The sequence below is a fragment of the Salvelinus alpinus genome, chromosome 27 (genome assembly GCF_045679555.1).
Source record: "Salvelinus alpinus chromosome 27, SLU_Salpinus.1, whole genome shotgun sequence".
In the NCBI taxonomy this organism is placed as follows: domain Eukaryota; kingdom Metazoa; phylum Chordata; class Actinopteri; order Salmoniformes; family Salmonidae; genus Salvelinus; species Salvelinus alpinus.
Window position 1 is genome coordinate 31916837 of NC_092112.1, and position 116401 is coordinate 32033237.

Sequence of the window (116401 nt, forward strand, 5' to 3'; positions counted from 1 at the left end):
TGTGGAAAATACATTGGACTGGGAAAAGTCATCTACCAGTATTGTTTTAATCTAATTTCAACCAGCGTTGTAAACAATGAAATTAGGTTAACTTCAACTTAACTACATTGACTAAACCTGACTAACAGGTTGTTACAGAATTCTAATTTCAACATGATCGTCAGAACTATGTATACGTTAATTGTATTCAGGATGAAAAAGTGGGTGGTTGAAATGATGTTGAATGTCATATTTCATAAGACATATTTTATTTGACCTTATTTCAATGTTGATAGTAAAATGGTATGGTTGAATCAATGTCATGTTATCAACCTAAATAGAGGTATATTTACATAAAATGTGAAGCCACTGTCCAATGAGTCCTACTGGTATGTGAGGGGTAATGCCCTTGAGTGAGAACAAGTCTACCATCCAGATGCCTACATCTATGTACGCTGCTTAGCTTCAGAAACAAGTTATGTTGGATTCAGCTGAGCTGCTTGTGCACACAAATGCGTGCACATCCCATGTAGTCCTCGCCCATATCATGGTGCTGGCCCTCAGTTTTTCCATGTCAGATTACATTCGGCGGTAAATAATTAAGAAATTGCAAAGTTAAATAACAGCTCTTATACAGTAAATACATGTCACAGAGAATGTGTATAGGCTATACTCAAACACATTTTTTCCATCTGCCACATCCTCGGGTACAGCACACAGCATATGTGCCCAAGCAACCCTCTCACAAACCCAGGACCTGCATTTTGCTCTGTTTCCTTTCTTTTTGTTTTCTCCTTTTCGTTAATGCTAAAAGGTCATGCTAAAATAGACAAAGTCATGTCATGAGTGAGATCAGTTGAACACAATAGATGTTTTGTATGTATATTATGTGTATTCTTCTACTGCTTAAGTCACTCTTTTCATGACCAACCTGACTTTACATCAGTTGAAGCTTGTGTGTGTGTTATATTTGAGTTTCTTTTTCCTGTTGGCCTTTTTCTCTTTCTTTGGGTAAATGGACAAAGGCAGGTTCCTCTAAATTTAGTTTGGTGGGTGCTATCCGGAGTCCTTGGGACGCCCCCATGTTGCGCATGCGTTGGATATCTCTAATCACAATCCAACAGCCGTCTCAAGCTTTGTAGGCGTTACCAAGTTTAGATGGCCAGAGATACTTAGACAAAGGAGCGGCTGGCTACTAAGAATATATGTTTAGATCCTGACAGGCAGACTCAAAAATCCTGACAGAATTATTATGTTAATAGCGCGCTAATGTTACTCCATCTTGTCAGGAGCTAGCCTGCTCGATAGCTAGCTAGTTAGCAGAGCAATGCAGCCAATTATACCACAGACAGAAGGGGTAACCCAGACAAGTCACAGTGGCTATAAAGCTGAAGCGTCTGTTTAGAAAATTGTCTCCGCCGTTAGGTGCGACGCAGACCTGGTGGTGAAACGGAGAAGACATTGTCTGTCCTGTTGAGTTTTGATGCAGAGTTTTGCCCAACAAGGTCAAGTTAGGATGTGTCAGTTATCCCGTGTGAGCTTTTGTTCGGAAAATACTACCGTGTTTTAGGTGCCTAGCTTATGGTCATGTTGCAGCAGTGTGTAGGAGGGCATGAGATGAAGGAATGTGTAGTATCAGTGGAGAAAGTTGTGTGTGTTAGCTGTGGGGGAGCCCATCCCAGCTAGCAATGAGGAATTGGCCTAGAAACGGCCCACTTACGGGGGGGCCGGAACTGATTGAACCGGCCCGGTGTCGGACTCGTACATCGGCCCGTTTCCGTCTACCGGATTCAGCCGACTTTCAGATTCAGCCGATCTTAACAGAATCCCCCCCAGAAGCGGCCCGATACATTTATTTACATTTGTATACAAAATGACCCGATTTAGTAATTTTAATTATTACTATTATGCATTTTATACATACAAATTATACCCATCCACAACGTTTTTAATGCTGATCATTTGCCTTGCACATAGTATCAAAAAACTACTTAAGACAAGAAAGAATTTAATTGAAATGTACATTTTATTTTTTGATCACAGAACCAGTGAGAAGTAATTTGATTTTGTCTATTTAAGCTTTCTTTCTATTTAAGCTCTGGTAGGCATTCCATTTTCTCCATCACTCCAAGGTCTGGTCACTATTCACTCGCTCTCTCCTTCTCCCTCCATCTCTGGCAGGGGCTACTGCATCCATCGTTTTATGTATTTTTCTATATCCACATCAGGAACTTCAGAACGGCTGCGACACACAGCACCTTTGTGCCTTAATCCTGGACCCATGATGAAGGCACAACTTCGGTCTCCTTCTCCACGGATATAAAGTCCACAATGTGAAACATGCTGTGTATATTGAGAATGAATATGCATCATTTATAGTATTGAAAGTAAGACTCTCGAGGACTAGCTCTGCTGACCATCCAAACGCAGGCTGTGGTGTTGATTGTAACCGCTGACCCTCAGTGATTCTGATTGTCCCACATTGTATTTGTGTCATGGTTATTTTTTTAGACAATGTTTACTTTTCCATGCTAGTTTGTGACTTATGTGTGATCAAAGGTTTGTAGTGTATATGCATATTACTGAAAATGTCAATATGATATGAATTATGTAGTGCCCATTAGTTCAGACACAAAACTTTAAAATAGATATTTGTATTTAGAATAGTTAAAATATTTATTTCACACTTTTTATACAACCATTTACATACTGATGTTACAAAAAACAATTTCTCAGCTCTGGCATCCAACCAAAATGCAGCAACCTGAACCTATAGGGGAGGGTCTGGGTGGGCATCTGTCCGCGGTGGCGGCTCTGGCGCTGGACGTGGCCCCCACTCCACCATAGTCAATCCCCGCTTCCGTGGCCTCCTAGGAACGGCGATCCCTCCTAAATGACCCCACTGGACTGAGGGGTGCCTCTGGACTGAGGGGTGCCTCTGGACTGAGGGGTGCCTCTGGACTGAGGGGTGCCTCTGGACTGAGGGGTGCCTCTGGACTGAGGGGTGCCTCTGGACTGAGGGGTGCCTCTGGACTGAGGGGCGCCTCTGGACTGAGGGGCGCCTCTGGACTGAGGGGCGCCTCTGGACTGAGGGGCGCCTCTGGACTGAGGGGCAGCTCATGACTGAAGGGCAGCTCATGACTGAGCGGTAGCTCATGACTGAAGAGCATCTCCTGACTGGCGGGCGGCTCTGGCGGCTCCTGACTGGCGGGCGGCTCTGACGGCTCCTGACTGGCGGACGGCTCTGGCGGCTCCTGACTGGCGGGCGGCTCTGGCGGCTCCTGACTGGCGGACGGCTCTGGCGGCTCCTGACTGACGGGCGGCTCTGGCGGCTCAGGACAGACGTGCGGCTTAGATGGCACTGGGCAGACGGGCGGCTCAGATGGCGCTGGGCAGCTCAGGCGGCGCTGGGCAGACGGGAGACTCTGGCCTGCTGAGGCGCACAGTTGGCCTGGTGCGTGGTGCCGGAACTGGTGGTACCGGGCTGGGGACACGCACCTCTGGGCGAGTGCGGGGAGGAGGAACAGGGCGTACTGGACTCTGGAGACACACAGGAAGCCTGGTGCGTGGTGTTGGCACTAGTGGTACTGGGCTGGTGCGAGGGGCTGCCACAGGCGGACTGGTGCGTGGAGAAGGCGCCGGATAGACCGGACCGTGGAGGCGCACTACAGGTCTCGAGCACCGAGCCTGCCCAACCCTACCTGGCTGAATACTCCCCATGGCCATACCAGTACGGCGAGGTGGAATAAGCCGCACTGGGCTATGTACACATATGGGAGACACCGTAGAGCCGGTTTCATGGCACCTGGCTCGATGCCCACCCTAGCCCGGCCGATACGAGGAGCTGGAATGTACCGCACCGGGCTATGCACACGCACCGGGGACACCGTGCGTATCTCTGCATAACACGGTGCCTGCCCGGTCGCTCTCTCTCCACGGTAAGCACAGGGAGTTGGCTCAGGTCTCCTACCTGGCTTAACCCCACTCCCCGTGTGCCTCCCCCCAATAATTTTTTGGGGCTGCCTCTCTGGCTTCCAGCCGCGCTTACGTGTAGCCTCCTCATACCGCCGCCTCTCCGCTTTCGCTGCCTCCAGCTCAGCTTTGGGGCGGCGATACTCACCAGCCTGTTTCCATGGTCCCTTTCCGTCCAGTATTTCCTCCCATGTCCAGAAATCCTGGCCTCGCTGTCTCTCCTGCTCCTGCCCGTTACCACGCTGCTTGGTTCTTGTTTGGTGGGTTATTCGTGTTTGTGGGTTATACCGAAAACAGTCCCATGTGGCACAAACACTGACACAGGAAACAAACACCCACCAACCAACAGTGAAAACAGGCTACCTAAATATGGTTCCCAATCAGAGACAATGAATGACAGCTGCCTCTGATTGAGAACCATATCAGGCCAAACTAGAAAACCACACATAGAAACAGACAACATAGATAATACCCACCCAACTCACGCCCTGACCAACAAAATAAAGACAAACTAAGTAAATAAGGTCAGAAACGTGACACCTAGGGGTCCTGATTGGGGCTGTACCAAATTATTGATGTATTATAATAATTGATTATGCTTATGTTGTATTAATAGAAGGGGAGGGGTTATATAACCAGATTAACAATATATATACATTATGAGGTTTTAATATTGTTCCACAGTTGTTTTCTAGTTCTCTCTCTCTCTCTCTCTCTCTCTCTCTCTCTCTCTCTCTCGCTCTGCCTCTTATAAAGAGACCCCTCTGAGAAATGTGTGACTGAGACAGAACTCTGCAGGGGAGTGGAGGAGATAAGACTAGTCAGACATTCCACTATAAATCAACTTGGACAATTACTGCTAAGCTTTTAGATAACACACTAAAAGCCTAGTTTATATAGCTGTGTAGGCATGGTTTTGGTGTCATGAGTAAAAGAGAATGACGTAGGTAGTGAAATCACTTCGGGTTTGATAAAATAACATAGGACCTTTTCTTTGATGCAGAACTTACTCGGGAAAATGCGTGCTATGTTCCTGATTGTCAACTTCTGTCTGCAATTGCATTAGTAAAGGTTTCTGAATTATTTCATTAAAGATATTGTCATAATGCTAATTTCACCAATGAGCCAATGATTGACAAGGACCAAGGAACGAACCCTAACATTTGGCGAGCTAGCCAGGAGTGAGTGTCACCCCGGTTGGCGGAGATTCCACACCACGGTGTCAGAGCTCAAAATTAAATAAGGTAAGCAGACACCCGTTTAATCTAAGTCTGTAATTAAATGGCATTCACTGGCGTGGTTTCCCTCTAACAAGTAAGTGGCACCTCACTTTGAATATGACATAGTCAGATCCTAGTTTGGTAAACTTACGTAACGGGCTATTGGTGAAATGCATGATGTCAATATAGGAATGAAATGAAAGCTTGATGATTTTAATTTTAATTTGTTTACTAGTTATTTTATTGTGCAGAGGTGGTTTGACGAAGCTATCTGAGGTTAGCCCTATCCTACGGGGGTTGGCCGTTTATGAGTTAAATACTAGTTAGATTTGCAGAGGTGATTCAGCATTAATCACCTAATTTTATTTGAGGTAATTACCCAGATACTAGTTATTTTTTATTATTTTGTAGAGGTACCCAGTGAATGAGTTGAGTTGTTTATGTATAGTGTGTTGTATGTTTCATTGTTTGTTTGTCTGTGGATTATGGCAGGGTTTATTGGGTAATGGCCCAATAGTGGAATAAAAAGTTAGGAGTAGGACAGAAATTATTTAAATAAAAGGTATGTGTTCATAAAAAGTTACTTTGTATCACCACCAGGGGGCACTGGTATAACATACACTGTCAACTGTGGGACCTTATATAAACAGGTGTATGTCAGAATAAAAACCAAGCCATCAGTTCGAAGGAATTGTCCGTATAGTTCCGAGACAGGAATGTGTCGAGGCACAGATCTGGGGAAAGGTACCAAAAATGTCTGCAGCATAGAAGGTCCCCAAGACCACAGTGGCCTCCTTCATTCTTAAATGGAAGAAGTTTGGAACTACCAAGACTTAAAGCTGGCTAAAGCTGGCTGCCCAGCCAAACTGAGCAATCGGTGACCAAGAACCCAATGGTCACTCTGACAGAGCACCAGAGTTCCTCTGTGGAGATGGGAGAACCTTCCAGAAGGACAACCATCTCTGCAGCACTCCACCAATCAGGCCTTTATGCTAGAGTGGCCAGACGGAAGCCACTCCTCAGTTAAAGGCACATGACAGCCAGCTTGGAGTTTGCCAAAAGGCACCTAAAAGACTCTCAGACCATGAAAAACAAGATTCTCTGGTCTGATGAAACTAAGATTGAACCTTTTGGCCTGAATGCAAGCGTCACGTCTGGAGGAATCCTGGCACCATCCTTACGTTGAAGCATGGTGGTGGCAGCATCATGCTGTAGGGATGTTTTACAGTGGCAGGGACTGAGAGACTAGTCAGGATGAAGGGAAAGATGAATGGAACAAAGTACAGAGATCCTTGATGAAAACCTGCTCCAGAGCGCTCAGGCCCTCAGACTGTATCACGGCTCAGGCTAAGAACCAGATGCAGACACAGGAGGCAGATGGTACGAGTCTCAGTCTATAAAAGTTCAAGGGGCAGGCAAAAGGTTAGTAATCCAAATCAGAGTCAGGCAGGTACAGGAGGGCGGGCAGGATCAGGGTCAGGACAGGCAGAAAGGTCAGAACTGGGACGACTAAGAAAAACAAAAAACTAGAGCACAGGAAACACGGGAACACGCTGGTAGGATTTGATGGGACAAGACGAACTGGCAACAGACAAACAGAAAATGCAGGTATAAATACACAGGGGATAAGGACAGGAGATGGGAGACACCTGGTGGGGGGTGGAGACAAGCACAAAGACAGGTGAAACAGATCAGGGTGTGACAGACTGGGGCTAAGGTTCACCTTCCAACAGGGCAACGACCCTGGGCACACAGCAACGACAACGCGGGAGTGGCTCCGGGAGTGGCTTCGGGAAGTCTCTGAATGTCCTTGAGTGCGATCGAACATCTCTGGAGAGACCTGAAAATAGCTGTGCAGCGGCGCTCCCCATCCAACCTGACCGAGCTTGAGAGAATCTGCAGAGAACAATTAATGAAATACAGGTGTGCCAAGCTTGTAGTGTCATACCCAAGAAGACTCGAGGCTGCAATCGCTGCCAAAGGTGCTTCAACAAAGTATTGAGTAAAGGGTCTGAATACTTATGTAAATCTGATATTTCATTAATTTTTATTTGTTATACATTTGCAAAAAAAACAACTGTATTTTGCTTTGTCTTTATGGGGTATTGTGTGTAGATTGATGAGGGGGGGGAAAACATTTTCATCCATTTTAGATTAAGGCTGTGACGTAACAAAATGTGGATAAAGACAAGGGCTCTGAATACTCTCCAAATGCACTGTAGTTATGCAAATATGTGAGGTCAGGAAAACACATAGGCCTACCCATAGACAGTATAACCACATTTATGGTTGACATAACAGTAAAGTGGTAACTGAATCCAAAGCAAAAGTGAATGCTAAAATAAGACTACAAGTCATGTCATGAGTGAGATCAGTAAATGAGTCTAGCATGATAGATGTTCATGTTCAACCTGCCTTTGCATCAGTTGAAGATTGTGGAGGTATGAAAGTCAACCTATTACAGTTTCAAGTTTTAATGTCACATACATAAGTACAGTGAAATACCTTTCTTGCAAACTCTAAACCCAAAAATGCAGTAATCAATATAAATGTAGTACTAAAAAAGGTAAGCCTTTACTTGACAACCAGAGTCATAACACTTTATGACACGATCATAATCATGTCACAATATGTCATAACAGCTGACATAACGTGTCATAACCTGTCATTATATGGTCATAACACTGTCATGACCCATATATTTACATCTGTTGTGATGTACAGTATATTGTATTATTTTATGGCTGGTTATGACACCTACATAATATGTGTTTTTTTCCCTGCCACAATGTTTCCTTTCATTTGAAAGTTTGTGTCTTAAGTCCTTTGTTGTTGTTGTTGTAATGCTTCTTTCTTTGCTTCATTCTTTACAGTCATCTGTCTTTTGATCTCTTGCAGCCTGTCTATCACCCTCAGCATGAACTGCCTTCTTCCTATTAAGTTGTAATTTAATATTTTTCGATATCGAAGGCTTATTGTTAGGGAAGATTTTACAGGTTTTAGTAGGCACAACTGTAAAATCTTTCTTAACCTACCCGGACTTTGAGCTACTCCCCTCTGGGTGCAGGTATAGGGTTTTCCCCGGCAGGAAAAACAGAACAAGGCGATAATTTGTGCCAGGTGTGATATCCCTCTTAAACAGCTCAGGCTAATATTCCTATCTTTTTATTTATTTAACCTTATTTAGCTAGGCAAGTCAGTTAAGAACAAATTCTTATTTTACAATGATGGCCTACCCCAGCCAAACCCTCCCGTAACATGGATGACGCTGGGCCAATTGTGCGCCGCCCTATGGGACTCCCGATCACGGCCGGTTGTGATACCCAGTAAGGCCAGCAAGCTAGTCTCTTTTTATTGGTATGTAACTGCTATGAATGTTGTATTGTCAATTTGTTTTCTGCTGTATTTTTAAATGCCACTTTAAATGTGTACATGACACTGCAAAAACATCTCCCCATTGGGACAATAAAGTCAGTAAGGTAAAGTAAGATGTGTTTTTCCCTGACAAGAATTTTCCTTTCTTAAGTCCTTTGTTGTTGTTGTAATGCATTCTTTACAGTCATGTTTTTTAATCATATTTTAAATAACTTGTAGAAAATATGACCATCCTGACCATTATGACCATCTTGTGTCAATTTACTTGGACTAAGAAAATACACTTTATGACACTGTCAAGAAGCATTATGACCATCTTGTCACTTTACTTGGACTAAGAAAATACTTTTTATGACACTGTCAAGAAGCATTATGACCATCTTGTGTCACTTTACTTGGACTAAGAAAATACTTTTTATGACACTGTCAAGAAGCATTATGACCATCATAATCATATAAGCCAGATAGTCCTATCACGTACATGCCCTTAAATCAGTCATCAGTCAAAAAGAGGGTGTCTTGTCTTGCTCCTGAAATCTGCCCCTGCATTCATCAGAAACAGAGCATTGGGGTAGTTGCATGTCTGACATCAATGTGTGCGCAATTACAGTGATAATTTTATATGGTCAATTTCAGAAAAGTATATATAACATAAACATACTGTTTGCAAGTAGGCTTTGGTGTAATGGGATGTTTTGCCTTGTACGGTAGATTTTGTTGGTTTTGTGTCATGACAGTGTTTTTAGCCCAAACGGTTCGGACACTACAGACAGAAGTTGGCACATCAGCTTTACCTACTTCAGATGAGTCACGTTCAGACACTACAGACGTTTTCATTCGATTTTCAGGATGTCTCATGGTCTGACAAACACCGCTGTAGCTCGACCACCTTCCACCGCAGATGGGTTGTCTAATGGTCTGACAAACACCGCTGTAGCTCGACCATCTTCCACCGCAGATGGGATGTCTAATGGTCTGACAAACACCGCTGTAGCTCGACCATCTTCCACCGCAGATGGGATGTCTAATGGTCTGACAAACACCGCTGTAGCTCGACCATCTTCCACCGTAGATGGGTTGTCTAATGGTCTGACAAACACCGCTGTAGCTCGACCATCTTCCACCGCAGATGGGATGTCTCATGGTCTGACAAACACCGCTGTAGCTCGACCACCTTCCACCTCAGATGGGATGTCTCATGGTCTGACAAACACCGCTGTAGCTCGACCACCTTCCACCTCAGATGGGATGTCTCATGGTCTGACAAACACCGCTGTAGCTCGACCACCTTCCACCGCAGATGGGATGTCTAATGGTCTGACAAACACCGCTGTAGCTCGACCACCTTCCACCTCAGATGGGATGTCTCATGGTCTGACAAACACCGCTGTAGCTCGACCACCTTCCACCGCAGATGGGATGTCTCATGGTCTGACAAACACCGCTGTAGCTCGACCACCTTCCACCGCAGATGGGATGTCTCATGGTCTGACAAACACCGCTGTAGCTCGACCACCTTCCACTGCAGATGCGGAAGTCCAACAGGCGGATGTGGTGGGTATTTTTGTATTACGTTGCTTAGATTGACACATGTGTGCGTCAAAAGACACTTAATTAACCAGTATTGAAGCAGTTACGAGGTAACTGTGGCTCAATACAGGCAGGCCTCATCAAGTACTGTGTTCTGTAATGTCTAGCTGGTAAATATTTGCAATAAAAGAACTAAACACATTGGGCCTCTCACTGTTCCACCTGTCTTTCCTCAATTGAATGTATAATATTTAAATGTATAGGAATTACATGTAATGTCCAGGCAAAATTTCCTATTGATATAGTCTGTAACCTTCTGAAAGAAAAAGCTGGATTTGTTAGCCAAATGTGGATGGAAAGTTGAAGGCCTGAAGGCCCGTGTTGACCAGTCCAGATGGCATTGGGAGATACCAGCCATGCAAATGGCAGGGAACACTTTTTCAAAGCAGCTTCTTATCGTCATCTGACGCATCTCCTGTGCTGCTTTCAAGCTTTTTTCACTGTGAGCGTTCAGTCTACCCTGAAGGCCTCCTGGTGATCATGGATTACAAACTGCATCCCACCTATTGATCACTGGTTTCACAAGTAAAACCCAGGTTTATGAGCAGATTTCTTAAGTCAAGGTCAGTATCTCCTCTTCCTGAAAATATGTTATCTTTCAGAATTTCTATGAAGGACTGCATTTACAAATGGTTCATACTGCTTAATACTTGGTGGTTGCTCTGTATATTCTTATTCAAACGTATGCCAGTACATAGTTTGAAAATAACTTTAAACAGAACATTTTATTTTGTGTGTGAAAATTTTTGAATATTGTGACATTTTTCTAAATTTAGTTACCAATAATTAGTTAGGCTAGCAAAATGGCTGTGTTGTATTGATGTTGAAAAATAGTTGACTTTTAAGGGAGATTTCCAAGACCCAAGACCTAAAAAGTGCTTTCAATTGAGACACCAGTTTATTTCTGCTCAAGTTCTTTTTAAATAATGTGAGCTTCTATAGACAGAAACAAGATGTGTCTGGAATAACGTTGCCTGTTCATACAGGCTGCTATTGCATAGTATTCTGTTCTATTCACACTACCTGGTGTACCATCTCATTAATGCTCAAATTAATGTCATATTGAGAGGCCATACATTACTTTATAAAAGTGGCATAATTACTTTTTCTGTGCTGTGATAACCTCTAAACGCACCAGGATGTTTTGTACACACGGGTTCTCTGGGAAGGGTGATGGTTCTAAATCAAATCAAATTTTATTGGTCACATACACATGGTTAGCAGATGGTAATGCGAGTGTAGCAAAATGCGAGTGTAGCGAAATGCTTGTGCTTCTAGTTCCGACCGTGCAGTAATATCTATATCTGCAGTAACAAAGAATGTGGAACCATACTGACTCAATGGTTCATTGCCATTCAAAAAAGGGTTCTATCCTCTTTCAGTGATTATAAAAAATGAAGGGGTGGCTTATTAGAATATTTGAGGCGTGGTTTTTCACGGCTCTTTTTGTGCAACCGTGAGTGAGACTGTCATTCCAGTTTATCTGATCTGTTGTGTTATGCTATTACATTTTGTACAGTATATGTCCAGTGATGGTGTCTTGTGAAAAACTAATGTATAGACTTGTGTCAATTGAGAATGTTTGACTAAGTCAGTAGTTCTCAGTTCTCTCCTCAGCCATTCCAGAGCTAACACACCTGATTCAATTAGTTAATAAACACAATAACACAATTAACACAATAATGAAACATATGGTGTTTTAACAATATAATATGGCTATTAAACCAGAATAAAAAACGTTATAGTTCTAAAAATAACCTTTGAGATAGAGAACCTCCATAAAGGTTCTGTAACCCCTATAACCTCCATGAAGGTTCTATAAAGAACCATACAATAAAACAATCTATACAGCCCCAAAAGGGTTGTAACCATCGTGGAACCCTTTTTTGGTGCTATATAGAAGAAAAAAGCACCATACAAGTTCCATTTAGAACCTTATGAGCATGGTTCTTTATATACAAGGGTTCTGCTATGCTTACAAGCCAAATAACCTTTATTTGGCACTATATAGAACAATTTGTTTTTATTGTGTAATTGTGCTAGCCCATAGGTTTAAGTATCATGTAAGATCGTGTAAGATCCAGCTGAATGTGTAGGCCAACCCTTTTCACTGTTAAATTACCTCAAGTAAAATGTTGAGGATATTTAGTTAATAACCATATGCATTTATGTGTGCCATGGCGGTCTACACTGGAAAAAATGAACATTCTTTAATGGTTCATCCTCAGCTCTTAAGGTTCCTTGGAGAACTCTTACGCGATAAAGAACCTTTGAGTTAAGTGTGAAGTGCTTGACGTGGCATCTACGGTTCTTCAGAATTCTAAAAGTTTCTTGAAATATATGAAAGCCTACAAATGTGTCCCTTTCATATCAGTTAAATTAACACTGTGAAGAAGTACAATTACCCCCAGTGTAGGTGTCAATAACCAGAGTTGAATCAAAACTACACCCATCACTATATTTCCCAGCATGCTCTATTGCAGTTACATTTTTAGAATCGTTTTTATCAATACCGACATTGCCTTCAGAAGGTATTCAAACCCCTTGACTTTTTCCACATTTTGTTGAGTATTAAATTGAGATTTTATGTCACTGGCCTACACACAATACTCCATAAGGTCAAAGCTTGTTATGGCAAGCCTAAATAAGTTAATGAGTAAAATTTTTTAAAAAAACATAGTGATAGGCATTCCGGCTCTTTTCAGTGAGCCGGCTCGTTCGGCTCAGCTCACCAAAAAGCTGCCTCACTTTCGAGGGGCTGATGCGGTTTCTTCTCTCAGTAATTATTTGTCCCGTTTTCGAGAAGACCCTCTCAGAGGGAACGGATGTGGCCACTATGCAGAGTCTCCCTGTCATGACTTTAGTAAGCCGTGGGTAGACAGAGGCCTTGGTCTTCCTCCAGCTCAGAGGATCTGCAGATTGGAGGGGCTCCTCCAAATAGGATCGGACCTCCATTATGGCATTATGGCATCTGCTGAGGGATTCCTTCGTGCTACATCCTCAGTTGCTCTCTCGTCAAACAACATCCAAACAGCAGACGTTTGTGGCACTACTGCTGGTGCTTCTGCTCCATCTGATCCCTCTTCTTCCTGTTGCCCTGGTGCCTGAGCCAGCTGACTGCTGGGGCTGACCCTCCCTGCTGCAGAGGTTATTCTTTGAAGAGCCTCATCAATCGCTCAACGCATCACTGAAGGCTAACTTCTTAAACCTGGGGTCAAGTTCAGCGGTTTCTGATAGCACGTGATTATATTCCATTCTGTGGAACTTTCTGTCCATTGATGAACATAGGGTGTCCATCAACTCTGTCACATGTCCTGTGGTTACATTTGCTTCTCTCTGGCGACTGGCTGTGATTCGCTGCAGACCCTTACACAGGAATATCATTTTTGAGGCTGTCACATAGTTGAAAAGAGAGAACAGTAACTTATTAGTTCAGGTTCATGTTTTGTCTACTGATACTACATTCTCATCTACTGCTCATATACATATATAATTACTGGATTAAATAATGATGTAGTAATAACTGCTTACTGTACCTCTCTCCACTGATCTCCACAGTGACCTGCTCAAAGGGTTCCAGGACTCTGCACACATGCTCCACCACCTCCCATTCCTCTTGGTTCAGAGCATCAACAGGTGCATTGACGATGGCCAGGGTAGAGATGATGGCTGGCATCCTTTGACTCAAGAAACCGCTTCAACCTTTTAAAATGTTGAATTCCACTTTGTAGTGCAGTCTTGTTTAGGCCTCAGCTCAGGCATCCCCATCTGGCGTTGTGTAGACTTTAGTTTTTCAGCACCTACTGTGCTCCTGTGGAAATATTCCACAGCTGCTTTCACTTTTGTCCACAGTGGGCTTCATCACATTCAGAGCATCTCTTACAATCAGGTTGATTGTCTGGGCAAGACATGGGTGATGGGTCCATTTAAACAATTTCATGGATTAGGTTATGTTAGCTGTATTGTTGCTAACACAACATACCACTTTTCCATCTACTTGCCATTCTATGGCCACTCTCAACAGTTCCTCTGTCAAGTTCCCTAAGGTATGTCTGTCGCTGAACTCAAAGCAGTCCAGAAGACAGCTAGACATCGAAAAATCTTCAATGAAGTGACATGTAACCGACATCTAAAAAGTGGTTACCTTTGATGTCCAGCAGTCAGTGGTAAGGCAAACTGCAGTAGCTTTTTGGACTCTTTCCTGTGTACTCTCGTACAGTTGTGGAATAAGTGATTTTGAAAGGGTTTTCCTGCTTGGAATTGTGTACATTGGATTTAGACTATTGCTATAATTTCCATGATCGAAAATGGCTGGAAATCGGTGGCAGTCATTTTAGCCAATGCAATATCAATTTGGCCTTGTTTTGCTACAGACATAGACTTTGGCATAAACTGGTCAATAGAAGACTGTGTTGCTGTGGGTTGCGGAGTAGGCCTACTTGACTGAGTGGATACATCACCACATGTGGAGATGCTGGCTCCACCACTATCACTAGCTCCGCTACAGCTAGCTTCACAGTTGGGTGCACAGATCGCATATGCCGCTGTAGGTTGTGCATAGAACCAGCGTTATATGAGATTTTGTTTTGGCAAATTCTACACTGTGCTCTAACATTGTCTACATTATTAAAATGCATCCAAATGCTACTGTGCTTCCGACTCATTTTCCAGCTGTTGTTTTCACAGCTGTCCTTCCTTTCTCTCCTCGGCTGTTAAGTGTGTGACTGTGATTGAGTTGGCTCGGCACTCCCTCACGTATCTTTGGTTCATTGGTTGACACTGCGTGCTTGATTGACAGGAACAACAGGTGAGGCTGTTAGTCTGAGCAGACAGTCAGAACGAATGTCTGTGCGCTTGAGCATTTAGGCCTATATTATTCGATTTATTTTTTCGTTCTTTGAATTAGTTAATTCTATTCATTCAAATCTTTTGATTATTCATATCTTAATTTTATAATAGTTTTATAAATAGATTTGGCTCTTCTGATATGCGAGCCGGCTCCCAACGTTCACCTACAAGAGCCGGCTCATAGAGCCGACTCGTTCACGAACGACCCATCACTACTTAACAAGTCACATAATAAGTTGCATGGACTCACTCTGTGCGCAAAGATAGTGTTTAACACATCTCTGTACCCCACACATAAAATTATCTACAAGGTCCCTCAGTCGAGCATTGTATTTCAAACACAAAATCAACCACAAAGACCAGGGAGGTTTACCACATGCCTCGCAAATAAGGGCACCTATTGGTAGATGAGTAAAAGAAAAAGAAAAAAAACAGACATTGAATATCTCTTTGAGCATGGTGAAGTTATTAAGTTATTACACTTTGGATGGTGTATCAATACACCCGGTCACTACAAAGATACAGGCGTCCTTCCTAACTCAGTTGCCGGAGACAAAGGAAACCATTCAGGCATTTCACCATGAGGCCAACGGGTGACTTTAAAACCGTTGCAGAGTTTAATGGCTGTGAAGGGAGAAAACTGAGGATGGATCAACAACATTGTAGTTACTCCACAATACTAACCTAAATGATAGAGTGAAAAGAAGGAAGCCTGTACAGAATAAAACTATTCCAAAACATGCGTCCTGTTTGCAATAAGGCATTAAAGTAAAACGGCAAAAAATGTGGCAAAGAAATTTACTTTATGTCCTGAATACAACATGTTTGTCACGTTCTGACCATAGTTCTTTTGTATTTTCTTTGTTTTAGTGTGGTCAGGGCGTGAGTTGGGTGGGTTATCTATGTTTTGTGTTTCTATGATGGGTTTGTCGTTTGGCCTGATATGGTTCTCAATCAGAGGCAGGTGTTTGTCATTGTCTCTGATTGGGAACCATATTTAGGTAGCCTGTTTTGTCTTTTGGTTTGTGGGTGTTTGTCTTCCGTGTCAGTGTTTGTTGCCACACGGTACTGTTTCGTTTGTTCACTTCGTTTATTGTTTTGTTCCAGTGTTCAGTTTTGTTTATTAAAAAGACATGAACACTTACCACGCTGCGCTTTGGTCCGATCCTTCTACCACCACAGACGATTGTTACAATGTTATGTTGGGGCAAATCCAACACAACACTTCACTGAGTACCACTCTTCATATTTTCAAGCAATGTGGTGGCTGCATTATGTTATGGGTATGCTTGTGATCGTCAAGGACTAGGGAGTTTTTTAGGGATAAAAATAAACGGAATGAAGCTAATCACATGCAAAATCCTAGCGAAAACCTGATTCAATCTGCTTTCCAACAGACATTGGGAGACAAATTCACCTTTCAGCAGGACAATAAGCAAAAAGACAAGGCCAAATTTACACTTGAGTTGCTTACCAAGACCACATGGAATGTTCCTGAGTGGCCTAGTTACAGTTTTGACTTATATCGGCTTGAAAATCTATGGCAAGACTTCAAAATGTCTGTCAAAGCAATTTTTTAAATAATAATTTATGATCCAGGTGTGCAAAACTCTTAGAGACTTATCCAGAAAGACATTTATTGACTCAGAGTTGTGAATACATATGTAAATTAGATATTTCTGAATGTCATTTTCAATACATTTGCAAAATTTTATAAAAACATGTTTCACTTTGTCATTATGGGGTATTGTGTGTAGATGGGTGAGAGAAAAAAAAGATGTAATCCATTTTGAATTCAGACTGTAACACAACAAAATGTGGAAAAAGTCAAGGGGTTTGAATACTTTCTGAAGGGACTCTTCTGGCATGTAAATTGTTGAAAGGACATACCGAACAGTGTACATAGTACGTGCATTGTTCTGGGTTTTGTTTATTGATCAGAGAGATTGACAAGGATCATTCAGTGCACCATCAGCAGTTCAGCAGGACAAGCTCACTGTCTCCTGTGTTTGTGTTACGGGGAAAATGCAAAGTAATGCAAAGGAAAGTTTGTCTAGTTAAATTATGACTTTGTGTACTTCAGGGAAAGGAGCACATGAGATAAGAGGTTAATAATGGTTATGACGTGTATTCATTATTTAAGTAGCTACCTCACAGGGAAATATTAAAAAGAAAAGGAAATACATTCCCAGAGATGGATAATAACATCTGAATAGAATAATAAAAGCAACAAATAGACACAGACTCAAATGAGACAAATATAACAACAATGGGTATTGACTATCAGAAAATTTATGTTATGTCTTCACTTTTTGTTTCACTCGAAGAGCCAAACATTGTAATTAAGTAATGTGTCCAAATTATTGAAGCAGTGTCCATCTTCTTTACTTCCATCAGACAAACGATGTGGGCCAGAGCTGTAATACTTTTCATTGGTGTGGTATTCCACTACCAGCAGGTAAGCAGTACATTGTAATGGTATTTGAAATGAGCCGATAAGACAATTTACACAGGAGACATGGATGTTAGCCAAGTAAATCAAGTATAGCACAGATAAAAACAAAACATGTTATAGAGAAATGGAAGTAACTTAATTAATGTATATTATCTCACAGATTAATTCTAGTGGTCAGAGGGGGTGTGGTATATGGCCAATATACCACGGTTAAGGGCTGTTCTTATGCACAACGCAATGCAGAGTGCCCGGATACAGCCCTTAGCCGTGGTATATTGGCCATATATCACAAACCCCTGAGGTGCCTTATTGATATTATAAACTGGTTACCAACATAATTAGAGTAGTAAAAATAAATGTTTTGTCATACCCGTGGTATACGGTCTGATATACTACCGCTGTCAGCCAATCAGCATTCAGGGCTCAAATCAGCCAGTTTATAATGTTCCTTTAGTGATGAAATATAATGTGTCTCTCTCTTCATTCACACAGGCCTTAGCAGTGGGTGAGTTATTTATACATGTATGTCTGAATACATAACAAACCAAGCAGCTTACTCTCTATGAAAAGAACCATAAAGGGAATGCATGAGGAAATGTGAAATTACTAAGTAACTCACACAAGCAGATGCACACTTGAAGACCCTCTTCTCTTATGATTTAAATCAGAAGTCGAACAGGCTCTCATGCCTATTTGCCAAAATGTTTCCTTTATGTCACTGGTTGTTTTAGATACCTACATGGCTGAGTTCATGATAGAAAGCAATGCTACGATGTACGTCTCTGGTGCTCTATCAGCAATCAAGCAAATAGCAACACCTAATACAACAGTGACTATTGAACTGCTTGAACTAACAGCAGGTACAGTATCACTATTTCTACCAAATATGGTTTCATAGAGAAAAATGTGTTTAAAATGCTTCTCTATCAGTGTTTCATCCATAGCCCGAATGATCATGTGTGTTTCTTTGTAGAATGTCAAATTGTCGGGAATGCTTCTACGTGTAACTGTTCATCAGCGTACATCTGGAGTAACGACGTGTGTGGCAATTTCCAGTGTTGCAATGACGCATATTGTAACGCAAATATTTCTCACTACCCAGCCCTCTGCATACCCAAAGTGAAAGGTACTGCTGCTGATACTGTTATTTCTACTATCATTCTTCTATATGATCAGTAGCCTAGCCCTAGTTGATACTATTAAAAAAAGTATTGTTATGATTCCTTCTTCATTGTATCATTGTTGCTGTTGTTTCTACTAATTGTCATCCACTGCTATTATTAATGTAGTTATTGTTATTGTTGCAGTGTTACTGTATATTTTACACTATTATAATTGTTTGTTTTTGTTGACATAGTTCGCTTAAATGGAACAGTCCAAGTGAGATTAACAATTACTCAAACTGATACTATCAAAAAACAGGTACATTTTCATTTTTATTTTTGGGAATTCAAATTCGCTGAAATAGTAGTTTTGGTTTTGATAAAAATGATTAACATGTATAATGAGTTAAAGTGACACCTGAACACACAGTATATGTAATATTGATGATAAAACATCCTTTTTCTCTCAGCTTACAGATGGTTTTAAACAATTACATGGGTTTGGGTGCCTCAATGTGTCTGGACCGAGGTACTGAAATCTAAATGTATTAGATGTATTTTCTCATTGCTTAATATTTGGCAGAGTGCTTGTTTTTCTCCCCAAAGGTGCAACATCAATTTCTGTTTTTGTCTCCCTTTCACCCATTGGCAACTCAATACTGACACATAAGGGATGCTGGCCAAATTGTTGATTTCAAAGTGGATCTCAGTGTCATATTTCTGACTGATACACTTGCAAAAATAATAGCTGACCTGGAACCTACTGTTGGCAAAATAGCTGTTGAAACATCAGGTAAATGCCCTGCCCCTTCCAATACAGTACAGTCATTTCACGTAGTGATATTAAGACCATGAGTAGATCTGCCAAAAACACCCAGGCATTAGGCTCAGATAAGTCACACGAGAAAATATTATATACAGTATATATATATTTTTTTAAAGGGAGTCTCTGCACACTCCAATCAGTTGCAGTTTCAGAGTTTAACTTGCTAAGCTTTCGATACTATGATGACCTTCGCCGAATCATACAAACAAGTGCAGAGACAGTTTCATACTGAGAAATGTGGCAAGGATTATGGTATGAAATAGATGATGTTATGTTGGAAATGATTATGTAAAGCGTGTAAGGATGTATTGTATTATTTATTGCATTGATACTGTATGTTTTTGCTTTTCCACAGGACTCGTGAGCATTCAGTATCCAATGGACACAGTGAAATTCTCCTCAACACCGATGCTAAACTGCAGATTTGAAGAGAAAGCAAACGGCTCTTGGAACTGGAAACTGTTAAAAGGAAATAAGACATTTGATCTGAACACTGGAAGCAGCATAACCGTCTCATTCCCCAATGAAACGCCATCCAATTATACCACAGTCCAAATATTAAAGTTGTCAGGGAACTGGGCAGGTGAGTCTGAGAGACCTATGATGCTTGCCAATATAAGTCGAGGGTGTAGGATTCTATTTCATGTTTATGAAGTCATTGTAAATATAGCATCTCATTTTGTTCGATGTTGAAATAGGCCTACTGATGATAATGTTTATTACTTTTTGAGTGATGATTAACTATTCTATCCCTCTTTTAAATGCTTCTGAAGGGATTTATAAGTGTGGATTTTCCAAAGGGTCCATTGTGCACGCAGCCTCTGCAGAGTTGAAGGTAGCCCTGCTACCAGATAAGATCACCATGACGAGTGACCCACTGACTGTAGATTGCCAAGATGCAGCGCCTCATGTGACAGTCACCGCAACCATCGATAACAGCACAGAGCAATACACGGTCACTTGGTTTTACCAAAATAATCTCCAAACTACAAATCTCCAAACTCAACCAGGTACCAGGAACTCTTAGTCTTGTGTCTTGAACTATGTATCACCTTATTTGTTTTTGTGCTCAAAATGATTAAAGTTGCAGTAACTCAATAAAAATAAGCAGTTGCTTATCAACAGATAGTTTGTGGATAGTTTGACCATCTGTAGAGCATCTACAGATGGAACATCTTCACTATCCAAATAAAGTGTGACACCATTCTATTCTAGTACCACCAGCGGGGATAGCCTACACCACAGAGATATATATAAATTGCAGTCCATCAAGCTCACCCCATGTTGTCACCGTCAACTTTAAAAACCAGATGGATGAGAACAAGATTGCAAGCATAACTATCCCAGTGATATATGGTATGTTCAGATTGTATGAGTCCATAAAAAAAAGATGAACAAAAGAAAAGCCACACCAGTTAATTACTATCCTTCAAATGTGTTTCTTAAGTGATTTGTTAAAGTCCCCTTACATCCAGAAGGGATGAAGAAGATGAATTAAGTTCACACAATGAAGTGGAGGCTTAATTCCTATTAATACTCTTTACTGCTGTTTATATTCAGCTCAGGACAAGAACCAGGCTTGTCCTGAAGAAAATAATGTTTGGCCAAAAACTCCAAAAGGTGTAACTGTTACCATCCGAAAATGTGAGGTGAATAGAGTGGGGTACAAAGAGCGGACATGCAAGGGGCCTGAATGGATGCAAGTGCTGGATAACTGTGTCAATGAGCAGCTAAACAAAGTTGTCAATGCAGCAGCAGTGAGTATGGCCTTTCACATTCTGCACTCACACAACTCTTATACTGTAAAGTTGATATGGAACATTGGTAATGTTTTGGTGAATGCCTACATTTTCTGTAAAAGTGCATTCCTGCCATTTAGTAATATGACAACACTACTCACGGGTTGGTCATATGATATCTCACATTCTTCAACTACACATCCAGCCACTGGAATGATGTGTGACTTGCGTTGAAATACTCTGGGCCTGTAGAATGTGTTGGTATGGGAAACAAAGTTACTATTCCATGTTTGTTTTTTACATCACAGGATTTTAAAGAGGGACTTGGGGCCACTCTGCAGGTTGCTATTCAAATCTTTTCTGATTTGAAGAATAGCATGGTTGCTGACTCAGTTGCTGATCTGAGTGCATCCATCAATGTTCTGGACATCATGTCGAGAGCATCAGAAACCATCACCCTGGATAACTCCATTTTAGATGTGAGCCATACCACAAACAACAGTTATACAATCGTGTACAATATATTTCATACAGAAACATACATTTATATTTATTTTTCAGGCATTTCTTGATGCAGCAAGCAACATGTTGAATAACTCTTGGAAGGCAGTCAACAAAACCCTTGAATACGACATGTCCTCAAAATACCTCACGTCTATCGAGGGTCTAGTGAATAACATCAAAATGAATACCAGTGACGGAAATGACACCCCAAATATACAACTCAAACTCTGCAATGTTCAAAACAGCACATCTTGCAATGACATTGTGTTTGACGTAGAGGTCATATTGGCCCTGTCCTCGGGAATAGTGAAAATTGTGGGAGTAAAAAATCTAGCTGACAAATTAAACAATTCAAAATTCTCAGGCTATAAGTTCCCTAGCATTGTGGTGTCAGCCACACTGCAAAACAGCAATGACTCCATAATAGACATCAAATTGGACTTTCCCATCAACCAGTCGATGGCTCAAGACTCCAACATCCTCTGTGTGTTCTGGAACACGACATTGAACGAATGGTCTGAAGAAGGCTGCAAGTGGAAGAAAAGCGTCAACAATAGAAGCTATTGCGAGTGCACCCACCTGACCTCCTTTTCAGTGCTGATGTCAAAGTTCCCGGTGACCCTGCTCTTTCTGGATGAGATCACCTACGTGGGCCTCGGCGTGTCCATCTGCTCCCTCCTCATCTTCCTCATCATTGAGGCGCTGGTGTGGTCGGCCGTCGTCAAGTCCAACCTCTCGCACTTCCGCCACACGGCGCTGGTCAACATCTCTCTGTGCCTGTTACTGGCCGACTGCAGTTTCCTGGCCGCCTGCATCTCCAGCATCAAAACTTCTACCTGGTGCCTCATTCTGACCGTGACCAGGCAGTTCTTCTTCCTGGCTATGTTCTGCTGGATGCTATGCCTCAGCATCATGCTACTACACCAGCTCATCTTCATCTTCCACCCGCTGAGGAAGAGGGTATATCTGCTCCTGTCCCCCATCCTCGGCTACATCTGTCCCACACTGATAGTGTCAGCTACCTATGTGTACTACAAATACACAGGGAAACCCTACCACGACACGGAAACCTGCTGGCTCACTTACGAGGGACTTCTGAAGGGGTCCATTCACGCATTTATTCTGCCTGTCTGGACAATTGTTTTGATGAATCTCTTCTCCATGGGTGTTGTCATCATGACACTCCTAAAGTCCACTGTCTCTGATGGGAGTAAAGCCGATGAGAAAGAGGCAGCCAAAAGCATCATGAAAGTGATGGTCTTTTTAACACCAGTCTTTGGGGTAACATGGGTTTTGGGATTCTGTGTGTACCTCATTGATATCAAAGCACCAATGGGTGTTCTGATGCATTATGCTTTCACCATCATAAACTCCTTTCAGGTACTTTTTCATCCATTTTCCATTACAGATATTCCTGTCTGAAACTATTGAGTGAAATTAGCTGTAATTAATTTGTACCATTGTATTCATTGTGTGGTGTTTTTCAGGGCCTCTTCATTTTGTTGACTGGATGTTTTGCAGAGAAAAGGGTATTTGTCCATCCTTAAAGATCTTATATAATTTAATAGTGTTACAATAGTGAATAATGTACACTAACTGTATAGATATTATGTACCCTTACTACTACTCCTTCTTTGTCATGTTAATACCAGGTGAGAGATGAGGTGTTGAAACTTTTCTTGGCTGGGGTGAGTTCTGCTCTTTTTTTCCTGCTTTTGTTGTCTTTCCTTTCAAATGGTGTTGGAGGACCAGTAGGAGGCACTCTTTCCTCTGGTATAAAAAATATCCCAATGCCCCAGGGCAGTGATTGGGGACACTGCCCTGTGTAGGGTGCCGTCTTTCGGATGGAACGTTAAACGGGTGTCCTGACTCTCTGAGGTCATTAAAGATCCCATGGCACTTATCGTAGGAGTAGGGGTGTTAACCCCGGTGTCCAAACCATCACGGTCACCGAATAATCCCCAGTTTACAATCGGCTCATTCATCCCCCTCCTCTCCCCTGTAACTATTCCCCAGGTCGTTGCTGTAAATGAGAACGTGTTCTCAGTCAACTTACCTGGTAAAACCACGGATACATTTAAAAAAATGAAAACATTTAAAGAGCAGTGAAATGTGGTTAAATCTTTCTTCAAGTTGCTCTTATACCTGTGTAGGAATGCTATGATTACGCTAGTTACAACATTGTACTTCCATAGTACTATGGTAATTGTCTTGTAATGACATAGTAATGGAAGTGAAGGGTTTTACACAAATGGAATACTTAAGCAATAAGGCCCGAGGAGGTGTGGTATATGGCCAATATACCATGGCTAAGGGCTGTTCTTAGGCAAGGCGCAACGCGGAATGCCTGGACACTGCCCTTAGCCGTGGTATATTGGCCATATATCACAAACCCCCGGGGTGCCTTACTGTTATTATAAACTGTTTACCAACTTAATTCGAGCAGTAAAAAGAAATGTTTTGTCATACCCGTGGTATACAGTCTGATATACCACAGCTGTCAGCCAATCAGCATTCAGGGCTCGAACCACCCAGTTTATAAAGACGGTTTAATAACTAAATTCCTTTGTAATTAGAAAGCAAAGCAAAATAAAGCACTATGTATCAATATTGTAATGCCAGTGTAATTACAGTGTTACTACACAGAAAAGCAACATAATGTCATCTGTTACAGAAAGCACAGATATAAATCTTCCCACCTCTCTCACCAGGCACCTACTACCAAAGGGAAAAGTGAGAGTATAAAAAACCTGACAAAGTCCACTTCAAATAATTGATGAACATCAAGGTTTGTACAGTCTTGATACAAGACAAGCATGTCTGCTGCTAAACACGTGTCATTTCAATAATTCAATTAACACCTAACTCTTAACTCCTCGAGCCCTTAATTAGTTAAATCAGGCATGCTAGTACTGGGCTGTAACAAAAGCCTGCACACTTTAAGGGTCTGCACGATTGGGGATTGAAAGACACTGTACTCATCATATGTTTTCTGCCTCAGAAAACTAGCTATATACTGGATCAAGCTATATACTGGATCAGGACCAACCCATATGTCTGCCACTACACTCACCCATACAGAAACATCCACCTGGTTGGTTCCTCAAAGACAGGGATGGCTGTGGTTTAGGTGGTGTTTAGACAGGTCTTTTCATGATTTCATTATATTATGTCAATTACCTATCAAGTTTCATATTAATATCTGAACTCGTAGACATGAATCAACTGCTAAACACATCTTTGTGATTTCCTGTAAACTTATTTTCTACAAACAGTACAGTAGCATACTATCATGTCAGAAGAGATGTCATAATATTACTGTTGTGTTGGTCAATGGCATTTGGTTAAATATAACTAATGATTTAATTTATTACGTTTTCCTGTACTTGCATTATTTATGACTGTCGATGGTATGTGTCAATCAAAGTTATTGTAATAAAGGAAGGCCAGGATTCAATCAGAGGCATGTTGTAGACAAACACATTGCATACTGACAAAGTGCCTTCTAAAGGCTATTTCCCCAACATTTGCAAAGATTGCATTCATGGTAAACACTGCAGATATTGGCTCAAGCAGAAATTACCTTGAAAATCCCTTCAAGTGCTATGCACTTGTAGACAACGTGCCTTTGATTGAATCCCGGCCTAATTGTTTTTTTAATCTGAACCCGCTGCCACCAATTTATTGTTAGGAATATAGGAGTATCATTTGTGGCTCTACAGCAAATGCATTTATGTAATAGAATGAGAAACCTAGGGCTGGATTCAATCCATTTCGACAAAGTATTGTGGAAGATCCACATAAAAATGTTAAGGTAATATCTGATTGAGCTGACATGCAGTCTCTGCAACCATGGGAACACTGCCTAATTGTCAATTGTTCCATGGGAACGCTGCCTTAATTGTCAATTGCACGATAAAGCAGATCTTCAGTGCTACAGAATGAATAGAGCCCCTAGATTAACTAGCTTTATTAGGGAAGGGTAGTATCTCCATTAGTCTATGGCCTAGATTCAATCCAGAGTGTGATTGACATTTAAAGGCAATGTTCCCACATTTCTCAGGGACTGCATTCACAGTAATGTCAGTCCAATCGGAAATTGCCTTTAAATGTCAATTACGCTGTAACATGGATCTTCCGCAGTCTGAATTAAATCTAGCCCTATGTTAATGTTTATTTTTTACATTGTTAGCTGTATGTGTGTGTGTGTGCTCTTGCAATCATCTAATAATCAATAAAATAAAGAAACATAAATCTCACAGAAGCAATTATTTTATTACTTCATTCAGGCTCCCGAGTGGCGCAGTGGTCTAAGGCACTGCATCTCAGTGCAAGAGGTGTCACTACTATCCCTGGTTCAATTCCAGACTGTATCACATCCGGCCGTGATTGGGAGTCCAATAGGGCGGTGCACAATTGGCCCGGGGTAGGCCGTCAATGTAAATAAGAATTTGTTCTGAACTGACTTGCCTAGTTAAATAAACAATTACTGAGCAACTTGCCACAATATATATTTTTTTCATGTTATAGACAATTACAAGCGTCCACACCTAACATAAACATAAGTAATTTAATAAATAATTTCACATACAGTGGAGAGTGAACTGGTCTATGAAAAGTCACTCTGCAATTAATTGATTGAATACCAGCCATGGTCAAGGAGTTCTTATTGATTCAAACTAACGATATCAAATATACAATACGCGTGGCAATCTATTATCACTGTTTCTTAGAGAGGCATTGGGATTGAGGTGGTACATAAGTATAGCTGTGACGCAGTATGGTGACTCAGTGAACTCTCCGGATGACTGAGAAGATGGCCAGAGTCAGAACGATCGTCCCTGCCGCTCCACCAATCAGAACGCCCAGAATGCGGCCATCGATATGTTGCTTCTCACACGTCTCACCAGCATAGTATGTGGCCTGGCCAGTGGCACACCTTAGTGAGAATAACAGCCATTATGAGTCAGTGATAACAGTGAATACACATACTCACTCCTTGTCTCCTATACCATATTGTACTGTGCTTTCATGGAAGCAAAAACTCTAGTAAAAATGCAGGGAGCATATCAAAATGATAATGTACTGTAAATTGCAAGTAGTGACCCAGATGTGATGTGCCCATGTCAAACTTCACAATTACAAAATCAGTCAACACAGACAAAGATCTGGCAGATTTTCGAATGGAAATGTGTGTATGAAAAAACAGAAAAGTAAATTAGTGTATGGTTTGTCACACAGTAACTACAGTATCAATTCAGCACTATAGCGCAATTAATATGTAAAGATAATTTCAGATTGAGCCGACATATGCAGCGTTTACCGTGAATGTAGTCTCTGCAAACATGGGAACATTGTCTTTAAATTTCAATCACGCTGCAGCACGGAATTTCCAAAATACAGATTGAATTGAGCCCTAGGTGTTGAAATGGGGTTGTGCAGGTCATACTTATAAACACACCTGCACGTGGCTTTCCCATGTTTCTCAACCACACACACTCCCCCGTTGAGGCAGGGGTCGGGGCTACACGGGTCACTAGGGACGGCCCGTGCCTGTCTGTGTTTGGGAATGTCAGCCATCTCCTTCTCCTGTCTGGGGGTCTCCTCCTCTGGGAGGTCACCACTGGGACTCTTTGGCTGGACAGGGACCTCCATCTTCACCAGGTGGGTCAAATCTGGAACACATCCACAAATAATAATTGTTTAGTGTTAGGAGAGAGAATGTTGTTGTTTTTGTTGTTTTGTGGTGTAAGAATCCAACTGCTAAATTATTCAACTCTATTTTGTCTCTTGCTGTAAAGTGACCCTGTCAATTGATTGCTTTGCACAGTTTTAGGGTGACGTGGGTTAGGTTAAATAGTAACAGTCAGAAACTGTTCAAATCATCACATAACAATATACACAATATATAAATATACAGTGTACAGTGCATTCGGAAAGTATTCAGACCTATTGACTTTTTCCACATTTTGTTACGTTACACCCTTATTCTAAAATGGATTAAATTGTTTTTTTCCCCCCTCATTAATCTACACACAGTACCACATAATGACAAAGCAAAACCACTGAATATCACATTTACATAAGTATTCAGACCCTTTACTCAGTACTTTGTTGAAGCACTTTTTGAAGCGAATACAGCCTTTAGTCTTCTTGGGTATGACGCTACAAGCTTGGCACACCTGTACTTAGGAAGTTTCTCCCGTTCTTCTCTGATGATCTTCTCAAGCTCTGTCAGGTTGAATGGGGAGTGTTGCTGCACAGCTATTTTCAGGCCTCTCCAGAGATGTTAGATCAGGTTCAAGTCCAGGCTCTGGCTGGGCCACTCAAGAACATTCAGAGACTTGTCCCAAAGCCACTCCTGCGTTGTCTTGGCAGTGTGCTGAGGGTCGTTATCCTGTTGGAAGGTGAACCTTTGCCCCAGTCTGAGGTCCTGAGCACTCTGGAGCAAGTTTTCATCAAGGATCTCTCTGTACTTTGCTCTGTTCATCTTTCCCTCGATCCTGACTAGTCTCTCAGTCCCTGCCGATGAAAAACATCCCCACAGCATGATGCTGCCACCTCGATGCATCACCGTAATGATGGTGCCAGGTTTCCTCCAGACATGACGCTTGGCATTCATGCTTCTAATGGTCTGAGAGTCTTTTAGGTGCCGTTTGGCAAACTCCAAGCGGGCTCTCATGTGCCTTTTACTGAGGAGTGGCTTCCGTCTTGCCACACTACCATAAAAGCCTGATTGGTGGAGTGCTGCAGAGATGGTTGTCCTTCTGGAAGTTTCTCTCATGACCACAGAGGACCTCTAGAGCTCTGTCAGAGTGACCATGGGTTTTTGGTCACCTCCCTGACCAAGGCCCTTCTCCGCCAATTTCTCAGTTTGGCCGGGCGGCCAGCTCTAGGAAGAGTCTTGGTGGTTCCAAACTTCTTCCATTTAAGAATGATGGAGGCCACTGTGTTCTTGGGGACCTTCAATGATGCAGTAATATTTTGGTACCCTTCCCCAGATCTGTGCATCGACATAATCCTGTCTCAGAGTTCTACAGACTATTCCTTCAACCTCATGGCTTGGTTTTTGCTCTGACATGCACTTTCAACTGTGGGACCTTATATAGACAGGTGTGTGCCTTTCCAAATCATGTTCATTTAATTGAATTTACCACAGGTGGACTCCAATCAAGTTGTAGAAACATCTCAAGGATGATCAATGATCGATGATCGATGATCAATGCACCTGAGCTCAATTTCAAGTCTCATAGTAAAGTGTCTGAATACTTATATAACTAAGGTATTTCTGTTTTTTTTCATACATTTGCAAAAATGTCTAAAAACCTGCATTCGCTTCGTCATTATGGGGTATTGTGTGTAGGTGGATGAGTAAAATGTTTTATGTAATCCATTTTAGAATAAGGCTGTAACGTAACAAAATGTGGAAAAAGTGAAGGGGGTCTGAATGCTTTTCGAATGCACTGTATTTCTCGCTATTTTGTATGTGGAACAAATAAACTGATGTTGTCAAGTTTGATGTACAGGCCCTCACCGTCAAATTCGGCAACAATGATGAGATCATCGTTCTTGAGAAAGCTTCTCCTGTGCAGCTGGTCATGAGAGAGGAACGTAGTCCATCCATACTCAGATCCTCTGTAGCAGTTGGAGCTCGCGTCCCACTCCGCCCCACTGGTGCTGGTGGGCTTGACCCAATATGGGTTAGTAGTATCTGGGGAAAAAACAGTTTAAGGTATTAACATGTTACAAAGCCAATTATTTTACATGTATCAAAAGATTGCCTGGTGTATACATTTGATATTATATTTTATGGTGGACTAAGGTCAGACAAGCGTATACATTTTCACAGCGAATCAGTAAATACTGAACAATACTGTGCCTGTTTGTATGCGATGCAAGACATATTTTACGTAAGGGACTCATAAGCACATGATTACATTAACTGACCGGTGGTGAAGCTTCTGGTGGCAGACATCCTCAGCTTAGCGTCAGGGTCCTGGTCCATGGCAGTGACGGTGGCCTGCCTGTTGATCACTGGCCACTCCATCACACCGTCGTTCTCCCCGCTGCATAGATGGAAGGTCACACCCACATAGTCAGGATATGTGCCATCTCTTCCCTTGGGGTAGAGGCTGATCCCGTAAGCATAACCCTCAGCGCTATAGAACGGCTTGCTCCTGATGCGCCCTCCGGCTGGAGTTATGGCGAGCAGGCCAGTGAAGTTCTGAATTCTCCAAACGCCGCTGGGGCAGGTGGTTTCTGTTAATGTGATATCATCGATCAAGATGGCCCCCTCTGCATTGCTGTTGGACCCTACCATACCCTGGAAGAAGTAGCGGAACCTCTCTTTGACCTTCAAGGTCACGTGGGCTACATTCCAGGAGTCATCTCCATCACCTGAGGAAATAAGACATCTGATCAGCTTCCTGATCACCTTCCTATACTCCTGGAGTAACATGCAACACAGACACTATCAAAACTCTACAAACCATATGTGTAACATATTTATGTATTTCGTTGAAAGTGGGGTTATCCTGAATACAGTACCTGTGATGGTATGGACCTTCTTGACACTGCAGACATTTCCTGTCCCATCGTCTGTTCTGACCCACACAAACAGCCTGTCCCCAGCAGGCCCAACCATCTTGTAGAAGAACTGCAGACACTGCTCCTTCCTCTTAGGGTAGAGGATGCGTGACTCTAGAAGAGCGCTTTTCCCCACTGTCGCTTTAGATGTGTCAAACCTCATGAAATAGCCTGCATCTACAGAGAGGGTCATAGATACAGTACAAATACTTAACCAACCATATATGATTGCTAACATCAAGTGGAAGGATTGTCATGACTGTCCTGTGAGGATCCAAATGTATAGGGGGAGGAGGGAATTGGTGTGGGGGGGTTGACACCTCACGCCCTGCTGTAAATTAAAGGAGAGGAGATCCAGTGTCTCCCTCTCCAAATTCACAAAGGAATGTGCTTTATCTCCAGAGACTTTTCCCGCTGAAACTTTAACTCATTCAAAAGCGAATACTGGAACAATATTCCTAACAGAGAACGTGGGAATGGTCATATTGTTGGTTATTTTGTGATGTCATTAAAAATGTTATAAAGGAAATACTGTAACTTGGAAAGTATACCCACTACATGTGCGAAATCTCCATCCAATACGTTGTGCATGAAATATGAACAATGATGAAAGTGTTTTTGTTAAGAGAACGATGTGATGTTAGAAAATATAAGAGGAAACTGTTTCTATAACGTTGTACAAGTGAGTAGTCACCGCCCCTTGAGGGAGGTCAGAGAGTGTGTCAGCCACTCGAACAACTCCATTTTGAATGAACTGTATAAAATGAGGGCTTACAAATTAACATATGAGAACCGAAAGGTGTCTCAAATGGTTCGAACTCTGAAATCGCAACACGTGGTAGAGACGATAGTCACCTCCTAGACAATCACTGGTACAGCTGATTAGTTGTCCTAAGTAAAGTATCTAGAAAAGTGAACTTAAGTGGGACCATACTACTACTCTTCTTAATCTCATCCCCCAATGGGAACCACCGACACTGCTGGCTAGCCTATATTCAAAGAGAAAGGTTCAGGAGCGAATGGAAAGTAGAATAAACTCTGTAGTTCTGTTCAGGACTATACGACAAGTCAATGGATACTGGAGAACGGCAGAGGACAACAATAGAAGAGACGGGTGGGGACCCTTTTGGAGCATTACAAGCGTGCTGCGGAAAGGCCCAAACAAAACCCCTTCCAAGAAGGCTTGGTTCCAACCGAGATACCCGGCGAACCAAGGCATTTACACGTGAATACATTCATGATTTCTTACTCCAAATGGACGGCGGTTCGTGTGCAAAGTATATGATTACTGTGAGAGTAGTTTCTAAATGTACCAACGTGTTATGTCTCTGCCCCTCTCTCTCGCCCTCTCCATCTCCTTTGTAACAAGCTGCAATATTGTGACAGTCCGCTAGGGACCTGTTTCTAATGTATTAGGCGTATATGTTTATCCTGTGTTATCATTTAGTTAGCTAGTAAATAATTAATTAATCCAATTTGTGTAGTACTGAATCATAAGTAAGGCTGAGGTTTTTGCAGATGCAGGAGGTTACGACTGTTCAGAATGATAATATGATACGAGGGGTTGATTAATACATTGACTGTTTTATAGATGTGATAAGTAAAGACCTTTTAGAGTTTAATTCGGAAGATGGTAACTCTATAAACAACCGCTCTCGCGGTGCCCCAAATTTCTTATAAGTTAATTGTAACATTATTCATTTAATCAGGAAACAATTAAACATAGTCAGTTCATTAGATGAATAACAGTCATCAGATGAATGAAAGTAAAGTCACGACAGGATGAAGAATGTGAAAGATTTTGTCCATGTGTGTAGGTAGTACTGTAGGAACCTCTGCAGTGGCCTGCCAGTGTGTGGTCTGGCTCCTCAGCGCTGCTCAGGGTCTGGACCCAGTCTGCCTCGTCAGTCTCACCCTGGATCATACCACAGATGTTGATCAGCTCAAAGGAACACTGGTCCAGGAGAGTGTGTGTATTGGCTGCAACAACAGAAACTCTGTTAGCTGTTATTCATAATCACCATCCTCAAATCTATATCAGAATGGCAATGTCTAAGGCTGTGGTTGTTCATCATAATTTCCTTATACTTTATTTGATGCTACTTAACAAAGTTGATAGCTCTTGCAGTTTGATCATATAGGTCATTCCATCTGGGTCACTTACTGCAGTCGTACAGGCGGTTCAGCCTGAGCAGGTCTACTGCGCTGAAGTCCAGACGCTGTCCGATGATCTCATTGAACGCTGGGATGGCTGTGGTGATGGTAGGGACGGTGGCGTTCTTGTTGAAAGACAATGGCCTGTAATGCATGACGGACTCATAGTCATATGGCGTGTTCAGGTCTGTGATGAAGTCGTCCTCATACTTTTTAAAGTTGTGCTCCTTTCCTGTAGATATGCAGGTTACAGAATGTGTTATTCAAAATTGTTAGATGCTTGTAAATCACTTTTCCAAGTAAGATTTGCTCTTATTCTTTTGTGTGGATTGTGTTTTTTTCTTATTTCTAAGTATTACTGCGCTGTTGGAGCTGAAAACACAAGCATTTTGCTCTACCTGCGATAACATCTACAAATCTGTGTACACCACCAATACACTTTGATTTGATACACAACTGATACTTGTATCTGCCACCGTCTGTGGTTAATTCCATCACACCCACCTTCTGTGATTTGGTCCCACCAGATCTTGACATAGTCGTCTCTGTCAGAGCGTGACTGCTCATGGTAGAAGCCCAGAGCGTGGAGGAGCTCGTGCTCCACGATGGCCTTGGTGTCACAGCGCGCCCCTATGGAGAGGTTCTGTCCTACCTTATCATCTCCTACAAATGACCAGCATCTGTGGCCGTCACAGACAGGATTACGCATTATGACACAAGAGTAAACACAAAATCAAATCAAATTAAATCAAATGTTATTCGTCACATACCGAGAAATGCTTACTTAATAGACCTTAATTATCCCTAAGTGTCGATTGACACAATCCCCATCAAAATCTGTCAATTTAAGCTAGAGATATCCGTTTTTTTTGCATTGGATGTTTCTCAATCCACCTCCGCAGATGTCGCGGTGAAAGGTGTTTGTCACACCATGAGACATTCCAAAAAATCGGTCTTCCCATGAAAACGCCTGTGGCGTCTGAACTATTTTGCCTATTATATACCTATTATCACCCCCACAAGTGTCAGGGTACTCATCTGAAGTTGGTACCGTTGATGTGTCAACTTCTGTTTGTTAGTGTCCAAACCATTACGGCTACAAACTAATGTGACCCCACTGTGGAAAGGGGAGATTCTCACGAAAACGATGGTGTCATGTGACTTGTTTGAAGGTAACCGGTACTAGTTTCAAAAAATGAATGGAAGTATGAAGGTAGTTTTCTGCCTACCCCCAAAAAGGGGTTAAATATGTATATTAAAAAAGCGCAATATTTCTGAGCTCCTAGATATATGACAGACACTTAAAAAACATTTATGAATGTGTTTTTCAATGTGTTTCTATGGGCTATAGTAGTAAAAGCCTAATGTAATATTTTATCAATCATTTTTTTATATATATATTTTTTGAGCCGAAGGGGTCCTAAAATTCTAAATCAAATCGCTAAATGATCCATAAAGGATCCTCTTAACCAAGAAGCCCTTAACCAACAATGAAGAGTTTTAAAAAAGTAAGTAAGAAAAATGTGCTAAAGGAAAAATAGGAACAATCGTACTGATTTACTGATCGTACATCTTACTTCATATTTCACCATAACATTACTGCACTGTGGTCCACACAGAATATGTACCTCATCATAACAATGGTGACATGAAGGACAGTACTCAACAAAATGCTTTAGCACATTCCTCGACTTTACACTAAAAGAGGGGTCACCGTTTATTACAGGTTTGGAATCTGTAGACGCATAGAATGTCATTTCCTTAGATAAGCATTTTCTAATCTGTGCTCTCCATAAAACCTTGTCGTTTATGCTTTGGAGGGACAGACGGTACATAAAGTTAACCAAGAGCTCATGACATTACAGTGAATTTGGCTGAACTCACCCACTCAGCTTTGTGAAGGAGATGTATGTGCTTTCTCCCTCATAGGGCTTGAAGTCCACACAGGATTTCAGGCGGTATGCTTCGAATGCCTGGTGAATAACACCTTTTGCATTCAACTCTGAGGGAGTGAATATGAACTGGTTTTTAGAATGTTGTCAATGACTGTATTTCACTCTGCATTGAGACATGGTTGGTAGAGCCTACATACCCAAAGAATCTGTCAAGATGTAAGGAATGGGAAACTTCCATCTTCTCGTTTCATCCAGGATTGCATTTCGCCTTGGCTGCAAAATCCATAAATTAAATATATTAGGCTAACTGATTTATGTTTAGTCAACTATTACATAGAACAAGGCTATGAAGAGAAGTGTACTTACATCACCTGCAATGTCTCCCTCAAAGAGGTTTAGATCTGCTTCTGAAATATCAGGAAATATACAAATCTATCACTCTCAGTAAAAAACATATTGCCAGATTTGTGAGATTATTGCACATATTATTATATAACTTCAGTAATGTTACAGTTTAACTGAGAGAGTGTAGAGATAATTACCTGAATTGATATCAAGTATATCCTCTCGCAATTCACCTGCATCTGCATCACCACCTATTCATTCAACAGAGAAACCATTCTGTAAGAACACAGAGCGTTATCACACATACACCCTTATGCATGAGACGATCTAGAACTTACCATAACGTGTCGGAACAGCTTGCACCTACAACAAAAAGAGACACTGCTTGACTCACAACATATAATTTATCAAATGTACAATTATTATAATGAAGTCAATTCCTTTTAATAACATAGGATGTGTGCCCTACCTTGAACACAACCAGAATTGCAATGAAAGTGGTGATCCTCCATGGCGCATTGAAAGAGCCCATGTTTAATCTGGAGGAGTTGGATATGTGTTTATCTGCTATTGTAAACAGGCCAATAAAGTCAGAGTCTGGATGAAACTTTGATCTATACAGATGCAGGATCTTAATTTGACCACCATTTTGTTGCTAAGAATTTTCTTGCACAGCAGGAAATGCAAAGCTATAAACAATGTATCCACTTTAAAATATCAGACGTGATTTGCTCTAATGAAAATGTAGCAATCCCTACAAAAATGTCCATTAATTATAATCCACATAATAATTCACATTTACTGTTGCTGGAGGATTATTTTCCTGTTGTAACAAACTGGCTCAAATTAAGATCCTACATCTGTTTATATTGACTGTAATGAGTACCGTGAACTTAACACTTGACCATCACATCTCTCTCTCTCACTTTGCCGTTCAGTCAGATTTGTCTTGTCATATCATTATCTTCAATGATCTTATCTTGTAACCTTGGCAGATAAATATGTTATTGTGTTTTGGTACTATGTCAGCAACAGTTTCAAACATGATTTAGTGTTTTTGATTGAGTTTCTGACATGCACTTTAGCATGCAGGTTTAAGTTTCTTAAGTTTAAACTTATTTCAAAATTATTTTAATATAAAACAAATAGTGTATTAATTGCAGTTGTGTTTTCTCCAGGTTTATGTATTTACTAGTCTTAATTTATCGTGAGCTACATGGTGTTATTAAAGACAGGCAGAGTGGGTAATAGTGTGTCAGTGTGTTTGAACATACAGTGAGCTTCACAAGTTTGAACATATGTAACAGTATAGCTTCCGTCCTTCTCCTCGCCCCTACCTGGGCTCGAACCAGGGACCTTCTGCACACATCGACAACAGCCACCCTTGAAGCATCCTTACCCATCGCTCCACAAAAGCCACAGCAGTTGCAGAGCAAGGGGAACAACTACAACAAGGTCTCATAGCGAGTGACGTCACCGATTGAAACGCTATTAGTGCGCACCCCGCTAACTAGCCAGCCATTTCACATCAGTTACACATACAGTACAGTGAGTTCAAAAGTATAGGGAAAGTGATATATATATATTTTTAATGGCGCTGTACTCCATAACTTTTGGATTTGAAATGATACAATGACAACGAGGTTAAAGTGCAGACCGTTAGCTTTAATTTGAGGGTATTTCCATCCATATCGGATAAACCGTTAAGAGATACAGCACAATTTGTACATAGTCCCCCCATTTTAGGGTACCAAAAGTATTAGGACAAATTCACTTATGTGTATTAAAGTAGTAAAAAACTATGTATTTGGTCCCATATTCTTAGCACGTAACGACTACATCAAGCTTGTGACTATACACATTTGTTGGATGCATTTGCTGTTTGTTTTGGTTGTGTTTCAGATTATTTTGTGCCCAAAAGAAAGGAATGGTAAATAATGTAATGTGCCATTTTTTAGTTCATTTTATTGTAAATAAGAATAGAATATGTTTCTAAACACTTCTATTTTAATGTGGATGCTACCATGATTACGGATAATCCTGAATGAATCGTGAATAATGATGAGCGAGAAAGTTACAGATGCACAAATATCATAACCCCCAAAAATGCTAACCTCTCACCATTACAATAACAGCGGAGGTTAGCATTTTTTGGGGGTATGATATTTGTGCGTATGTAACTTTCTCACTTATCATTATTCACGATTCATTCAGATTAAAGCTGACAGTCTGTATATATTATTATATTGTTATTTATAGTACGTCATTAATACTAATCATGTAAATTGATTCAAAATGATTGATATTATACTAATAAATCATATGTAATTTTATACAAACAATGTAGATAATGAAAAAATGCTGGCTATTTTCTATAATTATTAATTACCTATTTATTTCTTGTTCTTGAAAATTTGTTGCAGCCCTACCATATATGCAACATTTGTATTTAGATTTTTTTGTCAGGATGACAGAAATGAAAGTATAGAAATGTGCCTTTAAATCAAAATAGGATGAGAGAGAACAATGTGGTGTCGTGTTTACATGTGGTGTTTAACATTACAACTGACAAATTTACTTGTATAGGCCTGCCAATGTTCACTTCCACTGCCTTTCTGTAAATGTTTGAAATAAAAAGAAAAGTGAACATTGACATTTAAAAATGCATAAAGTCTGCATCTGATAAATGTTCTGGACAGCCTCAGTCCTGACTCCGGAGCTCAACTGGAGACTTAATTGGAACTTCACTTTTGATCAGCGGAGTAAGATCTGGAAATACAAAACAACAGGGGACATGTTTAACATAGTTTCGAGTGGTCAAAAAAAATCTCAGAGCCCTTTGAAAGTAGAGTCAGGCGCACCTTCAAACTCAACGAAGAGAATGAGGTCATCATTCTTCAGGTAGCTCCTACTATTGAGGTGGTAGTGGGAGAAGTAGGCGTTCCAGCCCCAGGTCCAGCCATGATAACAGTGACAGGACGGGTCGTACGTCCCCATCTTGGACGGGTTATCCCAGTACAGTATGTTGGAGTCTGAAAGATTGTTATAAATCAGCAGATAATCTGCATATAGATTATGTGAAGTGAATTGATTTCCATGTCCTGACATATATTGATGTATAGATGTCTTGTTATGCTGACTCATAAAAATGTTGGAAATGCTATGACGATTGTTTAACCAAAAGCTTTAATAGCCACAATAATCTGAGTGTGAGGAGAAAAATGTTATGTGCCCCTTTGAACCAACATTAGCTTGCCCCATACCTGGGATGAGATGAGTGGGACTGGTAGTGAAGCTGTAGGAGAAGGACTGCCGATGCCTGACATCAGAGTCCTGGTCCAGCAGTGTGATGGTGACCTGTCTGTTCCCTGCCGGCCACTCCAGGGCCTGGTCGTTCTCCCCGGTGCTCAGGTGGAAGAAGGCCCCAATGTACCCATTGTAGTAGGAGTTGGGTAGCAGCTGGATGCCGAAGGCGTAGCCCTCGGGGCTGTAGAAACGTGGGCTCTGGATGTACTCTCCTGTGGCGTAACTCTTCATGTACTTGCTGAAGTTCTTGATACGCCATGTTCCACTGGGGCAGCGTGTCTCCGCTAATAAGAATAAGAATAATGACAATAAAAACTTCATTCACATAGCACCTGTCATACACACCGAAGGGTTTTACAGTTACTTAAAATGTTAAGACAGAGTACCATACCTAGGGTGATGTCATCCACCTGGATCCCCCCCAAGGAGTTGGCTGGGTCGCCCCTGATCCCCTGGAAGGCATAGCGGAACTTGGAGTCCATCGTCAAAGGAACGTGGGCAATCTTCCAGGAGTGGTCGTCATCACCTGTGAAAACAGATGCAGGGTAATGATCATTTTTAAGGTTGAACATTTTCAAACAGTACCTGTTGAAGCTATATTATGATGCTACAATGCATAGCACAGCCGTGGTTTATCAGATTATTGAGCATGGCTGTTCACCAGTATTCTCAAGCCTACCTATGAAATTCCCAGCTGCAGTAGGGGATAAGACTTTGCCCTTAGCATCCTCCTTCCTGGTCCAGACCACCAGCTTGTCCTTGGAGCTTCCTGTCATCTTGTAGAAGAACTGCAAACACTGCAGATTCCTCTTGGGGTGCAGGACCCTGGATTCCAGAAAGGCTGAGTCGCCTGCCCGGCCGGTGTCGGTGTAAAAGTTCATGAAGAACCCTGCGTCTACACAGATCACAAACAAGATGTTATCATAGATGTGTTATGGTAAAATAGTCATGAATGCCATTCAGAATGGTTGATAGACCTGTGTCCACCCTTGCGATGTGTAGGGGCAGAAGTTTTTTTCCGGACAATGTCAGGGATCCTGACCCTAGTAATACTGTATGTTAACCCTACCTTTGCACTGGCCAATGAGAGTGTGGTCATGAGACCCTGGCTGGCTCTTGATGCGTACCCAGTCACCATCATCGTTACGGTTCTGGATCATCCCACAGGTGTTGACAGTCTCAAAGGCACACTGGTCCAACAACGTCAGAGAGGAGGCTACAGGACAGACATCATACACAAGCACACTAAGCAAACTTAATCAGTTAAACACAACATAAGTTAAACACAACATCAGCAGTTTTTCTGGTCAAATCAAGTGATTAGGAAAAACGTGATGGTCCTCCTGATCATGTGACCTGATCAGGAAAAACTCACAGCAGTTATACATCCTGTTGAGCCTCAGTAGATCCAGGCTGCTGAAGTCATTGTACTGGCCCAGCACTTTGGTCATCTCTGGGTCCTTGGCTGTGATGGTTGGGTACCGTGGGTCTTTGTTAAAGGAATATGGACCGTAATGCATGATAGACTCGTAGTCGTATGGCGTGTTCTGGTCGGTGATGAAATTATCAGCGTATTTATCAAAATTGTGGTCCATACCTGTAGAATGTACATACAAAGGTTGTGGTAAGTTTTAAAATAAGGCTTGCCATGTGAAAATGTTTTGGGTGTTGAGCTCTTGAACCTTACCAGGCAGGACCTGGTCCCACCAGATGTCCACATAGTCATCTCGGTCGGTGCGAGACTGTTCGTGGTAAAAGCCCAGAGCGTGGAGGAGCTCATGCATTATGGTGCCTTTGTAGTCACAGGATGGGCCCAATGACAGCTGTTGCCCTGTCTGTAGGTCTCCGACCATAGACCAGCACCTGCAACAATTCCGTGATGCCACAGCAGTGAATTATCTCTTGAACACCAGAGACCAATCTTATCCACATAGTGCCAGTGTGGGTGCAGACCTTTGTTCCAGCCAAGCAGTAATACACAAGATTCAACTAAGGCTGTTAAGACTGTGATCATTAGCAGAATCGAGTGGAGGAGCAGACTCGTATATCAGAAAAACAAACTATACCCATCTAGCTTTTCAAATTTGATAAAGCTCTTCTCTCCCTCATAGGGTTTGAAATCCACACAGGATTTCAGCCGGTACATCTCAAAGGCCTGGAAAATGACCCCCTTGGCATTCAGGTCTGAAATACAAAAAGGGATTAACGGACTAGAGATATTATAATCTGTATGTGTATTGATTATAATGGTATTGGTAGCAATACCCATAGTTTAGTCTTCTTTAATCATGGTTTATCACCAGTGTATATCATGTTATTAGGATGAGAGATGGTGCACATTTTTACCAAGGCTGTCAGCCAGTATGTAAGGGATGGGGAATTTCCACCTGAAGGCTGGATCCACAAGGGCATTGCGTCCAGGCTGATAGAGTGATATAACTTTTATTACAACACTTAATTATTGATTGCACCGGACGTACTATTGTTATCTTTATTGAAATCACATCCATCAAAATCTAGATAGTTAAAAGGTCAAAGTTTCATTTATAGAGTGCGGGCTATTTATCACACTTATTTTCTTTATTGAAAGCCCTATTTTTTCTTCTAAGTGGAAAGACACCGAACATGCAGACAATGAAAGGTTTAGCACAGTATTAACTTACATTCAATGCAATGTCGCCCTCGACAACAGGGGTCTTCAATCCTATGGAAAATCAAAGATAATAGACATGGAAGATAGTTTTAAAACACCACAAAATATAATATCAAATACATACACTGTATACCAGTACGCACAAAGAAAGTTACCTGAGTTGACGAAGGGGATGTCTCGTCGTATCACCCCATCAGCATCAATGGCAAAGGCTACAGTAAGATCCACAACGTTAGACGATGAATGCATTTTAATTTTGCTATAAACCCATTTGAACACTTTTTCTTAGAGCTGTCTTGAACTACAAATATGTCTTGTTATGTAAAATAACTCACCAATGTGACATAAGCACCATAAGGATGGGATACATTACAAATGTATACATACCATATGATTTGATTAATTATAGGTTAAATAAAAAATCGTTCTCACATTTCTCCTTTGACATCCGCCTAATCTGTGAAGTGAGATGAGAATGTTGTTTTCAAAATCACGCATTCATGGCAAATGTATTAGATAGAGAGAGAGATCTTACCGTGAATGCAGAGGACGGAGACAGCAGCAGTCCCAGACAGCACAAGACCCCCAGTAGTGACATTTTGGAGAGGTTGACCACAGACCTGATACCACAGCACTAATTAAAGCCCTTTAAATACTCTTAATACATCAAGCTGGAAGGGAAACTTTGACCCACAGGCGATCATGTTACATATTTAAAGCTTCAATACAACACCAATATTTTATTGTTGTGTGGAAACTGTCTTGTCAGGTTCAGTGGAAAGTTTTGGCTAATAATCAGATATGGCCATGAAAGTGATAAGTGTTGATAAGTGTGTTCAAGAGTGCAATAGTGGGGTTTTGAGTTCTGCTAGCGTCCATTGGTAACAACATAGTAATTACACTGAACCAAAATATAAACCCAACATGCAACCATTTCAAAGATTTTACAGTTAATTTAAGGAAATCAATCAATTGAAATAAATTGTTGGTCACAGATACCTTAAAAAAGGTAGGGACGTGGATCAGAAAACCAGTCAGTATCTGGTGTGACCACCATTTGCCTCATGCAGCGTGACACAGCTCCTTTGCATAGAGTTGATCAGGCTGTTGATCGTGGCCTGTGGAATGTTGTCCCACTCCTTTTCAATGGCTGTGTGAAGTTGCTGTATATTGGCTGGAACTGGAACACATTGTCGTATTCGTCGACCTAGAGCAGCCCAAACATGCGCAATGGGTGACATGTCTGGGGAGTATGCAGGCCATGGAAGAACTGGGACATTTTCAGCTTCCAGGAATATGCTACAGATCCTTGGGACATGGGGCTGTGCATTATCATGCTGAAACATGAGGTGATGGCGGCAGGTGAATGCAACGACAATGGGCCTCAGGATCTTGTCATGGTATCTCTGTACATTCAAATTGCAATCGATAAAATGCAGTTGTGTTCATTGTCCATTGCTTACGCCTGATCATACCATAACCTGACCACCACCATGGGGCACGCTGTTAACAACGTTGACATCAGCAAACTGCTTGTACACACGACACCATACATGCTGTCTGCCATCTGCCCGGTACAGTTGAAACAGGGACTCAAGAGATGGTTTCTGACAGCTTGTGCAGAAATTCTTCGCTTGTGCAAACCCACAGTTTAATCAGTTGTCTGGGTGGCTGGTCCTAGATTATCCCGCAGGTGAAGAAGCCGGATGTGAAGGTCCTGGGCTGGCAGGGTTATACTTAACATGCGGTTGTGTGGCCGTTTAGACATACTGCCAAATTCTCTTAAACAACGTTGGAGGTGGCTTATTGTAGAGAAATGAAAATTGTATTATCTGGTAACAGCTCTGGTGGACATTCCTGCAGTCAGCATGCCAATTGCACTCTCCCTCAAAACTTGAGACATTTGTGGCATTGTGTTGTGTGACAAAACTGCACATTTTAGAGTGCCCTTTTATTATCCCCAGCACAAGGTGCAACTGTGTAATGATCATGCTGTTTAATCAGCTTCTTGATATGCCACACCTGTCAGGTGGATGGTTTATCTTGGCAAAGGAGAAATGCTCACTAACAGTAATGTAAACACATTTGTGCACAACATATTATAGAAATAAGCTTTTTGGAAAATTTCTGGGATATTTTATTTCAGCTCATGAAACATGGGACCAACACATTACATGTTGCGTTTATATTTTTGTTCAGTATATATTTCTATGGGTAATATAACACGCTATGGTAACAAATGCAAACATATTTTAGATGATGTATATGATGATTGAAGTGTGTGAGATAAAATGTATTACAAAATGGACATTTTGAGATACTAAAAGTGAATCATAATAATCCCCTGTCATTTAAGTGACATATAAAGGAGCCATGATCCTCATACGTATATGACTTTAAAAAGTATATTTTACTGTGATCATATCTACTAAGTGTTATGTGATATTGATTTTTATTTCATAACAAAAAATCCTGTCCAACAGAAAAAACATAATGAAGCATTTATTTGAAGACTCAAACTTTAATGAAAGAATTTGTGAATAAGAATATTTGAACAGTAAAAACAAATAACATTTCAAGAGTTTTTAGTCATTTTATAAAGTTTTCAAACCAATCAAATTTCCTACAAAATAATTTATATTTACTCACAACATTAGTTTACATAGATTGTGCTGTTATTTTCTGTACTCTTCTTGAGTCTGTCCAAATCCTCAGGACTGCCGGTTCTGCCAAAATATCAAATACAAAGACACGAAAAACTAAATTGGAACAATATTAATGAAAATACAAATGTCAGTCTACTTTAAAAAGTGACTCTCGGAAATATCTCACAAAATCCCCAGCACAAAAAGAAAATAAATTTGAAAAAATGTAAAATAACCAGCTTACCTCCCCTCGGTGGCAGTAAAATATGTCCTCACTCCTTTGGGTTGATGGGAACCTCTGTTTTTATCAGAGATGTTATGTCTATAGAGACATTAAAAGCAGTGTGACCATTCAATCAGCTGACCTCAAAATCTAACAAGCTCCTATATTTTTTTGTAACCTTTATTTAACTTGGAAAGTCAGTTAAGAACAAATTCTTACCTTCAAAGTCGATAAAGATGATGAGGTCATCGTTTTTCAGGTAGTTCCGTCGTCGCAAGTCGAAATGCTTGATCATGTTGCGCCATCCCCGCGACTCTCCCCTGTAGCACCCACACCCTGGATCGTAGATCCCCACATTGGTTGGATTGTCCCACCACAGCTTCCCATCTGGAGCTGGAGAACACAGAAACATACTGTATATCATTAGACTATTAAATCACATTATAGCTGTTTCATTGCCGTCGAATTTCTGACCAGATTATGGGCCAGATATAACAAACTAAGCATTTCCTGATTTATCCAGATATAATTAAGTTAAGCAAAGAGAAAATACTTTAAGGTAAAGTGTACATGAAGACAAATCTAACCTAAAGTGTATTCTCTAAACACAATAATGACGTACTCTTAATCAGGTCTGTAGTCAGACTGCGAGCAGACGACATCCTCAATTGAATGTCAGGATCCTGGTCCATGACCACGATTTTAGCCTGCCTATTCAGGGCCGGCCACTGCATGACCACGTCATTCTCCCCGCTGGCCAGGTGGAAGTACATCCCAGTGTAGCCACCAGTGTGGTCACTGTAGTCAGAGACGGGACGCACACGTACACCGTAACGATAGCCCTCTGGGCTGTAGAAGACTGGACTGTCCATGACGGTGGTATTGTTTGCAGTGTTGAGGATTCCGGTGAAGTTCTTGATCTGCCAGACAGCGTTGGGACAGCGAGTCTCAGTCAGGCTGATGTCGTCAATGAAGATTCCTCCACTGGTTGTAGATGGATCTCCTCGGACACCTTGGAAAGCATAGCGGAACTTCTCTTCGATCTCCATGGAGACGTGGACAATCCTCCATGTGTGGTCGGCATCTCCTAGTTTACAAATCGAAATGAAATCATGCAGTAACAAAGTTTCAACCAAAGAGGATAAACAATACATATATCAGTGATTGTATATATGAAAATGAATACCCCAGATGGTGTGTATTTTCTTCAGTTTGCGAACTGTCCCAGTCCCATCGTCCATCTTCACCCAAATCACAAGTCTGTCCTTTGGTCCGCCTGTCATCTTGTAGAAAAACTGCAGACACTGCAGGTGTCTCTTGGGGTACAGGATGCGAGACTCTAACAGAGCTGACTCGTCCTCCTTCCCGGTCTTAGTGTTGAAGTGCATGTAGTAACCTGCATCTAAAAGACCACAAAGATATCACACATGCAATATGTTAGAGCTCTTCACTCTAATGGTTAGGATTGGGGGTATGGTACTCTACTCCTAGAAGTGGTTGATCTGAGGTGATGTATTGTTGAACTGACCTCTGCATTGGCCAATGAGAGTGTGATCCTCGTTCCCAGTGCTGCTCTTGGTGTGGACCCAATCTGCATCATCAGTGGGACTCTGAATCATCCCACAGATGTTGTTGTACTCAAAGGAACACTGGTCCAGGAGAGTGAGAGGGGAGGCTGGCAATGGAGGAGTGGCATATCTCAGTTGACACGTGGATCACAATAAAGCAACTATAATTTGATCATCTCATCTAACACTAGAACATTTCAACTTGACAAAAACAGAGAGGTGATCAGCTTGTTCTTAAAATGAGTAGTTTGCATTTTCCTACACTGCTGCCACACAGCAGTGTAGGTAATACTCTCTGTCATATGTCTCACAACACTTACAGCAGTTATACATCCTGTTCAATCTCAGCATGTCCAGTTTGCTGAAGTCCAGGTACTGGCCAATGATGTTGTTGAATTCTGGGATGTTGGTGGTGATTGTGGGAATGTTGGGGTCCACGTTGAAGGAGTATGGCCGGTAGTGCATGACAGACTCATAATCGTAAGGAGTGTTCTGGTCAGTGATGAAGGAATCATCGTATTTGTTGAAATTATGTTCCAGCCCTGCAAGAAAGGATAAAAAACATGTCATACTAAAATGTTCCCACTTAACTAATAATGGTATTGCATCTAGACAGTCACATGTTGTGAATAGTGCTAGGCTGAATAGTGTTAGTGCTAGGCCGTAACAAAACCCTCCACTTGGCCCTTTGTGGCCAAGATCCACTACCCTTGCTGTCTCTCATCAACCAGAGGGCTGACTGATACTGACCTGGAGTGACCTGGTCCAGCCAGATCTTGACATAGTCGTCTCTGTCCTGGCGAGACTGCTCATGGTAGAAGCCCAGAGCGTGGAGGAGCTCGTGTTCGATCACAGCCTTGTGGTCACAGCCATCGCCCAGGGACAGGATCTGTCCATTCTGCTGGTCCCCAACGCTGGAGAAACACCTGGCAAACACAGTTCAACGTTAGGTTATATGGATGTGTGAGGGCAGACATGTTTAAAGTCGAATGTTAAAACGTTGCAGCAGTTATGCAAGAAGGCAATTGTTTTGCGTAACAAATTGACTGAGATTTGTTCATTTAGTCTGTCCTGGTGAATGCATACATGAAAGCTATAGAGTGTTCTGTGTAAAGGCAATGGCTGTTGGACAATATGTACACTGTCAGCTCATACCCGCCTCTCTTTTCAAACTTGATGTATGTCTTCTCGCCTTCGTAGGGCTTGAAGTCTATGCAAGATTTCAGACGATACATTTCAAACGCCTGATGGACACAACCTTTGGCATTCAAATCTGAAAGACAAGGAAGAACAAAGCTAAGACATTACAAGTGGCTTACAGTGTAATAAATTGATAATATGCCTTTTATGCTGTGTGGCATGTAAATAAATGAATTCAAGTAATTTTAGTTGGGCTCTATATCAAATTCAACTTGCACTTACCCAAGTCATCTGACAGAATGTAGGGTATGGGAAACTTCCACCTGTATTTAGTGTCAATCAAGGCATTGCGTCCTGGCTGTTAAAAGGAAGAAAAAGAGTCATGTACTAATTGGACTGAATCTTTCTGGACTCAGGGAAGACATTATAAAGATTATCAAAGGACAATCAGTGTTTTTAAGCAATAACAGCAATCTGATAACATATAGCAAAATAACGCCATTGGTTCTTACCAGAATGAGCATATCCCCTTCGACCAAGTCTTCTTCTGCTCCTGTCAGGCCAAATATAATTTGAAAACAATGAATTCAACATTTGATCACTATTCATGTCATGAACATCAAACATGAAATGTTTAATCAAAATGACCACATAGAAACATCCGGTTAAGTTCCTCAAACTCACCCAAGTTAAGTAAGGGGTTATCATCTTCACCATTTCCGTATACCTCTGCACATAAAAAGCATGGCTCAGATCAAGACATGGAGGTAGAATCATTTTGAGGTATTTGGAATTGACTTTATGGTAAGATATTTGGTTGACATACCATGCACACGAGATGACAGAGGAATCTGTCCCCCCAGAGAAACAAATATTTAGCAAATAATAAATATGCTATAATTTCAATTCCACTATTCCTTTAAGCACTACCTTTACATGTCTAGTAATCATCTTCACAATCATAATTCAAATGTATTGACTGTACTTACAGTGTATGAACTGGACAGCGCAACCAGCCCTGTCAAGAAGATAAGTGTCTGCATGGACATGATGAATATGGCTAGACTAGAGTTTCTGCTTTGGTTTAAGTGTCTAAGTGAACCAGAGGACCTTTAGCCCTTGATAAAGTTTATGTCTGCTTTGGTAAAAAGTAACTGGGGGCCTTGAATCTACAGTGCTGCTGATATGTGGGATGTTATAAAACCAGTTCAGAGTGCCTTCCCAAACAACTCAGGGAAAACGAATAGGAGACAACACTCATTGGCTGGGGGGGAATAACACGTTTTTTATATGACAATCAGTGAGACTGCCACCACCTGGTAAGTATTGAAAACTACCCCGCTCTGCTTATGTGTTAAAAACAAATACTGACTTGTGTTGGTGCTTCTTCTAAAAAAGCATGCAAAACAGAGTCAAAGCTGGCTAGTGAGATCTTCCCTCCCCGGATTTGCCAATGATTTACATTAATGGTTAACCTTGCTTAACTGGTAGCATCACCATTGCCAATGGTTTCCACATCTGCCCAGAGGGAAGGGTGTAGCGTTTCATTATTCGGAGCATTTGGGAGAATTGCTTGCAGACACAGCAATCAATTCAGGCCCTCAAATATATAAAGTATTTATTTGTTAACAATTGACCTTGCAATCACCATAAACAACAGGCATAGTACCAAACTGAGTATAGAACAATAGTTGGTAACATGACAAAATGTAGGCTTATGCTTTACAAAACATGGAGGAAAGGAGGGGGCGTGGCAGGGCAGTGGGTTATTGGAATGCTGCTTCATGTAAAAGTTGGTGTATTTTCAGTTTTAGAGCAGTCTTTTTTCCATGGGGGAGCTTCCTAAAATACGGGAGCAAACTAAAGAAGAACATCTCGTCCTCTATGTCCTCCATTCCATCCATCCCATCCATCTGCCACCTCCCCTTCTGGCTGGGCCCATTGGATCCCGATGCAGTGTCAGGAGAGGGAGCGTCCTCATCGTCTTCGTAGTCCCCCTTGATCTCGTGGATAATGAAGGCTGATTTAGCATCCACGCCTTCTGTGGCACTTTCCCCGTTCCTCTCCATTTCCTTATCATCCTCTCCCCTATCCTCCAAGTCAAGTGTGGTGTCTCCTTGTCAGCTCTTGCCCTGGATGAAGGGGGTGAGGAAGGACATTCTCCTGCTGTGCATCCAGTTCTTCTTGTGACTATCCGGCTCCCCAGAGGCTTTCCTCTGCTCTTCAGCCCGCTTGAGTCTGACGAATGTGTCCCTCAGGTTCTTCCATTTCTTCTGACAGTCATCAACTGAACACACCAAATGACTCCTCAGACAAAAAGAAGAGGGGAGACAGGTAAGGACACCTGCATCTTACACAAATAGAGCAATCTCAATCTGAGCTATCAAAGGTTGAGGGAAATACGCACCATGCCATTTCTTGAATCTTATGTAAACATATTGTAATGACCCGGCTGGGTCATAAAGGGAAAAGAGACGGACTCTAGGTGTGCAGGTCAGAACACAGGTTTATTCATAAACAGGCTATTGTTCCGGCCACAACCCACGCCGCTAAATGCCGAACGTACACAATGTTACCCTGTCGGGTCAAGAGTCACTCTCATAGGAACAGATCAAGGCACGAACAGAAGAGAGAGAACAATGAGACAGTAATCCCTATTTATGCATTTCCAAATCCCGCGGTATTACCCATCATACCCCCCCAACCTTTCCATCTGTCCTGACATATTTAACCCCTGCTAGTAGCCATGAGAACCATAACACACCCACAAACACAGAACACAATACCGGGTCGTTACATAGCCCCCCCCTTTCTAAACCCTAGCCCCTAGGGTTACACAACAAAATCCTTAAAACGACCCGGAGGTCGCATCAGTCTCTTGGGCCTCCCCGTGACTCTCAGCGGTGGCCCCCCAGAACGCTCCTCTGCCCCAATGTCATTTCCAGCGCCCTCCGAAGAAGCAGCCCCCTCCCCAGGCTCAGGTTGTGCTAGAGTCTCCTCGTTAGACTGTTCCCGTGGGCTCACATCAGAGCCCTCACTCCCATTCCCTACCGTTTTCCTCCCTCTGTAGGGTGCCAATCGATCCCGGTGGACCACCACCTTCATGCTCCGTGGGGGAACCTCCACCCGGTACGTCACCTCCCCCACTCTCTCTATCACCAGACACGGCCCCACCCATGCACTGTCCAGCTTTGGGCACCGCCCCTTCTTGCGCGTGGGGTTGTGAAGCCACACACATTCTCCCGCTCCAAAGTGCCTCCCCCTAGCGCGCGAGTCGTAGTGGCGCTTTTGGCGCACCCCTGCGTTCTCGAGTTGCTCTCTTGCGAAGGTGTGAGCCGCTTCTAACCGGTTCTGCAGACGACACACATAGTTCGGGCCAGGCAAAACCCCGTCGTCATTATCAGGAGGGTGGCCAAACGTCAGTTCGGCTGGGGTGCGCAACTCACGACCTAACATTAGTAGTGCTGGGGAGCACGCAGTCGATTCTTGAACAGCCGACCTACACGCCATAAGAATAAACGGTAAGTGGGTGTCCCAATCTCTCTGGTGTTTTGAGGTAACGATGGCCAGCTGCTGTGCTAATGTTCTGTTAAATCTTTCCACCAGCCCATCACTCTGCGGGTGAAGCGGAGTAGTGCGCGTCTTCTCCGCGCCTAACCGTCTACACAACTCTGAGAACACCCGTGACTCGAAGTTTCTTCCCTGGTCGCTGTGAATAGACTGTGGCACCCCAAACCGACTGATTATTCACCCCACCAACGCATCAGCTATTGTCCCCGCCTCCTGGTCTGGGAGAGCGTAAGCCTCCGGCCACTTGGTGAAGTAGTCCATGGCGGTTAGAATCCACCTGTTACCGCTGTCTGTGGTTGGAAACGGCCCTACTATGTCTACCCCCAGTCTCTCCATGGGCTCCCCTACTGGGAATTGTTGTAGGAGGGCGTGTGACTGACCTGGAGGTCCTTTTTTAGCAGCACACTCGTCGCACTGCCTACAAAAGTCCTCAACATCCCTCCTGTGCCTTGCCCAATAGAAGCCTTTACGCATGCGCTTTAACGTTTTGGAGACCCCAAAATGCCCTGCGCCTACTCCCCCATGAAGCTGCTGTAACACGCTCCCCTGCAGCCTTTTGGGCACCACTACCTGCCACGTAATTTCTCCAGTCGCTGGCTTTTTCCACCCCCTCTGGAGCACTCCCTCAGCCACTCTAAGGACTGTGAATTTAGCCCACAGTCCTTTGGTGACTGGTGATAGAGGGGCTACTTCCCCCCACGGCGGTCGTCTTCTCTCTTCCACCCACCGCAGCACAGGACGCAGCTCTGCGTCCTCCTCCTGGCGACGCCTCCACTCCCCAACGTCCACAGCCTCAAGCTCCCGGCACTCTGTCACACTCAGCTGACTCACCGTGGCGGTGACTCCCTCCTCCCTGCACAGTTCTCTCTCTCGCTCCACCCGTTTGGCGCAGTACCCACAGCCATCCTCAGCACACGGGCGGCGGGACAAGGCGTCTGCATTGCTGTGGCGAAGGCCGGCTCTGTGCTCCACCTGGAAGTCGTAGGGTTGCAGCTCCTCCAGCCAGCGGGCAATCTGACCCTCTGGCTCCTTGAAGGAGAGAAGCCACTGCAGGGCGGAGTGATCCGTCCGGACCACAAACGGCAGGCCCCCCAGGTAGTACTTGAAATGGCGTACTGCTGCCACGACAGCCAAAAGCTCTCTCCTTGTCACGCAGTAGCGTTTTTCAGCCTTATCAAAAGTTCTGCTGTAATAAGCTACTACGTGTTCCCCATCAGGGCCACGCTGAGCCAGCACAGCCCCCAAGCCCTCATTGCTTGCGTCGGTGTCCAGGATGAACGGACGGTTCGGGTCTGGTGAGGCCAGGACAGGGGCCTCCATCAGGGCACGTTTGAGGGCCTCAAACGCCCGCTGGTGCTCTTCGGTCCACTGAAAAACAGTGTCCTCCTTGAGAAGGTGGTTCAAAGGAGCCGCTACCCCCGCAAACCCCTTCACAAACCTACGATAGTAGGATGCCATCCCCAGGAAGCTCTTAACCTCTTTTTTCCCCCCTGGAACTGGCCACCCCCTCACAGCCTCTACTTTGTCTGGCATCGTGCTGATGCCCTCACCACCCAGCTGATGCCCCAGGAACGCCACCTCCCTTTGCATGAAATGGCACTTTCCCGGGTGTAATTTTAGCCCCGCCCCCGAGATCCTCTCCAACACTCGCCTAATTGCCCCCAGTGCCCCCTCAAACGATGTGCCGTGCACCAATATGTCGTCTAGGTACACAACACACTCGTCTCTCGGAACCCCCGCCAGCACTCTGTCCATGAGCCTCTCAAAGGTGGCAGGAGCATTACAGAGCCCGAAGCACAGCACCTTGAACTGCCAATGGCCCCTATCCGTGGAGAAGGCCGTTTTTTCACGTGCCCCTGGCGAGAGGGGCACCTGCCAGTAGCCACTGCGCAGATCAAGGGAGGAGAACCACGAGGACCCTCTCACGTGGTCTAGCGACTCATCAATCCTCGGTAGGGGATAAGAGTCTTTGGTGGTGACAGAATTTAGGCCCCTGTAGTCAACACAAAACCTAAGTTTACCCCCTTTCTTAGGCACCATGACGACCGGCGCGGACCATGGGCTATCTGATGGCTCAATGAAATCAGCCCACAACATGTCTACAATAGCTGTGTCTGCTGCTTCCCTCCTGGCAAGGGGAATACGACGGGGCCGAATTTTAATGGGTCGGGCGTCCCCAGTGTCTATTTCGTGCTGGACTAGGTGCGTTTGTCCTACCTCATCTTCCCCCCAAGCGAAGCTATCTTTAAAGTCCAACAGCAGCTGCTTTAACTGTCTCTGTTGTCCCTCATCCAGACCCTGACAGTTCTTCAGCCACACAGCCTCGACGGCGTCGATAGCTTCCTCCTTCCCCCCGTCGGGCTGATGGGGTGAAGGAGCCAGTGTATTTTGGGCTACTGGGCTGCCTGTGCTTGCACCATGATGGGGAGTGAAGGCCGTCGCCGCCGGAGACAGCTGCTGGGATGGCACAACGACCAAGGGAGCAGCCGGGATGACCGGTGGAGTCTCTGCAAGCTTGGAAGAAGACGGAGGGACAGCCCTGCCCCCTGCTGGCCCTCCCGAAGGCGACATTCCCACTGTGGGCCCCCCCGACAGCCTCAAAGTGCCCGACGCTAAGTCCAACTGAGCCCCACAGTTTTTCAAAAAGTCCATTCCCAGTATACAGGGGTCCTGCACCGCTGCTACCCACACCGGACACCCCACAGTTCTCCCCCCCACGGTCACAGATAGCTGACACTTCCCTAACATGGGGGCTAGCTCCCCCGTGACAGTCCGTAGCTGGACAAGGGTCGGCTCCACCCGCACCCCAACAGGTAGTATGTCTGGTCTCACCAGGGTTACTGTAGAGCCCGTGTCGACCAGGGCCAAACATTCCACCCCCTCTACCTTGACGATGACATTGCAGAAGTCCCCAACGGTGGTACGTCCCACCACAACTACAGGACTAGGAAACCCGGCGGCAGCTACACCCTGGGGGAACAGGTCCCCACCCTCTTGTCTGCGCTGCTGGGTACCTTCTTTGCTTACAGTGGGTTCGGGGGCGGGGGGGTGGGCCCACGCAGCCCCCTGCGCGCGAACCCGCTGTCGTTTCCCTGGTGACGGGGGAATCTGTCACACTCTCGCTGAATGTGGCCAGGCTGGCCACAACCCCAGCAGACAATAGGAGCTGAGCTGACACTGCGACGTTGCCTGGAGCCCCTCTCCATGACAAGCGAAGCAGTCTTGACTAGCCCGCCCAACTCGTCAACCCACTCCGGTTTTGTGACCCCTGGCACCCCAGCCACCGCTGCTCTCACCTCTGGTTGACTGGCGACTTCCACTCTCACTCCCTCACCCCAGATCAGCTCCCTCTTCCTGGCTATCTCCACTGCAGCCCGCAGAGATGGTGGGTCCGCCATCTGAACATGCTTACCCAGTTCGGTGGAAGAGAGCGCTCTAATAAAACTGTCCCGTGCCAGCTCGTCTTGCACCCCAATCGGCATAGTTGCATAAGCCCGCCTGGTCAGGCTCAGAATACCACTTGCCAACGCCTTTAATGATTCCCCCTGAAGTCTCATTTTGTTACACAGTTCAATCCGCAGCATGTTGGGCTGCGCGTCGCTGCCGAAACGGCCCCCCAATGCCTCCACTAGCGCACCATAGTCGTCCCTTTCGTCCGGGGCTAGCGTTAGCAGGCATTCCGACGCCTCCTCTGCCAGGCTCAGGGCAAGCTGTAACGCTTTCGTCTCGTCAGACCACCTCCCGGCTCTAGCCAACAACTCGAATTGAGTGAAAAAAACTTCCCATTTACCTTGTCCATTGAACTTTGGTAGTTTAGCCGCTACCGTGGCTAATGGCAATAGGTCGCCGCCATCTCTGTTTACCTTAGCAGGCCCAGCCATTTCCGCACCCGGTGACGTCGATATCCCCGTCGCCGTGACGTCAGCTCTCGAGCGGTGTGAAGGAAAACCCGCCAGTTCTGCCATCTTGCTGACTGACAATTTAACTCCCGCCATGTGGCTCTCCAGCTTCCCTACGGCAGTCGCCGCCTGACCCTCCCGACCGGGTACCCCCGAGCCCACAACGGAAACTTTGTCCGACTCTTCCTTAATTTTCCGCCTCGCCCCAAGCGACATGACCGTAGATGCGAGTCACGCTAAAGCCAACCCGGCCTATACTGAACAGCTAACTCGCCTAGTCACGATCCCGTAGTTCGAAAGCACTTCTGACACCAATGTAATGACCCGGCTGGGTCATAAAGGGAAAAGAGACGGACTCTAGGTGTGCAGGTCAGAACACAGGTTTATTCATAAACTGGGCTATTGTTCCGGCCACAACCCACGCCGCTAAATGCCGAACGTACACAATGTTACCCTGTCGGGTCAAGAGTCACTCTCATAGGAACAGATCAAGGCACGAACAGAAGAGAGAGAACAATGAGACAGTAATCCCTATTTATGCATTTCCAAATCCCGCGGTATTACCCATCATACCCCCCCAACCTTTCCATCTGTCCTGACATATTTAACCCCTGCTAGTAGCCATGAGAACCATAACACACCCACAAACACAGAACACAATACCGGGTCGTTACAATATTGTAACGACCCTGGGTTTATAAGCGCGGAAATCGGTTCTGCCGCATGAGCATGCTTTAGCGGAAGAATCGATAGCGCGCCTGACCTCGGGCTAGAAGGTCGAGGGTTCGAGAACTGCTCCCTGCTGTTTCATTACTATATGTTTATTTCTAATTTACCTTATTGCAGGGATCACGTTGTTTGATTAGTGAAATAATAATTGGCAGGTAGCTAGCTAGGCCCTGGCTATGTATGCAGCTAGCTAACTAATAGGTGAGAGAAAGTTGTGTATTTGGTCAACAACACAGTTCAAGCAGGTAGCTAGCAAGTTGGCTAGTTTACTTGCGGTTGTGGCTAGATGCTATACTGCTACGGACGGAAGTGACGCAAATAGCGTCTAAATCTTAAAAAGAAAATGTCGTTTCGGGAGAATTTCTGCATTTTAATTATCCCTAAACCTAACAATTGTCTTACCCTTAACCTAATTATCCTAACCTGCTACGAAAAGTCCATTATCTTCGTAGTTGTATACCATCTAGTCCTCACCCTTACGAGTTACCTAGCTAATGTTATTTTTCTAGCAGCAAGCTGTCCTTACCAGGCATTTCCACTTGCAGATGTACAGCTCTCCATGCCCTTGCCTTTCTCTGTGAGTCCTTGTACGAGTTTAAAGTTATGTTATACAACTCACACAACAGCCTAAATTACTCTGTCAATCATTTGCATATTGGCTTTCAAAGCATTCGCTGCTGCTACTGGATATTTGTTGAATTCAGAATGCGCCTGCGTTTCAAGTGTTTTCTTACGCAGATAGGTCCAGTTTAAAAATTATAGCTGGCTAACGTTAGCTATCTACCACAATGGAATGATTAAGACAGATGTAGCTAGCTAAAATGTATACATTTTATTTATACAAATCAGAACTATCCTGAAATGCAACGTTATATGTTGTGAAAACATGTAACGGGGCAATATATGTAGCTTGGTTTGATAAAGCTAACTGTTTAGCATTGGGTAGAACGACGAGGTGGCCGAGTGGTTAAGGCGATGGACTGCTAATCCATTGTGCTCTGCACGCGTGGGTTCGAATCCCATCCTCGTCGAATATTTTTGGCCCTGTCCTGAATTTAGTCATATGTAGCAACTAGCTATGCTCTAAAAAATATGTCTGACATTTGCTCGCATGCTGTACAAACGCATTTTGTAAGAAATGCAATCAAATTGAAGGGATGCATGGAAAATGTAATTTAAAAAAAAAATCCAGCATTTTATTAATATAGGCAGATAAAGTGCAATAGAGTAGAAACCAACCTGAGGTCAAATGCTATTTCAAGTATTTAAATTACTTTTCAATACATTTCAAAACAATTATTCATATAACTTTTATTTGAAAAAACAAGTAGTTTAATTTTGGAAAGTATTTGAAAATGATCCAATTCTGACTCCCATGAATTTAACCCATGTATTTGAAATAAGTATTTGAAAATACAGTACTTTCAAATACAATTTGGAAGACTATTTGCTTGTTTTGTCAAACAACCATTCAAATACTAAAATAACCTTCTGACAGCTGGGAGAAAAAATAAGGGATATATTATATATATACAGTGGGGAGAACAAGTATTTGATACACTGACAATTTTGCAGGTTTTCCTACTTACAAAGCATGTAGAGGTCTGTAATTTTTATCATAGGTACACTTCAACTGTGAGAGAAGGAATCTAAAACAAAAATCCAGAAAATCACATTGTATGATTTTTAAGTAATTAATTTGCATTTTATTGCATGACATAAGTATTTGATACATCAGAAAAGCAGAACTGAATATTTGGTACAGAAACCTTAGTTTGCAATTACAGAGATCATACGTTTCCTGTAGTTCTTGACCAGGTTTGCACACACTGCAGCAGGGATTTTGGCCCACTCCTCCATACAGACCTTCTCCAGATCCTTCAGGTTTCGGGGCTGTCGCTGGGCAATACGGACTTTCGGCTCCCTCCAAAGATTTTCTATTGGGTTCAGGTCTGGAGACTGGCTAGGCCACTCCAGGACCTTGAGATGCTTCTTACGGAGCCACTCCTTAGTTGCCCTGGCTGTGTGTTTCGGGTCGTTGTCATGCTGGAAGACCCAGCCACGGCCCATCTTCAATGCTCTTACTGAGGGAAGGAGGTTGTTGGTCAAGATCTCGCGATACATGGCCCCATCCATCCTCCCCTCAATACGGTGCAGTCGTCCTGTCCCCTTTGCAGAAAAGCATCCCCAAAGAATGATGTTTCCACCTCCATGCTTCACGGTTGGGATGGTGTTCTTGGGGTTGTACTCATCCTTCTATTCCTCCAAACACGGCGAGTGGAGTTTAGAGCAAAAAGCTCTATTTTTGTCTCATCAGACCACATGACCTTCTCCCATTCCTCCTCTGGATCATCCAGATGGTCATTGGCAAACTTCAGACGGGCCTGGACATGCGCTGGTTTGAGCAGGGGGACCTTGCGTGCGCTGCAGGATTTTAATCCATGACGGCGTAGTGTGTTACTAATGGTTTTCTTTGAGACTGTGGTCCCAGCTCTCTTCAGGTCATTGACCAGGTCCTGCCGTGTAGTTCTGGGCTGATCCCTCACATTCCTCATGATCATTGATGCCCCACGAGGTGAGATCTTGCATGGAGCCCCAGACCGAGGGTGATTGACCGTCATCTTGAACTTCTTCCATTTTCTAATAATTGTGCCAACAGTTGTTGCCTTCTCACCAAGCTGCTTGGCTATTGTCCTGTAGCCCATCCCAGCCTTGTACAGGTCTACAATTTATCCCTGATGTCCTTACACAGCTCTCTGGTCTTGGCCATTGTGGAGAGGTTGGAGTCTGTTTGATTGAGTGTGTGGACAGGTGTCTTTTATACAGGTAACGAGTTCAAACAGGTGCAGTTAATACAGGTAATGAGTGGAGAACAGGAGGGCTTCTTAAAGAAAAACTAACAGGTCTGTGAGAGCCGGAATTCTTACTGGTTGGTAGGTGATCAAATACTTATGTCATGCAATAAAATGCAAATTAATTACTTAAAAATCATACAATGTGATTTTCTGGATTTTTGTTTTAGATTCCGTCTCTCACAGTTGAAGTGTACCTATGATAAAAATGACAGACCTCTACATGCTTTGTAAGTAGGAAAACCTGCAAAATCGGCAGTGTATCAAATACTTGTTCTCCCCACTGTATATATACACTGAACAAAAATATAAACACAACATGCAACAATTTCAACGATGTTACTGAGTTATAGGTCATATAAGGAAATCAGTAAATTTAAATAAATTCAATAGGCCCTAATCTATAGATTTAACATGACTGGGAATACAGATATGCATTTGTTGGTCACAGAAACCTTTTTTAAAAAGGTAGGGACGTGGATCAGAAAACCAGTCAGTACCTGGTGTGACCACCATTTGCCTCATGCAGCGTAACACATCTCTTTCACATAGAGTTGATCAGGCTGTTGATTGTGGCCTGTGGAATGTTGTCCCACTTCAATGGCTGTGTGAACTTGCTGGATATTGGCGGCAACTGGAACACGCTGTCATACACGTTGATCTCAGAACATCCCAAAAATGCTCAATGAGTGACATGTCTGGTGAGTATGCAGGCCATGGAAGAACTGGGAAATTTTTAGCTTCCAGGAATTGTGTGCAGGTCCTTGCGACATAGGGCCGTGCATTATCATGCTGAAACATGAGTTGATGGCGGCAGATGAACGGCACGACAATGGGCCTCAGAATCTCGTCACGGTATCTCTGTGCATTCAAATTGCCATCGATAAAATGCAAATGTGTTCATTGTCCGTAGCTTATGCCTGCCTGCCCATACCATAACCCCACCGCCACCATGGGGCACTCTGTTCACAATGTTGACATCAGCAAACCGTTCGCCCACACAGCGCCATACATGGTTGTCGTCATGTTGGGTTGCTACCATGCTGTGTTGTCATGTAATGCTGCCATGCTATGTTGTTGTCTTAGGTCTCTCTTTATGTGGTGTTGTCTCTCTTGTTGTGATGTGTGTTTTGTCCTATATTTTTATTTAATTCATTTTTAATCCCAACCCCCATCCCCGCAGGAGGCCTTTTGGTAGGCCGTCATTGTAAATAAGAATTTGTTCTTAACTGACTTGCCTAGTTAAATAAAGGTTAAATAAATAAATACAATTTAAATACACGCTGTCTGCCATCTGAAGTCGGGATTGATCCGTGAAGAGCACACTTCTCCAGCGTGCCAGTAGCCATCGAAGGTGAGCATTTGCCCGCAGAAGTCGATTGCGACGTTGAACTGCAGTCAGGTCAAGACCCTGGTGAGGACGACGAACACGCAGATGAACTAACCTGAGATGGTTTCTGACAGTTTGTGCAGACAATTCTTCAGTTGCGCAAACCCAGTTTCATCAGGTGGCTGGTCTCGGACGATCCCACAGGTGAAGAAGCCAGATGTGGAGGCCCTAGACTGGTGTGGTTACACGTGGTCTCCAGTTGTGAGGCCGGTTGGACATACTGCCAAATTAAAACGACGTTGGAGGCGACTAATGGTAGAAAAATTAACATTCAATTATCTGGCAACAACTCTGGTGGACATTCCTGCAGTCAGCATGCCAATTGCACACTCCCTCAACTTGAGAAATCTGTGGCATTGTGTTGTGTGACACAACTGCACATTTTAGAGTGGCCTTTTATTGTCCCCGGCACAAGGTGCACCTGTGTAATGATCATGCTGTTTAATCAGCTTCTTGATATGCCATACCTGTCAGGTGGATGGATTATATTGGCAAAGGAGACATTTTTTTATTTATTTAACTAGGCAAGTCAGTTAAGAACAAATTCTTATTTACAATGACGGCCTAGGAAAAATGGGTTAACTGCCTTGTTCAGGGGTAGAACGACAGATTTTTACCTCGTCAACACAATTTAGCAACCTTTAGGTTACTGGCCCAAATCTCTAACCACTAGGCTCTAACCACTAGGCTAAATGCTCACTAACAGGGATGTAAAGAAATTTGTGCACAAAATTTGAGAGAAATAAGCTTTTTGTGCAAATGGAAAATGTCTGTGATCTTTTATTTCAGCTTGTGAAACATGGGACCAACACTTTACTTGTTGCATTCATATTCTTGACCAATACATATATATTTTACATAACATGTGTTTAGGGTGAGAAAAAAAACACGTTACCAAGAAAATAATATTGTTATTTATCTTTTATTGTAAGTGCAAAATTGTTCCCTGTAGTGGTCATTAGGACGTAAATATGAAAAAAATTGACATTGCAGTCAATGGGTACAGTAGGTGAAAACATAGTTGCGGCATCCGGGTGGTCCACTACAGAGGACATTTCTTGATAAGCTCTTATTTAGCCCTTATTTAATGTGAAACAATTATTACACAGTCCTGACAACTCACTTAACTATTCCTGAGATATTCACTTTCTAGAAACAATTTGAATATCAAATTCACAAAAATAATAATTACACACTCTTAAAATTTTCCATAAAATTGCCTAATTTTGACGGCAGCAGGACTCAATACAGTGGCTTGTATGGCCTCAGTGATATGGACCAATAACTGATGTCCACTAGAGAGGACAAAAAGGTATTCCTGGGTCTCAGGAGTATAAAGGTACTGGTTTTGGGCAATACTCAAATACACAGAAACAAGTATTTTAAATATCAAATATACATGTATTTGAACCCTGGTTTGGTAGAAACCATAGCGAGAGGAACAGCAAAAAATACACACATCAACATTAATATTAGCTTTCTTAACACATGTTAATATGTTAAATTCATAATAGCTAGTTCTTTCTCAGTGCTCATTATCATTTTGATAGCCCTTGTTGTGGGATCCTGTAGTTCTGTGCTCAATGTTTTGGGAGGCTTGAGAACCAGCAGGGAGTCTGTAGAAGCTTGTGGCCCCATATTCACTGCTCATCCTTGAAGAAAGGTGAATTCTCTCTGTGCCTTCCTCATAAGAGCATTCAGTTTCTTTACTGGCTGTGGTCTAGAAGTGATCAAAACCGTTGGGTCATCAATGTTTCAATTAGGTTTAGAAACTCAGACAGAATTGAGTTCTGTCTGAGTTTGATTGCTAAATTACTAGAGTTGATGTGATGTCTAATCAAGAGCTAAAAATGACTGATGAATGGAAACATTCATATGTGGCCTACATTTCTGAATATGTAGTGCAGGCTTTATATGTAGGTCTAGGAGCTTTTCCTGGCCACTTGACCAGAACAGGAACAACTGTGGGGCCTAATGCCTATCACCAGGTTGTACCTGGTCAGCTCACATTGTCAGGAAAAACTCATGCCTGGCCCTATGTGGTCAAGAAAGACTATGTGATGTGTTATGTTATGTGTACAACTACCTTACCTTAATGGAGCGTTGATATTCGTCTACAGCATACTGGTATTTGGCAGTGTTAAGGCCAAGTAGACCAGCCAGTTTTTCCCCAAGAAAATCACAAGCTGAAGACAAAAATACTTTATGTAAGACCTTTTCAAAAATGTATTTAATGGACATACAGTGGTAAAGCATTATTTCTATACAATGACTGAATTATATGGAGTACACTCCCTTGCTGAATTTGAATGTTTCAAGAGCACACTGGAATGGAATGCAACTTACTGCGCAATGACTTCCTGCCCAGAGACCAAGTATATGCTTTCCACGGGAGTTTAAGCTAAAACACACAGGTTAGTGCTACATTTAGACTACTAATGGACAAAAAAGTATTTCTACTAAGAATCTAAATCTTATCTGTTTGAATTCTTCCATACCATGTCTTCAGGCTCCCTAAACACCTGCTCATGTGATGTATCCTCCTCTTCCTCACTGTTATCTTCCTCCAGAGTCTCACCGCTGGAGAAATGGATGACCCTCCTCTGCTGGGACAGAGAGGGACCCCTGAACGGTGTCCCCTGAATGTCAGGGCCCTGAGAGACACACTGTGAATTACTCCATATCTTCTCGAATACCCCAGTTCTGCATAAACAATTCATATAAGGTCTGTGGTTGTGCTTGATAATGGTGTCTGTGTGCGTACTACATTAGCTTATGGTTAGCAATTTCCAATGGCACCATCTATTAGTCAAGGAATAGTCTTAAAGCTAGAATCTGCAGTTGAAACAATAGTAAAGTGGATACCCCACCTCTGTTTTGGTAAAAAGCTGAGGGAAGGGAATAGAAAAAGGCAACCACTCAAATACATAGCGCTATGGATGCACCCATGATATCGATATGATAGTTTTAACCATGTTTTGAGGCTATACAGTGTTTGTTTACATTAACAAGCTTACATTTTTGATTCTGATAGTGTACGACAGTTCAACTAAGATCATGAGACATGTATACGTTATATTCAATGAGTATATATCATACATCTATAAATCCAAAAATGGATGTAGCAACTGCAGATTCTAGCTTTAAAGCGCTATTAGCATGATCCATACAGGTAGCAATCATAAAAGTAGCTCTGAATTGAGAGATACTGAAAAAGTTATTATAAAGAAAAGCCTATAACCCTCCGACAGTTAAACCCTTTAGCATACATATGAACAGCACTTACTTCCTTGAAACTTTCGCTCATTCTTCACTGAAGAAAATATTTTCCTTTCCTTGTGCTGCTGCCTGTAGAGTATAAATGTTTTCTCAGCTCAGAGTAAATACATTTCCTCCACTTTGATGCTACTGGAATGGTCAGTCAAGACAAAAGACAAAAGAAAAAAGCAAGATACCAAGTCCTTCATTAGTTTTGAAACCTAATACACACCAGAAACACACATTTGAGTCATGATTACTGTGTACACCAGTCAGACGCTGCCTTTGGATAACAGGCTACTCATTTCAGTTCCTTCTAAGGCTGAGGGTTGGGCTTTTTCAAATGTCAAGTTTTATTGTTAACTGCTATATGCAGTACTGTTGTTCCTCTGGCTAATGATACTAACCATAGAGATAGAAAGAGGATGATAGTGCCCAAAAGCCATTTTTTTGCATGGGCAGAGCCATTGAGGACTTTCACAATTTTGAGGTAGTCAACTGGGTGGGACTTCCTATGGTTTAAGGAAGGATCACACGAGGAGTGATCAGCCAATGAATTGTACTCTTGAGCAAACATTCAATAAATGCAGGTGGCAGTATATCACCAACCTTGTCTTTATACCTGTTCAAGCAACACTACAGGTGGCAGTTTGTTTGCCAACCCATAAAAGTAGAACAAAATTGACTACTTCAAATGGAGATGGCCTCAATGGCACTGCCCATGCCCTCACATACACCATAATGGGACATACAATGATGTGATGTCTTTCTACGGCTGGGATTTCCGGAAAACCAGCGATTTTGAAAGTTCCTGAAATTCTGCAACCCTAACTACAACACACACCAGGAAATGTAGTGTTTGAACTTAACATAAAATAGTAATTCAGGTTTCTTGATGTTTTTATTTCCATTTGAAACACATTTTCAACAAAGGACACCATTCGAAGAAGAGTAATGTTAGACTGGTGTATACATTATGATACAGCAAATGACATGTGTTCATTAATATAAATACAATTGGTCCTTGAATGTGAAAATCCATTGTTCCAAGAATAAAAAGGGCTTGTAAAGATAATATATAGTCTGTGTTATTTTCATTCTAATTTAGAGCTGGATACAGTACATCTACACTGAGTTCTGACATCGGTGTGACTAATACGATTTAAAATGTAATGCCATTCAAATGGGCTCTGAGGTTGCACAGAAAGAATGCCAAATTGTCTTCCTTGATTGGCAAATTAGTATACTATACTAGTGGTTACTTGTCCCCCTATCGTACTACCTCAATAGAGGCTAGTTGTCATTAGTTCTAAAAAACGGTTAGGAAATGGTGAATCAGTACTCTGAAAGCTACAGTAATGCATACATATGGAGTATATCAGTCATTTACAGATAAAATATAAATGAGTAAATGAATTTGATAGATTTCCGTACATAGTGTAAAACCATGTGCCAAAGTACAACAAACCTTCACTGAAATGGTTTGAGCAGGTTATGATTGACATCATATTTGAATTTCATTAGCCATTATTCTATTGTTCCTGCGCTCATCAATCAGTCTTAACAGCAACCATGGCCACTAGCCTGGGTTATTTAAAACAGTTTTCTGAGATCACAGGAAGATCCGTAGGGTACAATGTTATGGAACGTTCAGACATGCTCATATCAGCTTTATGAATTACATTTATTATCTGCAACATTCAGCACATTGCGCTCTCCTGAGTGCTTCCCAGATGTTGTTCCATGTTCCTGCTGAACAGTTGGCCTTGCTATGGTTATTATGACCCAAGACAACCCCTGCCTTGTCCTCAAATCTCTAATAAAAAGAGGGGAATATTTCACAATGGTTACTATAATAAATACAGGCCCTACCCAGCAATGGAGAGTCTTGAGAGAGTAGGAATAATATGATAGTATGTACAGGAGTGTCCTTTCAGTTACAAGAAAACTGATTCAATTAGAGAATCTCAGAGACAGAAAAAGAAAATAAATGAAAACATACGATTCGCTCAAATGATTAGATATTCATCATGGAGTGTTAAGTTCTTACTATATGATTTGTCAGTTTCTTAAATGAGCAATAAATAAAGATCCAATATGACGGGGGCTTTTAACAAAATCCCCAACAGCACTAGTGAGAGAACAATTCAGCTGTAAGTCTGACCCATTAATATTTGGTCCCAAAAAATGTGAAAACAGCTACGTATAAAATGAAGTACAACAGATGCTACCGTAAATCACTGACCATAAAACACTACAGATAAAACAAGCCAATGCATGAATAAATCCATGCTTTTCTTCTGTTCCTTGTTGATTAACATTTCTACTCCCATATCTATTATGTAATCCCCCCCATCACCAATAACCTTTTCTCAGAGGCCATTTTATACTCAATGACTGAATAGTCTGGCTTGGTAGCACTGCATATCAGCATAATGTAAAACATTTTACCATAATTCAAAGAAACAACAAGGACTTTTCATGGAAAGGAAATGGGACTCCATATCTCTGTTAGGTGGAATTTAAGCCTGTGTACAGTATGGGAGTAGTGTCTTCCTGTTATTTAAGAGATGACGCAGCCTGTATCTTTCTGAGGCTTCAAATCTGGTTCCTTCATTGGCTTAATAACCTCTTCTTCCCGTTTTGGTTTGGCCTGCAACCAAAATAGTGAGGGGGGAAAATGTGAAACCTTTTGTCCCAGCCAAGCAAATAAACAAAACCCTATCAGTGTCTTTATATGATTATTATCAGTAACAAGACAAAATATGTGAAGACATACCTTCAAAACAAAATCAGAGCACAAAAACTATAGTAATCAAGTTATGTTTCAGTCCCAAATGGCTGAGCAGCATTACCTTCTCGTCTTTGGCCCCCTTGGTGAGGTCAAAGGTGGCGTAGACTTCAGGGGTGCATTGCTCGCTGAGCGCTGGGAACTCAAAGGAGATTGGCTCGGCAAGGCCATAGCTGGCCTTCAGCTCCAGCTGGGGCGCCTCGGCTGGGACCTTGTGGAAGTATCTGGAGAAATGAAACATTTGTGGAGAAATGCTACAATTGCTTAATGTTATTTACTCTAAACAAATCAATATTCTTCGGGAGGTGTGTGTGTCTCGCACTGTGTGTGTTGGTCTCACATGAATCCGTTTTCTCTCTCGCACTTCTGCAGGGTATTTTTGATCAAGCCACCCAGCTTGGTGAAGAAGAGTTGCTCAGAGGGCTTGGCCGTGCTACCCGGCCCTTTGGTCTGACGGTACTCTTTGCACAGAGTCTCGGCTCTGGAGTAGCCTAAACACAGTAAACAAGACCTGTAAATATTTACACTTCTTAAGATGAAGAGACATCTGTTAAGTGCTTCAAAAAGGCAAAACATGATGTATCATCTCTAGAACAGAAATACCAACATTTTTCTGCCTCTTGGAGAGATCTTATTGACTCCCCACACTTGTCACTAGAGAGGAGAGTCTGTCCGTGGTAGCAGTATGCCTGAAAAAGTGACAAATGAAGGGCATAAGCATCATTAGAAACACATTTCGCCTCCCGAGTGGCGCAGTGATCTAAGGCAGTGCTAGCTGTGCCATTAGAGATTCCTGGTTCGAGTCCAGGCTCTGTCGCAGCCGGCCGCGACCGGGAGACCCACGGACATCGCACAATTGGCCTAACGTCGTGCGGGTTCGGGAGGGTTTGGCCGGCAGGGATGTCCTTGTCCCATTGCGCACTAGCGACTCCTGTGGCAGACTGGGCGCAGTGCACGCTGACACAGTCGCCAGGTGTATGGTGTTTCCTCCGACACATTGGTGCGGCTGGCTTCCGGGTTAAGTGAGCATTGTGTCAAGAAGCAGTGCAGCTTGGTTGGGTTTCGGAGGACGCACGGCTCTCTACCTTCGCCTCTCCCGAGTCCGTACGGGAGTTGCAGCGATGAGACAAGACTGTAATTACCAATTCGATACCACGAAATTTAAGGAACAGTCAAAAACAAAACGAAGACTTTCTCAACAGTCTAGAACTGCACAATGACTTACATAGGACATGTAGAAGTGCTGTTTCAGCTGGAGGTACTTCCTCCACTTACTGCTGCACTCTGGCTCCAGGGTGTTCAGTGTGCCGTCTGGGAAAACAGAGAGGATAACATTCATTTGAGTGATCAGGAGGACCAACAATGGTTAGATCCAGACATTCCAACACAATTTAAGATCTTGACTTTGTTGCATTTTTGTAATGAAGTGACAGGACAGACCTAAATACTTACCAGCTTTCTGGTAGAAGTTTGCAGTCTCGAAGGCCAAGGCTGCAATGAGAGTGGCGTTATGCTTGAGCTCAATCGCTCTGGCAATCGTCACTGCAAACAGAAAATAAATGGGTTAATAATTGCTAATATCATATTCATTGCAAACACTTTCATAAGTAGGCTATTCTCCCTCTCTCACATACACACTAATTGTTAGATTAGATTACTTGTTAGATATTACTGCATGGTCAGAACTAGAAGCACAAGCATTTCGCTACACTCGCATTAACATCTGCTAACCATGTGTATGTGACAAATAAAATTTGATTTGAGTAATACATGGGAACATGAGTTTGCCCTAAGGCCCCAGAAGTTTTCCTGGCCAAGTCACATTGTCAGCTCCTGACCCTAAGCATAATGCAGAACAGTTGACTGGGTCCAGTGTAGCTACCTTCCTGTGCCTCTGCTTGGCACTGGATAATGTAGGTGTCGATGACTCTGGGTTCCAGGTCCCGGCCCTTCTCTGCTGGGGTGATGAGGCGGGGGATGTGGACCTCCTACAGAGGAGAGACCAGAGAGGAGAATGAGTCTGCTGCTAAACACAACCATGCACCAACAACCAGTGACCTGTGTCCAAGTTGATGATAATGTAATTTATTCACCATGTGTTGAGGTTAATGTAAAGTGGGCAATATATGAACCATATTTGTTAGGTTTATCAGAGTGTACTTTTTAACTTGCTGATTATCTCTATGTAAAGTGACTTTGGGTGTCTTGAAAAGTGCTTAAAATAAAATGTATTATTACTATTATTATAATAATAATATCACCTTGAGGTGTTTGAAAATCCCAGCAGCAAATTTCAGGCTCCTGTGCACATCTTTTGCATCTACCTCTGTTACACTGAAAAGGGAAGAAATGTACAAATGTCAATGTGTACCCTTTACAATATTGATATGTAAATAGAATGAGTGTGAATTGACATCAAAGTCATAAATGACCTAATTTGCATAATCAGATGCATTGTAAGATAATAAATTAGTAACGCAGAAAATAAACACTTACTTTTCCTTTCCTGCAAGTCTTGAGGCAAACTTGGTGTGCCAAATTGCAACATTGTATGCCATGGAGATCAGTTCAAAAATAGCATCTTGTTGGGCACTGTAAAGAGGCAATGGGACAGGATGTTAATAAGAATAATAATATTGTAGAGAGACTGTATTTCCATAATGAACGGAGACATCTGTTTGCAGTGAGAGAACTATGCAAATGTTGAACCTGAGTAATGATGTAATAACACGTGTGACTTGTTTCAGGAAACAAGGCGTATGTTGCGCCTCACTTCACAGGAGAGGCATTTGAATGTTAACATACATTTATCAAAATGTGTTTGACAGAAATGCCTTCTGGAACATGTGAACTTTCATGTGTCTTAATAACAAACTTGTATGCCACCTGTAAATATGAATACAATTGTTAAATTACAAGCCTAGTTGGTTTAGCCACGGGGGAAAAAACAGGAATCTTCCCGCTAGCCATGATAATGGCTGGGCTGGACATGCTGACATGTACCACGCTTCTGTCTATAACATGAGCTGCTTGGTATGTGTAGGTAATCCTTTCTAACATAGCTTTTTCGAAAGACATCACGCAGAACTGCAAAAGTGTTGCTAGCTAATGCTCTCCACTTCCTGGAGGACCAAGTTTTGAAATCAGTGGAATGTCCGGTGGAAGCAGAGTATGATAACTAAGGAGATGGAGAATTCTGCCGTTTGATTGCAAATATGCGGAGGGAGTCGAAAAGAGAAGGCTGTTGTATAAAACACTTGTCTCCAGATTACATCTCCAAAATAAGGGCAACCATGGCATCAATGACAGAGAGGGAGAAGCATTCATCCATGTATATGGTTAAGAGAATCTAGCTGGCTGTGTATTAATATTAGTTGTATCTCAGAGCCATTTTCCTTGCTAGTCATAGCCTAATGTTAGCTAGCTAGCTAACATTGAACCTAGTTGGTTAGTTTAGCTACCAGCAGATCCATGCAGGGTATTAACATTATGAGTTGGGATTATGGTTCAAGTACATCTGGCGCCGACAGAGATGGCCGCCTCGCTTTGCGTTCTTAGGAAACAATGAAGTATTTTTTTTAATGTATTATTTCTTACACTGTTACCCCAGGAAATCTATTACTGCACGGTCGGAACTAGAAGCACACCATTTCGCTACACTCGCATTAACATCTCCTAACCATGTGTATGTGACCAATAAAATCTATTTGATATGGCTCATTGTTTAGCTAGCTAGATGTCTATACAAAAGACTCCACTATGCAAGTAACCATTCCACTGTACCGTGTACACCTTCTGTATCCTATGCATGTGACAAATACACTGATTTTATTTGATATAGTGTGTGTTTACCAGAGACCTTAATTTGAAAAACAACACGACCTGCACCAAAGACAAAGGAGGATATAACGTTCTAAAATTCTCTAAAATGCTCACCATTGACTTGTAAATAATGATCTTGTGAGTTTATTTTCCTGTAATAATTAATACAAATTAGCTAAAGTTAAGACGCTGTCACCTATATGATCATTATTTTAACTGGCTAACTTAAGGTGTGAAATATGCTGAATGGGTGTAGACAAGAGCTCTCCAGTATGTAAGAATATGTCAAAGATAAGTACAGAATGCAGAGAGAGAGGACGAGAGGTCAAAAGGACGAGAAGTCAATAGAGTAATAACGATTAAGGGAAATAGTGTTTTTTCTGTAATAGGGAATTATTGATCAAGACATCTTCTGAAATAGGATACTTGTTATTTGGCCATTGGCTAGTTTTAATGGAAGGAATTCTAGTTGGTCAACCACAGGCTAGGGCTGGGTTATAAAACTACATGCTGTCCCTTTGTTCTGGAAAGACAATCACTGGAGAGAACCAGTGAGGACAGGGGAGAATGACCATCTACCTCCCCGTATGATTTGTCCTCTTTGAATAAACCTATTTTCCTCTCTCTGATTTGCTTGGAGTTTGTGTTATTGAAGAATGACATAAATTGCTAACAAGTAGCTGTACCAAAACATTCAAGAGCCAACTTTCAAAGCAGAATTACTTTCCCATTGTTACTCAACTGTGGAGTTTGATATACCATTGTCTAGCCCTGAGTCTATACTTTTAAACCAATGTAAAAAACATTTCACATTTTGCTTCATAAGACCGAATCGAGCCACTCGTCACATTTATAAAACAGGATCAGCAGGAAATGCAAAAAAACCAAGACAAGCCTATTGTAACTAAAATGTATGTGTTGACTGGAGACCTGACTGTGGGGCTGATGGAGGTAACCAACCACCTCTGTGAAACCATCTATGGGCTAGAAGCCTTTACCTTGGGGTGTTTCCTTGCAAAGTGTCAGTCCACTTGAAGTTCTGCATGAACCGAAGCTTGTTCTCTTGTGTGGTGCCATCCAGAGGTGCAATGAATCCTGTGTCATGTCAATCAAAAGACCGCCAACTAATTGTTAATAACAACGAGAGGAAAATAGTTAAGCATGATGAGCTGAGTGTAGCTAAAAGACCACACAAAAACACTACAAAACAGTGAGCCCGGCTAAAGAGAGGAGAAAAATGCACAAACAAAACAGCAAATTCACCTTGTAAGAGGGAGAAATAAGCATCAGTGCCATTTTTCATGATTTCGGGATTGCAGGTGGTATCTGTGAACATCTCCAAGAGTCTTGCTCTTGTTGTTCTCAAGTCACTGATGAGGAATATATACATGTAAGCAAACTTGTTTTCAATTGCCATACTAAGAATGGATATCAATTGCCAAGTCTACATACTTGCATATCTTGTTTGCTGATGGGCTTCCAGCAACTCCATAGAAGTTGAAGGAGACAGGTGCAGTTGCTTTCAATGGGTTTCGGTGGAACCAATGAGTCATTCTGTGGCTTGGATGGTAAAAGCTGGATGTCTGCTAGATTAGGCACAGGGACATTAATTAACAATTTAATACATAAATAAATTGGACATATAACGGCCTGATTAGCTACAAATAAAATACTTATGTTATGACAGTAAACGTATCTTAACTGCTGGCTGTGCCTTGATGACACACAAATAGTTAGCTAGCTACAATAGCTAAGCGTAGGTAGCTAGCTAACGTTAGTTTCCATATAGGCTAGTCGGGTTAGCATATTGCAAGACGACGTAGCTATTGTAAACACATTACACACCACATTGTTCGTATAATGTTACTAGATAATGTTACCAAAAATAAATAGACATGAATATTAATAAGTGGCTTGTTACGTAACATCTATACAAATGTGACAACAGCAACTCCAACCAACGTTAGCTAGCTAGCTAGCTTGCTAATGTAAACAAATTGACGTCTAGCTTGCCATTTGCCTAATGGACTAAAAATATCGAAAATCTAAAACCACAAAATTCAGATATTTTTCATGATGGATCATTAAGCTAGTTTGTACAATATTGTGAAAGTGATGTTTACGAACCTTGGATCTGGGAACTCTGACAATCTGAAGATGCACTTCCGGAAATAAAGGCACAGAATGGTTCTTGACCAGTGGAAAGAGCGTATTGAGTCATGTGACCAACGTTGCTTCTTACGACAGGTCTAGGATCCGTTTTTCTGCTCTAGCTGTAATGTTAATCAATCGAAGTTAAAATGTTAAAATGTATCATAAACCAGTTAAACGTATAGACTGTACCAAATATGGGAGCGTTTTGGGCATAAAGTAATTTGCTCACATCTAGACATGTTATTCAAACCAAGCCCATTTACAAACCATGGATTCTGAAGAATGGTATCACTGATTGACAATGCCATCTTTTATTTCCCCATATTGTTAAACATTAAATGATGAGATGAGAAAGCAAATAGACAGCTATAATACCTATAACAGAACTATAGTAGCCTACAAGCTTGTTGTCTGAACATAATTTCATAAAGCAATTTCCCAAAAGGAATGTGGATCAGCCACCCAACAAGAAACCGTGGTAAATGAAAAATCTCAGAAAAATTGTGCTTTATAATAAAAAAGTGGGGGAGCAACCATTCATGACATTTAGCATTAATTTTCATTCAGCATTCATATAATATATTGCATATGCAATCTTAAACTACACATGATATAAGAAGCAGAAAGGGGCATCTCTACGAGGCACTGATTAAAAAAATAAGAAAAAAAGTAACTGCATCCTACACATTTCCACCACTGAAGGGAAACTCATCAGAGCACCGCAGGTTAAATTTCCACCTCTTTTTAACCACAGATCCAATGATGTCATCTGGGTTTCAAAAACACAGGTACATTGTCATATTCACAGGCATAGGAGAGGGAAATACAAATATTTCCCTTTTAGGCAAATTATGTGAAAATAATGTTTGCCAATAGAGGAAGATCGTGGAAGCCCATGGAAATATTTGCTCAAACTTAAAATAGCTACAGTGCCATGCAAATGTATTCATCTCCCTTGGTGTTTTTCCTATTTTGTTGCATTACAAACTGTCATTTAAATTGATTTTAATTTGGATTTCATGTAATGGACATACACAAAAAATAGTCTAAATTGGTGAAGTGAAATGAAAAAAATGACTTGTTTCAAAAATAGAAAAAATATAGAAAAGTGGTGCATGCATATGTATTCACCCCCTTTGCTATGAAGCCCCTAAATAAGATCTGGTGCAACCAATTACCTTCAGAAGTCACATAATTAGTTAAATAAAGTCCACCTGTGTCCAATCTAAGTGTCACATGATCTGTCACATGATCTCAGTATATATACACCTGTTCTGCAAGGCCACAGAGTCTGCAACACCACCAAGCAAGCGGCACCATGAAGACCAAGGAGCTCCCAAAACAGGTCAGGGACAAAGTTGTGGAGAAGTACAGATCAGGGTTGGGTTATAAAAAAATATCCTAAACTTTGAACATCCCACGGAGCACCATTAAATCTATTATTAAAAAATAGAAAGAATATAGCACCACAACAAACCTGCCAAGAGAGGGCCGCCCACCAAAACTCACTGACCAAGCAAGGAGGGCATTAACCAGAGGCAACAAAGAGACCAAAGATAACCCTGAAGGAGCTGCAAAGCTCCACAGCAGAGATTGGAGTATCTGTACATAGGACCACTTTAAGCCGTACACTCCACAGAGCTTGGCTTTACGGAAGAGTGACCAAAAAAAAGCCATTGCTTAAAGAAAAAAATGTGGTGTTCCCCAAAAGGCATGTGGGAGACTCCCCAAACATATGGAAGAAGGTACTCTGGTCAGATGAGACTAAAATTTTGCTTTTTGGCCATCAAGGAAAATGCTATGTCTGGTGCAAACCCAACACCTCTCATCTCGAGAACACCACCATGGTGGTGGCAGCATCATGCTGTGGAGATGTTTTTCCATCGGCAGGGACTGGGAAACTGGTCAGAATTGAAGGAATACAGGGAAATTCTTGAGGTCCTCCAGAGATTTGAGACTGGGACAGAGGTCCACCTTCCAGCATACTGCTAAAGCAACACTCGAGTGGTTTAAGGGGAAACATTTAAATGTATTGGAATGGCCTAGTCAAAGCCCAGACCTCAATCCAATTGAGAATCTGTGGTATGACTTGAAGAGCTCTGTACACCAGCGGAACCCATCCAACTTGAAGGAGCTGGAGCAGTTTTGCCTTGAAGAATGGGCAAAAATCCCAGTGGCTAGATTTACCAAGCTTATAGAGACATACCCCAAGAGACTTGCAGCTGCAAAAGGTGGCTCTACAATGTATTGACTTTGGGGGGTGAATAGTTATGCACGCTCAAGTTCTGTTTTTTTGTCTTATTTCTTGTTTGTTTCACAAAAATATATATTTTGCATCTTCAAAGTGGTAGGCATGTTGTGTCAATCAAATGGTACAAACCCCCCCCAAAAAAATCTTATTTTAATTTCAGTTTGTAAGGCAACAACATAGGAAAAATGCCAAGGTGGGTGAATACTTTCGCAAGCCATTGTAATCAAAAGGGGATTGCGCTCTGCCAGATGTTTGGTTGGTTCAAACACATACAGTGGGGAGAACAAGTATTTGATACACTGCCGATTTTGCAGGTTTTCCTACTTACAAAGCATGTAGAGGTTTGTAATTTTTATCATAGGTACACTTCAACTGTGAGAGAAATGAATTACTTAAAAATCATACAATGTGATTTTCTGGATTTTTGTTTTAGATTCCGTCTCTCACAGTTGAAGTGTACCTATGATAAAAAGTTACAGACCTCTACATGCTTTGTAAGGAGGAAAACCTGCAAAATCGGCAGTGTATCAAATACTTGTTCTCCCCACTGTAATATATATTTTAAATTTTTTATTAAGTACGTTTTTTTGAGTGTGGACCCATCACACTCTTTTGCTCTAGCAAGAATAGGTCGGTCATCATTGTAAGGTCATAATGATAAGAAATCATAACCATCACAATAAAAAAACACACACCAATATCAGTAAATTCCTGTTGTTTCCATGTAAAACATGTTTTATTGTACCCACACATGTCAAACAAATGACACACTGTAGGCTTAGTAAAACCAATTGTTAGATACAAAGTGAACATTGGTTTATTGACAAATATATAAAACTAAGTAATTTCAAGATTGTCACTTTATTGTACAATAACCTATAGGTTTGTTCATTACATACCGAACAATGACTGTTGCTGTTATTTTTCTATTTGTACCGTATGCACCACATAAATTAAAGGAAAAATATTATATTCTAGATTTTGTGTGAATGGGTAAGAGATCCTGAAGTTGGACAAGCGTCACATTAAATGGGAAAATGGCTCAACTCTCTTAATTGTTCTGAAGGATGTATACAAATGGCAATGATCTAACATGTAGTCGAAACCAAGGATGTATCACTGATTTAGTTTTGTTTTCAATATGAAGTCATTTATGTGTACCATAATAATTAGCTGCTGGCGTTGAAACATTGTTGTTTTCATGAAGTCTAACACAGTCAGTTTACTTAAACAAAAATGTGGTCTTCATTTTTAGAAAATATACAGCAAACGATGTTACAGTCCATAAGAATAGGCTTGCATAATCTGTTTAAAAAAAGAAAGAAATATATTTGGCAATCATGGTACTTTTGGTAATAACAACCAAGCTATAAATCACACTGCTGCATACACACCAAAACATTCCAAATCAAAGTTTCACTAACCCTTGGAAGACCTCATTAAAACCACAAGTAAAACACACTGCGGTCTTTGGAACTCAATGTATGAATGGCACTTAATTCCTCAATCCTCAGTACATCAAAAAGATGAAAGTGAGAAGCCCTTAGTTCATAGACGTTTAGCATAGTTATTACAAAGAACATGGTCACGGATATCACCCCATCCGCCGTTTTTCATGTGAGCCTTGTGCTCCATTGACTCTGCGTTTGTTAGGGCCAGGGACTGAGGGAAGAGGGAGACTTTGGCAAGCTTAAGAGACTCCTGTGCTTTCTGTAGGGCCAGCTCAGGCCGACAGGCCTCCTTGTTCTGGTGCAGCCCACAGTTCCCAGTATGGAGAACCCTGGATCCCTGGGCCACCAGCACTTTGAGTGGCTTGGAGATGCAAGTCCCTGACAGGTGCTGGAGGGTCCAGTCCCAGTTGTAGTCATCATAGGTGCAAAAGTCATCATTGCAACCCATCAGTTTGTAATACACCTCTCTGGAAATGCCCATGCCAATGTTGTGCTTAGTAGACATCCACCCGGCAGTCTGCACCTTGTTGCTGAGCTTATCAAACTCTGCCAGGCTGTTGTGGTTGCCTAGCGCCAGCATGTCACAGTCAGGGCAGCTGATCTTCCTGTATCCAACCATCTCTTTGTAAAGGTGGTAGAGGTCGGGCAAGATGTAGTTGTCCTCCTCGAGGAAAACTGCAAAGCCACTGTAACCATGAAGAACCTGCACTCGCTCCCACAAAAAGTGAAGTTTCCACCACCAGTGGTGTTTGGTCTGTGTGATGGAGGCTTCCCTATAGTGGCCATACGAATCTGGATGCTCAGCGTTGAGGCATCCTGTTTTTAAAGCATCATCCTTGGATATGTCTCGTGGACAGTCCCGTGGATCCTGCCCAGGAAACTCACTAGGATAGAGCTGTGTGCTGTAGGGGAAGTATATTTGTAAAACCTTGCAGAAAGTTATCCCTTGCACTATGTCATTGTTTTCCTCTGAAAAATAGTCATGGCTGAAAATCAGCAAAAAGTTGTGGACCTCAGCTGCATTTTCCAATGACTTAATGAGTATTTTGAGGTAGTCTGGTCTGTTGTGAACCTGAACAACCAGGACCAGTTTAGGCTCCCCAGGATACGTGTCCGCATTCTGAACGTATTGGTGATAATTGGCATTGTAAACCGACTTCATCAATTCAGGAACAGAACCATACTGAAACTTCGCCATGTCATCAGACAACATGTTTTCCTGAGCGACAACACCTGTGACTTCATCATAAATTAATACACGTGTTATGATCATGACAGTGGCAATAATTAAAGAAACACCCATGAGAATGAGCAGGTTCTTTTTAAAGAATCGTAACCTCATTTTCGAAACGGTAAAGGCAAACTTTGAATACAATAACAATGACTTGAATCACCTGACTATTGAAAGCGTCCACATCGTGTGTTTCATCTTACTTGCAGTTGCAACATTGTAACTTTCGATGGAACCCAGAGCCCAGAGACAGCGGTTTCCGCAGAACGTTACAAAGTGTATTGATGATGACTCCTTTTGCTGCCACAAATATCTGTCAGTTCGGTTGATATAATCTGTTGCTATTGCAGTTTAGAAGTTTAGCGTTCGGTGGTATCACCTGAGAAAAGTAACAAGATAATGAAATAATGTATTGTCAGACATATTAGCTTTGTTTCCATTCAGGAAGTTCATTTACAGTAGTTGAGTCGACTTACCAACAGAGTGTCATGTGTCAGTAAACCGCTATCAGGAAGTAAGGGTGTTTTAGAACTATTGCCGCGTTCAAGTGATAGTCGGGAACTAGAAAACTCAAAAATATCCGACTTTCTAACTGGTTAAACGCGGCACGTGTATAACTACAACCTATTAGCAAGTCGGAGATGTCTGAATTTCATAATTACCATTAGCATTTGAACGTGGCATATCTGCCGTATAGCGTACGAGTAACCTACAAAATTGAGTGCTGACGTGTACTATTCAGCCAACAGGAACAGACTGGCTTCTTCGTCAACGAATAAGTGTCCTACCGATGCTTATGTAATCCTACACCATAGCATCCATTACTTTGGAGGAGATATGTTGAGAGTAAAGGAAGTTTTAGTATCAGCAAGTCATGGTATGATTTATGCTATTCAGTGTTATATGAATTCAATGAAGAATGAGATTCCAGTCTACATTAGGTTACATTTTTCCAGGCTTTGGTCCAGGCTTGGCAATAAGGGCCTCTTCAGTCAGGCTGAACTGGTTAAAGCTACCCAGCTGGTATGAATGAGAAGTGCCCAATACCCACATGGGGTGTATGTGTTAGGGGCTGTTGATAACAGTAGTTAGTTGCCTAAACATACTTGTTAGAGAGTTACACAATGAAAACAAAGTTGTTTTTAACACAGCTATTTACCATCTCCATTCACTGTGTCAGTTTGTGGGTGTGTCTGAGTGTGATGGATGCTGCAGTGCTGAATGAATGATATAGCTGTGCCTAAATTTTCCAGAAGACAAATGCTCCTCATCAAACTAAGCCTCCTGTAACTATTCAATCAAACATTTAACTAGTCTCGGTACACATGTACACTTGTAGTCTTCCACACTAGTGATTACATAGGGTATTAATTGACCAGACGGGTGTGAAATTCTGTCTACAGTTGGATGATATTCCAGAGGACAGAGAAACACCCATATTCATTTGATGATAATCACTCACACATTTACATGGAGTTTTGTTTTGGATTCCATAACAGAAAGCGGATCTGGCGTGGATCTGTTAACACCCCACCCGGCACTGCTGTCATCTGTCTGTTTCCCCCACCCATACCCTAATCAGCATGGTCAAACCCACCAGTGGCACCAACCCTCGTCAGTATAGCCAACTTTCCAGGTCAGACTCAAGCCTAAAAAATGTTGCTGAGTCATAAGTTACTAAGTAATGAGTCACTAGTGAAAACATGTTAATCACTTTCACCTCTAGATGGCGACAGCAGACAGAAAATACAGTAGCTAGACCAGGGTTGGGCTATTGGCGGCTCCCCCTTTTGTAGGCCCCAGGATCAATCCCCCTTGCTCGGGGTCTCAGCATACTGTTGACAGAATAGTAGAATAAACAAGGAGCAATTTCGAAATTTGATTGTGTATCAGCAGTTTTCCTCATGGTGTCAGTCACTGTCAGTCATTCAATTAGCCCATGTCAGCAATTTTATTTTTAGATAGCTAAATTAGTCTAGCGCATTTATTTTAATAGAGGCTAAGCTTTCGGTCAGTCAACCTTCATCAGAGCATATCTCCACATAGCCCTACAGAGCTCGCCGTCACATATACAGTTATTAACAGTTAGTACAGTTATTTTAACAATAACTTTTCATCTTAGGGAATAACATTGGAGAAGCATTCAAGTAATTTGTATTTGTTTAACTAGGCAAGTCAGTTAAGAACAAATTCTTATTTTACAATGACGGCCTTCCCCGGCCAAACCCTCCCCTAACTGAGACGATGCTGGGCCAATTGTGCGCCGCCCTATGGGACTCCCGATCATGGCCGGTTGTGATACAGCCCTGGATCGAACCAGGGTCTGTAGTGATACCTCTAGCACTGAAATGCAGTGCCTTAGGCCCCAAGGAAGGAGGCAAATGACCGTACCTGTATAGCAGCACGTGTCTGACGAGTTATTTGCCAACCGGGGCCTCTGCCTGTTTGGCGACACTTTTCCTATGTCCAAATGTACATCCGAATGTACATCTGTAAGACTAAGAGGTTGACATTTGCATCGCCGAGCAGTACCCAAGAAACTATGAAATCCAATTGTTAGATGCTACCACCCAACTCCAAATCAAAACAGAACATGGATGTCAATGTTTGCGCACACACGTCCATTCTACTTCTTGTCTGCTTCCTGTCTGTGGCACATGATGCCCATATTATGAGGCTGATTAGCTAGGACAGTCAGGTGTGAAACACAGACAGCTGTGCACACAAAGTGAGAAGACAACATGGAATCCATTTTTGGTTTGGTTTTGGAGGGGGGTGTTACCATGTTAGCATCTAGCAATGTTAGCATCTAACATTTTAATTGATTGATTTATTGGTCACTGCTCGGCGATGCAAATGACAACCTCTTAATCAGAACCGTCTACAAAATGGGAAATGTGTTGCCAAAGAGTCAGAGGCACGGGTCGGTAAACAACTTGTAAGGTAGGTATAGACACCTGTGATAATCTGGCGTATCCATATAGGACACTTGATGTCATACTATCAGATAGAAATACCAATACTAGATAGTACAAGACATAGATGTAGTTCTACTAGAACAAAGCACAAGTAAAAATGAAAACATTTGATGTTTGTAAAATGAGTGCCGTCCTATTTTGGTTTGTTAGTATAAGGAACCCATACTCTCAAAAAGAGAAAAATTAAGCCAAGAATCAGGAAAGAAAGAAAACACATAAACATGTAGAGCCTGAAGAAATGTAGAAAACATCTAGGTAAAGGTAAAGGTTACCTGTTGGGGAAGTATCGGGCCACTAGGGCCATCTTAAATTCAGGAAACCCATGGAAAAAGCTCTGTGCTTATAAGACCAAGGAGCTGATCGTGGACTATAGGAGAAAGAGGGGAGAGCATGCCCCCATCCACATCAGCAGGGCTGTTGTGGGTCTGGTCAAGAGCTTCAAGTTCCTTGGTGTCCACATCACTAAGGACTTAACATGGTCCACACACACCCGCTCAGTCGTGCAGAGGGCACGGCAGTGCCTCTTCCCACTCAGGAGGCTGAAATGTTTGGGCCGTGGGCCCTCAGATCCTCAAAAAGTTCTACAGCTACACTATCGAGAGCATCTTGACTGGCTGCATCACCGCTGACTCTTTTTCACTGACCCTATAAACACCCATTAGACTTTATATACACACCATTGTCATTCCCACACAAAAACCCCACACATTCACATACACCACATAAACACACACAAAACACACACACGCATACGGACACAACACAAACACACAGACAGTATTTGTAAGGTTTAGACAGCTGGTTAGCCTAATTTACCGATCTAGCTAACATGGGCTAGTAGTTGATCATCTGGACATTTCTGACAGGTTATATAAATAGCTCTCTAAGTCCAACGTCTGTCAGTGAATGACATATTAAGAGGGAAACTGCCTATGCACTACCAACTTTCGAAATTGCACATTGTGCATTCTACTATTGCAGCTCTCAACATAGTAGATTTCTGTTTTTGAATTGACCCCATTCTGGGTCCAGATCCGGACCGCGGTTCGCCTGCTGAGTATGGCTGATATATACACTGACTGTACAAAACATTAGGAACACCTGCTCTTTCCATGACATAAACTGACCAGGTTAATCGAAAGTTATGATCCCTTATTGATGTCACTTGTTAAATCCACTTCAATGAGTGTAGATGAAGGGGAGGAGACAGGTTAAAGAAGGAGTTTTAAGCCTTGACACAGTTGAGGCATGGATTGTGTATGTGTGCCATTCAGAGGGTGAATGGGCAAGACGAAAGATTTAAGTGCTTTTGAACGGGTTATGGTAGTAGGTGCCAGGTGCACCGGTTTGAGTGTGTCAAGAACTGCAACGCTGCTGTTTTTTTTAACGCTCAATAGTTTCCTGTGTGTATCAAGAATGATCCACCACACAAAGGACATCCCAGCTAACTTCATTCAATTGGGGATCAATGGAGTCAACATGAGCCAGCATCCCTGCAGAATGCTTTCGATGCCCCGATGAATTGAGACTTTTCGTAGGGAAAATATTAGGAAGATGTTCCTAATGTTTTGTGTAATCAGTACATGATCTTCTCTCTACTAGTAGTTCTCATGCTTTCTCACTTCAAGACTGCTTTAAGCCACACAAGCATTCTTATGACTACACCCAATGCATTATACTGTAGGTATTGCTAATAAATTAAAGTTTTGCTTCCTTATTCCTGTAAACAATTCAGAGGCAGTGGTTGGAAACATTAAAGTACGGAACACATGCCACTGCCAGCATTTATAACATTTTACTGAATCTTTTTCCCCCAAACAAATCATTCATTTATGGTTTTATTTTAATGGAATAATTGTTTGGAGAGCCAAGGACATTACTGGCAAACACTAGTGTACAAATACAATGTTTCTGAAGCAGTTTTTTCTGCCTAGTCTAAAACTGCCTGGGTTTAACATTGCAGTAACATCTGTAAACTGCTAATTGTAGTAAACACAGCACTGACAAAAGTTGTTATAATCAACAAACATTTGACATACTATTACATTTATTTTGATTGACACTTGATATTTTACAACACTTTACATTCAATTGCTCTTATACATGTGTAGTAACAATGTAATTACTACAATAACAACAGTATTGTTACATAGGCTAGTATTTGTAGAATAATCATTCAATTGTAAAAAATAAAATAATAATAATATTTTCCACAGGGCCTTATGGTAATGGTGATTACCTCATCATGCACAATACCACAACAGTATTCTACAATGTGAAATTCTCTTTGGACTTAAGCAGCTGTTTCTACTCAGCAATGTCTCTAAGCAAGCTAACCACTGTTATGTGTCTGCGTAGAAAAAAGAGGAGGAGGGAACTGGGCCGCAGTGTAGCACCAAGCCAAACAGAGAATGGCGGCATCATGACATGAGCTGGTGAGGCGTAATTGAAAGCAGATGCGAGCAGAGCACGCTGGAGTTGGAACACAGAGTTATGCAGACCCACCCCTCTAACACTTGAACTATCACTCGAGCCAGGAAATTGAGAATGGGGAAAGGGGGGTGTGCGTGCGTGTGTGTTTACGTGGGGATTCCACTTTAATATCGTCAGAGAGCAACTGAATCGTGAGTAGAGGGAAAGTCATTCTCATTATGTGTACAACAGAAATTCTGAATGTTTTCCAGTTGATTTCAAGGGCCTTATACTATACAGACTTTCTACTGCATGACATTTCAGTCACGGATTGGATATTATGCAAAAACATGTTTATTTTGCAAGGGGAAGTCAACCAACCTATTCAGGTTACTCAAACCAAGTCTCACTGTTTGATACAAAATGGGGTGGAAAGGAGTGGCCTCCAATTCAACCACAGTGTTTCCACAGAAGACCATTGTTATATCTTATGGGGATCAAATTGTATGGATGTGCCGTAACCCTGAACCTTTCAATACGTTTTCCAAATCCCTCAAGTCCTCCGTTCATTGGGGGAAAAAATCACCTTGGACCATACACACTATAGTTGTGTTATATAGTGTTTTGTACACTCAGTATATATAAATAGTGTGTTAAGAGTATTTTTGTTGTCTCTTGGTGTCTTTCCTATCTTTCCTATTTATTTTATTTCATGTAATATCTTATGTTGTTCTTTTCTATTACTGTTCTATACTTTGTCATGGGGATCCTAATAAACTAAACTATTCTGTCTTTCCTTCCTTCTATCTCAAATCAATCTAACTACTAACATTCTGTTTCTACTTTATTTGAACAGCAGATGTTATTGCCACTCTAAATAAGATAAAAGCCTTTGACAGATTTTGCAACCATCTTCAGTTGTACTCCCCTCCTCATGACTGTATTGGAAGGTCAGGAAAACAGTGCCCTTTAAACTGGCTTTGATTATGACAAGAGTCAACCTAACAGTTTGTTTGAGCCACAGGCTTGTTTTGATCCAGTCAATTATCCTTAACAAAGTTTACTCTGGTCCTAAACATGAGGACACTTTGAGAGTCAGAGAGTTCAGCTTATTGGCTCTTCAGAGCCAGAGAGAGAGACATTTAATTTAACTTTTATTTAACTAGGCAAGTCAGTTAAGAACAAATTCTTATCTACAATGACAGCCTACCGGGGAACAGTGGGTTAACTGCCTTGTTCAGTGGCAGAATTACAGATTTTTACCTTGTCAGCTCAGGGATTCAATCCAGCAACCTTTCGGTTACTGGCCCAACGCTCTAACCACTAGGCTACCTGCCATCCCACATCTGGTTTGAAGTTGCTCCCCCTCTCTGCTTGTAGGCTTGTTGTTGTCAAGAAGGGCCTTGTTCTTTGATGCACTAAAACTACTACAGCTGTGAGACAGCGGTATTGAACTGTTACCCAGTCTTGTGAGTCCTAGAGGGAAAGGAATGTTTGAAAGCCAGCGGATATGGGCAGTGTGGCTAACGTGTATTAAAGAAACATTCAAATTTGGGGACTGAGAGCAGCAGTCCTTGAGGCAAACAGATCATCTTATGGAGGTGACGAAACATGTTAATAAGTACTCTCCTTGGTAACAGCTAAACAAAATAAAAGTTTGTTATTTGTTTACAAAGCTACGGAAGCAGTAGCTTCATCTACGTGTAATGTACAAATACTGAGGATTTGTCCAACATCTGGACACTTAATAATAATGGACCAATAACAACTGGTGGAGGTTTTAGGTGTTTATTAAATATGTTGAATACATTTACATTTTGACCATGCCTGTCATGACCTTCTGGGCAATGTGATGTGTGTTTCAAATGAGCAGATAAACAAATTGGTGAGAAAGAGACAGACTTTCCCCAGTGTGTAGTAAAACTGTCACATTACATAACAGAAAAGTTCAACAAACTGACCGGATTTGAAACCCCTTCTAGACCACTTGTTGTATGCCAATTTCAATAATGTCAAGAGACTCATTTTCCTAAATATCTCATTTTGATTGTATGTTTTGATGGAATTCAGAAACAGTTTCTTTCTACATCCCTCTAGGTTAGCCTGTCTATTAGATAAAGAGAGAGTAACTAAGGTAGCTACAATTAATCATTCCATGAGTCTGGGTGTTTAGGACCCTCCTTGACATATCGTACTCTTTAAGATATGTATGTGGGAGAACTTCATTACATAGGCCTGGCCTACATATAGTAACATGTACATCTGGTACCACTCTGTGCCAGTCAGTGACATTTGGGACCGGCCACCTTTTAACCCTGAGATACTCCTCTCTTTCCTTACAGTATATAGAGATTTATCCTTGCATTATGGATTTTTTTCCTTGCAGGTTACCTGTGGAACCAAATGCACAAACTTACAAAACCTCTGTAAATTGTGAAGTGTCATCACATGGCGTACTTTAATAGGAATGCAAAGGTAAATTCCTCGCTCTTTTCGAGGCTTGATGTTTCGTAAAAGTCTCAACAAAGACTCAGGACACAGATAATGGAGGATTCCCAAAGAAAGCAGCTGGCCCTGTTGAGAAAATGCCAGCTTCTGTAGAACACGCACGGCCTGCAGAACACTGGCGTGGTAAACCAGCGACTACTGTGGAGAAGTTCTGGGAAAGCAATAGAAGAGACATCTATTACTTGAATATCAACAGCTCCACTCTCATAATTCACCATGGTCTGGAGGGGCTCCAAAAGCCAAAAGGTCATTTTGGTTATGAAAATGAGCTGAAATGAATTGATGGTCACGTTGATTATAGACTCTGGTAATCTGAAAGGAATTATAGTTGTTTATCATGACTACCAATATGTCAAGCTCAACAAGGCAAGAGCATCTGATGACCAAACTATCTTTTTTCTTCTTCTAAACTACTTATTTAAATTGTATCATATATCTGGCCTAGTTACACAGATGCATCTGACTTAGCTGCACATATATTTGAGCAAAGCCTCAATTGACCTTTCGCTAAACCCCACCCCAGAATTTTGGGCAAGCAATCACAGCACTCCAATGGATAGCAACTGCCGTCAATTCCAACACCTCAGATAAGCTCACGTTTAAATCGCAGAAAAGCTAATGAGGGCTATGATAAAAACTGAGAGTTTTCTTTAAAAAATCTATGTTTAAATGGATAAACAATTGAACAGTGCACCAGGAGTAATTGTGTTTAATTTCATTGTGTGGTTGGAGGGGTGCGTCACTTGAGTGGGTTGAGTCACTGACGTGGTCTTCCTGTCTGGGTTGGCGCCCCCCCTTGGGTTGTGCCGTGGCGGAGATCTTTGTGGGCTATACTCGGCCTTGTCTCAGGATGGTAAGTTGGTGGTTGAAGTTATCCCTCTAGTGGTGTGGGGGCTGTGCTTTGGCAAAGTGGGTGGGGTTATATCCTTCCTGTTTGGCCCTGTCCGGGGGTATCATCCGATGGAGCCACAGTGTCTCCTGACCCCTCCTGTCTCAGCCTCCAGTATTTATGCTGCAGTAGTTTATGTGTCGGGGGGCTAGGGTCAGTTTGTTATATCTGGAGTACTTCTCCTATCTTATCTGGTGTCCTGTGTGAATTTAAGTATGCTCTCTCTAATTCTCTCTTTCTTTCTCTCTCTCGGAGGACCTGAGCCCTAGGACCATGCCTCAGGACTACCTGGCATGATGACTCCTTGCTGTCCCCAGTCCACCTGGCCGTGCTGCTGCTCCAGTTTCAACTGTTCTGCCTGCGGCTATGGAACCCTGACCTGTTCACCGGACGTGCTACCTGTCCCAGACCTGCTGTTTTCAACTCTCTAGAGACCGCAGGAGCGGTAGAGATACTCTTAATGATCGGCTATGAAAAGCCAACTGACATTTACTCCTGAGGTGCTGACTTGCTGCACCCTCGACAACTACTGTGATTATTATTATTTGACCATGCTGATCATTTATGAACATTTGAACATCTTGGCCATGTTCTGTTATAATCTCCACCCGGCACAGCCAGAAGAGGACTGGCCACCCCTCATAGCCTGGTTCCTCTCTAGGTTTCTTCCTAGGTTTTTGCCTTTCTAGGGAGTTTTTCCTAGCCACCGGGCTTCTACACCTGCATTGCTTGCTGTTTGGGGTTTTAGGCTGGGTTTCTGTACAGCACTTTGAGATATCAGCTGATGTAAGAAGGGCTATATAAATACATTTGATTCGATTTGATTTGTGGTTGAATGGGGAATTGGGCTTCATGGAAAATGCTGTCCTAGGTTGCAACAGTAACCAAGGGGGACGGGGCTTAGCCAAGGGTCAATTGCCCTTTAAACTCGGGCAAACTTTAAATTTGGATTTCACAGCAAGAGTGCAACAATGTGTTATTGTGGAGATTGAAGCACTTACTTTAAATTACAGTGTTCAATGAGCATAGTCATTTCATGTGAAAACTATCATTTTAGGGACTAGGGACAGAGTTTTTCCTGCTCAGGTCTCATAGTCAGTACCAACTCCTGGCTCTAGTGTAGGTACACCATGTCATTGGCTGTGCTTTTAGAACAGATTACTCATCATTGCTATTTCCATGGTAAACCTCACATAAAATGAAACAAATCAGTGAAGCGAACACAGAGACAGAGTGACATCAGAAAGGCTGCCTGGGCTGCTGCGATACAACAGATTCTGACTGGTGGTGAAGTTGGCAACAGCCCTGAGAAAGAAAGAAAGGAACTTCCTGTTTCAAAATTGAAAAAATATGTAGTGGATGGAACTTCTCATGAATGTTTGCAAGAGCTCATTCTACCTTCTCTCTCGCGCACACAGACTCTCTCTCACTCTTCTCTAGAAGAACATGATGTCAACACTGATGGGTGCGTGTGTGACCTGAGTAATGTCTGCAGCTGTTCCTAATGTCATCCTAATATTTCTGTACTGAATGTTCTGTTACATCCCCAATGCATCATTACATGTAAGACTTCATATGTGAATGTACTGTGTAGTAATATATCCAAAGAAACACACATAGAATGTCAGAAACTCACTGAGGAGTGCAGTAAGTAAGGGATAGCTGGAGTTGTGTTATGACCTTAACACCACAGGCCATGGTTTATAATCACCCATTGGTTGTTATAGTTTGTGGGGCATACGTTAAGCGCTCTAGTGGCATTTACATAGAATTCAGAGCAAATGTTGTGCGCTACAGTTGAATATACTCATCCATTTATGGGTTGTTCTCACATTCTAAAGGAGGCATCATGGAAGCAATGGCAACCCGAATTCAACCATAATCGCTCCATTGAAGATGTAGTTAAAAAGTCTTAAGATTTACAAGGAACATTAGGCTGCTGATCTGAAGTCTTACATTTAACAAATAAATTAACTGGAGCGGAGAGCAGCTTTCAACCCTTCTGTTTAAAATGAGTTTAGATGAGAATTTGGCTGATACTGCCATGTTGTTGCTTCCAACACGGTATTAGGAAATACTCTGTTATTGGTCTCCACCGTCTCCTTACTGATTTCTTAGTCACAAGATGAAACACAGGGATGAATTAAGCTCAGATACACGCCCAGACCGTTTGGAATCATTTCCAAGACTGGGGTATTTTGAAACTTTTATATGGAGACAATTTTGTGCCAAGTCACTTTCCTCTGTTCTTCCAGTCGTTTTTTCTTCTTCCAATAAATCAACAGACGGGAAGACTAGCAGGTGACTGTTTGGTGATTTGACACTTCTGTTCAGTTTTTAAAAATAAACCTATGACATTTGAACACCTGGAAATCTAAGTGTTACATTCTGTCAATACAGTTTAAAGATATGACACATAAAGGGTGTCCTGATGGGGACACGGTAACAATGGTCAACGTTTTTGTGGAAGGACTCAATCATCCTGTCAGCTGCTGGAAAATATCTGTAAAAAATGACAGAAGTGCAAAAATACATATTTATAAGGTATATTTATGGAGTTCAGCAGTCCCTATGCAGGTTGGATTCCATGTACAAGGAAACAATAACTTGGCATAGGGATGCTTGAGGATGTGAGGGAATATGTTCAGACCTGTGCAAACATTTCCATGACCTGAGCAAATATTTCCATGGGTTTTGCTTGTCATTGCCAATCACAACAACCAAAGGACATTGGAATTGAAAATATGTTTGTCAGGCCACGATGGCCATTTCCCCCACTCACAATATTGGAAAGCTCAAATCAGAGCTAAATTAACAAGAGCTTTGGGAAAATAATTGTTTTAAGGTTTTAATGGGGTTTGATGTCATTTAAATCAGTCGTTAAATCAGTGGTCAAGTCGTCAAGACAGGATAATTGTGGAGTCCAACATATTGTGCACTTGAATGATCTGAAATTCTCTTCTTTCATAAACTTTATGTGTAAGTCTAAGGCACACCAAGCATATTATACTGTACCTAATCACATTTTCCTCCTGGTGCCCAAAGGAATACTGAATCACTGACCAACCCAATGTACCTTCTCGTAAATACAGAAAAGAATGCCAGGTAATGCCGAAGAAAATGTCATGGTTTTGGACCAAATGTGAGAGGTTGTAGATCTCTAAGTGTAAACGTTGAAATATCAATACCTTGTAACCATGGATTGGTCTGTCAGCTGAGTAATTTGGCCACAGTTGGACTACAAACTTCTTGTCATTACTGTCGTCATCTTACTATGAGTCTTGAAGTGGAAGCTGCTGAAGGGAGGAAGGCTCATAATAATGGCTGGAATGGAGTCAGTGGAATGGTATCAAACATGTGGTTTCCATTGGTTGATACCATTCCATTTACTCCATTCCAGCCATTACTATGAGCCGTCCTCCCCTCAGCAGCCTCCACTGGTCTTGTGTGACATAAAACTACAAGATCCCCAGTGGAGTTGGAGAGAACATTGTGACTTATGCTGTAGTGAGCAAGTGGGAGAATAAGTATTGCTTTACTTGCCAAACTTTGATGACGATTATAATTGTGTGAATGATTTTTATAATTATAAAAAGGAAGTGATTTCTCCACGTTGTGACGTCTCAAAGATGTCATAATAACATCTGTCCAGGGTAGTAACACAGGCTGTCTGTTTTTTCCCCCTCAGTGACATCACCACATACATACTCACTCTTTACTCACTGCTTCTGATCAGACCCGATCGGCCGAAATGTGTCCACTGGCACACAGCAAGATGATGCAAGCCAGACAGAAGCAGCAGGTCACTGATGACAACAATGCTTACACATGACCACCACATGCTGAGTAAGAAGTCTGTGGGGTGCGTGGGTTTCTCTTGAGGTGACAGAATCATCACAAAGCACTCTGTTGCCAAACCAAATAATGTCAAATGTCCAGGAATCACCACAACAGATGTAAACAGACCTAAAACACAGTAATGTAAAGTCAGAGGTGACTCTTAAGTGAAAGTCCCCATTTGTGTTGGCTTGTAACAGCAGTGTGTCTTTCCCCAGCCGGCAGCCGGCTGAGCAGGACGGTGTCTGGGTTGGGGTGCCCACAGGGTTCCAGGCTCCTGGTGGATTGAGATCAACAGGAGAACATGAACACAATGAAAGGAAACCAGTGTGATGTGTATTTGTCTATAAAAGAAGCATGCTTTGCTTTACAACAAAGTGCCTGCTTCATTAACAAAAAATACTGTAGCAAACACGTGAACATGCTTGCATAATATGGAGCCTCCAGCGACGGTCCCCAGTCCGGAGCCTCCAGCGACGGCCTCCAGTCCGGAGCCTCCAGCGACGGCCTCCAGTCCGAAGCCTCCAGCGACGGTCTCCAGTCCGGAACCTCCAGCGACGGTCTCCAGCGACGGCCTCCAGTCCGGAGCCTCCAGCGACGGTCTCCAGTCCGGAGTCTCCAGCGACGGTCCCCAGTCCGGAGTCTCCAGCGACGGTCCCCAGTCTCCAGCAACGGTCTCCAGTCCCGAGCCTCCAGCGACGGTCTCCAGTCCGGAGCCTCCAGCGACGGTCCCCAGTCCGGAGTCTCCAGCGACGGTCCCCAGTCCGGAGTCTCCAGCGACGGTCCCCAGTCTCCAGCAACGGTCTCCAGTCCCGAGCCTCCAGCGACGGTCTCCAGTCCGGAGCCTCCAGCGACGGTCCCCAGTCCGGAGCCTCCAGCGACGGTCTCCAGTCCGGAGCCTCCAGCGACGGTCCCCAGTCCGGGGCCCGCAACGAGGGTGCCCAGTCCGGGGCCCGCAACGAGGGTCCCCAGTCCGGAGTCTCCAGCGACGGTCCCCAGTCCGGAGCCTCCAGCGACGGCCTCCAGTCCGGAGCCTCCAGCGACGGCCTCCAGTCCGGAGCCTCCAGCGACGGTCACCAGTCCGGAGCCTCCAACGACGGTCCCCAGTCCGGAGCCTCCAGCGACGGCCTCCAGTCCGGAGCCCCCAGCGACGGTCTCCAGTCCGGAGCCTCCAGCGACGGTCCCCAGTCCGGAGCCTCCAGCGACGGCCTCCAGTCCGGAGCCTCCAGCGACGGCCTCCAGCGACGGCCTCCAGTCCGGAGCCTCCAGCGACGGTCCCCAGTCCGGATTCTCCAGCGACGGTCCCCAGTCCGGAGTCTCCAGCGACGGTCTCCAGTCCGGATTCTCCAGCGACGGTCTCCAGTCCGGAGCCTCCAGCGACGGTCTCCAGTCCGGAGCCTCCAGCGACGGTCCCCAGTCCGGTGCCTCCAGCGACGGTCTCCAGTCCGGAGCCTCCAGCGACGGTCACCAGTCCGGAGTCTCCAGCGACGGTCCCCAGTCCGGAGTCTCCAGCGACGGTCTCCAGTCCGGAGCCTCCAGCGACGGTCTCCAGTCCGGAGCCTCCAGCGACGGTCTCCAGTCCGGAGCCTCCAGCGACGGTCCCCAGTCCGGAGCCTCCAGCGACGGTCCCCAGTCCGGGGCCCGCAACGAGGGTGCCCAGTCCGGGGCCCGCAACGAGGGTGCCCAGTCCGGGGCCCGCAACGAGGGTCCCCAGTCCGGGGTCGGTGATGAGGGTCCCCGCACCAGAGGTGCCACCAAAGTAGGGTGAGCCAGTGGTGGAGCGGGGTCTATGTCCCGCACCTGAGCCGCCACCGCGGATAGATGCCCACCTAGACCCTCCCCTATAGGTTCAGGTTTTGTGGCCGGAGTCCGCACCTTACTGTCACGCCCTGACCTTAGAGAGCCTTTTTATGTATCTATTTGGTTTGGTCAGGGTGTGATTTGGTGTGGGCATTCTATGTTTTTGTTTTCTATGATTTTGTATTTCTATGTTTTGGCCGGGTATGGTTCTCAATCAGGGACAGCTGTCTATCGTTGTCTCTGATTGGGAACCATACTTAGGTAGCCCTTTTCCCTCCTTTCAGTGTGGGAAGTTAACTTTGTTTGTGGCACTATAACTCTTTAGCTTCACGGTCGTTTTTGTATTGTTTATTGTTTTTGTCGGCGTCATTCCTAATAAAAGGAAGATGTACGCTCACCACGCTGCACCTTGGTCCACTTCTGTTGACGGCCGTGACAATGTGAACTTGCAATTCCACATAAAAGTGATTTTCACATGTTAAATGCCGTTTTTTTACATGACATGTTTTTTTTGTAAGGGCAATGATAAATCCTTACATTTGAATGCATAGCAGGGGTTTAACAAATGTCAAAATGCCTAAAATACCTCTTGGAGAAAGTGAACAGTGATAACTACAGGAGGCTTCAGGCATTTTGCTGGGATCACATATTTTTTCCAGATGTCGCAGGGTGCATGAAAAGATCTGGCCGAGTTCACTCAGTCCTGCTGAATTAATAAATATTGTTTCCAGATGAGGGAGGAATCTGTTCATGTTGCTCTGGGGGAAAGTGTACACAAGAATGTGCCTCCTTCAACCTCCCCAAACCATAACCATCATTTCATTGGATTAGGTTTTTTCTAAATTATCATGAGCTTGATTTTGTCTGAGGGTCGAATACCTATGGCTTGATAACACCTCACTTGGGAGCTAAGCACTAATGATATTTGTGGTTAATGTAATCCTTATCTGGGAAGAGCAGAGCAGGTGGGTAATTTCCCTAGGCTCTCTGATGCTAGTTATTCTAAGAACAATGTGGGCTAAGTAGCGGTTAGCTATAGGCCTCCCTGTTCAGGGCGAACTGTTCCCAGGCATACATGGAGAGGGGTCAAGCATTCCAGAATGTACAGGCCTCTGATAATTACCCATTGCCCAGGGCCCGCCTGGGTACTGAGTAATTATCAGAGGCAAGTAACTTTCATCTGAAGTCAAGTTCCTCCCTCAAGTGCTCTTCCAAGAGGACTCCTGTCCTCCATATTTCACACACACTGGCCTAGCTCAGCTAGAATCCCAGGCATGGGATCATGGACACAACGGTAGTTAGGTATTGGAGACTTTAGAGATGACAGGTCATATTTATGCAAACATGTCCAAAAAGGGGAATACAAAAGAACATTTCACTTCCTCAATAGACTAGTCTTGTGAAACATACAGGAGCTGGTACAATAAACTACAAATCCTTAGTGCTGTGTATGGAGCCTTTTCATCCTTCCCTGCCATGTCACGAGATGTCTACTCTCACCATGTAATTCAGCCTCTTTAAATGTGATGTAATTCCCAGTAGGTGAAAACAAATGAGTCCTTGTGTTTGTGTTGACTTTCTAGCCTCTGAAGTTATGTGCTGTTTGGACTATGAGTACCCCTCATCTCCGACTTGAGAGTTGAAGAGTTGTGCATGGTCCAGCTGAGGCCCAGCCAGAAGTGGCTGTTCTTGTAACAGGGATTGTCACAAGTTCATAACATTCCTGTCATCGTGCCAGAGTTGCCAACTCTCGGGAAGGCTTATTTTTCACAGAGGGGAGATGTTGAGAACCATAGGGTTGTTCCTGCTCCCCATGATCATGGGGATGGAAACGGTGTGTAGGAAGAAGGAGAAAGGAGAAATATTTGCTTTAATGAGGAATTAGTCATGTCTAGGGAAATAGTATCTTGGGGGAAAGAATTGCCTATCCAAAAACTTGTTAGGGCCCTAGTTATAGGCGATTCCTGGTCAGGGTTCTAGTAATGACTAAAGAAAAACATGACAATGATGTGACTCTGCTTTGAACCAAGTAATCATTGATTTAAGGTTGCAAGTTAAAGTCCTTCAGAGAGGCTGGTAAACGAGATTACAATGCATTTCTCTCTTAAAAGTCTGGAAATTCTTAAATGAAATGCGTGAGTCAGCAAAAGACCGCAAACTAAATTATTTGTAGCTCATTCTGACATATCTACTTGTCTACCGACACCACTCTCCAAGCTTTGAGTACATGGGTTTGCCTGCAACTACCAGTAGTCTGTTTAGATAGGATATGATAAAGCAGAGGCTATGACATGTCAGAGTTTGTTTTCCTGTCTCTGGAGTTCTGTCAACCTGATTAAATGGCCTTTTTCTTTGCATGTACTGAGTGGCACAACACAATTGCTGGAAACAGATTATTACAATGCGTCCAAACCACTCCGTTCTTTTCTCAGTAGTAAGCGAATGCTGGCAATAGCAAGAGTCTCTGTGTGATCGCCTGTTGGAGAGGCCCTAAAGTACTGTGTGTGAACACACATTCCAACACAAGCACATCTCTTAGAATCAAGTTAGACCACGCTGCCAACACAGACAGCCTGCTAATAATCTTGCTTTATTCAGCAGGCCCTCTGAATTAAATTAACCAGATTCCAGCAAATAAAGTGTCACAGAGACCCACTGGACACAGACGTCAGTTCAACCTCTAGTTTTGATTTACATTTGGTTGAGTTGTCAACTAACGTGAATTCAATGTGAAATCAACAAAAAATGTTTTTAAACACTTTTAACACTTAAAAAGCCTCAAAGGATAATCAACTTTCAAAATAAGGCATTTTTGGTTAGCCACAGCAGTCAACTAGCTAGCTAGGTAGCTGTTTAGCTTGCTAGCACATTCACTAATTTGTTTGTAAACAATTAACAAGCTAGTTAGTTACCACATGTTCTCTTCACAGTGTCAACAGAGTAACTAGCAAGCAACAAGATATGCCAAATAACAGTCTACAAACCACTTGGGGGAAAATAAATCATATTTGGTCATATTTTGGTAATATTTGACCAAGTAGCATGGCCAGGAATCAGATTTATATCTGATTTCAAACCACCCATGAGTGTCACTTCAAACTGCCAGTGTGAACAAGGCTTAAGAGTCCCGTGAAGCCCTTTCCTGCCATTGATGCGGTGGATCGACCATTACTTACACTGCGATTATGTGTGTCTCAGGCGGCGAAACACAATATCCTAACAGTCAATTCCTTAGGATGAAGCAGAAAGGGTTGACAAAAGAAAGTAAGGTTGGCTGTGGCAGACAGAATACCAAAATATGAATGGCTGGGTTGGGTCACTAGCAATAGTCTGAGGAATGCCAAATTAAATTGAGCGGAATTGTATACACTAGAATCAGATTACATGGTTGCTGGGTTTGGCACTTCCAAGATAATATATGTGAGTGAGTAAGATTTCTAATTTCTTTATTACACATGGCAAATAGAAATGGAACTTCCTTGTAGCCTACATGTATGTGGGATCATAATCACTGTCTCAAATTACATTGCTATGCAAGTTATGAGCAGATTGCAGATTGCAGCTCATAACATGCAATGCTTTTGACAAAATTCTGCCAAAATGGTAACGTTTAAACATAGGAAAATATTCAAAATATGACATGTTTACATATGATTTAATAAGTGTCTTCCATCATTCTCCACAGTCTATAGTTTTCCATTACGACAACATGAGTGAATCTTATTCAAGGTCATTTCGGCCATTTTCATAAAAGTTATCATCAATGTAGAGTTGGTTGGGAGTAGCCATCACAGGATATGGCTGGCATCTTCCGACAATGCTGACTCAGAGAGAAATCACTCCCAGGGGTTTTGATACTGGGAAGGTCATCGGTAAATACCTTTCCCCTTTCTCCTTATCCCCGGCTACACGCTGCAGGGGAAGACCTCCCATTTCCTCCATCCCATATGAAAGACTTGTCTTGCAGTGGACTCAAAGAAGTGGGCCCCTTTGAGGTATTGTTTACTCAATGATAGGCTTCGGATATGTTGTTGGTGGCACCAACAAAGCTGTCTCTGTCAGAATGTGGCTATACAAACATAAGTGTTGGAAAGAACAGGCAAGGTTTCTTCCGTTCTGGATATCTTTGGTTCCAAAAATAAACAGTCTGCAGACACATCTTGAAGTTTCCCCTTGTAAGTTTTAAATAAATATGCCAAAGAGACATGACATTTTTTCCAGGTATATCAAGCAGCCAACAATAATCTACAAATGGCACTACTTATCATACAATGTAGCCTACATAGTGGACTTCATCGTGACAGCATACCAATCAGTAGGACTAATCAAATATGAGGGTTGGACAGGTTTTGTTTCCGTTGCATGAACAAAACCACACCCACTTCCACTCCATTCCCCATTTCTCTCACTCCACCCATTTTATTAAAGGAAATATGGGAGCGCTGAAATAACATGCAATCTCTATCTAGTAACATAAATTGTGGGGTGGGCTTAGAGGAAGTAAGCCCACCTTCCACTTCCTGTGGTGCATTTGTGCCACTCATGATTCAATCTCCCCCTGAGTGATCATGTTCCTACTCCTCCTAGGCTACCACCTCTGGACAAACAGAGAGACCCAGATATTATCTTGGTTGCCTCTAAATATTCGGCATAGCCTATGTAATAACATAATAATTCATGTATTCTAATATATCTTAAAACATATTGTCTTTAAATGACCTCATGAAGATGGTGTCTGTCTTCAGGATTTCTACTTGTGGATATACAGGGGTTCTAAAATGAATCCTAAAATAGCTCAGAATGTGAGGCATACTCATGAGAGATAGACCTGTAAATACTAGAAAAGGGAGCAAATTAAGCAGCAAACACTGAAAGATCTACGTTATCTACGTTTTTGGATTTTGCAATGATTTAAATATATTAAATATATTTTGCAATGATTTTAACTTACATTTTAGGCCTTACATTTAGCAATTTGATTATTGGACTATAGCCTACTACAAATATCAATTTGGGGGGGGGGTGCCTGTGTGTGGGCGCATGCGTCAGTGACACGATGGCACTAGTAATACGGGATGATGGGCCCGCCTGGTCTCATAGACTAGACGTAACAAAGTAATAGTAAAATCGGGACATTCATATTAGTATGATACAGTAGGTTAAGTTTGGTATGGTTACATAAGATTACTTAATTAAGGCCAAAAAACGAAAGTAGGGTGGTTGGCTGAGGTGGACAGGTGGCCGTATAACCCGAACATCTCATCACGGACAACCTAAGCATTCGATCTAATTAGCAACTTTGCAACTACTTACTACTTTTTTGTTACTTTGCAACTACTTACCATGTTAGCTAACCCTTCCCCTAACCTCAACCCTTTAACCTAACTCCTAACCCTAACATTAACCCCTAACCCCTAGCCTAGCTAACGTGAGCAACCTAGCTAACATTAGCGTTAGCAACCTAGCTAACTTTTGCCACAACAAATTGGAATTCATAACATATTATACATTTTGCAATTTCGTAAGACATTGTATGAATTGAAATTCGTAAGATATTGTACAAATTGTACTTCGTAACATATCATACAAATTGTAATTCTTACAAAATGGATAATGGATATTCACAAAGGAAGACGTACAATACAAAACGTAACATATCATACAAATTTGAGCCTTAATACATTTACTTTTACTATGTTAAGTCTACCCCTGAGTCCAGGTTGCAGCCCTGCCCAACTACAGGTTAAGAGAGAACTTGTTTGTTCTTAGTCAGCAACTACGCCATCCAAAAAGGAACTTCCTTCCTTGATCAATCGAAAACATGGAGGGAGGCTTTTATAAATGGCAGTTATCAGCAGTCTTAACGTTCCATTCTACTTATCAAACCGTGCTTTATAAGCAGAGGAGCCGAGTAGCCTACATCTCTAAATTATATGCGAAATTGTTATATTTGATTGGAGGCGTAGGCTATTGTTAAAAAAATGAGGGATACTGTAGGAATACTCGTTGCGTTAACATTCCTTTTGAGAGTCAAGGGAGAAGCCCCTCGTGGCGGATACTGCATCGAGAAGCAGTGTTTTGCGGTTTTCCAGGACCAAGTCGACTTTGGAACGGCACAAAAACATTGTGAGGATAATAATGGGCATAATGGACATTTAATGACAGTGCGATCTTTGATATCGCATAGCATCCTTTTAATATTACTCGGTATCCATACTGGAAATTATTGGATTGGTTTGCAGCTACCGAGCGGGCAATGCCCCGACCAAGCGTTGGGTTTACGAGGGTACAGGTGGATAACTGGAGATAATGAAACGGAGTTCCAGAACTGGGGACGCTTTGATGATGTCTGCTCCTCAAAATGCATTTCAATATCAAAATACGACTTTGAATGGAAGGAACAGCCATGCAACAGTAAAATAGATGGATTTATTTGTGAATATAAACTTGACAGTCCTTGCCAACATGTCATGGTAAAAGGGGACGAATCCGTTCTGTACGACAACCCATTGGGGTTCAAGGGAGACAACCTACTGGTATTACCCCTGGGAACCATTGCAACGCTCAAATCCCTCGGATCGAAATATATATGTCACTTTGAACAGTGGATACAAGCACCATGGAATTGCGAGGTATTTAATGGTGGCTGTTCGCATGACTGTTCCTCAGTTAACAATGAACCTGTATGCACCTGTCCACCTGGAAAAACTCTCCAGGACAACAACGTCACATGTGAATATGCGCTAAATGACCTCTGCCATAACTCAGGGTGCGCGCATCTCTGCCAGAAAAAAGATGACAGCTACGCTTGCATGTGTCACCATGGGTACGCACTTGCAGAAGATGGGAAGGAGTGCAAAGACATTGATTATTGTGTCGAGGATGGACAGTGCCAGGGACAAAACATGGAATGTGTCAATAGGCCTACTCTTGGTGGATTTGAATGCAAATGCCAGAAGGGATATGAGTTGGAATATGACAAATGCGTCGATGTGGATGAATGCTACATGGGTCCATGTGACCACGAATGCACGAACACGATAGGCAGTTACATTTGTACCTGTTTTGATGGATTCATTTCAATGACAGAAGACACCAACAGGTGTCAATTACTTTGTTTAGCAGAAGAGTGTCCCACCGAATGTGATCGTAGTAAAACATATCAATGCTACTGTCCAATAGGTTACTTACTCGATGACAGAAATGGGTCGTCAATTTGTGTCGACATAGATGAATGTGAGATGGATTCTTACTGCCACCATAATTGCACAAATACTTATGGAGGTTACCTGTGTTCTTGTGACGAGGGATTCGACTTGGTTGGTGAATATGATTGTGTTGACAGAGAAACATCGGAGGGTTCAGGTTTTACGACACCATATACACCAAGTGCCAAGCATCCAACTGAGCGCCCTTTCACTGTAAAGGCGGGAGGTCTTCTTGGAATGTTAGTATGTATTGTCGTTGTTATTTTGGTGATGGTTGTACTTATTCACCTTATACTGAAACGTCGAGGTAATTTAGACATTGCTTTCGAAAGCCAAGGCGTTGGTAATCCCGATTTGCAGCAAGTCTCAACGGATAAGTACCAAAAATTGTCATTTGACAGACATTTTATAATATGACAATTAATATGTTGTTGGATAATTTTGCCATTTTCATTGTCATTCCTTGTTTACACGTCTGCAAAGGAGAATCAGCTGGTTTGAATTTGTAATGTTTTTCTTTCATACGGTTTTAATAAGCATATATCAGAAATTGCTCACCTCATCACAAAAAAATCTAACCAATCTCACAAGTGAACAAAGCCAGTAACAAAGTAAGCCTATAGGCTAACTTGCAATATATATATATATATATATCCTATCAAATGATTATAAAAGAAAACATAATAAATTATTATTTAACTTCTTTGAGATTATTCTTGTTATTTACTCACTAAAACTCGTTATTGAAATGTAGCAAAAGCAAATAACAGCCTACTGTTTAGCAAATGGTCAATTAAGCAGCCATGCATGGAAGTATCTGCTTGCTCCACTTCCACTTTTATTTGTGCCAACAAGTTGAATATAGGCCATGAATTATATCAGTGTAAAAACTATAATGGGTCTTTGGAGTAAGGCTGTGTGTGTGTGTGTGGACGGCCTATACTGTCAAAATGTTCATTCCTTCTGTATTGGAGGCATAGTTATGTATTTGTAACTTAAAAGGTCTAATCGAATTTCATGTAAATACCTGAAACCATATTATGTGTAAATCACCTTAAAGGGTCAATCAGTAATTTCTACATTCATTTTTTGACTAATGAATGTTTTATATGAACCCATTGATTCTTGAATAATATGACTTAGTACCCCATCAGAACCCAAAATATAGACCTAAACTTGTTTTACTTCAATGTTTGTAAACAAAGTAAATGTAAGCAAACACTATATAGCCTCAAAACATGGTTATAACTATAATTTTGATATCATGGACTGTCAGTCCTGCATTCAGCTTTTTACCAAAACAGGGGCGGGGATGCCTTTTTTTAATCGTTTCTACTGCTGATTGACATTTTAAGAGCCTTGGTTCTGTTCTCATGGTGCCCATTTCTGGAAGGGGTTCTAAAATGTATCCCAAAATAACTTGAATGTGCCATCTGAGCTACCAGAGAGAGACAGAGAGCGCGCGAGAGAGAGGCGGGGGAAGCAATAACATGTATTAGGCTTCTACAAATAAATTGAACTATATCCTAATTTGTTGAAATATTGGCCTTTTCAATTGTAGAGGTTATCTACCAACGTGTATTTCATGTTTGCATTTTACTAGTGTAGACATTTGTTTATGTGCCAAATGTTGGCTAATATTTGCGCCCACTCGCGTTTTTCGAAATATAGGCTATAGTGATGTACACCGTCGCAGTGGGAGAGATAACGTTTTGGGAAGGGGATTAAGTAAGCAGCTGAAAACGAGCTTCCTTCTAAGGAGGAACTTCCTTCCGTGACCAGAGCGCAAACATGGAGCGAGCCTTTTATAAGCGTGAACTTTCAGCAGAATAAACAGTCTAAACTAGGCTATAGCCTACATTGACTTCTAATACGCGCAAGAGTTGTAGGCCTAATTAGAAAGTTGTAACAACTGAGTTTTAAAAATGAAGGACATAATAGTGATGGTGTTTGTTACTCTAACATTCTTGATGAGAGTGGGAGAAGCCAAACATAATGCATACTGCGAGGGGAATCATTGTTTTGCTGTTTTCCAGGATCCAGCCGATTTTGCAACGGCTCAAAAACATTGTGAGAGCAATAATGGACAATTAATGACAGTGCGATCTTCGGAATCACAATACATAATTTCGATTTTAATCGGTATTACAGGAGATTACTGGATTGGTTTGCGGTTACCGAGTGGACAATGTCCCGACAGTGCCTCTGATTTGCGGGGGTACAGATGGATAACGGGAGATAATTCAACAGACTTTCAAAACTGGGGGGTCATTGACAATGTCTGCTCTTCAAAATGTGTCTCGGTGTCCAAAATCGAATTGAATTGGACAGAACAATCATGCGACAGGGAAATAGACGGATACATTTGTGAGTATAATTTCCCAAGTGTCTGCAAACGTATTGACATAAAAAGCGAGGAATCCGTTCTATATGAGACTACATTTGGATTCGAGGGAGATGACCTACTGGTATTGCCTATGGGAAGCACTGCAACGCTCAACCCCATTGATTCCAAGTATATCTGTCTCTCTGAACAGTGGATGCAAGCACCATGGACTTGCGATGTATTGAAAGGTGGTTGTGAGGATGAGTGCTTATCGATTAATCAACAACCTGTATGCATCTGCCCACCTGGAAAAATTCTGCATGACAATAAATTTACATGTGTTGTTGTGCAAAACGATCCCTGCCTTCATTTCGGGTGTGCACACGTTTGCTACCAGAAAAATGACAGCTCCATCGCCTGCATGTGTCACCATGGGTACGCACTGGCAGAAGATGGGAAGAAGTGCAAAGATATTGATGATTGTTTCGATGATAGTCAGTGCCCGGGACAGAACTATGAGTGTGTCAACAATATTGGTGGATTTAAATGCAGATGCCAAAATGGATTCAAAATGATGAATGACGTGTGTATTGACGACGATGAGTGCTACATGGATGGACCATGCGAGCATATTTGCGAAAATACATTGGGCAGTTATAATTGCTCCTGTTTTGGAGGATATATTGCAACGAGAAAAGACCCTAACAAATGTCAACTTCATTGTCCTTTCGAAGAGTGTCTTGCAGAATGTGACCCAAATGATCCACATCAATGCAACTGTCCCGAGGGTTACCTGATCGATGTAAGAAATGAAATTAGATTTTGCATGGACATTAATGAATGTGATAATGGTTACTGCGAACATAATTGCACAAATACGTATGGAGGTCATACGTGTTCTTGCTATGAGGAATTCGACTTGGTTGACGGATGGAAATGTGTTGAGAGAGAACTGCCGGAGGGTTCAGGCTTTACGACACCATCTGATTTTATTACACCAAGTGTCAAATATCCAACTCAGCGCCCCTCAACTGTGACAGCAGGTGGTCTAATTGGAATAATAGTGTGTATTGTCATTGTCGTTTTGGTGATGGTATTTTTACTCCAGCATATTCTCAAACGTCGCAGCAAATTGGAAGTTCCAAGTGCGCCCAAAACCCACGGCGACGATGGACACGATTTGGAGCAAGTAAGGACGGAAAAGTACCCAAAACCATCTATGGACAGGAATTTCAAACAAAACACTTAGATTATGGTATTATGTGTGTCATTTTCATTGCCATATAGGCAGTTCACACTCAACTATTGGCAATCAACTGTTTTTTAATTTCATTATACGGTATCCAGAGTGCAGGCCATGGCATATACATGTAAATATCTCATCATCACATCCTCCTCACCTTGTCACACAGCAAATTACATATCAGCCAACAGCCAATAAGAAGGTATCTTTCAAAACAATGTGTGTAAAGAAAAAAAACATATAGCATTTTTATTTTCATTATGTGCAAATATTCCTTTAGCTCACCACAAGTCCCAATCCTTTCTAAAGTGTGACCCCTTGTGGACTATTAAAGAGACTGCTATTTAATTATGCTTATTTCATCTTATCGAATAATAGTCTGCTTTATTTCATGAATTCAATGTATTCTCTCTATAACCTATTCCAGATTTTTTTAGTGTGCAGGATTAAGATTTTGTCACAATTGCAATTCGGATCATTTGCTCTCCTGCTCTCAAATACATTGCTATTACAAACCTTCTTTCTTTTTTAGTTAGGAATAATGTTATTTTGTTCTGAGAGTCTAATATGATTGAAATAACAAGACTTTACCATTTTGGACTGTAATTGGAATAATAATTGGCATGTAGGCCTAAATTGTAACGTTTTGAGCCGAATGCCTGATGATCTGATAGGGTGATAGGTTGATCTCAGAGGGATTCATCCAATTTCACCCCTGATTGTATTTGGCCTACAGTAGCGCAGCCGCAGGCTATTGGACTATGGACTAGCCTACTAGACTATATGGAGTAGACTATTGCGGCAGAAGGAAAATTCCCCTGATTATACACATTTAATTAGCATAATGTGTAATAACAATGTAATCTTGCAAACAACTTGTTACAGCTCTTTCCATGAGATCCAGGAGGACAGGTTTAATGTAAGAATTTACTTTTCGTAGCAGGTTAGAATTTACGCAGTAGGTTATGAGAATTAACGTAGCAAGTTATGAAAATTAGGTTAAGGGTTAGAAAAAGGGTTAGGGTTAGAGTTAGCTAAAATGCTGACAAAATCTACTTTTGACAGTGGCGAGACAGGCAGAACAGGGCTGAAAGGGACGGTTACCTACGGATCCGCAGACTCTGTCTTTCAAGAGGACGGGTTGAATCTGTAAAACCACTGGACTATAAAAACAACTTAAAGTCCGTAGAAGTAAGATTACCTGATATACTTCATTCTCAAACATAGTTGGATTCGAAAGAGTCAGTAGGTTTCCAATAGAGTCTAACTGCAGACATAATCCCTCAAGCCCATCTCTCAGGGCCCTCTCTATACTGCCACGTACTGGTGGGACATGTTTAGAAATCATGTCTTTCAGGCCCATCATCTCTCAGAGGCATAGCCGCAGAAAGTACAGGTGCTGGAGGTGTGCAGATGGTAAAACTGCAAGAATTTGTGTTGCAATAAAAAACTATTAAACAATTTTCTGTTGCATTATTGAAATAAATGATAATAGAATTGAAGTAGGGGAGATTACATTTTTGGGGGGATATTTATATATGGGCCCCATCCTGCATGGAGAGCTCTCAGCTCTGTTTTCTAAGCAGTATGCTCTTATCTAGTCAGTTGTAGGGGTTTTGAGTCAGACACGCTCTGCTGTAGGATAAACGGTTTCGTTTGAGTTAAGTCGGGTCTCTCTCTCTCCCTCTCTGTTGGTCTCCCCTCTCTCTTGCGCCCTCTTCTCTTCTCTCCCTCTTGTGGTGGATATCAAGTGATCTAGAGCAGTGCTCGTAATTTTTTTTTCTTGGCGAAAAGGGAATGGGACCAATATCAAATAAGGAACATGACATTCTCTCTCCCTCGGCTCGGAGGCTTGCTTCTGCCCATGTCAAACACAGGCGTACTAGCCCTCTAGTCTAGCAAGCAACAAAGTGCTGGGTGCGGCCCAGCAAGTGGTGCTTTCCACCCACTGGTGTTGGAACAAGGTGAGCACTTTTCTCCGCAATGGATCACATAGCTGTCCTTTTGTGCTCAGTTTTAATAGACACAATCTTAGATACAACACTCCGCTTGTTATCGTTCTCTCTCTCTCTCTCTCTCTCTCTCTCTCTCTCTCTCACACACACACACACACACACACACACACACACACACACACACACACACACACACACACACACACACACACACACACACACACACACACACACACACACACACACACACACACACACACACACACACACACACACGTTGTCATTATGCAGTATAAGAAATGTGTGCTATGTTCTCAACGGTCTATTCCTAGGCGGCGTGTGAGTTTACATTTTGTGAGTTTCAAGTTTGGAGAAACTTAAAATGTATCTTACAATTTCTACCGATCTGCATGCCAGTTATGATTTTCATATGCACATTTTCATGGAACAGTTTCATTTCAATAATAACGTTTTATTTCTCAAAATGATTGTCACGTTGTCAATAATACAAATCGTAATTAAAACATTTTTTTTTTAAAGTTACAATTCCTGTTCGTCTAGGGAGGGAGCAAGAGTTTAGCTATGTCGAATGCATCTTTAGTTTGTCAGCAGGCATGGGCTGGCATTTTGCCTTGGGATGTATACTTTTGGGGTGATTCTGTAGTTGGAATGAGAGGTGTCTCAGATGGGGAATGGTGCTTGCTAACGTTAGCTATAGCTCCGAGATGGCGAACTCCTTTGGACACCTTTATCTAAGTCTAAATATCTCTGGTTAGCATTAGCTCTATTCAGTTTCGGGGTGCGTGTGATTTAGCAAAAGTGTAGTGGAATATTCTCACTGCTTTTGTTATCCTTAGTCCATTAAATTAATTAATTCAGCAACAACAGGCACAGACTGATATTTTGCCCTTCAGGATATTAAAGTTATCTTTTATTTTAATTTTCTTCAGATTGTGTGGTTAGCTTGCTAGCATTATTCAGGGCGATGGTCGTGGCATTTTCCCGCGTGAGTTGAATTTTCCTTGTGCTTTTGCTAATCTTTCAGAAAATATCCTTATCCAACCATTAATTAGGAAACATTAAATTAATGATATCTGAAACATCAGGCACAGACTGATTTTTTATTTAGCTTTGTCGTCTATACATTTTTGGGGGGGAGATTGTGTGGTTGGCACGAGATGCATGGTAGCATATAGCTTGGTAGCTCTTTTGGTGTGTGCATGCAATTTGGTGGCTGGGGTCGTGTAATTTTCATATTGCAGGCTGACTGGTAGCTGGAAGTAGCTTTATTGGGAATGTACAGGTGTAAATCCTGCAATTTCTCTTTCCTAAATATTAAAGCATTCATTACTCATGCAAAAAAACATAGAAATGTGGCGAACTACAGTTTTGCTTGTGGGGTAGTGTGCTCTTGCACCAAAGCATCACTACTTGTTACTTTGGGCAACTCATTCGTTTGTGGACACCGAGGTTTGAGAGCAAGCACTCCTACTTCAAGGAATGTGCCAGAAAACTTGTCTGAGAGCCACCAGTTACTCCAATCTTACTTATGCAGCGGCCAAGTGTTTCCACATAGCATTGACGTTGTTGGTGTCATGAATTAATTTGAAGAGCAATTATATAACAACGCCATTCAGGGAGCTGTACAGTCAAAAGGGTTCACAAAGCAAAGCATTGCAGAGGCGTCTAAAATGGTATACAAAGTAAAAACATACACTAAAGGCCTTGTTGTTGTAATGGGAGAAAATTATGACGGATACACATTTGGAAAGATCTCAGTGATTCTGGTCACAGAATCACAGGTCTATTTAATTGTTGGCGTGTATCAGTCTGTGTCACTGGTTGATCTCAGGGTTCATTTTATACCAGATTCTCTGATTAATTATGTGTGTGTTAATGCAGATAGTCTGAGTGATTATTACCCATTACCAGTTTATAAAGTGTCAGGTTTCTCTGTTGTTTCCTTGCATCACTCAGTGAGTTCTCCTTAAACCAGTGTAGGCATAGAAGGTCTTCAAGATGCAATAAACACCAATTGCCTGAGTTGGAGACCGAGACGGTGAGATCTTTGTTGGAGCATCTGAGGGTAAATGTTGGAGTGGAGAATATTAAAGACCTTGAATATGTTCAGCCCGGAGGACATAAAAGACCATTTGACACCAATATAGTGCAGGGAATTGCTTCAGTCCTTCAACCAAAGAGGTGTGATCTTGATTGATAAATGTAACATATTTACGTCATTGTTATGAAAAAAGGTGCTATCTAGAAGCTAAAATGGTTATTTGGCTGTCCCCATATGAGAACCCTTTGAAGATCCCTTTTTGATTCCAGATACATGTATAACCCTTTTGGGTTCCATGTAGAACCCTCTAAGGAAAGGGTTCTACATGGAACCAAAAGGGTTCTTCTGTGGGAACAGCCAAAGAACCCTTTCGGAACCCTTTTTTCTAAGAGTGTACGCACACACACAAGGTTAAAAAGGTTCTGTAAATAGTTAATTTGTTTGCCCTCAAAATAAATGGTTTATGCTATGAGGGAGCGAGGCATATGCAATAAAGGGGACAGAAATTACAAAAAGACAGAAAAGTACAAAAATATACAAAAGTTTCTGTAAATTGTTTGTTTGTCCTCTTGTGCTGGTATGGAGTGCAACGCATAGCCTAACAGAGTTTTTCTTTGAATTTTTTAAAAGAAAATGAAGAATGGATAGGATCTGTAACAATGGATAGGACTCTTGTCCTCCTCCAAGCGTCAGTGACCTCCAGGAACAGTGGCCATTCCTTTTCACCAAGTTATGGCTCTGCAACCACTTCAATACCCTCACTGGCATCGTGATTGACAGTCGCCTGACTCAAGCTCTCCTGAACAAGGGTAAGAGAATTGTCAACTTTTTTAAAAGACAAAAGACAAAGCTGAGGAGTGAGATCCAGTGCCTGCTGAATGAAATCGACATCAGAGGCAATGACAATCTAACAGACACTGCTGCCATTCTTTTGTTGATGACCCACTTCAAAGAGAAGGACGAATCTCAGTACCTCTTGGAAGATGTAAGGAATAGTGTTTTATAATTTTTAAGTTTATATGATTAATGGTTTTATTATACTATTACACATCATTTGAATATTTTTTATATGTAGGTTTTGTGATTTTATTGCAACTCTGGGTTGATGTTGAGGCGCAAATTCCTTTGCCATACACACCAAGGCTGATCATGCTTGGTAATACATTTATTTGATTTAAGGTGGAACAGAAATATATAGTATTGTGGTACCTATCTAGAGATATCTGGTAGGTATACACTAACACACACACTTTTGTGTATTTCAGGAAATACTCTATTTTATTCCTCAAAATGAATGGTGTCGATCGAGGGGAGAGTGGTCTGTGTTTTGGACAGTGAGTCCAACTTTGCTGCTGCCCTTTGTGCTCTTCAGCACGTTCTATGTTTTTAACATAGAATACCAGGAGCTGGCCTCTGCAACCTTGGGGCTGATACAGAGATAAGCATTGAACATTCATTGATCCAACACTTACATTTAGCATTTGTTAGTTACATTGCAATGATATTTCTTATTGTTATTTTTTCAATGCCTCAACTGATTTAATATATTCTATGTTAGGTTGTGCAGGTTCCTGGTTTGAGTAAACCCTGAAGGAACCAAATGCACAGCGAAAGCAGGAGTGAGCCGCAAGACCAGAAAGGTCGTTCAGAGGAAGCCATTGCCAATTAACTCACATGTTAGACACTTTCTCGCAGACCTGAAGGAGTTCGAGTGTAAAAAATTCCAACACATAAGTACACAAACAGACACACCTGATGAACACAAACTTTATTTGTCTGTTGTCATCTGCCTTTTTACCCAGCGAGTAATAGTAATAGTAATAGTAATAGTAATAGTAATAGTAATAGTAATAGTAATTGTAATTGTAATTGTAATAGTTATAGTAATAGTAATAGTAATAGTAATTGTAATTGTAATTGTAATTGTAATAGTTATAGTAATAGTAATAGTAATAGTGATAGTAATAGTAATAGTGATAGTAATAGTAGTAGTGATAGTAATAGTAATAGTGATGGAAATAGTAATAGTAATAGTAGTCATAGTAATAGTAATAGTAGTAGTGATAGTAATAGTAGTAGTAATAGTAATAGTAGTAGTCATAGTAATAGTAACAGTAGTAGTCATAGTAATAGTCATAGCAATAGTAGTAGTAGTAGTAGTCATAGTAATAGTAATAGTAGTAGTGATAGTAATAGTAATAGTGATAGTAGTAGTAATAGTAGTAGTCATAGTAATAGTAATAGTAATAGTAGTAGTAGTAGTAATAGTCATAGTAATAGTCATAGTAATAGTCATAGTAATAGTAATAGTAGTAGTGATAGTCATAGTAATAGTAATAGTAGTAGTGATAGTAATAGTAGTAGTAGTAATAGTCATAGTAATAGTAACAGTAGTAGTGATAGTGATAGTAATAGTAATAGTGATAGTAGTAGTAATAGTAGTAGTAATAGTAATAGTAATAGTAATAGTAGTAGTGATAGTAATAGTAGTAGTAGTAATAGTAGTAGTCATAGTAATAGTAATAGTAGTAGTCATAGTAATAGTAATAGTAGTAGTGATAGTAATAGTAGTAGTAGTCATAGTAATAGTAATAGTAGTAGTGATAGTAATAGTAGTAGTAGTAGTAATAGTAATAGTAGTAGTAGTAGTCATAGTAATAGTAGTAGTAATAGTAGTAGTCATAGTAATAGTAGTAGTAATAGTAGTAGTAATAGTCATAGTAATAGTGGTAGTCATAGTAATAGTAATAGTAGTAGTGATAGTAATAGTAGTAGTAGTCATAGTAATAGCAATAGTAGCAGTCATAGTAATAGCAATCTCTATCTTTCTATTCTTTCTATGTCCATGTTTGTCCTAGTTGACGTATCAGAGCTAAGAAGGATCAGAGTTTCAAAGATTGGAGTGATAATCTGCACGCCACCGAGATTTATTCGAGACTTGTTTGCATCTCTCATTCTCTCAGAAATCCTTCCGTGCGGCTTGGGTCAGCAAATGATCTGCTTGCGCCATCCTGGAGCTTGTGTTGGCTTGCAGTAGCGTGTTTCTCTGGCTCCAGTCTAGCCCTGCTTGCTTTTCTCTATCCATCCTTCTCTCTCAGTCCCTTTCTCTCTTGATCTCTCTCTCGTTTCTCTCTCAAAGACAGGCAGGCAAGCAGTTTTTGTTATATTTTTTTGTAAAAATTTCTCCCTGTTCAATTGTTGTTTTCCTATTTTTCATTGATCTGTTTAGATAAAAAAAAATCTTACATAATCCTGTATTTTCAAGAATGACCTATTCTGATGTTTTGGTTTGTGTATGGTGAAGTACATTATTGGCCAGTATGTTCTTATCACTGTATCTCTCTTTCTCTCCCCTGCTATCTGGAGTTGTAATGTTGCTCTTTTCAAATGTTGTTCTTTGTGGTTATTGTGCATTTCATGTGAAATTCATGTTATGTTCACGTATATTTCTTCACGTATTGTTTTTCTTACAATATTACATTTCAGGGAGCTGTCTTTTAAAGACAACCTGCAATGCTGCTTAGTACTGTAAAATAATGGTATATTACTGTAGGTATTTCCCTGCATATTTACAGCGTTATACTGGCACCACAGTTGCCAGTTTAATACTGTAATTTTGCTTTACAGCTGTGATGCTGTAATATAGTTTACAGTATGATTTTCCTTACTGTAAAACATATTACAGCATCTCTGCTGTACATTTTGGATGTTGTATCAATACACCCAGTCACTACAAAGATACAGGCGTCCTTCCTAACTCAGTTGCCGGAGAGGAAGGAAACCGCTCACGGATTTCACCATGAGGCCAACATTGTAGTTACTCCACAATACTAACCTAACTGACAGATTGAAAAGAAGAATACAAGTATTCCAAAACAATAAGGCACTAAAGCAATACTGTAAAAAATGTGATAAAGCAATTAACTTTTTGTCCTGAATACAAGGTTTGGGGCAAATACAATACAACACATTACTGAGTACCACTCTCCATATTTTCAAGCATAGTGGTGGCTGCAACATGTTATGGCCATGCTTGTAATTGTTAAGGACTGAGGAGTTTTAATTCACAGGGAGATTAATTCAACTTTCAGCAGGACAATATCCTAAAACACAAGGCCAAATCTACACTGGAGTAGCAGGTCACTAGGTATAGGCAAAACCATAAGCAAATAGGTAAACTGTGATATGACTAAATAGTTAATCAGGGTGATTTTTCCACAAATAGACAGGTATTTTCCTTACCATGGTAGCAAGATCTTATCTATTTTTGCTAACTTTCTATAAAAATGTATTGGAGTGAGATCATTTCTTTCTTTTGGGATTTGTATACCGAGTATGTCCACATCTCCGTCAGACCATTTAATTGGTAAACTACATGATAATGTAAAATTAGCATTTTTTTGTGATCCAATACGTAATATAGTACACTTATCGTAATTTGGTTTTAATCCAGAGAGGATAGCAAAAGTATCTAGATCCTCTATGAGGCCGTGGAGAGATTCTAATTGTGGTTTTAAAAGAAAACATGAATCATCAGTGTACAATGATACCTTAGTTTTTAAGCCACGGATTTCTAATCCCTTAATATTATTGTTTGATCTAATTTTAACAGCTAACATTTCGATGGCAATAATAAATAGATATGCCAATAGTGGACAACCTTGTTTTACTCCTATAGATAGTTTAAAACTTTCTGAGATGTAGCCATTATTTACTATTTTACACCTTACTATACATAACTTTAACCCATTTTATAAGAGATTCCCCAAAATTGAAATATTCTAGGCATTTATATATAAACTCCAGTCGTACTTTATCAAAAGCCTTTTCAAAATCAGCTATGAAAACCAGGCCTGGTGTCCCTGATATTTCATAGTATTCTATTGTTTCCAGTACTTGTCTTATATTATCTCCAATGTATCGTCGTGTAAAAAAAAACTGTCTGATTAGGATGAATAATATCTGACAATACTTTTTTAATTCTATGCGCCAAGCATTTTGCTAGGATTTTTGCATCTCAACACTGAAGTGTAAGACATCTCCAATTTTTTAAATGGACTGGATCTTTATATATATCACTTGGGTCCTGTTTCAGTAATAATGATATCAGACCTTGTTGTTGCCTGTCTGATAATCTATCATTTATAAAGGAGTGGTTAAAACATGCTAATAATGGTCCTCTGAGTACATAAAAAAATTGTATACTTCCACTGGTCTGCAATCCAGCCCTGGAGTTTTCCCATCCTTAAAGGCCCCAATTGCATCAAGAAGTTCCTCCTCTGTAATTTGGCCTTCACATGAGTCTTTCTGTACAGATGTTAATTTTACATTCTTATTAGGAAAAAATTCCATACAATTAGTTTAAGTTAGTGGAGATGGAGGAGACTGAAATGAAAACATATTCTTAAAGTACATTACTTCCCCTTTCAAAATATTATTCGGTGAATCATGCGTGACTCCATCATTTGTAACAAGTTTTAAAACATTTTTTTTGGTAGCATTTCTATATTGAAAATTGAAAAAGTATTTGGTGCATTTTTCCCCATGTTCCATCCAGTTTGCTTTATTTTTATAATATATTACACTGGATCTTTCTTGAATAAGTTCCTTAATTTCTTTTTGTTTTTCCTCTAACTTATTCTGTGCCTCTATGGTACAGTTTTTATTGCTATCTAACTGTACTGTTAGTCCTTCAATTTCCTTTGTTAATATGGACTCTTTTGATCTAAATTGCTTTTGTTTTATAGAGGGGTACTGAATTGCATGGCCTCTAAAGGCACACTTAAAATTGTCCCATACAATAAGGGGATCTGCTGTACCTATGTTATGTCTGAAAAAGTCAGTTATAAATTCTTCTGTCCTAGTTCTAAACAACTTATCATCTAGTAGGCTTTGATTAAATTTACAATATCCTCGCCCACGTGGAAATTCTGTAAGAGTAATATATATGCCAATTGTGTGATGATCGGACCAACACTATCAACACTTTTTAATCTTCTGGTGCCAGAGAGAATGGCATAAGAAAGTAGTCAAGTCGACTAGCTTGATTAAGCCTCCGCCATGTATATCTCACTAGGTCAGGGTACCAAAGAGGTTAACCTATACGGTCCAAATAATGATGATCCAAGCTTCTTTGAAAATATATATAAGAATTTATCAACTCTACAAGCAACACTAGACTCTATTATTATGGTGGGAGATTTTAATACGGTCTTAAATACCTCTATGGACCAGAAAGGAAATGACACTACAAACTATCAGGCACTTAAGGAAATCATGAATGTCATGGATATATTGGAATTATTGGATATATGGCGACATAATAAGCTATATCTGTTTATTGTCCAATAACATATTTAAAATAATCCATCTACCTTGATGATCTGTTTGGACAATTTGCACATTTGGATCAAAATTTGTGTTAATTAAAACCATCACCCCTTTTGAATTTCTTTGCCCAAGGGAGAAATATACTTTGCCCCCCAGTCCTTTTTCCACAAAACTTCATCTCAAATTGTTGAATGAGTTTCCTGTAAACAATAGATATTATATTCCTTCTCTTTTAGCCAGGTAAATACTGATCGTCTTTTCTTATTATCTGCTAGGCCATTACAATTGTAACTGGCTATACTTATTTCACCACTTACCATAATGAGACACAACTTTCAATTCTATTTATCAAAATATATGTTTGTAAATGTACCATTAAAAAGTAACATGATGATTGAGTGTATATAGCTGTACCATGATATTTGCACTGCTACTAAGTAAACCTCCAATTGGTCCCCACTATTCCACCCGCTAAAAGCCCTCCTCATCCCGAGTTGGGTTGTCATCCCAATGCCCGGCAGGCCACCCCCGTTCCCTCGTATCCCATAGCTCTGAAAATACTGGGATCCATCCTTCGAAAAGAGCACACATTTACAGAACAGAAGTAGATCAACTGCCAAATGCACTTCCATCGCTCTCACCTCGATTTGTATTATATATAGCCATCAAAAAAAATATAGATATATTTTAAGAATCCTGTTTCTTATTTTCCATAACTAGCTATTAATCTTTGTAGTAATATAGGCAATTTATGAAAAGGATTTTACCTCTCACCAGTCTCGCCATTACCAAAATTACATTATTACAAGCAATTATTATATTAGCAAACAATTGTTGTGAATCATCCTCTATTGTCTCTAACATCTTTTACTCCTTCGCAACAGTTGTGGGATACGCACATACACCCACACACTCATACAAACTCAATCCTTTCCCCCCACACAACCATAGGCTCACATTCTCAACAGTTGCACCATCCCAGAGCCCAACTCAAAAAAGGTCTTGATTTACAAATGCATATACAGTTGCAGCTGTATGAGAAGGCCTGCAAGACCGTGCAAAAAAATGGGCAGAAATTGAGAGATTTTATTAACAATTGTCACATCTGAGATGATGGAGGTCAAATGTACACCTTTTCCCTGAAACACCCACAACACGGTCCCCCGTATTGACCATATCTACACTGGAGTTTCTTACCAAGAAGACAGCGAATGTTCCTGAGAGGGCGAGTTAGAGTTTTGACTTAAAACTGCTTGAAAATCTATGGCAAGAGTTGGAAATGGTTGTCTAGCAATGATCAACAACCAATTTGAAAGATTTAGAAGTATTTTAAAATGAGATACACTACATGGCCAAAGGTATGTGGACACCTGCTCATCGGACATCTCATTCCAAAATAATGGGCTTTAATATGGAGTTGGTCCCCCCTTTGCTGCTATAACAGCCTCCACACTTATGGGAAGGCTTTCCACTAGATGTTGAAAAATTGCTGCAGGGACTTGCTTCCACTCAGCCACAAGAGCATTAGTGAGGTTGGGCACTGATGTTGGGCAATAAGGCCTGGCTCGCAGTCTACATTCCAATTCATCCCAAAGCTGTTCGATGGGGTTGAGGTCAGGGATCTGTGCAGGCCAGTCAAGTTCTTCCACACTGATCTCGACAAACCATTTTGGTATGGACCTCGCTTTGTGCACGGGGCATTGTCATGCTGAAACAGGAAAGGGCCTTCCCCAAACTGTTGCCAAAAAGTTGGAAGAACAGAATTGTCTAGAATGTCATTGTATGCTGTAGAGTTAAGATTTCCCTTCACTGGAACTAAGGGGCCTATCCCGAACCATGAAAAACAGACCCAGACCATTATTCCTCCTCCACCTAACTTTACAGTTGGCACAATGCATTCGGGCAGGTAGCATTCTCCTGGTATCCGCCAAACCCAGATTTGTCCGTCAGGACTGCCAGAGCGTAATTCATCACTCCAGAGAACAAGTTTCCACTGCTCCAGAGTCCAATGGCGGCGAGCTTTACACTACTCCAGCCGATGCTTGGCATTGCGCATGGTGATCTTAGGCTTGTGTGCGGCTGCTCGGCCATGGAAATCAATTTCATGAAGATCCCGATGAACAGTTATTGTGCTGAAGTTGTTACCATAGGCAGTTTGGAACTCAGTAGTGTTGCAATCAAGGACAGATGATTTTTACGCACTACGCGCTTCCTCACTCGGCGGTCCCGTTCTGTGAGCTTGTGTGGCCTACCATTTTGCGGCTGAGCCGTTGTTGCTCCTAGATGTCTCCACTTCGCACTTACAGTTGACCGGTGCAGCTCTAGCAGGGCAGACGTTTCCACTTCACAATAACATAACTTACAGTTGACAAGGGCATCAATTTGCAAACGGACTTGTTACCTAGTCAGTTATACAACTGAATGCATTCAACTGAAATATGTCTTCCGCATTTAACCCAACCCCTCTGAATCAGAGAGGTGCGGCGGGCTGCCTTAATCAACATCCAAGTCTTTGGCGTCCGGGAAACAGTGGGTTAACTGCCTTGCTCAGGGGCAGAACAACAGATGTTTACCTTGTCAGCTCGGGGATTCGATCCAGCACCCTTTCGGTTAATGGCCCAACGCTCTAACCACTAGACTACCTAAGGTGGCATCCTATGACGGTGCCACGTCGAAAGTCACTGAACTCTTTGGTACGGGCCAATGTTTGTCTATGGAGATTGCATGACTGTGTGGTTTATTTTATACACCTGTCAGCAACGGGTGTGGCTGAAATAGCAGAGTCCACTAATTTGAAGAGGTATCCACATACTTTTGGCCATGAAGTCTATTTCTGTATTTCATTTTCAATAAATTAGCAAACATTTATTAAAATATGTTTTCACTTTGTCATTAAGGAGTATGGTATCTAGATGGGTGAGATGTTTAATTAATTTTATCCATTTTGAATTCAGGCTGTAACACAAGAAAATGTATAAAAAGTCAATTGGTATGAATACTTTCTTAAGGCACTGACTGTATGGGATCTTCAGAGCATGACATTTTGCTCTTTCACACCGAGGCCTGGTGGTTATTGGGGGGGAAGAGTGTTGGAAAGGTGAAGAAAAAATGACTGAGAAGCTCAGCTTTTTTGTGGTGGTGAGTTAAGACACTCAGAAATCAGACAAATCCCCAAATGGGCACATACCTACATTTGTGCGCAGAAGGACAGTTAGTTTATATCTATGTGTGCTCAGGCACGCATGCTCCGTCAACAATAAAAGGACAGAGAAACCAGACACATGCTCATTGCTCACATGGAGGTCCCAAACAAAATACAATGAAAAAATTGACAAAACTTGTAAATGATGGTATGAAATAAACCAAATGTGTTTCTCACAAGTGTAGCAGGTTGTGAGAATGGTAAATGGCTGTCGACCTGATTAATCCATGCATTAACAGAAATTAACAGACACTACTGCAACCAAATGATATGATGGGAATTAACGGTGAATTTACAACTGGTGACATATATAATGTGGAATGTCTAAAAATAAACAATCAAAAGGCAAACAATTAACACAATAAAACAATGAATGAGCAAGAATTGGCGGGAGACAGCTCTGCGCATTCTGGAGAGCTGAGCATATTTTGGAGAGAGACATACCAATATCTTTGTCACACTCCTCTCCCCTTCTTCTTGTCTCAACATTTCAAATTATATTCAAGACACATTATCTTCACGAACAGCCACATCTCAATAATCAACTAGGCCTAATGCCACGAGAGTTACTCAAATTGCTGGCTTCCCAACTAGGTATATAGATCTACACGCTTGTGATTTGAACCAATTCACAGCTTTAAAATAAGCTAATGCTGCTCTGTGGCTAAATCATGGTCTCTGGTGAAGTATGTGGAAGTATTTGATTTATTTCTGTATAGACAGAAGTAAAAATTTACTTTAGGCTACAGTGACTACTGTTGCCGAGTATTGTCCTATGCTTAGTGTACTCATCACATTAGGAATTGTATTTTATTGTTAGCCTGCAAATACTTTATTATGAAGGTGATTTTTTCCAACCCTCTCACTCAGCACCTCCTACTCAAAACATCTTCCTGTGGCAATTCCCCTAGGCCACTCTCTATACTGCCACCTACTGGTGGGACACGTTTAGAGATAATCTCTCAGGCCCCTCTCCGATGCCAGGACCAGTCAATGATATGACTATACTGTGACAAGCTTCGGTGTTGAATGAAAATGGCTAAATGAATGTTAGCATAGTATTACAGATTGTATGCTTTGTTGCGGGGATCTTAATGTTTGTGTTTAACTCACACTTTTGATATTCTGGATTTCCTATTTTGTCAATGAGTTTCAAATGTGGGTCAAAAGGGCAAAAAAATTATCCAAGTTTTTCATTTAGGCTATGCCAACATTGTAGTATTGTCACGCCCTGGCCTTAGTTATCTTTGTTTTCTTTATTATTTTAGTTAGGTCAGGGTGTGACATGGGGGATGTATGTGTTTTTTGTCTAGTCTAGGGTGTTTGTATTGTAGAGGGGGTTTTGTAGAGTGTATGGGGTTGTGTTCAGTGTAGGTGTTTAGGAAAGTCTATGGTTGCCTGGTTTGGTTCTCAATCAGAGACCACCAGCCATAGGCATTGGGCAGGTTGTGGGTAATTGTCTATGTCTATGTTGCATGTGTGCACGTAGTTTGTATAGCTTCACGATCGTTTGTTGTTTTTGTATTAGTTTATCAGTGTTCTTCTGTTTTCGTCTTTGTTTTATTAAAAGAAGATGTATTCATATCACGCTGCGTCTTGGTCCTCTCTTCCACATAAAGACGATCGTGACAAGTATAATTAATGTGCAATGTTTTAGCTTAAAATGTACAGTACAGTCAAAAGTTTGGACACACCTACTCATTCAGTGTTTTTTTTCTTTATTTTTACTATTTTCTACATTGTAAAATAATAGTGAAGACATCAAAACTATGAAATAACACATATAAATCATGTAGTAACTAAAAAAGATTTTCCAAAGTAGCCACCCTTTGCCTTGATGACAGCTTGGCATTCTCTCAACCAGCTTCATGAGGTAGTTACCTGGAATGCATTTCAATTAACAGGTGTGCCTTGTTAAAAGTTAATTTGTGGAATTTCTTTCCTTAATGCATTCGAGGCAATCAGTTGTGTTGTGACAAGGTAGGGGTGGTATACACTAGATTGTCCTATTTGGTAAAAGTTGAAATCCATATTATGGCAAGAACAGCTCAAATAAGCAAAGAAAAATTACAGTCCATCCTTATTTTAAGACAAGAAGGTCAGTCAATGCAGAACATTTCAAGAACT

General features: G+C 41.8%; 8 protein-coding genes, 1 long non-coding RNA gene, 1 other non-coding gene and 1 pseudogene across 12 annotated transcripts; 5 read left to right on the forward strand and 6 right to left on the reverse strand.

The window, feature by feature from the left end:
* The first annotated feature begins 10590 nt into the window (after positions 1-10590).
* LOC139556391 (adhesion G-protein coupled receptor F2-like) lies at positions 10591-25869 on the forward strand. Its single transcript, XM_071370300.1, has 18 exons — positions 10591-10699; positions 17382-17442; positions 17932-17944; positions 18171-18299; positions 18413-18565; positions 18797-18861; positions 19013-19071; positions 19214-19335; positions 19724-19951; positions 20142-20378; positions 20584-20724; positions 20929-21125; positions 21416-21586; positions 21669-22991; positions 23099-23140; positions 23264-23299; positions 24323-24399; positions 24613-25869. The coding sequence occupies exons 1-17, from the start codon at positions 10677-10679 to the stop codon at positions 24386-24388; spliced, it is 3066 nt and encodes a 1021-aa protein (XP_071226401.1). The 5' UTR covers positions 10591-10676; the 3' UTR covers positions 24389-24399; positions 24613-25869.
* On the reverse strand, positions 24772-35960 carry mep1a.2 (meprin A, alpha (PABA peptide hydrolase), tandem duplicate 2). Its single transcript, XM_071369238.1, has 15 exons — positions 35929-35960; positions 35061-35205; positions 34930-34954; positions 34789-34842; positions 34613-34647; positions 34444-34519; positions 34236-34353; positions 32856-33031; positions 32362-32583; positions 32031-32177; positions 30159-30374; positions 29559-30008; positions 29146-29322; positions 27073-27286; positions 24772-26550 (listed from the first exon to the last, which is right to left on the reverse strand). The coding sequence occupies exons 1-15, from the start codon at positions 35958-35960 to the stop codon at positions 26400-26402; spliced, it is 2238 nt and encodes a 745-aa protein (XP_071225339.1). The 3' UTR covers positions 24772-26399.
* Positions 35961-36969: 1009 nt separating this feature from the next.
* Positions 36970-41148, reverse strand: LOC139555827 (meprin A subunit alpha-like; annotated as a pseudogene).
* A 1903-nt stretch (positions 41149-43051) lies between these two features.
* On the reverse strand, positions 43052-47620 carry LOC139556392 (meprin A subunit alpha-like). The gene is made up of 14 exons (XM_071370301.1): positions 47116-47620; positions 46953-46977; positions 46811-46855; positions 46639-46679; positions 46409-46484; positions 46142-46259; positions 45737-45912; positions 45307-45528; positions 44947-45093; positions 44605-44820; positions 44041-44505; positions 43638-43811; positions 43440-43517; positions 43052-43276 (listed from the first exon to the last, which is right to left on the reverse strand). Exons 1-13 carry the CDS (start codon positions 47173-47175, stop codon positions 43468-43470), a joined length of 1815 nt encoding a protein of 604 aa, XP_071226402.1. The 5' UTR covers positions 47176-47620; the 3' UTR covers positions 43052-43276; positions 43440-43467.
* Positions 47621-55273: 7653 nt separating this feature from the next.
* On the forward strand, positions 55274-55355 carry trnas-gcu (transfer RNA serine (anticodon GCU)). The gene has a single exon. It is a non-coding gene; the product is annotated as a tRNA-Ser (tRNA).
* A 3975-nt stretch (positions 55356-59330) lies between these two features.
* Positions 59331-62596, reverse strand: LOC139556395 (protein FAM177A1-like). Of its 2 annotated transcripts, XM_071370305.1 has the most exons (6): positions 62057-62596; positions 61853-61914; positions 61065-61220; positions 60913-60967; positions 60658-60752; positions 59331-60286 (listed from the first exon to the last, which is right to left on the reverse strand). In XM_071370305.1, exons 2-6 carry the CDS (start codon positions 61871-61873, stop codon positions 60092-60094), a joined length of 522 nt encoding a protein of 173 aa, XP_071226406.1. In that variant the 5' UTR covers positions 61874-61914; positions 62057-62596; the 3' UTR covers positions 59331-60091. The 2 variants fall into 2 exon arrangements, with proteins under 2 accessions (XP_071226406.1, XP_071226407.1); XM_071370306.1 differs by having other exon boundaries at positions 61089-61220; positions 61853-62596.
* A 110-nt stretch (positions 62597-62706) lies between these two features.
* Positions 62707-70710, reverse strand: LOC139556394 (BRO1 domain-containing protein BROX). Of its 2 annotated transcripts, none has more exons than XM_071370304.1 (13): positions 70565-70710; positions 69890-70020; positions 69701-69807; positions 69436-69532; positions 67112-67207; positions 66877-66949; positions 66498-66603; positions 66068-66157; positions 65841-65926; positions 65223-65304; positions 64956-65106; positions 64680-64839; positions 62707-64477 (listed from the first exon to the last, which is right to left on the reverse strand). In XM_071370304.1, the coding sequence occupies exons 2-13, from the start codon at positions 69988-69990 to the stop codon at positions 64388-64390; spliced, it is 1239 nt and encodes a 412-aa protein (XP_071226405.1). In that variant the 5' UTR covers positions 69991-70020; positions 70565-70710; the 3' UTR covers positions 62707-64387. The 2 variants fall into 2 exon arrangements, with proteins under 2 accessions (XP_071226405.1, XP_071226404.1); XM_071370303.1 differs by having other exon boundaries at positions 69890-70023.
* Positions 70711-73550: 2840 nt separating this feature from the next.
* Positions 73551-76132, reverse strand: LOC139556393 (alpha-1,6-mannosyl-glycoprotein 2-beta-N-acetylglucosaminyltransferase-like). The gene is made up of 2 exons (XM_071370302.1): positions 76001-76132; positions 73551-75903 (listed from the first exon to the last, which is right to left on the reverse strand). The coding sequence occupies exon 2, from the start codon at positions 75633-75635 to the stop codon at positions 74391-74393; it is 1245 nt and encodes a 414-aa protein (XP_071226403.1). The 5' UTR covers positions 75636-75903; positions 76001-76132; the 3' UTR covers positions 73551-74390.
* A 4790-nt stretch (positions 76133-80922) lies between these two features.
* LOC139556396 (uncharacterized) lies at positions 80923-86678 on the forward strand. The gene is made up of 2 exons (XR_011671117.1): positions 80923-81126; positions 84567-86678. It is a non-coding gene; the product is annotated as an uncharacterized lncRNA (long non-coding RNA).
* A 9251-nt stretch (positions 86679-95929) lies between these two features.
* LOC139556398 (thrombomodulin-like) lies at positions 95930-102186 on the forward strand. Its single transcript, XM_071370308.1, has one exon. It carries the CDS (start codon positions 95930-95932, stop codon positions 97571-97573), a length of 1644 nt encoding a protein of 547 aa, XP_071226409.1. The 3' UTR covers positions 97574-102186.
* On the forward strand, positions 99082-102186 carry LOC139556397 (thrombomodulin-like). The gene has a single exon (XM_071370307.1). It carries the CDS (start codon positions 99082-99084, stop codon positions 100729-100731), a length of 1650 nt encoding a protein of 549 aa, XP_071226408.1. The 3' UTR covers positions 100732-102186.
* Positions 102187-116401: the final 14215 nt, after the last annotated feature.

Bases quoted from the DNA above. Each gene is read 5' to 3' on its own strand.
- LOC139556391 (XM_071370300.1), top strand. From the start codon at position 10,677: ATGAGCAGATTTCTTAAGTCAAG. The intron at 18,566-18,796 runs GTACTGCTGCTG...TTGTTGACATAG, and splicing joins CTGCATACCCAAAGTGAAAG to TTCGCTTAAATGGAACAGTC. The intron at 19,952-20,141 runs GTGAGTCTGAGA...ATGCTTCTGAAG, and splicing joins GTTGTCAGGGAACTGGGCAG to GGATTTATAAGTGTGGATTT.
- mep1a.2 (XM_071369238.1), bottom strand. From the start codon at position 35,960: ATGTGTGCAGAAGGTCCCTGGTTCGAGCCCAG. The intron at 34,843-34,929 runs GTAAGTTCTAGA...TTGAATGAATAG, and splicing joins AGCTGTTCCGACACGTTATG to GTGGTGATGCAGATGCAGGT. The intron at 26,551-27,072 runs GTGTGTTTATAA...ATTCTCACTAAG, and splicing joins CATGGGAAAGCCACGTGCAG to GTGTGCCACTGGCCAGGCCA.
- LOC139556392 (XM_071370301.1), bottom strand. From the start codon at position 47,175: ATGTCCATGCAGACACTTATCTTCTTGACAGGGCTGGTTGCGCTGTCC. The intron at 46,260-46,408 runs GTAAGTGCAAGT...CTTGTCTTTCAG, and splicing joins CATTCTGTCAGATGACTTGG to ATTTGAATGCCAAAGGTTGT. The intron at 43,518-43,637 runs GTAAGAATTTGT...ATGTCTCTATAG, and splicing joins CATCTTTATCGACTTTGAAG to ACATAACATCTCTGATAAAA.
- LOC139556395 (XM_071370305.1), bottom strand. From the start codon at position 61,873: ATGAGCGAAAGTTTCAAGGAA. The intron at 61,221-61,852 runs GTAAGTGCTGTT...TGTGTCTCTCAG, and splicing joins TGAGCGAAAGTTTCAAGGAA to GGCCCTGACATTCAGGGGAC. The intron at 60,753-60,912 runs GTAAGTTGCATT...TTTTGTCTTCAG, and splicing joins GGGCAGGAAGTCATTGCGCA to CTTGTGATTTTCTTGGGGAA.
- LOC139556394 (XM_071370304.1), bottom strand. From the start codon at position 69,990: ATGACTCATTGGTTCCACCGAAACCCATTGAAAGCAACTGCACCTGTC. The intron at 69,808-69,889 runs GTATGTAGACTT...ATTCCTCATCAG, and splicing joins TCAGCAAACAAGATATGCAA to TGACTTGAGAACAACAAGAG. The intron at 69,533-69,700 runs GTGAATTTGCTG...GACATGACACAG, and splicing joins TTATTTCTCCCTCTTACAAG to GATTCATTGCACCTCTGGAT.
- LOC139556393 (XM_071370302.1), bottom strand. From the start codon at position 75,635: ATGAGGTTACGATTCTTTAAAAAGAACCTGCTCATTCTCATGGGTGTT.
- LOC139556398 (XM_071370308.1), top strand. From the start codon at position 95,930: ATGAGGGATACTGTAGGAATACTCGTTGCGTTAACATTCCTTTTGAGA.
- LOC139556397 (XM_071370307.1), top strand. From the start codon at position 99,082: ATGAAGGACATAATAGTGATGGTGTTTGTTACTCTAACATTCTTGATG.